This window comes from Vidua chalybeata, chromosome 19 (assembly GCF_026979565.1).
Source record: "Vidua chalybeata isolate OUT-0048 chromosome 19, bVidCha1 merged haplotype, whole genome shotgun sequence".
NCBI classification, from domain to species: Eukaryota; Metazoa; Chordata; class Aves; order Passeriformes; family Viduidae; genus Vidua; species Vidua chalybeata.
Genome location: NC_071548.1, coordinates 4,853,434 through 4,978,781, shown reverse-complemented (window position 1 = coordinate 4,978,781; position 125,348 = coordinate 4,853,434). Strand labels below are relative to the sequence as shown.

The 125,348-nt window shown below is 45.8% G+C and overlaps 4 protein-coding genes across 17 annotated transcripts; 3 read left to right on the top strand and 1 right to left on the bottom strand.

The window, feature by feature from the left end:
- Window positions 1–11,772: 11,772 nt before the first annotated feature.
- Window positions 11,773–56,400, top strand: MYO15B (myosin XVB). Its single transcript, XM_053960705.1, has 61 exons — window positions 11,773–12,463; window positions 13,802–13,938; window positions 14,014–14,075; window positions 16,546–16,620; window positions 17,016–17,112; window positions 17,641–17,744; window positions 18,819–18,882; window positions 19,307–19,420; window positions 20,995–21,156; window positions 23,016–23,074; window positions 23,157–23,280; window positions 23,660–23,755; window positions 24,933–25,064; window positions 25,227–25,352; window positions 25,854–25,931; window positions 26,265–26,413; window positions 26,505–26,550; window positions 26,940–27,064; window positions 27,164–27,287; window positions 31,983–32,040; window positions 33,565–33,695; window positions 33,805–33,900; window positions 35,471–35,706; window positions 35,787–35,965; window positions 36,691–36,763; window positions 37,167–37,373; window positions 37,422–37,528; window positions 37,720–37,817; window positions 37,999–38,086; window positions 39,419–39,529; window positions 39,675–39,769; window positions 40,348–40,569; window positions 41,053–41,149; window positions 41,496–41,602; window positions 41,841–41,856; window positions 41,969–42,158; window positions 42,276–42,366; window positions 42,905–43,112; window positions 44,522–44,637; window positions 45,180–45,239; window positions 45,477–45,552; window positions 46,034–46,152; window positions 46,356–46,474; window positions 46,879–47,020; window positions 47,153–47,264; window positions 47,583–47,743; window positions 48,005–48,117; window positions 48,224–48,287; window positions 48,526–48,598; window positions 48,959–49,035; window positions 49,413–49,489; window positions 50,037–50,167; window positions 51,105–51,199; window positions 51,495–51,572; window positions 51,715–51,823; window positions 52,148–52,296; window positions 52,643–52,770; window positions 53,493–53,626; window positions 54,202–54,335; window positions 54,760–54,900; window positions 55,175–56,400. The coding sequence occupies exons 1-61, from the start codon at window positions 11,773–11,775 to the stop codon at window positions 55,232–55,234; spliced, it is 7,443 nt and encodes a 2,480-aa protein (XP_053816680.1). The 3' UTR covers window positions 55,235–56,400.
- Window positions 56,389–94,258, bottom strand: RECQL5 (RecQ like helicase 5). 12 transcript variants are annotated; one of them, XM_053960561.1, is made up of 20 exons: window positions 94,121–94,258; window positions 93,500–93,630; window positions 92,292–92,413; window positions 90,098–90,616; window positions 89,433–89,538; window positions 88,720–88,831; window positions 86,393–86,555; window positions 85,974–86,056; window positions 65,011–65,238; window positions 63,469–63,568; window positions 62,938–62,974; window positions 62,094–62,152; window positions 61,895–61,971; window positions 61,261–61,354; window positions 60,660–60,800; window positions 59,577–60,238; window positions 59,302–59,380; window positions 58,166–58,417; window positions 57,634–57,706; window positions 56,389–57,555 (listed from the first exon to the last, which is right to left on the bottom strand). In XM_053960561.1, exons 2-20 carry the CDS (start codon window positions 93,618–93,620, stop codon window positions 57,434–57,436), a joined length of 3,150 nt encoding a protein of 1,049 aa, XP_053816536.1. In that variant the 5' UTR covers window positions 93,621–93,630; window positions 94,121–94,258; the 3' UTR covers window positions 56,389–57,433. The 12 variants fall into 12 exon arrangements, 10 of the variants coding, with proteins under 10 accessions (XP_053816536.1, XP_053816540.1, XP_053816538.1 ...); XM_053960565.1 differs by having other exon boundaries at window positions 56,389–57,534; XM_053960563.1 differs by lacking the exon at window positions 94,121–94,258 and adding an exon at window positions 94,046–94,111.
- On the top strand, window positions 68,887–78,980 carry SMIM5 (small integral membrane protein 5). The gene is made up of 5 exons (XM_053960584.1): window positions 68,887–68,988; window positions 74,914–75,051; window positions 75,411–75,553; window positions 77,181–77,333; window positions 78,731–78,980. The coding sequence occupies exons 4-5, from the start codon at window positions 77,207–77,209 to the stop codon at window positions 78,850–78,852; spliced, it is 249 nt and encodes an 82-aa protein (XP_053816559.1). The 5' UTR covers window positions 68,887–68,988; window positions 74,914–75,051; window positions 75,411–75,553; window positions 77,181–77,206; the 3' UTR covers window positions 78,853–78,980.
- Window positions 94,259–94,290: 32 nt separating the features above from the next.
- Window positions 94,291–123,616, top strand: SAP30BP (SAP30 binding protein). Of its 3 annotated transcripts, XM_053960581.1 has the most exons (12): window positions 94,291–94,450; window positions 94,610–94,719; window positions 97,607–97,654; window positions 110,411–110,453; window positions 116,458–116,546; window positions 118,936–119,027; window positions 119,478–119,538; window positions 120,054–120,105; window positions 120,498–120,556; window positions 121,748–121,832; window positions 122,484–122,576; window positions 123,266–123,616. In XM_053960581.1, the coding sequence occupies exons 1-12, from the start codon at window positions 94,336–94,338 to the stop codon at window positions 123,283–123,285; spliced, it is 867 nt and encodes a 288-aa protein (XP_053816556.1). In that variant the 5' UTR covers window positions 94,291–94,335; the 3' UTR covers window positions 123,286–123,616. The 3 variants fall into 3 exon arrangements, with proteins under 3 accessions (XP_053816556.1, XP_053816555.1, XP_053816554.1); XM_053960579.1 differs by having other exon boundaries at window positions 94,292–94,450; window positions 122,484–123,616; XM_053960580.1 differs by lacking the exon at window positions 97,607–97,654 and having other exon boundaries at window positions 122,484–123,616.
- Window positions 123,617–125,348: the final 1,732 nt, after the last annotated feature.

Genomic DNA, 125,348 nt, shown 5'->3' with positions numbered 1-125,348 from the left:
TTCACTTGAACTCCTTGTCTGGGATCTGATAGAAGTTTGCTGGCCCTCTCCAAGAGCTAATGCTTTAATGCTTGGAAGCACTCCGAGGGCTCATTGGCCCTTATTAAGGTTATTGCCAGTCAGGCTTTGGCAGTGCTTCCCCCTTCTCCTGCTTTGTGCAGCCTCACAGGGCTCTGGCACTGGGAAGTGTCCCTTGGCTGCAGGACCAGAGTTGCTGTTAACACTGACTTGAAAAAATCCTTCCAGCAATGCTGGCACAGTGTTCCCTGACCCCCACAGACCTGCTGCTCTGCAGAGGGGACAGTCTTGGATCACAACTAAAGAACAAATTTCCCACATCTGAGTACACATTGGGTCCCTAATATGGGATGCTGTTTTATAGTGGCCTGAGTTTTAGGTCAAATGCTTTCTGGTAATGTGAGCTCTTTTATAGGGTGGTGTGTTTTCTGCCAAAATTCTCTACTCCTAGAAAAGCTTGGCCTGGAGCTTTTTTTTTTTTTTTTTTTTTTTTTTAACTTTTCAATAATGATACAAGCTTTCCTCAGATGTTTAGCAGTTGAATATTTGCAGAATTTGTCTAACAGTTCTATTAGAAGAACATAAGGTTGGAAGGAAAAGCACTTTTCATCTTGGTCATGAAGCCTGAGGCCTGTCTGGTTAGTGAGAGAATGAATTTTTTTTACAGCTTAATTGGTCTGTTTCTTAGAATCTGGTTTGTGGTAGCTTAAAGGATTTCATGCCTGGACTATGGTCCTGAATTCAGCCTCCAAACCACTGCCTATGTGGCCTCATGGATTGGGATGTCTTTAAAAGGAACAGGAATTGGTATGGCTGAAAGATGAGACAGACTTTAGTGTAAAATTGCTTCTAAAACCCAGCAGTCCTTGATAAGCCACTTTAGACTTTATCTCTTTCAAGCAAAGCCCAAGGTTGTGTTGCAGCTGTAGCTGATTCCCTGGGGTAAACCAGGTGGAAAAATTCCTTCAATATCTGCCACAAGCCCTTGGTCACAGAAAACTCAGTGCCTTCACTCACAGCCGCATGCCCCAAGTGCTTGGGTTATTCCTCAACCTCTTTCTCCAACGTGATGATGATGGGGGTGTCTGATAAGCTTTCTGGGTTAGTTGCAGCTTCTCAGAGGACTTCCAAATCCCTGTGAAAAAGGCTGCTGTAGCAGTAGGATGGTCCTTGAGATCATCCTGGTGTTGATTAACCTGTCCCAACCATTGTCCAGGTAGAAATGGCCTCTTCCAGGTGTGATTTTCTTGTAATGAAACTGAAGTGTGACCAAACTCCTCATTTCCATCTTGCCTCTTGTGCCTTTAATGCATGTTGCTGATCCATGCGGATGGAAGGATGAATTTGCTGGGAACACAACCAAGACAGGAGAGCTAAAAGACTCCTTGCACTTGTGGCCTGTTTCAGTAGGGAGGAAAACAGATAAAAAGGTACTTTGAGGCTCTTCCCTCTGCTCACCTCTTTCCCAGCTAAATAAGTAGAAACTGATCTCTCTAGCTCTTTGTGGCACAGCTCTTGCATGCAGAGCTAAGTTAAATTTTACAAGAGCTTTTTGGCAAGGGGGCCCTCTTTAAGATGGATGGTCCTGAGCACGTGCTGACAGCATCAGGCAGAGTCAGCCGAGGTTGGAAGGACCTGTATCTCCAAGGGCAGAGCTCAGCCTGTCCCTGACTCTTGCCCTTCAAAAGACAAGGATCTCTTCCTCCTGTTTGTTCCTCTGGCAGATGAGTCTGTGCATTGTGTGCTTATTCCTACAGACTCTGCATGTTGTTCATTTGTTTAAAGCCAATTTCCTCTGCTTATGGTTAAGGCAGGGTCTTCAAGAAATGAAGCTTGGATTCTGCTCACACTCTCCTTCCTTAAAGAGAACTTACCTGCATCAGATTGCTGTGCTGAGTCCTTGAAAAGCAGGCTGAGCTCCTAAAAAACCCTAATTGGCAACACAAGGACATTTCTGAGCTGCTGAACATCACCCTAAAAGTCAGATATTGCAGCTGAAGCCCTGGTGGGGTAAGAGTCCAAGGAAGCAGAGAATATGGCAGGATAAGAAAAGGCTTGGTGTTATTTCTTAGGCAGTATATTGAGACAAAAGTGGCTTCAGCTATAGCTGGGGGAGCTTTATTCCAAACTGCAAGTTAGCCACAGGAATTGGGAGAGGTGTTTTTCAAGGGTGTGATTGTTCTGTAGACAGACACGTCCTCCTGACTTCATTCTGACACAGATAAGAGCAGATAAAATGCAGGCTGTGACCAAAGGAGGTATCACAGTCCTTAATCAGTTTGATTACCTGTGATCTTGACAGTGCTGTGACAGTTTGCTCACAGTTCAGACCTGGTGATATTTGCCTGTACTTTCATTACAAGAAGATGTTTTGAATGTAAATTAACAGTAATGAGGATGTGAAAAAAAATCCATCTCAAGGAAATTCAGTTCTGTCAAGGTAGATCCATGAGGCACAGTTGATGGAAATAATAAAATTTAAGCATTAAATTATAGTTACTTACTATGGATTTAACCTTTAAAAAAGACTGGTTTAATTTTTTTATACTTAACTTACTGAAGCTCCAGAGCAGGTGGCAATACTTCAGCCCTAAAGTCTCCTGGAGCCCTTTGCTAAAAGCAGTGTCAGTCCAGGCACTGGGATTCCTGTTGTGCAGCACCCAGGGTCCATCCTTAAAACACCCTGTTTTGAAACTGTGGTAAGTGATGGATGAGGATTTCAAAGTGAAATAATATCATGTCATCTCTCTGAAGTGCTTTGCCCTTTTAAAGCCTCAGACCCTGGATTGGATAGAAACCACTCCTGCTCCAATTCATCTCTGTTAACTGATGTTGCACAGGCAGATGCCTCCTGACAGTTCTCTGCCCATTCAGCTATTTCTTAGAGGTTTGTTTAAACCACTAAAAAACCTGTTTGAGGGTAAGATCTTCAACTAGTAATTTTTAGTGCACAAGAAAAAATGCCCATTTCTCAGTAACTCAATTCACAGGCATGAATTAATGTATCAGAACTCCATGTGCCTCATTAATTAATAACATGGGATGCAGGTACCATTAAACTGGTAGATTTTCTTTGAGGAGAAGAAACAGAAAGTAGCTGTGATCACTTCTTGTTCAGAAGACTGACCAGGCTTGATTCTGCTCACTGATGTGTTTGTTCTAGATCTGTTTATGCACAGAAAGAGCTTTCCATTGGACTGTATCCTGCATGGAAGTGGCTCAAATTCTGTAACCCATTTCCTTGTCACAGTGATATCTGGTGAGAAAGATTTATGTGAGGATCTCTCCTGTGCACAGGGAGAGGTGAGACCTCTCATAAAATGAAGAGGGATTTATCTACAGAAGATTAAGGGAGTTAAATATCTGCAGTGGAACAGAGCATAAGATACAGGGTAGTTAATATTAAACAAGAGAAAATGTTTGTCATACTATAAAAATAAATGTCAAGTTTTGGAAGCAATCCCCTTGAGAAGAGTCTTTGAGTGTCTTCAAATGCCTGGCTCAGCAAACAACTCCCAGTTTGTTTCAGATCTTCGGTAAAAGCATAACAACAGTGCCTGTGCCTCAAAATGGTAAGGACAATATCACAGGGTATAAAAAATGTGTGGCCCAATATCTCATGAAAGTTTGTTATTCCACTATAGGATAATATGCTTTATGTTTCTGTCTTAGTTTCCAAACCAAACTTTCTTCCAGGTACAGTGGCCTTCCTGTAGCCTCCTCCTCTTTCCCTGCCAGAGTTCAGGAGCTCCAGAAGAGTTTCACCTTTGTGGCCAAGGTCTGTTCTGCCCTCCTGTGTTGCTTGTTCCTGCTCCCTTTCTTCTCTTGGTGCACATGTGTGCTTTTAAATTTAATTTTTAACTAATGCCTTATGATCTGGAATAAGGGAATAACCAGCAAGAGCAATTCCAGGCAAACAGGCCTCTCATTTAGAAGGAAGTTCAGCATGAGGAAGCTCAACTTACCTGTAAGATCAAATTGCACTGAGGTGACCACCAGCACTGGTGCAAAGGAAACAGCTGGGGAATATGGAAGACATTGGAAGGAAGGAGTGGCCCCACAAAGTCACAAAGGCTGTAACATGAGACCTCACCCTTAGCTGCATGATTCCTTCTATCTTTATCTCTACAAGCTTATTAGAATCTGCTGGGGATTTTCAACTACCTAGGTGTAATCATTTCAGTCTGCACAATCTGACATTCCACTTTGAGCCTTTGATTTGTACTTTGGGGGCTCAGCTGCTTTCTGCAGAGCACTCATTTCCCACGGGAGAACAGCCCTGGGGCTGTAGCCCACCCCCCACCATTAAAAAGCCTCTTGCTTTCATGTATAATTGGGTTGAAACCCAGTTTAAATCCAGGGGATTTCACTGACTCAGAGGAATTCTCTATCAAACCCATGGTTCCCAGCTATGCAGGAACAGGGAAGGAGAGCAAGGACAGCTCATTTGAGGCCACCCAGGTTCCTCGGTGTGCCCAGTAAAACAAAAGAACAAACATCACACCCAGAGTCTCAGAGCAGCACAGGGCACAGCAGCAGTGAAGGACCAGTGGGATGAGCCATGGGCCTGTTTCTGGCTGCTGCCCGTGCTGCTGGCACTGCTCTGCCAGGAGCTCTGGTGCTACCAAACCGGTGCTACCAAACCAGGACTGGATTTAGTGTAGGCTTGCCTGGCTTTGCCTCCTCGGTTTGCTCCTTTTAGGCACGAACCACAGAGGTCACTCAGGGGATTAGAAGGAAGAAGTCTGAGCCCTGTCTTAGCACAGAGTCCTTCAGCTCACCCAGCTCAGGTCCATCCCTGCCCAGAGCCTGGGGCTGTCTCACCCCTGGGCTGGGGCCACAGGACGCTGCCTTGCAGTGTAACAGGATCATCCAGCCCTGCTGAACGGCAGACAATTGGGCAACAAAGTGCGCCTGAAATATTTAAGGGGGCTGTTTTCAAACCTATGTAACTTAATTGTTTTGGTTTCTCCTTGCAATGAATATTTTATTTGGCTTCCTCGGGTTATGGCTGGGGAAGAGGCCCTTGGAGACCTTTTGGCTCGTCCTAAAATAGCTGGAAGAAAGCAGCAGAGCCCTTACCAGTTTGAAACAGCAAGAGGTCAGGAGTGAGAGGTCAGGAATTCTCCCTCAGTAGCCTGGGGTACAGGCTCAAAGGAGAATATTTTCTGTCAATATGAGGCAGCATATGATATGCAAGCAAGAGTGGAGATATTTTATATGAATGCAATGGGGGGTGGGGGGAAGGAGGGGAGATACATAAAAAAGATATATTTTTAAACAAGTCTTACAGGCTTCAATCCTGCCTGAATTGTCGATTCTACTTTCTTTGGAGTCAAACCAAGAGGAGACCCTATTTATATGTTTAGGGGGTTTATCTTAAAAACAGATGTTCTTAAGAATAGCTTTGACCAATCTCTTTACCTGAGCTATGACCAAGCAAACAAGGTGGTTGGGAATTTATGAAAAGGGTAATCTCTCTGACAAATCACTGCCAGTTTCTATTTTTTTTTATTTTTTTTGTGATTTAGTAATTTTTAAAAATGGAGTTACTTTTCATGTCTCTTTTATGCAGTAGCATCAAAAACTTTTATGTAATTGACTTAAGAATTTGCAGTGAAAAGGTGATTCTGATATTTTATCACTCTCTAATAACCTTTTAAAATCATAGTGGCTGAATTCTGGCTGAAAGGACCTGGTATTTTGCGTAAATGAAGAAATCTTTAGGAAACTCCACTATCCAGTCTACTTGGGGATCTGGAGCTGAAATCTGGAAGGGTTTCATCTTTCCTGGTGCTTATCTGCCTCTCCCTTAACGAGATATGAACCAACTGCCAGCATCTTGCCAGAAGCACTTTAAAAGGCAAACAAATGTGTTCACTCTGTGCAGAGAATTCAGGTTAGAGGTGCTGGGACAGCCAGGCTGGAGACGGGTGGGGAGGGAGTATCTGCACAGCACCAGTTTAGCCTTTCTCATCTCAGGTAGCTCAGAGCAGACAGGAGTCTGAAGTGAATGTGATCAGTGGCTTCATCTCAGCCCTCCCAGGGTGAAACCCAAATGTCTGAGGCTTCTGACAAATCAGAGAAATCAAAGCAGCAGCTCCAGTGCTGCCTGGGCTACGCAGAGCCTTGAAGAGGCTCCACCTGATGCTGATGGAGTTTGTTAGAGCCATTTCCTCCTCAAGAGTTGAATTTTTCAGAGCAGCTTCTCTTCCCTGCCACACACACATTAGAAGCTAAGAGCCCCAAGGGCTTTTCTCCAAGATTCATTAAGGAATTGATGATCCACATGCCATCAGTCATTCTGGGCTTTACAGGAGAGATTTTTCTTTTCTGCTGAGAGGGATAGAGGGTTATTTGTGGACAGTTAATAAAAGAACGTGATGACATAATTAATTACACTGTTGCTGTACATCCTCATTCTTGTGAACTAAGAGAAGTGGAGCATCCAGGGACAGAAAGCTCAGGTAAAATTCTTAAGTTCTGCAGCTCAACCCCCGGTTTTTATCTTTGCTTCTTAATGGAGGAGTCCTCAAGGTACAGAACGTAACAGCCAGGGGCTCTTGGAAGGAGATGGACAAACATGTCCCACCCAAACTAATGCTGCAAAGCATCTAAAATCTTATCACATTTCATGTTTGGGTCACTTGTTCTGGTGGCTGGTCAGACCTGAGTTCATTTTCTTTAATCTCCAGCTCCTCTGGAAAGGCTTTTTGGGAGGGGGCAGGAAACCTTACAGAGCCAGTGCCATCCTCAGAGCTCTTAAATCCTGGTCTCCCTGCACTGTCCCTTTGCAGCCTGGGGAGCGCAGGGGGTGGCTGCACATGGTACAGCTCTCACAGGGCATTTGTGCCTGCTCTGTTACCTGATTTCTTGAGAACAGCCCAGGCAGGGCAAAACCAAACCTGAATTAAACAGAGTTTCATGGACATAAACACTGGCTGTGAGTAACCTCAGCCTGTCTGCAAGCGGAGAACAACTTTATTTGGAAATTCAAGTTGAAGGGAGATTTAGTCGTTCTGCTTGATTTGGACTGAGATTTAGGCATAATGAGGGCAAAAATGGTGCCAGTTTTGCTGTATTTTTCAGTGCTGAACTGGAAACTGCTTTCCTCTTTCAGCAGAGAGCTTGGTATTGGCAAGGAGAGAGTAGAGGCTGAGCTATCCGTGCTTGGCTCCCTGGAATAAAACTCCAGGGCTGCAAAAGAAAGGGGCCTATGGTTTCATTCTTTTCACTGGCCTAAGCTTTTTTTTTTATGGTAGGTTTTATTGTGCCTTGTCTGGTAGCCTCTTGCATTATAGTGGATGTGTTTTGGTTTTGGAATTGACCCCTTTCTTTGGGGGTGCCCTAATCATACCACATCTGAGCCTGACCTAGGTGAAATCCCACCTCTTCTTTTATCCCAAACTCTGCACGCCAGCTGCTGATATTACTGGTTGAAAAGTTCAAAAGATACCATGAGAAAGCCTGAATTATTGATGCCACTTTCCTTCCATACACGTGTAATTATCTGCTCTTAGGGCACAGCCCTGCCAGAATCCCTGTTAGGCTCCATAGCTGGGCAGGCTTGCAAGAACTCTGGAACAGACCCTGGGCTGCATGGAAACAAGGCATGGGAGAGGGAATATGTTACCATTGCATGGATGTGACCTGTGATCCAGGTATGGGGGGCCTAGCTGGAATCAGTGTAGGTATGTTACAAAAATTACTGTGCAGAATGATAAAAGAAGGGGTTAGAGCAATTTGTACAGTGAATGAAAATAGAAACTTAAGAATTAAGTTCCAGGCAGGTGCCTTTAATATTAATGATTGTACTTTCCTCTGTATGAGCTGGGAGAATCCACTGTGCTCAGGGAAGACAGACAATTCTCTATTGGTCTTAAAATAGCAGCGTGAGCTTTCTGCTCTTCTTTTTAGCTGTAGGTTCATGCTGTGATTCTTGACAGCACTGAGGATCTCCTTTCCCTAATGTGAGTTATTCTCATTTCTTCTAAAAAGGGAGAATGCCATAGAATTGCTCTTTTTCCTGTAGTGATTTAGGTGAAGTTGGTGTGGTGAGGGGAGCTGAGAAACTGATGAGCAGCATCTTTCACCTGCTGCAGTGTGTCCAGCAGGCAGATGGTCCAGGGCAGTTAATCAGAGCAGGTCTGATGTCAAAGGAATTGTTTATATAAGCAGTGATTCATCTTCCCATTCCCAGTAATAACAGTGGTGTTACAAACCAATCTTCTCTAAAGCTCTGTCTCTGAAGAATTGTGAACTCCAGTTTTTCACTTTCTAACCCAAATTCACTCTGGGGTCCTGCCTTTACAGTGAGTCAAACCAAACTCCTGAGTCTGAGCTCCCGACAAATCTGGGTAATGTTCCTGACCTTCCTCCTCATCCAAGAATTTCAGCATTTTTATGTTGTTTTATGGAAGGCTTTAGACACATGACTATCTAGCAACAGCACATAAAAGCAGACCTTTATTTATTATTTTCTCCTGCATTTGGCACTGTAGAGAAGCTGAATCAACTTTAAGCCTCTAGGAGGACAGAATATTAACAACTATTCTGTACTGAGGATTTAGGGTCTAATTCAGCTGCCATTAATCTCAGTAACAAAAGTCTTGTTGCAGGATTTAGAGATCTAGGCCAGGAGTATTGGGGTATTAAGTGGGGAGGGGGGGCTGAAATGAGGTGACCAGATACCTGTGTATGACTGTCCTGTTCAGAGAGAGGGAAGGAAGAGGACTGGTGTTCAGAGATGAACTCTGCGCTGGGCAGAGTGTCCAGGAGGGTTTGAATAGAGTCAGTTCTAGACCAGAACAAAAAATGCAAGTTTAGAGGGAACTCTAAAGACACATTATTGGGGAACCCTTAATTGTATGCAATTGCTTTCAGGGCAGCATCTTTTTGCTTCAGTATCAGAGTTGCGGCTGGGGGAAAGGGAGATGCTGCATTTCCTCATTGCAGATTGTTCTGTGGTGCAGAACAGCACAAAATAGGTGGTATAGAAAAGGAACCAACATTTGCAATAAACCCCTGTGCTTTACACACACCAAGTGTGCTTTTCTTAGAGCATCATCCTTCCTGAGCTGTGGAAATCTCAAATGTGGTTTTGCTGCCCTCCTTGGAGTGACTGAGATGAGACAAACTTTTTGATTCACTGAGTGGTTTCTTACAGAGTTGCTCCCAGAGTACTGGAATGTACTTTTTAATGGCCTTTTTTTCAAATTTTATTTTAATAACTTGTAAATACACTTGGACAAGTTTCAGTCTGCAATCAAGTCATAAGATATTATGGAGAGTGTCTGGATTTCCATCTTTGTTGAGGTACTAAGTACTAAAAATTCTCATTCCTTGTCAGACTTTATAGCAGCTGTAAAGGTTTAAAGCTTTTAAAGCTTGCTGAATTGCAGTCTTGACTGTGTTTTCCCCCATCCCCTTCCCTGAGGCAGGGACATGTCTGTGGATGGAAGTTCCAGGAAACCTTGGGCAAAACCCTTTTGGGCTTGTAGCCTGTGTACAGACATTGCACCCATGGCACCCATGGAGTGCAGGGTCAGCGTGTCAGCTAAATATATTGCCAGCATCCCATAATAGTCTAACAAGTGACTGGAGGTTTCCAGATGCTGGATTTCAGCCTTTAAATAAGTTAACGCTTGGTGGAGTTAGGAGGAATCAGTAACAAAATCTTGACTGCTCCATCCTCTGTTACCCACTGGCAGAATTTGTAAATCTGTAATGGCTGGAAGTTTCTCTTCTGCCTCTGGAGATTCCACTTAATTGGCTGAAAAACAAAGAGAAAGAAAAAGGAGAAAATGGAGAGAAAACTTTAATAAAGAGATGATAGGACAAAATATATCAGAATTTCCCTGTCCCGTGTGCTGGTTTGTTCCCTGCCCATCACTGGGTAATGTAATTTCCAAAATAGTCCCAAATAGCCCCAGCAAGAGCCTTTTAGTCTGTTTTCTTTGGGAAAATGTTGCAGACTGGTGGGTTTCCTTGCTGTAAGATTTTTCCCTTAGGCCCGTTCTCCTCATCCACTCATCTCCAAGTTTTCCTTTCTCTGATCCATCATTTCCTTTCAGTTGTGCTCTTACTGTTTTGTGGTTTGGAGCCTTTCCCTCCAGTTTGGTGTTGGGACCCAAACCCAGGCTCTGCCATCAGTACTTCATTCACTCCCAGGGGCCCCAGTGGGATGTCTGAAGCAGCAAAGGGCTCACTCATAAAATAAAGGGTCTGGATAGCTGGAAAGGGTAGAAGTGATATTTTGCATCAGCCTGAAAGATCAGGACCAATCCTTTGGGCACTTTTACATCTTTTATCCCATGCATATGATTAGAGGAAAGATGAAGAGGTAAAGAGGTGAACAGCTGGGATACTGACCATTTCCCACAGTGCCAGGGAATGCCAGTGCACGCAGGGGCAGTTGAGTGGACATGTTATGACACACTGGAGCAGTGTTTGCTGCTGATGTTTATTTCACATAATCATTGGATGTGTTCCTCTCTTCTTCAGCACAAAGAAGGATACTGGAGAAGCAGGAACTGAAATAAAGTAATCATTCTATCTTGAGCTACAGTGAAACCTTTGTCAGCTGTAGAGAGTCATGGACACGTGGCCTAATGATGGGATTCTTGAGGTGTCCTGTGCAGGCCCAGGAGTCGGACTTGGATGATCCTGATGGGTCCCTTCCAGATCATCATATTCTGTGATGGTATGATTCTAATAAAAGAAGAAAATCAGGGTGATTTGTGACAAAATAAGCCAGAGATTAACCTGGAACAGGGCAGTCAGTTTGGCACTGCACAGGCAAGGCTCTGCAAATATTTATTTGGCTCCACAGAAACGAGGCATATTAGTGCTCAGGAGCATCTGGCTTCCCTTTGTAGCTTATTTCACAGCAAAATACACAATGTTTCCTTTCACAGGTGAGTCAAGATAAACCTTCACATACTCCTGAACACTGAGGAAATGCCTCCTCCCCGATCCAAGACCTGGCAGAAAAAGGCTGGGAAAGAGAAGGTGTTGAATTGTGAGAAAAACTCTGCAGGAGACGCAAAGATCTGCTGTGGGAAGCAGAGGGAAGGTAAGAGCAGAGGCCAAGGGAAGGGCAAAGAGTCACTTCCTGGACAAGATGACAGCCTTGGAGAAGAGCCCTTAAAAATCCAGAGGCTGGGGAGGCCTCAGGAAAACAAAGAAAATGACCACAAGAAGTTATTCCAGAGAAAAAGAGCCTGCAGGAGAAATTACAAAAATGAATCTGGTTTAGAGAGAAAACATGGAGTGTCCAGGTTGGAGAGGAAAAAAGGAAAGCCCTGCAAGCAATGGGAAATGACATCAGGGCAGGAGAGTGAGGACAGCAGTGACAAGGAGGGAAAAGCCATCACAAACAGAAAGAAACGGAGTTTTAAAAAGAGATGTGGAAAGAGACTTGGTGTTGGTGAAACAGGCACTGAGCTGAGGGCTGTAAAGGAGATCACAGAGCAAGGTGCTGAAGGTTCTTTTCAGAGACAGAACTTGGCAGAAAAGGCACAGAACCCCAGGGGAAGGCACAGAGGGAATCAGGACTTCAAGGAGGCTTCTGAGCAGAAATCAGGTTTTCAATCCCAAGACGGTACAGCACAGGAAAAAGGTGAGAAGACTGGGAAAAAGCATGCTGAAAATCTTACCAGGATTGTCATCACTGAAAGTGAGGATGAAAATATTCTGGAAACTTCAGGTAACTCTGGCTCCGACTCCAGCAGTGAAGGCCATGGAACCCACAAAATGGGTACAAAGGAGGCTGTGGTGGGCAGCACTTCCTGCAGTGAAGAGAAGAGCAGCCCTTCTGAAGAGAGGAGCAGCTCTTCCAAGTTAGATGGCAAGAGTGAGCAAGAAGTTGTACTCAAAGATCCTCCTGTGAATGAAGGAAAAGGCTACAAGGAACTGGCTGATGAAAGCAAGGAAGCATCTATTGAACCTGAAAAGGAGCAGGTGACCACAGGTGGAAAAATTGAATCTGAGGCTGAAGGCACTGAATTTGCAGGATTGGAAGCAGAGGAGAAGATGAGGAAGCCAGACAACATGCTGAGACAACCAGAATTTGCTCCAGCTGAGAGCAGTGAGGCAGATGATCAATTAAGCACTTCAGGACTCGAAGTTAAGAGTGTTAAGAACAGGGAAAATATTGAACTAAAGAAGGAAAATATACTAGAAAATGATAGAGTTGAAGATATGTCTAAAGATGGACATGTGAATTCTGACAGCAGTGGGGAGAGCAGCAATGCAGAGAACATTGAAAACAAACTAGAACCACTCCCAACAGCTGTGAAAGCAAAACTCCATGTTCACCTTAGCAAATATGAACTGGAAGAGAAGGTGAATGATGAAGGCAGAGAGCTGGAAGATGGCTCTTTCCTCTCCAAGCAGCAGAGGACATTGAAGGAGAAATCTGGCAAGTGTGAGATCCCAGAACAAGGTGAAGAGGCTGGAGATAGACAGAAGTACAGTTCAGACTGCAGCAGGCAGGATGTACCAGCACTGATGCTTGCAAGGAAATGTTCTTCTCTATTCCAAATCCCCCTCAGTCTGGAAAACCAGCATAAAAATGCTGAGACCAAGCTATCAGCAAGCCAGAAACAAAATCCTGCCCAGATGGCTTTGGAAACCAGCTCAGACCTGAACAATGTTGAAAGCATCTGTTCAAAACCCATGACTCTAGAAACTCCCAGTAAACAAAGAGAACCCAACACAGATCAGAGTTTTGGAGGGAAAAGATTAAATACTTCAAGCTGCTCCACAATTACAAAAAAATCATATGATAAGCAGCTCCTTGGAAAGAAGAAGAGAGTTGGAAAAGTTATTGGAAAATTTAAACAGAGTTCAGGCCAGTCTACAAAGTCAAAAAAAGAGAAAGCAGAAGAAGTGGTTGCAGAGGCACCTTCTGAAACAGAACCTGTGCATGGTGAGGAAGGATCCAAGCACTTGCACAGCTGCTCTGCTTTTAGAAAAGTCACTGGCTGGCTTGGCCAAAAACCTGCCAAGAAAGCAAGGCTGAAAGCTCAACTGCTGAGTGTGGCACGTGCAATTGGTATCTCCAGATGGCTCTTGAAGAAATTTGGGAAGAAGAAGAGGAGCAGCAAACCTTTTGGATTCAGAAGTAGAATGGCAATCCGGATTCTGAGCACTGCTGGGTGGGTTGGTAGGTCGGGCAAAGCCTTCCCTGGTGCAGCTGGACAGCTGGAGAGAGCTGAGCCGAGGTACAAAGAATCTTCTGCTTCATTGGTGGAGGGGAAAGGTCGTCCTAAAATGGTAGAGGAAGTGGGACACATTGATTTTTCTCCTGGTGATTCCCCTCTCCATGGAACCAGTTCCTTTCCATACTTGGGTGAGAAGAACAGTCCTACTACTGATGCCAAGTTTGCTGTAGTGTTCCCCAGAGTCCACAGCTTGGTTAAGGCCAAGAACTCCTTGTCCAGGGGCTCTGGCAATGGTTATTCCCTACAGAAACTGAAATCTCCATCAGAGAGAAAATCTATCACTCCTGTGCAACAGGGTTGCAGATTCAAATGTGACCTTCCCAGATCTCTGATGGATCCAAGCCAGAGAAGCAGCAAGCAGGGCTTCCTCCCACGCCGAGACGAGGAGCCAATCCATACCTTAGATTATTGCAGTGAGGTAGATACCAAGGAGGGTTCAGGTGTCCTCCAGACTGCAGGATCCATGGTCACTCCTAGTGTGCACTGGTCCCAGCAGCAGGGGCAGGGATGGGACCCTGCAGCATGGCTGAACTCCAAGCTGCTGCTGCCATGGCCAGCCATGGAGAACCTGAGCAAATGGGCCATCTCCAAGGAGCCCCAGCTGGCCAGCAGCCGTGTGAGGGTCTGCAAGGACCAGTGGGAGGCAGATGATGTTGCTGACAACATGCTGGAGATGGAGTTCATGCAGAAACAGGTACAGGTGTTGTCCCCAGTACTAGAGTGGAACTAAACTTCCTCTGATTTTCAGTCATGTATCTGTGCATTTCAGGTGTACATGTGTGAAGAGCACTGTGCAGAAGTTGAGGAGATTGAAGATCTAACCAGACTGGAGTAGGTGTCCTCAGTGTCTGCAGCTCGTTCAGGTCACAAGGGCTTGCTTGTTATCCTGCAAAGGTGGCTTAACAATAGAAAACATATTAGCTAGATAGATTAGCTAGATCCTTAGCTAGATAGGAGAAAATAAAATATTTCCTCTGTGGGAGAAAATAGAATGGATTGGATGTGTATCATAGCTGAGTAACTGATGCTCTGCTGAAAAACTAAGTAAAAGACTGAATTTTAGTGGTGAAGTTATGGACTTACACTGAAATACTGGGAAGGAGCAGAGGTGCAGAGGGAGCTTCTGACTGTTAGGTAGAGCATGTCCCCAGGCTCCGCTGCACAGAGAGGGCACATTGAACCTCTGCAGTCACCCCAGAGCCAGCAGCTCAGCCTGGTTAACAGACTTCTGTACAGCTGCATCCCTGGAACTCTGTCTCTCCTGTTAAATGTTTCCCAGTCCTGAAATGGGTTCTAAAAATACCCCAAAATACTTAATAGGTAGGGGAAATTAGGTTTAGAGGCTGATGTGACTTCTGTGACATAGCAGAAGGACAGAATTGGAAATTTAACATGTCTTTCTTATTGTATGAGTGAGTGGTAAGAAAGGACAGCTTGCAGGATGAGAAGCATATTTCTATGTTCTTTGCCTGCTGACATTGGCATCTGTGGCTTTAGTGACTCCTGTTGCCTTCAGCTGTGAAAAAAAACACATCCTGCATCTTTAAGAGCTGTTAAACCCTTGGTGCACTGCTGTTGTTGAAAGATAAGCCCATGACACTGCTCCTCACACATCCTCCCCTCCTGTCATCCTGTTGAGATAAACACCTGTAAAGGCTGTGCAAGGAGCTGTGATCACACAGAGGAAGTTCTGAGCTTTGAATGCCCCATTCTCTGACGTGTTTAATCCTGAGGATGTTGGAACCACATGAAGGCAGTGAAGAGTTTTAGCCCCAGCTCCCCACAAAATCTTCGATCCCCATATGGGCCATTCAGTTAAGAGCTGAACTCCATGATCCTTGTGGGTCCCTTCCAACTCAGAATGTTCTGTGATCCTTGGGAGGGCAGAAAGGTTAATATTTAATATTAACACATGCAAGTGAAGCTGATGGCTGATGAGTCCTTTCCTCTGTTTGTAGGGAAGTCTCTGAGAGCTCAGTCCTGCTGTGCCTGAAGAAGAGGTTCCATTGCAATCTCATTTATGTATGGATAGTGATGTTTGGTTTGGTTTGGTTTTCTTCAGTGCTTATTCACTCTGGGCAATGAGCTTTAAGTGAAAGTAATTTATATTATACCATCAAGCTTTAATAATGCACCACGTATCTCACTCATTACTGGGAACAATGATAAAAAGTATATTCACACAGCTTTTGCTCAGAAATCAGGTAGCATTAAATATTTGGGGTAAAATCTGGAAGTTCCAGATTTCTCTGTAATTTTGGTATTCGTTGCCAACCTGTGAGCATACTTGGGCTCCTTTTTAGCCTCAGTTGCTCCTAGTGAGAATCTCCTATTTTAGCAGAGAAGTTCTGAGTTAAAAATTGTGGATCTTGAGAAGAAACCTCAGAGTTTCTGCAAACATTTCACAGTGTTGCAGTCCAGATCTGGTTGTGGATGGTTAATTGTTCTCTTCTCCATTTACTGGCTCAAGTGTTCAAACCTGTGCCTATAACTTCATGTGGAGAATAGATAATGGCTAGAGAAAATTATCACAGACCAGTAAGTGCTCACTTATCCCAAATTATTAATGACAGAGATTTGAAAATGACCGCTGAAAAGCTGTGTCCACAATAAATTGGCAATATAGTCAGAATAAATAATATTCCTTTAAAGGAAACTTGTATATTTGTATTAATATATGTATTCAGCTGCAATCCTCATTCAGAAAAATCTAAGAAGCCACCATGTTTTCCTCCCCTTTCTTATTTTTGTCCTAGACTTACATTGGGCAAATTTTGATTTCTGTGAATCCTTTCAAAGACCTCAGTATCTACTCTGAAGATGTGGCTGCCAAGTACCAGCAAGGGACTCTCTCAAAAAATGCCCCGTATGTTTTTGTTTCTCAAATAACTCTCTAACCCCTGTTCTGTTTGTGCTCCAGAAAGTATTTTATTTTCCTCCAGTTCTCTGGTAGAGCAGGATGAATGTCACAGGAAGCGAACAGCCCATTTGGCAAAGCTGTAGTTGCTTGGGCCTATCATTCCACAGAGCTAAAGTTCATCCCAGGAAGTGTCCAAGGCCAGGCTGGACAGGGCTTGGAAAAATCAGATCTAGTGGAAGCTGTCCCTACCCATGGCAGAGGAATGAGGTGGTCTTTAAGGTCCCTCCAACCCAAACCATTCTGTGATTTTTAGGTCAAGTTTCCTTGATGAAGACACTGGCCCATCTCTAATGTAGATCCCTGATGAGGACCCTGTCAGTGCTGCACTTGTGGGGTGGAAATGTGGGGTCAGTTAATGAGGGTTTCTTTCTGTCCATGCAGACACATCTTTGCCATAGCAGAGATGGCCTACACGCTGTCCCAGTCGTCAGGGCAGGAGCAGTGTGTCCTCATCAGGTAGGAAGTGAACAGCTTTGTTGGAGGCCCTTGGATTGCATTATGTAAAAGTTCCACTTTTGTATTTCACTGCTTGTAAGTTGATCCTTCTGGCTTTTATGTGAGGGCTGCCTGTGGAGAACTTGAGTAAGGTGGATTTTTATTTCACTCTGTGCAAATAACAGTTTGAATTTAGTTTCACTTCAGAGGAGTGGGAGAGAAGGAGTCTGATATTCCCCAGGGGAATCCTATTTGGGCCCATTTTGTCAGGTTGTCTCAGTGTTTCAAGGAATGAGTGATAAATCTTCAGCTGTAAATCAGCACAACCCCTCTGACTTGGTGCAGCAGGGCCTCTGATGTGCCTAGATCAGGTACCTCTGTTTTGATGCCAACTTCTCCACCTCTTGCTCCTGCAGTGGGCACAGTGGATCAGGTAAAACAGAAGCTACCAAAGCCATTGTGCAATACCTGACCATGCTGTACCAGGGATCTGACAGCCACAGGATCAGACAGGTAACAGGCAAGTGAGCACGGCTGGAGGCCGTGAGGGGTGGACAGGGGAAAGAAGCCAAAGACAGGGCAGAGAGGCTGCTGCTGATGTTATTTCTTTGGCTGGGCTTGGGAGGGTTTGTGGTCCAAGGTTAAGCTCCCATAAAGACTCGAGGAGAGCTGGTGTATTTGTAGTTCTGTATTTTAATACCTGGGAGATCTGATGCTGTGAAAAGTGCTGTGTCTGCTTGAACAGAGAGCTGGTGGCTGCCACAGAGAGCTTTCAGCAGTCTGGGAGGTGAATCTGAACACAGAGCAGAAGTAAAGGGAAAGATTATACCAGTGAGGGTAAAGAGCTCACAGAGCAACTCACCACTGGCTAGAGATAATGATACCAGGATACATTTAAAAAGACATATTTTACCCGTGTGAGAATTACATCAGTGAAGTCCCATTTTTTGTTTATCTTTTCAAACTGACGGGTACATAAACTCTTTTGAGTTTAAAAACCTGTGATTGCTACTGAAGTGTTCCCTCCTCTTTTCTCTACAGCCCTGCAGTGTCCTACCCATCCTAGAGAGTTTTGGAAATGCAAGAACCATCCTCAATGACAACTCCAGCCGTTTTGGAAAGCTGCTGAATGTCCACCTGCGACAGTGAGTTCAAGAATCCCGTCGGGTCCCTCCAGCTGCCAAGGGGTGTTTGGGTGAGACCAGGTGGAGCAGTGCTCACACATTAACCCTCCCTCCCCTTGTTATCATCAGGGTAGGAAGAGAGTGAGTTTACACCTCTATTTTGCTTTTTTGGTGTTTCCTCCCAAAAGAACAGATCTTGGTTCTCAAGATGAGTTTAATTAAGAACATAAGAATGGCTGAACTGGTTTATACCAAGGACCCATCTGATACCCTGCTGTGTCCTCAGCACTGACCTCAAGCACTGCCTGAGGCAAGAACAGCCCAAATACAAACAATGCTTTTCCCTAAAACCCCTTGAGCTCTTTAACATTTGCAGCAGCTCAGGAGTTTTCCTCAGTCTCCTGAGGTATTCCAGTTTCCTCTTGGGCTCATTCAAACTTGATGTCTCTGCAACAGCCTTCAAGTGCTCCACAGGTCTAACCAGTTCTGTGAAAAACACCTTTCTGTTTGGGTTTTTTTCCTGACTGTTGCTAAGCCCTGAGCTGATTCTTTCATGGAACTGTCTATCATAACCCTCAGGTCTCAGTCCTAAGGAGCAGTGGTTAAATTGGAGCCTGTCTGTTTATATGTGAAGCTGGGTCTGTACCCTTCACTTTTATCTACAGTGGGCTTCATGTGCCATTTTCTTGCTCACTCACTCTGCACTGTAAGGTCTGTCTGCATTTATTCACAGTTGACCTTCATCCTCACTGAATAATTTCATACAAGCAGGAAGCTTTGTCCCATTGCTGTTCAGCTGCTCTTCTATGTCACTTAGCAAACCCTCAGTTGCACTCACAGGTCAGGTACAGACACTTTGTGAAACTCTGATGGTTGTTTCAGACTGTTAAGAGAATTGACCTTTATTCCTACCCATGCTAGGACTTTCCTTCTTATTCTGTGCTTGCTTGGTTTCCCTGAAAGCCCCACAATTTTGTCAAAATATTTTGGAAATTGATGTGGATTATGTCTCTAAGATCATTCTTATCTGCAGAGACACAAGTCTGCAGAAAAGCTGTCCCCAGGTTCTGACAGGATCTGTTGTCTTATGCTCAGTGGCATTGTGGTGGGAACATCCATCTCCCAGTACCTATTGGAGAAGTCTCGTGTGGTATTTCAGGTGAGGACCAGTGCCCCCCTCTCTCCCTTATTAATATTAGGTCTTAAATTTACTGTTAAATAACAGGGGTGGAAATTAGTATGAGAATTGCTTTCCATTTCTTCTACCAGCAAGAACTAGGTCCCCTTCATGTAGCACAGGATGATCACTTCTTTTATTTGAATAAAATAGGAGGTTTCTCTGTCTTAAACAGGTCGAATTAAGCCACTTAATAGGGATTACTGAAAGTTGAATCTTCCCTCAATTAAGTTTTTCTTAATGTCTGGAGTGTAGAAATGGTCAAATATTAGAGCTGTGTGAACAGGACTTCTCCCAGATGGAATGTTCTTAAGGTGTCAGTGGGAAACCTGATCCTGCTCTGTGAGTGTGCTCTGGAGGGGTTTGGGGCTGGATATGGATAAACTCCATGGATGTGTCCCATCAGGCCCATGGTGAGAGGAACTACCACGTGTTTTACGAGCTGCTGGCAGGGCTGCCCGCGGAGCAGAAAGAGGAGATGTACTTGCAGGAGGCAGAGTCCTACTTTTACCTGAACCAGGTGAGTGAGCTGAGGGTGCTCTGCAGCAGCTGGCACAGAGAAATGGTCCAGGCATCCCTTCTGTTTGGCTAGAGAGGCACCAAAACACTCTGCTCTCCTGCAAAGGACTCTCAGGACTATGCTAAAGTCAGCTCTGCTCCTTCTCATCCTCTGTTCCTTCTCATACCCGATCTAAGAATCAACATCTTTGTCTCTTTTGTGATCATTTTCTCACTTTTCAGACCCCTTCTACTCTAAAAGGACGGACTTTAATGAGGAGTCGTTGTGTAGACTCATGGCTCCACCGTGTGGTGTAACACCCCTGTTCTCATTGCCTTTCCTTGCATTTGCAATTTACTGTGGGACTGTAAAAAGCAGGGAGGATTTCTATCTTCTGCAAAACACTTCGTTTATTGACAGAGTCAATGGGCACAGATTTTAAAACACTGAAATATACTGCTGATTGCAATTATTTAAATTGAATTTGTTTGTCAGACTTACATCAAATCACAATCTTGGAACTTTTTTTTTTTTTAATGTGGCTGTGGGTTTTGTTTTGTCTGAGTTTTTTTTTTTTTTTTAAAGATTGTTTTCCATAATCAAGGAGGTCACAACAATAGCAAGAAATTTTTCCTATTTCAACGTGAGTCAGTTTTCCCAGGTGGCAAATTCAAATTCTTCTCAGCAGGTGCGGTCAGGAGGAATCCTCGATAGTGATTGCTATCACCTCGCCTTCAGGGGAGGAATGGACAAGTGCCATTAATGGCTCTAGGATGGAGGGCAATTAAGGGCCCAGCCCTTAATGGGTGATTAATGGTTCCTGGCTGGCAAAGCACTGTAAAGCAAAGTCTTCAAGGTGATAATAACAGGAATATCCCAGTCTGCTGCAGAGAAGGTAAGGGAAAAAGATCAGATTATGCACAAAAGAGTTATCAGAGACTAACAAAATCTATCTTGGATCTTGGCAAGAAGAAGCCCAAGGGCTGCTTGGACCTCATCCTTGTCTCACCAAAATCTGCTGAGAGCTGGGAACTATGGTCAAAGAATGCCCTTGAAAACAAAGAGGTTCTGCAGAACCCCCTGACCCAGGATTACTGTGACCTTTAGGGTCACACACAGCTGCTAGGAGTGGCCTCTTATAGAGAAAAAAAGAAGCAGAGGAGTGCTGAGCCCGTGCTGTAGTGGAGCTCCGTGGCCGAGATGAGACAAGCTGTAAGCCCGGGTGGCTCTTTGGGTTTACAGAACCCATCTGGTACCATTTAGGGGGCAGCTCTACCCCCTCGGGAGTCCCCTCAGGTGCCACTTCTCTCAAGTTCCACCCCGGCAGCAGGCAGGGGCATCCTGGGGAGTATGTACTGGAATTCCAACAGAAACTTGGCCTGTGTGGGTGAGAGAGATCTTAATCTCAAAACTCCACAGGGTAAAGACACTGGCCCCTCACAAATGCTGAGTTTCCACTAGTGCTGTCTTTCATCTCTTCAGATTCCTCCAGTCTTTAAAAGATTGAACTACTTCTCTGAAGATTCCTGATGGTGGCTTAACCCCTGCCTGAGGCTAAAGGGGCTGATCACGATTATCTGTCCCTTTTCTCTCAGGGCAGAGCATGTGAAGTCCTGGGGAAGGAGGACAGTCAAGATTTTCTGGTCTTGGTGCAAGCTCTGGAAGGAATCAGCCTCTCAGATGATCAGCTGAGCTCCACCTGGGCTGTCCTGGCTGCCATTCTGCAGCTGGGGAACATCTGCTTTACCTCCTATGAGGTACAGTAACCCCAACAGCTTGGGAATGGGATATTTGTGCTGAATATTGCTGTTTTGCCGTGTGGTGGGACTGAGGATGACATCCTCTGAAGACTTTTCTGTCCTTTCAGTGTTGGGCTCTAGACTGGTCTAGGCAGGGACAGAAGATGGGAGGCAAACAAAAGTCATTAGAGATTGGGTGGCTTTTTAAGGAGCCAAAATGAACCTGGTGTTCTACCCAGGCTGTGACCAGCTCTGTGCAGCTGAGGTACTGTTGGGAATATTTATAGAAGAGGGACCTTGTATCCCATCCATTGCTCCTATCTATAATATATAGTACTATAGATAGTAATATGTGTACAGTAATATATGTGAAAAGCACATTCACTCTCCTGTGAAAATTAAAAAAGTTTAATAAATGACAATAAGAGACAAGGACCGCAGAGCAAATGTTATAAAGGGGGCCGTGCATCTTGGCACTCAGCCAAGAGCACACTTATCTGTCTCTCTCTCAGGATTTTTTCATAGAGGTGCACAGAGAGAAAGAAAGAGAAAACAATTTCCATTTCTGCTCCTTGTTTTTCCCATGTGGAATGTGTTTGGAAAATTGTTTACCTGGGGTGATTGCTTGATTGGATTCTGGTGAGGATTGTTTGAGCCTGATGGCCAATTCAACCCACCTGTGGCTGGACTATCGCGAGAAGGTGACAAGTTGTGAGTTAGTTAGATATAGTAGTTAGAAAAGTAGGTTTGTAGTTTTAGTATCTTCCTTTATATAGTATATTAATGTATTATAGCATAGTTATAATAAAGAAATCATTCAGCCTTCTGAACTGGAGTCAGACATCATCATTTTAACCCACTGGGTTTGCCTGCATTTTACAATACTTATCTTCAGAGATACTCCTCAAATACCTTTTCCCTTACATCAGCCTGTTGCATATTCATAGATCTTATGCATAGTTAACCTTTTCCCAAACTAGTTTACATATTTTTACATGGCCCCTTCTTGGGTCTGCCTTTTTGGAGCATGTGTGTTCCTTGGTTGTGGTTTTAATCCATTTTTACCATTATCTTCAGTTTTGGGCCTTGGTCCACAGTGTCTTCAGACAGTGAGTGCTGATAGTTGGCATATCTGTAGCAGGTGTCCTCATCCTGTGTTCACTGGATGTTATCCCATCTAAGCAGGCATTTTAACACAAGCAGCTGTTTCACTAAGCTTAATTAACAACAGAAATAAAAACTATATAACAAAGTTTCTTTAACACTACACATATAAAATCCATATTTTAATATTTGCGAAAAACCAATATTATAATATGTATCTATAATATATATAATAAAGAACACTTTATTATTTAGAAAGAATCCTTTGAACACGCAGCCATCGCCAGTGACACTGAGATTCAGATTGTGGCCAATCTGTTGCGTGTCTCAGCAGAGCTCCTGCAGAGTGCTGTCACTCACCGTGTCACTGTGAGTCCCTTTCTTGTGATTTCTCATTCTTCCTGAAGCACACAATGTCCTGCCCCACTGTCCTGAACTTAGAAGGCTCAAAATCTGGGAGGTAACAGCAGGAATAAAATGGTTGGGATGGGCTGAGCCCCTCAAGGCAGCTCTGTAAAGATGGCAGAGCTCACATCTAGGAGGGCTCTTTTCCAACATGAGTGGCCTCAGATTTAGTACTTTGGCCAGTTGACTTTCATCTCTGGCAGCAAAATTCTGGGTTTAGTTTTTCTTTTGATACCTGGGTAAATTCTCAGCCAAATAGAAAAAAACATATCCATTTATTAACTGGGTTGACTTCCTTGTGGATTAAAAAAAAAAGGTGGTTGTGTGAGATAAGAGTAAATTCTCTTTATGTCTCTTTATGTATCCAGGTTACATCTTATGATCGGATCTTCACCCCTCTGTCTGTAGAAGGAGCCATTGATGCGAGGTGACTTCTGCTGGTGTCTGGGTGGGTGAGATGCACCCAGAGGTCTTTGCAGCAACTGGTTCTTCTCCCCTCTCCCACTCAGAGACTCCATTGCCAAGGCTCTGTACTACCTGCTCTTTGAGTGGCTGCTGCTGAGGATCAATGAGTGGTTGGCTCCCTGGGAGTCTGACTGTGCTGTGGGCATTGTGGACATCCATGGGTTTGAGGTTACTTTTCATGTTCTTTTGCTATGGCCTGGACAGTGAGGGCATGTGCTCACCACGGCCTTGCAGTATTTTATTTAGGGCTCCTGTTAAAACCTGTGTCCCAATGAATGCTGAAACCAATGGAATACAGAGCTGGGGCTGTGCATCCAGGAGTAAATCTTTCCTTCTTTATGCTCCTTCACAGCTCGTCTCACCTCTGGCTGTTCAGCCTAGTCAGTGAGCCAGGCTAAGAGCTTGCAAATGAGACAGAAGATGGTTTGAACTGTTGGGGTTCATTCACACTGGCCAGAAACAGCAGCTCAGCTGGGCCTGTGCAGCATTTACAGGGAGCCACAGCTCCCTGGGCCTTGGAAGGGATGATCCCTTTTTGTCTTTGCAGGATCTGGGGGTGAACAGCTTAGAGCAGCTCTGCATCAACTTTGCCAATGAGCACCTCCAGTGGTTCTTCAGTCAGACTGTCATTGCCCAGGAAGAGGTAAGTGGAGCTCAGTGGAATTCACACCACCTTGAGCCAGCACACATGGACTGAGCTGGGGCATCCTCAGAGTATCCCTCAGCAGGGAACAGGAAACTGAATATGTGGGAATCCAGGGCATCCCTCTCTGGCTGCCCTGGAAGGTCTGGGACCCTGGCAGGGGGTCAGGAACCCCCCTGTACAGAGCCCCGAGAGACACTGTCTCTGATCTCTGTCCATGGAAAAGAGTTTTCAATCTTACAGGATGAATTACAAGCTCTGAGTGTTTGATATCAGTAGTAATTAGTGTGGCATGGGTGCAAAAACAGATTTTTAGGATTCTAGATAAGGGGTTCAAAGGGGGCAAGATGGAGGAAACTGGGCGTGCCTTGTCCTTTTTCTTCTTCATGCCCTCCATGTTTCACTGTGGTGTTGGCATTTTTCTGTTGGTTCAGGATGGGGACACTCTGTTCAACATGGGTGATGGATATTGGCACGTTATTGTAAATGTAGCACACGTAGTTTCCAGTCTAGAATGTTTGTAACATCCCACTGAGGGGCAGAGCCCCACACGCTGTCCTGCCAGACAGACCTGCTGCAGGTCAGAGAGAAAATATTTTAGATGAGAAGAAATAAACAACCTTGAAAACCAGCACAGACAAATTGTGACTCCTTCTTTGGCAGCGGGGCTGAAAGACAGAGACTTTACAATCTTGGGATCATTTAAATATCACAGATCCTGACATGAATGGTCCTTTTAGGCAATATCCATAGAGTTGCCTATTCAATACCTTTTATTGATTCTTCACTAAATTAAGGGAAGGAGATTTTGTCAGCACCTTGCTCCCTTTTCCAGATTTTATAAGTGACTTGGTCAGACCTCACTGGGCAGTTTTAAAGCCTGTTTGGCTTCTTTGTAGCATTTTCTGTACCACTTATGTTCTGGGGATGAAAGTGTATTTATCAGACTTGTTGACTTCTAGAGTTCACTTTATCACTCAGCTTAGCAGCCTTCTTCTCTCAAATCAGGAAAATCATTAGTGGCTTTAGAAGAAGTTTCATGAGACAAAACCAGACAATTCTAGGCAAGTTCGTAACAGCAGTGAAACACTAACTTCCTGATAAACAACCAAATCCCTCTGTTAATTCTCTCCATTTGTCCTTGTTTGCATGGCTGGATTTGGCCTTTAACATGCAGGAGGAATACAGCCAGCAGCAGTTAGCTTGGATTCCTGTTTCCAAGATGTGCAGTGAGTCGTGCCTGGATTTCCTTACTGCAAAGCCCCATGGCATCCTGTGCATCCTGGATGACCAGACATCCCTGACTCAGGTGAGGAGCTCTCAGCCTCTCATGGGATCCCCTTCAAAGGATGGTTAAAGTGAGGCTGTTTTCCAGAATGATTGCACAAGTATTCAATGTTTTTACCTTCAGTTTAACAGTGACTTTTCAGCCTACTGAGAGTGTTGCAGCATCAGGAAATCTCTTTTACAGGCCACAGACCACACTTTCCTCCAGAAGTGTCATTACCACCATGGAAACAGCCCTTGGTACACCAAGCCCAAGCTGCCTTTGCCAGAGTTCACTGTGCAGCACTACGCTGGCCCTGTCACCTACCAGGTGAGCTGGCAGGAGCTCAGAGCAGCTGGAGAAATAACTCACCCGGGGGACAAGCTGTGGGTGTTCTGATGGACCAGCTCTGTGACCAAAGCTCTCCCCTTGTGACTGCACTTTCCTCTAGAACATCCGAAGAGAGGAGATTGTTATTAAGAGAGCCAACTAAGCTGCCTCTGGGCAGAAGCAAAATAGGAATTGCCCTCAGTGACACAACAGCCTCAGAGTCCTGGAAATGCAAGAAAGCTCTTGTTGCTGGGGGAAAAAAAAAAAAAAAAAAAGAGATGTGAAAGCCTGCTGGGTGATGTGAAGGAGAAAAGGAGCAATCCCTTCTCAAAGCAGAAGTCATTTTCCTCTCTACCCTGGTGGCAGCAGGAAGAACTAGCTTCATTCTCCAGGGCTTTCCCCTTGTTCCACCTCTTCAGCTGCTTGTCCTGAGTCCCAGTGTGTGTAACAGGGGTGTTTACCTGTCTGAATGGTGCTTTAAATCAGATTTTGCCTCTGCAGGTCCACAAGTTTCTCAATAAAAACCGTGACCAGCTGCGGCCAGAGGTGCTGGATATCTTCTCCCAGAGCCGCCTCAAGGTACAGAAGTGGGTCAGGAGGAAGATCTCTATTGCAGACCCTCAATGATCCATTCATTGTCTTTATGTGAGTAGCAGAAAGCTGCTGAACAGGTGTCAGGAGAACCTGGAGAAGCCACAAGTTTTATTTTACTGAATTTACTTGGGAATTGGGAAATTGTCTTTGCCCGCAATTGGTGCACTTTATATATAAAACACAGAGACTGCCTGAGGATGCAGCTGCATTCCTGCCACTGCCAGGGGCAAGGGAAAATGGCCCCCTTAAGTTTCAGGTAGAAGAGATTCTTCTTTCCACATAGTTCAGTGAGTTTTGGTAATTTCTTTGTTTTTGCAGGTGGTGTCTCACATTTTCCAGAGGGCTAAAGCTGCCTATGGTCAGCGAAGGGAGCTGGGGGGCAGGGGCAGAGGGCTCAGGCCTCAGGCCTCCACACTGGTGTCCAAATTCCAGCAGTCTTTACAGGACCTCACAGCCAAGCTGAGAGGGTGAGAGAAGTTGTTGGCACACAGAAGTGTAAAATGTTCCAGGGTCAGCATGGAGAGGAGGTGATCCAAGGTTCTTCCTTCTGTTTTCCAGGAGCCATGCCTTCTTCATCCGATGCATCACCCCTAATCCCAGGAAGGTAGGGCAGCACCCTGACCTCCTTATGGTGTCCCTCACTTCCTTCATCCTTCTCCAACAGCTCTCCTTTCACAGCTGGAATGTAAACTTCTTTGTTTCCTTTGATAGCTTGAGATTTTTCTTCCCCTTTCTGTGTCCCACCCTTCTCTGTGGCCATGTGAGTTAATCCTGTCCTGCAGGAGAAGACGCCAGGATCAGCTGGACACCAAAGTATTCCTTGGGTTTTGTGTTCCGTGGCCCACAGCCCACAGCAGGATCCAATCCAAGGACAGGACAAGAGAAGGAGACCCTTTCTAAACTCCCTGCCTTCAGTCTCCTTTCTTTAATTTGTCTTTATTTCTTGTTTATCATTTATTTATTTATTTATTTTTGTCTGCTTTATCTACGCAGCTGTCAAATGTCTTTGATATGGAATATGTCAACTGTCAGCTGCGACATTCCGGGATACTGGAGGCCATCCACATTCTGAAGGAGGGATTCCCAGTCCGTCTGCCATTCCAGAGCTTCCTGGCCAGGTACAGGGGTCTCCTGGCTTGGGATCCCCCAGGCCCTGGAGGATTTCTCTGAGGGCTCCGCCAGCCCTGGTGTTGTCACACCCACTCCTCCTGTGCCAGGTACGGGCCCCTGGCTGGGAGCAGAGCAGCTTGGAGCAGCTTGGAGCAGAGAGAAGGCTGTGCAGCAGTGCTGGCTCACGTGCTGGGGAACCCCTCGGATCTCTATCAGATTGGGGTGACAAAGGTGATGCCTCCAGAGAATCCCGTCTGGATTGCACAGCCCCAGCCACCCATCCCCAGGCTGGCAAAGCAGGAGAGGAGCTCAGCCTCTGCCCACAGAGGGAGGGCCTTGCACACCTTCCCCTCTCACGTTTGCCTCTTGTCTCAAGTACTGAGGAGGCATTTTTAGCACTTCAGATTAACAGGAGACTCCAGCTCCAGGCTACTGTAGCATGGCCAAGGCCTTTGTATACCCAGCATTCCTGGGCTTCTACTTTTGCTACCTGCTAACCTTCATCACTCCCTGATTCCTTGTCCACCACAAATGCATCCATCTCTGTTACTTCCACCTGTGCCTCCTGCCCTCCCCAGTTTCCTTAGCAAGAACCCTTAAAGGCTACAAAGGGATAAACCAGCAGTTTTTATTATTGATCAGCTCTGGGAGAAGCTGCTGCTTCCCTGGTGGGTCAGCAGCTGCTGCCTTTGCCCAGGTGTTTCTGAAGGAGAAGGGCAGGCAGCTGCTGGAGAGACGATGGCTGCAGAGGCAGAGCTGGGCTGTTGTCACTCTGCAGAGGAAATTCCGACGCCTCCTTCAACGCCGGCGCCTCCGTGTCCTCCAGGAGAAAGTCACGCTCATCCAGGCTCACTTCCGAGGTTACCAGGCAAGGTCAGGAGCCAAAGGCCAGCCAAGGGACAGCCCTTTGGCCTTGCAAGGGACAGCCAGGTGGGGATGTCCAGGCCCCTCCTCACGCTGGCTCCTGGCCTCCTCTGTGTGTGTTTGTGTGGCTGATGTGTCGCCCCTTAAGACAATTATTTTCTCATCATCTAGGAAGCGTTACAGGAGGCTGAAGAAGACTTTGGTGCAATTTAAAACCATGATTATAATCTCCAGACCTTTGATTCAAAGGAGGAAGTGCTGCCAGGTAACAACAGAGCAAGGTGTACAGGAGGGGCTGTTTCTGCCCTAAGCAGAGCGAGCTGGGGACTGGGTGAGGCCAGGGCAGGGATGGCATTGAAAGGTGTGTTGGGAGTGAGGTGAGGTGTCCTCGCCCAATGAGATGTCCATCACCCTCTGTCTGACATAAATGTAGTCAAATGAAGGAACTAGAAAGGCTGGAGCCTTCTCTCTCTACCTGACATGCAGAATTGGCACAGGTATTGCAAACACTGCTGATTCATGGGTCTGGTTGTGGGAGCCAGCGTGAGAATGATGCCTTAAGTTTTAGCTTTTATATTTTTCAGATCCTGTACTGCATAGGGTATAACTCTGAACTCCATATAGGGGGTGAATAAGCTCTCTTCACAGTTTGGTCAGACAAAACAATCCTTCCAGGCCTGAGAACCAGGGTCACCATCATAGCCTCAGGCCTGAAAAGTATAAACAAAAGTGAATTGGGGGAAGCAAACTGGGGGAATGTGACTTCGTTACCTAAAGCTGTAATTAGACAGTTAACCTCTGATATGCAAAAAGATCAAACTTACATCTGTCTGAAAAACTGACCATTGTCCATCTTGGGTGTGGCCTCTGCCAGGCTCCTGCACTGCCCAAGGTGTATCTGTTGAAGGCTTTTAATGAATACCTACTTTATTCTCTAACTCTGTGTAGCCTCTGTTCTAGGTAGCCCCTTCAGGCTGCCCTACATGAGACAAGAGCTAGCTCCATCTGTGGTCTTCAGAGCTGCTGTTCTGCTCAAGCTGTAAGGAGTCATTCATCTTGCTTTTTCTGTTGCCCAGTTCAATTACTGATGGTGACTGAATTGCAAGATTTTTTTCAGTCCACAATGATCCTCCCCCAATCCCTCACAGATGCCTCAGGCTGTTCAAGCCCTTGGCCTCTTGGAAATCAGCTAGGGTGAGAACAGGATGGTAGGTTTTTGAGAAGATGGAAAATAGTGTACAGGAGAGAGAGATGGTTCTGTCAAATCGGTATAATGTATTCTGCACAAACTACTAAAATAAAATCAGGAAATTAAAATATTGCACTTGAAGGGTAAGGGCCGTTTCCTTATTATTAAAGGGCCATTCCCTTACTATTAAAATAAATCTGGAAAGAGGAAATTAGACCACTCATCCTTAGAGTAGCAGTAACATCTCATAGCTGTCAGCTTTACAAGGGCAGGACCCAGCACAGCTCCTGGCATGGCTGAGGGCATGGTGGGGCAGAGGGTTAAGGATAGTGGTGTTGAAACCTGCAGAGGTGCCTCCTCTCTTGCCATCTCCAGCACAGCTTGAGTTTCTGTTCTGTTTCTTGCCCTTCCCACTTGGACAGGATCCAGATTTTCTTTCTCCCAGGTAACCACAACTGTGTAGCTCTTTTGAATCTGTTTCTGTTCCTTCAGTGTTTGTTTGCTGAGGTCTCTGTACATGCAGTAGCAGCAGCAAAGGTCTCAAAGTTCACCTGCTGCAAAGTTCCTCCTTTCCCCACCCTACAGCCCTGCCCTTTGGACTTTAGCTTGTCACTGTCTTTCTCAGCCCAGCCCTCATAAACTCCCATGTAGTCACAGTGCTCTGCACCACTGACAGGCAGGAGAGGGGCAGAGAAGGAGACAGAGACCCTCCTTCCCCATCTCTGAGCAGGAGTCAGGTGAGTGATGAGGCTGGGGAGCAGTAGAATGGATGGGAAAGGGCAGAGCTGTGAGGGAGTTTAGCTTTTGGTATCCCTCCCACCTTTCTAAAGGATTTCCTCTCCATGGACAAGTTAATCTGTCCTGTTCAGGCTGTTATCAGGTGCTTTGATGCTGAAAGAGGTGGGTGAATATTTCTGGCAGCTGCTGGGTGCTTTTGTCCTGAGCCACATCAAATGCTTAGCAAGGGAAGGTGTGGCAGGATGCTGGGCAGGTGCTGGAGGCTCTTGCTGTTGAATTGTATCATGAAGGGCTGGAGGTGTTTCAGCAAAGCTCAGGTCTTTGCCTGGGCAGCCTCTTCCCAATACACTGTGTTGGAGTCCCAAGAAGGCTCTGTAGCTGTTCTGTCATTTTATCTGCTGGAGCAGGACCATCTCCTGGCCACCCTCAGCATCTGCCCCCAGAATAGCTGGAATTTACTTCATACACATATCTTCCCACCCTCTATTCCCTTTTCATCTCCTAACAGCAGGAGTTAGAGGAAAGGAAACAAAGAAAGAGCTTCCTGGCCTTTGGTGACACAGAGAATAGTCCCAGCCAAGGAATGGTGAGTTGTCAAACGGTCTGGGAGGGTCTGAGATCAAAAAAATTAGTTTATCCAGGTTGTGCCTCCCTTGTGCCTCCTCAGCCCAGGTTTGATGGGGAACAGCAGAACATCTAGAGGGGGCACACATGTGTCTGGAACCTGGTACAGATTGCAGGTTAGATGGTACAAAGGGTTAGATGGTATAAAGGGCCTTCTAATACAGAAATATCTCGTTAGTTCAGTGTTTCCCATGCTCTGGGCACAGCCAGGCATTGTCAGCCAGTCCTGAGTTAGAGCACTGTGTTTGCTCACAGCACTGGACCTGGTCTTCAGAGGTGGAGGGAAGACTATTTTTGGTGATCATTTTCTATTGTGAGGGGTGGGAATGAGACACTTCTGCATAAATGTATTAACAGAAGCTGATGTAGAGGAAGGGATGTATTAAAGGCTTTATAACACTTTTAGCCTGTATCAACACTTCTAACTAATGCCATTATTGATGTGTCTAGTCTGGACACACATTTGCTGCACTGTCTGTATCAAGGGAATCTGAATTGATATTATCCACAATTCTGTATAGATCTGTCAGTAACAAGAAGAAAAATTAGCCCTGAGTGCTCTTGTATCACCTGCTTCCTCAGGTGTGGATCCAGAACTGTGGAATTTCACAGTCCACTTCCTGAATACACCATTGAAAAGACAGATTTGTAGTTAAGTATCTTATGAGCAAAATCAAACTGATCAAAAGTGCTGTGAATCTGTCTTTAAGTGGAGAGAGATGTCAGAAAAATGTGCTGATGACAAGAGGCTTTACTATGCAGATCCTAAAAGAAGCACCAAAAAAAAAAAAAAAAAAAAAAACCTAAAAAAACCCAAAGGCTTCAGTTTTGTGACTTTGGCTTGGTTTTATAGTGCCTTAATCTGAGTCGTTCTGTCTGAAATGCCCTGAGCTGACTCTACATGCAGCGATGCTGACACACTGTGTTGTATTGGCCCATCTGCTGCCTACCCTGCAGCAGTGCAAGGTGCAAACCAGTGAAAAATCAAGACTCATTGGTCAGATTCTCATCTGGATTACCCTGGTAGAGATCTGAGCTTTCTTAGGAACTCCAACATATTTCAAATATCAGAATGAAGGTCTCATTTTATGCTGTAGCACTTTTGGATACTGAAAAATCAAAAGAAAACTGTCAGGAAAGTGCAGGAGGAAATGGCCCTTACCCTTCAGGTGCAATCTCTACAATGCAATATGCCACACTTGATAGGAATGAGGGATGAGTCAAAGAAAGCCAGCTTTCCTGTCCTTCCCCTTGTGGCAGTTGATTTTTTATTTAGGAATTGCTCCCCTTCCCCTCCTTTGCTGACCTATGTCACACAGCTGTGTCCGTGCAATACCTCCCTATTTGCAATGGTTCTGAATGTTGTGGAGGCAGAAGTCACTGCTTTGGCTCAGATGCTCCATCCCTGTCCTGGCAGCTTTTCCAAGGCAGTTTCACCCAGTCTCATCTCAGGGGTTTTATGTTTTTTCTTCTCTGCTGGCAGCCAGTGACTGATCTCTTTCTCTCTCCAGGACGTGGGGCTGCTGGAGATCCCTGCAGATCTCGCAGCCCTCCTGCACTTTGTTGAAGGTGAGAAATCCTCCTCCTTCCCTCCCTTTCCTGCATTGTTTCACAGAGTATTTCCTTGTTTATATCAATGTATGTCTTTTTTCTCCCTGCTGCCTGTCACTGGGCTGGATTTTATTCATTATCATTGCAGTGTAAATATGATAAAGGCAAATGGTACCATGGATGTTTTTTCCTGACACAGTAGGGAGGAAAAGCAACTTGGGCCAGGGGGCAGCACCAATTTGAAAATCAGTATCTTTGTTAATTTTTCAGCTCTTCTTTTGAACTGGGCTGGTAGAACTGATGACAGGGATGGTCCAAAACTCTGGTCAAAGTTATGTGACAGCAAACTGCTTAACGAACTCGGGTCTCTGGCAGTGATGAGTATCTGGGGTGGAAAAACTTAAACCCATCTTTTACCTGCTCTAAAATCTTTAAGGAAAATGAAGGGGAAGAAAACTATGGGTTTGACAATTTCAAAGAAATATTTTTAGGTTTCATTAAAAAATATTACCTCAAAATGAAGTTTAAAATAGAAGGAAGGAGAAACAGGGTAACAGCTTGATTTTGGAACAATGTAACAACTTATCAGTCCAAGGATATAACAATATCATAACTTAAGGATGTAACAATGTAACAAATTGCATATGTATTATTTAATCAATTTAGGGATGCACCAATCGGTTTTCATATCACCAAAATACCACTATCTGCAATAATTTCACAAGCTGTTGATCTGACCCTGAGCATTAGGTTTTGGGCAGTTGTGTTTCCTCTGCAGCTCTCTGTGCAAATATTTAAGCTGCAAATAGGTTGAGGCAGGATTTGCCTCTCTCTGTCTGTGTGGTGTCAAACCCAAAGCCAGCTGTGCCTGTGGCCTTCTGTGGGGGACAGTAAGGGAGACAATCAGGCAGAAGAGTCTGGTGAATTGGAGCAGTCTGTGCTGGATTCCCAAATAGCTCACATTTCATGGCACAGCCCTCCAGGAACTGTCAGCTGGTCTAGTGAGCAATGTAAGCCAGAGGGGCTCAGGCAACAGTGAAACTGTTGGAAATGAAAGCTGATGGGATGTAAATGGGGAGGATTGGAGAGCATCAGGGGACACAGCTAGAGAGAGAGAAATGCACAGGAGCTCTGCTGCACTGAGAAATCCTTCATTTAGTGGTTTGCTCCTCTCTTATCCATGAGAAATCCCTCATTACAAAGACCTCTCATTTCCTTGTGGACTGGGCTGTTGTCAGCAGTATCTCTGTGTGGGCTCAGCATTTCCTGCCTGTAAATGCTGCAGAGCAGCAGGTGAGTGATGAGTCTGGGGAGAAGAGTCTGAAAGATCAGAGCTGTAAAGTCTCCCTCCTGAAGGGAGTCCTTGTACTCTCAGGGAGGTGAGGCTGTCCCTGCTGGGGGTCTGAAGTAGCAGGGCTGGGCTGGGTGTCCCTGCAGCCAGGTCTGGTTCAGAGGCTCGGCAGGGTGAGGTGCAGGTCAGCCAGGAGCTGCTGCGTGAATTGTTTGTGTACTGCCACCACTTCAGACCTCCTTCCCTTGCAGGTCGACACCAAGCACAGGCCAACCAGATAACTGAGACACAGCCCCCAGAAATCAAGGTCAAGGATGACCTTTCCCTCCCACCCACCATCAACAGCTATCCCTTCTCCTCCTTTGTCAAATCACACTTCCAGGTGGGAACTCTTTTTATCTCTCTTCACTGCCTCCCCTCTGGGCAGCCACACTGGTTTTAGCAACACCAGGAGCAAATATTTCTATCTTTTTTTTTTTGTTTCATTGTAGAAGCCAGATTTCCCTGCCCCTGGTCAGCCTCTGCAGCACCCCTTAACCCACCTGGATGCTGAACACCAGGAGAGTGCACTTGAGATAAACAAACTGGTAAGAGACGTTGTTCTTGACCTTGCTGAAAAACAGGTGGGCACAGACAATGTTTTGAAGACTTTATACAAGAAGTTGCTGGTGGTGGATGCTATTCTTACAATACATGGAGGGCTGGAAAAGCAGAATAAATTGCTCCTTCTAGGCCCTGAAGCAGCCTGACAGAGATCACACACAGCCCCTTAAGGTTGCTGTGTTTTTGGGGTGGCACAGACCAGCCACAGACCACTGGGATCAAAGTGAATTGCCTGCTGCTGGAGCCTGAGAATTTGGCAGGGAATATAGGAACAGGACTGCTAAACTTTAATATCCCAATATTCCAGACTCCGTAGCAATGATAAGGGAAGTCTGTCTTCTCAACCACCTACTCATCTGTCAGTCGTAAAAAAGTTTCATTTAACCCAGATCTTTTCCATGATGTGGTTTATAGCAAACATCTCGATTGCACCTCAGGCTCACAGATGTGTCAGTACCCCACAGGGGACAGTGAACTGTTGTCTAAAGGCTGGAAAAGGGCAGGGACTTTGTCATCAGGAAAAGTACACCTGGAACCACACCCTCACGCTGTAGTGTTTGTGTGAAGGGGATGGTGCTAGTTCATCTCTGTGGATGTGAAACATATATTTCTTTATATTTCTTCTTTAAAATGGTTGAAAATAGAATGAAACTCCAGATATTTTCTAAGTAAATTTAGTAATCTTTTTGGGAACTACATAGAATTAAAATAAGCCCATTAAGAAAGTGAATACCTAAAAACAGTCTCTTGTTTTGTCCTTGTGATCCCAATTATAGAAGAGCATAAGCTTCAATAAAATCTTGTGAATAGGATTGTGTTTAAGCAGAACACTATTATTTTTCTAAAGATCAAAGGCAGTTTTTTTCCCTTGCTAATGAAGTAGGGATTTGCTACAAAGAATTCCATGAGAACTAAACAACCACCATCCCCTGTTTTTCTCAGTGAATCTCTGACACACTTGGTACCATCAAGTGTTTTTAGAAGTGTTGTTATGCTTAAATGTTCTTTACAAAGCCATCCATTTTAGAAAGAAAAATGTAATTAATGATGTATTGAAGTGTAGAGGATGAAAGAAATCATTCTGTACCTAAGGGTAAGAAATACAAACTAAAAAAGCATTGAGGATGTCGATATGCATAGTCAAGAAGCTGAATCATTCAGTGACTGTGTTGAGACACCACATCCCATAGTACTTGGTATAATATTAACTGTACCAAAGGCTTTTAGACACTCAGTGGGCTCAGTAGCAAGTATCCTATGGTAATTTTCTTGTGTGTCTAAGCCCTGCCCAAGGGGAAATATTTTGCCCTAGACCAAATTCTGAGTCATACCTCAGAAGAGACTGAAGTCACCCTGACTTTTAGTCAGGATCCAATCTCTATAAACGTTGCCTCCCAAATTGCCCAGCACTTTGGTGGTGCACAAAAACCTGAGGACAGACCCCAATCTGGTTGTTGGCTATGGAGGCTCCCGGTGTCTCCAAGTCCTTAGACCACAGTTTGGGACAGAGGGTTACAGCTCCAGTTCGCTCTTTCTTGCCCTGGATGCTTGCAGATTTTGCGGTTCATCGGTGACCAGAATCTCCGTGGCTGGCAGGAGGTCCTGCTGGGCAACTACATTGCTGGGAGAGGTTTGAGCGATGCTGCTCTGCGCAATGAAATCTTCAGCCAGGTGGTTGCCCAGACCTGGAGGAACCCGGACACAGAGCACAGCCAGCGAGGCTGGGTCCTGATGGCCACTCTGCTGAGCTGCTTTGGCCCCTCACCAGCACTGGAGAAGCCACTGCTGAAGTAAGAGGAGAGAAGGCCAAGACAGGCTTGCAGAGGGGTTTAGAGGGATGAGCAGTGCTACATGCAGGTCCTTCTCCTAGGTTTGTGTCAGACTATGGCATGGAGGGCTACAGCGCTGTCTGCCAGCGCAAGATGCTGACGGCAGCTCAGTGCACAGAGACAGAGCCTGCACCCTCTCGGGCTTACCTTCCCACCCAGCTGGAGTGGACAGCAAACCAGAGGAGAGGGAAGATGGTGCTGGATGTTCATACCTTTAATGGTAACTCAGTCTTCTGCCCTCCTGCTGTCTTTTAGTCTCTAAGGACTTTTCCAGTGCAGAAATCAGCATTTGGGAAATAATTCCCTCAACTAAGTAAAGTGGATCAGAACACTGTTTGCTGGTACAACCATGGGGAAACAAGCATCTGAATTTAGACCCAAAACTTGCAAAGTCTGGGCATGGTGGGACCTGCTTCTCAGGCTGAGGGATGAGATTGTCCTGGGTTTGGGCCCTGCTCAACAGAGGGTTTTTTCAGGCTATGCATCTCTACAGGGCTGCTATCCATGTCAGCCCATGCAGCAGTATTTGTTACAGGGACTTTCTGCCCTTCTCAAATATTACCTCAAGCTGCCTCTTGAGCAACTAGCAGCTCTATGAATTGAACACAGAACATCCCTACTCTGGCTCCTTGTGAGTGGAGTGATCCCCAAGCAAACCAGGACACTGCAAGAATTTTCACCTGTCAGGTTGGAAATACCAACCTGTGCCGTGAAACAGATATTTTGGATGTGAAGGTGTTCATGTGGAGCCTTCCATGAGCTTTCAGTCCTCAAATGCCAGAGTCTTAGCTCCACTGCCCTGTGGCCCTACTCCACAGCCCTGTGGCCGTGCTCAGGAGTGTGTGAAACTTTCCAGCTGGGCTCTACCTGTGTCCCATGGAATGTGGGTGTTGCTTTGGGTCCTGCCAGGGAGGCTGTGGGTGTTGACTTTGCTCTCTGTGCCAGAGGAGAAGTTCTCAGCTGAGGTGGAGTCCTGGATGACTGGGGAGCAGTATGCAGCCTGGATTCTGAGTGCAAGGTACTGCCAGAGGATGGGAGCAGGTCTGGGGGTGTGTGACAGGCTGTCACCAGCTCTAAGGTTCAGTCTGGTTTGGTCTTCAGGCTGAGACTGATATGGTCACATGCAGAATATTCACTTCTTGCCCACTCCAGCCTGTGCTCCCTCCTTCACCCTTAACATAACCCTCAACCATAAACAGTGGGCTTCTTTAGGAACAGAGGAGCCACTGGTGTGATCTCTGAGAGCAGCTTCAGAGAAAAAAAAAAATTGATAAAAAGGACAAATTTTGAATTATTCTAGTTGATTCACACCCTAAACCTAAAGAACTTAAGCCAGGATAGACAAGGAAAGAAGAAACTGAATGTAATGTTTTCCTTCCTCTCCTTTTCCCCTGCCTGCCTGGACACCTTTCCTCTGCCAGGGGCTGTGACAAGAAGACTCGAGGGTGGTCTGTCTCCATGTTCACTGGCAACACATGGCAGGACCTGCTGGGCTGTGACTTTGTGCTGGACCTCATTGGAGAGATGGAGGAGACCAGCAACTTCATCAGCTCCTCCCAGGCCCCCACTGAGTACCCCATCATTCCAGAAAGGGACAGGAGCATCCTCCAGTCCTCTGACCTGGACATGTGAGCCACCTATTCCTCCTGCCCCATCACTTGTGGCCCATCTTTCAGCACTCATCTCATTTTCCTCTTCAACAGGATCCCTCCTGCTCCAGGTATCCAGGCCCCTGCCTTCCCCCCACCCAGCCTGCCTCCAGAACCTATTGGTCTCCATCCAGGTGAGCTTTAGCCCAGGACTGTGGCTGACACTGGGAAGGGCCAGATGGGCCCCAGCCAGGGCATCAGGGCAGAGGGGGAGTCAGGTGATTCTTCTTGTTGTAGAGCTCCACTCTGAAACATGATTAATAGAGACTGGAGGCAGGGGAATGTTTCTTACCTGCCTTGTCACCAGACTTCTCTCTGCTCCCAGATCCAAGGTTTAGAGATGACCTGAGGACCCCTGTAGGCTTGGATCACTATGTGGATGATCTCTTCAGCCCTGTGCTGCATCAGGGCTCCAGAGTATCTGTAAGTGCCCTGATGTTCCCTCCTGCCTCCTCTCTGCAGCTCTCAGTCCCTGTGAATCCTTCAAGTTTTCCCTGCCTATTCACTGCCCCTGCTCAGCTCAGACATGCCTTTGAATGTCTTTCCCTCTGGGAAGTCTGTCCTTCCGAGCTCAGATAACTGTTTTGGGCTTATTTTGATCCAGGATCTGGAGAACAGGGAGATTCTCACCAGACGCATGAAAGGAGGTGGGAAGATTGGACCCACACAGAGAGGAATCTTTCCTTCTACAGGTCTGTAAGGGCATGGGGACAGCTGGGAACACCTGGGACTACATCACCTTCAGTGAGCACAAGACAGGGAGCCCCTTAAATGCTAACTATTGCATGTTCAGCTGGTTCATGCAGAGCACTGGGATTAGCACAGGCTGCACTCCTCCTAGGTGAGACAGATGCTTTGCAGAGGTGTTAGATAAGGGAACTGCTTTGTTGTGCTTGTAATTTGTCTTCTGAGCTGGCCTTGGGGTCAAGGCAGCAGGTAGCTTGTTTTTGACCCAGACCACTTCTTCCCTAGACAAATATCTGTAAGTCATGTATTCACCTCCTCTTCACCCCATGCTATCACAGAGCAGTTGGTGCCTTTATCAGGGGTGGTTTTAATCTTTTTTATTACTTCCTTATAGAACTTTCCATCATCTGTAGCTATTCCTTGGGTTAGTAAGTCTGAACCCTGAAGAGGTTCTGATTTGTGTGTTTGGTTTCTTTACTTTTCCTCATTTCTGTGGAGCTAAGACTGGCCTTTGCAGCAGGGTGGAGTAAAACACCAATATATTAATGGCACTGACAAATCTGCATGGGTAGGAACACACCCAGCAGTCTCAGAAAGGTAGGAATATCCAATTCAGTCATTCCTGAGACAGGCACTACTTCTGGCTATTGGAGAGGCTCTGGGGCACGAGAAGCCCTATTACAGATCACTGGCCTGAGGCCAGTTTGTCACTTACGTGGCCTTTTAGATGAGTGAGGTATATGATGATCATCCCAGGGCCATTTTCACTGGCGAGGACATAATGATTCAGTAGATTTGTGCTGTGTGCTGACTCCTCTCAGCTGAGTCTGCCCCCCACACCCCTTACTCTGCTGGTTTCACACTCAGTGGGGTTTGTTTGTGGCCCAATATGGGACTCATTGCTGGGAGCAGAGGAATTCCTTTTTCCCCACAGCTCCTCCCCATGACACACAATGCCATCCAGGCCAGGGCTCGTTGTTCATCCAGCCTTGCCACTCACTGCAAAGATACCAGTGTGACAGTCCCAGCCCCAGAGATCTTTGTCCAGTGCTCAAGAGAAAGCCTCTGTAATCATACACAGGCAGGAATTATTTATAAGCTTAATAGTGAAGAATGGTGGTGTCCAAAGCTAGGCTGCAGAAACAGAATCTGGATACTGCTATTCAAAATCTGGCAGGCCACACATTTTTCTTAGGTTTCCTTTTTCCACCTGAGCTTTGCTGTGTCCTGCTGTGGTTGGTGCATGTGGAGAGCACCAGAAGTGCTCTCTGGGGTTGCTCAGGATATTCTCATTTGGGATTCTCCAAAGCACTGTTCACTTGGTCTTTTGCCTCTAGGCTTGTCTGGAATGACTCAAACACCAGTTTACCAGCCCATGCCCTCCATGGTGGGGATGCCAGCAGCCATGCCCATGATGCCAGGGGTTGGTGGGGTTTCACCTATGCCAGGTAATAGCGGTGTTTCTGTAACTGCAGAGGGGAGGGGGTGGAAGGGGGCTGTCAGTGATGCCTGTGCATTTCAGTGTCAGGTGAGGGGCTCAGTGGGGAATGTTCACCTGTAGGATTTTGAAGTTGTGTGTGTTGTCTTCCACAGCCATGGTGATGCCCCAGCCCGTGGTTCCAGCTGTAGATCCCAGCCAGTTGGCAGCACAGCAGCAAGCCTTTATCAACCAGCAGGCCATGCTCATGGTGAGTGGAAGGGCCCCAGGAACTGGGGAAGAGCCACACATTGGTGTTTGTGCCTTCGAAGGGGAAGCCCAGCTCTCCTCCTCTTTGGGCCTGCTCTGTGTCACTCTCTGCTCACATGCTGGGCTGAACTCTATTTTAATCCCCACTATATAGTGGGGATTATTTAAAACTGCAAAACTGAGAACCCTCTTTTTGCCCCTTTGTGTCTATGGGGACACCGAGGCACCATCAGTGAGTGAGGACCAGGCCCTGAGAAGATTCAGCTGTAATTCCCATGGGGCTTTAAGCTGGGATTTGCTACAGATGCAGGTCTGCAGTGTTCTGCTTTCTGTGCAAAGCCCTCTGAGTACATGGCAGTCCCAGGCTGGCAGCTGAGCCTTTGGGGGTGTTAGGAGCTCTGCATCCTTGGCCGGGTGGGAGAAGACTCCCTGGACATGCCTTGTCCACACACTGGGAAATTTGCCGTGCACTATGTGGATGTTCTGGGATTGATTAACAGTGAAAAAACAGGACAGCCTGTAACTCATGGCTGAGTTTGTGTAGTCTAGAGCTCATGGGCATTGCAATTCCTTCCCCAGGCCCAGCAGATGACCCTTCAAGCCATGAGCATTTCCCAGCAGCAGCAGCAGCAGGAGCTGCAGAAGCAGCAAAAGTCTCTGGAGAACTCAAGGCCAAGAGTCTCAAGCCCAGCACAAGCCTCAGCCCCAGCCACTCTCCCAAAACCCAAGAAACCTTCCAGCAGCCAGGCTGCTGTAAAACCATCAAGGTCTCCAGAGCCACCAGCTAAGGCAAAAGAGCCGGTATGAGAAACAAACAGTGGATTTGGTTTGAATTCCATGTCTGGTGTTTGCTCTGCGTCCATCCGTGTGTGGCCGTGGTTTGGCAGAGAGGAGAGCAGAGTTTTATGCTTCCTGATGATACTGAGACCTTTCAAACCCTGCTTGCTGAGTCGTTAAGGATCACACCTCAGTGGCTTTTGCTCTGTGGAGGTTTGGCTGCAAGGCTGGCCAATTCATTTCCAGTTAAGCTGAATTTTTCCACAGGAGAATTAATTACTCTGAGTTCTTTATCTTCCAGCAAGCTACATTGAGCCTCTAACATAATCTCCCTTCTCTGTGCTTGGCTGAGAGTTCCTTGTGTTAGAAACTGACCTATTGGGACACTCCTGGATCTGGAGAGGTTCTAGATCAGAACAGTTTGAGACAAAATCACCCCTGAGCTGAAGAGCACTGCAGAGGTACTGCTGGCTGGTGCTAACTAAACAAGTTGTGCACTGTCTGCAGGATTATGACTACATGGAAGAGGAGTTCTCCAGCAGTGATGATGATGACTGTCCTCGGGAAACCTTCCAGCAGAAGAAAGAGTACTTCCAGAAGATGGGTGAGCATCTGCTACTTTGGGAATTTCACTCATCATAACACCTTGCTCTGCAGCCTTCCTGGCATGCCCAGGTGTTCTTGTCTCCCTGTCTGGAATCCAGCTAATCCCTGCAGGAGCTGCTGGTGATATGTATACAGGAGTTTGGGGTTCTTGTTCAGCTAGCTACAGTTCAGATTGTGAGCTGTTGTGGGGCCAGTTTTCTAGAAATCTCTGTGTATGTGACTGCCACATTCTCCCTCACTCTAGAAAAGAGGTTTTTGCTGACTGAGGCAAGAGTGAGAACTGTGCTATCAGTGCCAGGTTTTTGGTGTGGGTTTGACTAGCTCAAGTCTCCCTTTCTATACAGGAGAGCAGCACATCCGAGTGAAGAAAGTCAGACCTAGCAAAACCTGGACTCCTCCAGCAAAACTCCAGCCAACAGAGGAGGAGGAGGAGGAGAAAAGAGAGGAGCTGGAGAAGAGGGAAAAAGAGGAGCTGGAGAAGAGGGAAAAAGAGGAGCTGGAGAAGAGGGAAAAAGAGGAGCTGGAGAAGAGGAAAGAAGTGAAGCCTGTCCCTAAACCAGAGCCAGGTAAGATGTTATGCAGTGGAGAATCAAGCAGGTTGACAAGGAAGAACTTTCCAGGAACATTGGGCCAGGATTTAGGCAGAGGAGGAAAGGATCTGATTCTTCTGGGAGTCTGCATCTTGACAGGAGAGGAAAGAGGAATGTCAGGCCATTGCCAGTCAGCATCAGAGGGAAAGAAAGTGAAGGTCAAGTGAGATAAAGGGATTTCTCCTGTGTCTTTGCTGGTCTGTTGATAAAAGCTGTCACCCCAACAGCTCCTGCTTCCCCTCTGCCACCTCCTGAGCCAAGGCCAAAGAAGGAGACACCAAAACCAAAGAAGGAGCCGCCTGTAGTGAAGCCCTCAGGCCCTGAGAAGCTTCCTGCACCCAGCCGTGAGATCAGGAACATCATCAAAATGTACCAGAGCAGACCAGCCCCCGAGCCCCAGCCCATCCAGCCCACCAGGTGAGAGTGTGGGATCCCCTCTGTGGGCCAGAGGGACATGGGGTTTCTCTATCTCAGCTCTGCCACATGGCTCCATTGTGCCCAAACCCCATAATGCTGTTCTCTGTTCCCTTGCAGGAAAGTAACCAAGCCATTTATAAAGAAGAACGACCCCAAAAATGAGGCTCTGGCCAAGCTGGGAATGATGAACCCCTCACCTCAGCAATCAGTGAGTTCTTTGCTCTCTGGTTACTTCAGGAGCTCAGCAGAGAGAGCCTGTCCATCCCATTTCCAGCAGGCTGGGATGTCCCTGGTGCTGCAGTAGCAGCATGTGATTTCTGGCTGGGTTGTGAAATAACTGGGAGCTCACACCATGGTCCTGCCCACCCTAGACTGAGTTCCAGTCTGTAAAGTCATCTGAGGTCCTGAAGAAAAGGCTCTGGAGTAGCAAGTCCTATTGTGAGATGCTAAAGGCTGATCTGGAAGCAAGCAACTCATGTTCTCCATGTTTGGCACCAAGGCTTTGGCTTGTTAACATCCTTTTTTCCTTTCCAAACTGGAGGTTTTGATCTCAAATACTTGGTCCTCTGGGTTTGGTTGATCATCTCTTTGTAGATTTTGTGTTGATCTAAAGGCAGTGGTGGGCTGTTCACATAGATCTTTCTCCAGGGGTGGACTGCTGCCCTAGGATGATTTAGAACAGCAGTGTCAGGACAGAGCCCAGGAATGCAGGGAAGGACTGGCTCAAATGTTTTGCTGTCTTGCAGCCATCTCCTGTGCCACAGGAGAAGAAAACACCTCCACCTGTCAAGCCCAAGCCAGGCCCAGCTTCCAGCTCTATCAAGGAAAAGCAGTTGCCTCTCCTGTCCATCTTTAAACCAGAGGATGCCCCACCAGCTGCCCAGGCCCCTCATGCTCCCCCTCTTCCCCCACCAATGCCTGAGGACCAAGGCAGGCAGGAATCCACAGGGAAGGGTGAGTACTGGTTTCACCCATGTGGGATTTGCTGGCAGGGCAGGGAGGGGATGGGGCTGGAATCAGCCCAGGAGAGTCATGGCACAGGTCATGGCACAGGCAGTGTGCCAGGGACTGAGTGAGCTGTGTGAGACCAGGGAGATAGTGCAACCTTATCTGTGAGCAATCAGAGATGTCGCAGTTCCAGCCTGGCCCAGCAACCAGCGTGGCACTTCCCAGCTCTTAACTCTTCCCTTCTGAAAAATGCAGCTAAAAATAGAAAAGTCCTTTTATTGTTTACCAGCAGCATAATTATCAAAGTGGCAATTAGTGGGTGGGCTTTAGACCAGGGAGGAATGGGAAGTCAGGTCTTTCACCTTACAAATCTCTGGAGGGATCTTAGAGACAGGCTCAGGAATAGAGAATGTGTCTCAGAGGGAGGCTGAGCCTGGGAGACCTTGGACACATAAAGAGTGTTTGGATGCTGCCCATTTTAAAAAAGTAGAGCTAATACTTAGCATCAGTAGTTTGGAAGTGTTATTCAGTCTTAGTTTTGCCTTTGAATTTCAGTGTGAGCCTGAATTCATTTTATACATTGGATACCTGTACCAATGTATTTCAAGCTGTTTAAAATTCTCATCAGCATCACATTTCATAATCTGCAAGGAACAGTCAGTCAAACACATTACTGAAGGACTCCATCCTGCAGCAACTTCCCTGGTATAAAATAATTTCCCTGTTAGCTCCTCCTCTCTTAAAAAAAATATTCTTTAGGAAGTCCTGTGAAAGTAAATCAAAGTAACTGGATTAGCCTGAAAAATTCCTTCATGCTTTGGAATAGGGATACAGAAACAGCTGAAGTATGGGAATTACTACATTATTTGTCTATGGACTCTGAAATTTTGAAAGTTTGAAGTGCTTAAATGAAGACATTCCTGCCTCATAAAGTAAGAACTTAGAGCAGTTGCCTTCAGACTGAGCCTGTCTTTAACACATCTGCAGAGACACAATCTGGTGCTAGTTTTGGGTGCCCTGAACCAGAAACTTGCAGCCTCCAAGCTTAGGGGAGAACTTTTATGTTCCTCTGAAACCTTTAGCAGCCTGTTTATAATGACACAACGTGAAACCTGTGCCTTCAACCTCAAGCACTGGGGGAGTATTCTGTGTGGGAGGCTGAGCACTCCCTGTGCCTGGAGTGTTTCTGTTCTTAGCAATGAACTTTGTGGCTAGACAGTGGAAGTGTAAATGCTACCAGAAATTCTGGGAATGACTGGTTTGTGCTCACATGAGCTGGTCACTGACCTTCAGGAGATTCCCTGACTGGAATATTCCATCAGGAACTGTCCCCTTTCTCCTGGTAGGTCTTTGGTGGGTGGAAAGGACCTTGTAACCCTCGCAGCCCATCTTCACTGCTTTTTCTCCCCATGCAGACTCTGCTGTGACAGTGGCAGGTGATGATGGGATCAAGACCCAGCTGTACAAGCTCACCACCAGTGTCAGCTTTTCCTATGTCGACCCTGCCTGGAAAATTTTTCTGCGCAAAGAGGTTCAGTTCCTTAGCTGAGGATTGTCTGGGGGGGGGCGGGGGGAGCTTGTCCCATCTTTAGTTAAAATGGGTTTTTTTGGCCATAGGTACTCAATGCAAGATAAGAGCACAAAGATAATTCTGGGATCACAGACACAGGAGTTGGAGGCAGGGGATCATGTCATGGGGAATCTGAGTCCTGCTCTGCCTTACTGACACTTGTGTCTCAGTTTCTCTACCTGTCCTTTCCTCCCTCTGTAGACTACTGAGAAATCTAGAACTGAATTTGTTGTTGCCTGGTGCTTTCCTGTTAATATAGTACAAATGTGTTTAAAATCATGTATTGGAGAGTGTGTTAAACTCACCAGGGTACATCCCTTGGTCTGACTCAGGTTTTGGTCCTTCACTCCCGGTCCTTCTGTTTACATTCACAGTGTCTCCTCCCTACCTGTCCCTGGAGAGGAACTCACTCCTCCCTGGCAGCAGGGCATATGGATTGCAAAATATCCCTGGGGAGCTACTTCTGCAATATCTGTAACACCACTAATGCCCTCCTCTTGCAGGTGTTTTACCCCAAAGAAAATTTCAGCCACCCTTATTGTCTGAACTTGCTGTGTGAACAGGTAAGCACTGGAGTGAGTGTGGCTCAAGGCCAGTTGTCTCTCTGGGAACAAAACACTGCATAATTACATTGCATGAGTTACCTTCACTTCTCCATCCCGAGCAATGCAGGTCTCTTCCCCAGATCCATTCAGTCCCTGTTCACTCTTCTCTGAGACTCAGTTTAACAGCCTCAGATGCTCCAACACAGCCAGGTGTGGCCTTTGCAATGGAAGCCTCTCTGTTCCCTTCCTCTGCAGATCATCCGTGACACCTTCTCTGAGTCCAGCTTTCGGATCTCCAGGGAGGAGAAGCGCAAGATGAAAGACCTGCTGAGTAATTAACAGCCCCATCACCCCTTCCCCTCTGTGCCCATCCCAGCTTCTAGTCTGGAATGAAAAACGACCTCCAACCCTTTCAGTCAGTACTTAGGGTAGAGGAGAAATGTTTGTCACCGCAGCAGAAAAGCAGATTTGTAGAGTGCAGTGTAGGAATATTTGTTTATTCCAAATGGCCCTGAAATTTCTGTGAGCCAGAAAAACTTAGTTCTGAAATGTTTATTGTGGGGAGAGGAAACTGAAGCCCAAGGATAGGATTTTGATTTGTTTCAAATTCCAACTGTCATCTCTGACATGATCTTCATGGAGGAAGGGATGGAAACCAGTAGTAGACTGGTATGTGCAAGTGTCCTTTCCCCTCTGCATGTGATTTGCTGTGCTGTGAACACAGAGGGACTGCTGGGAATGAATCCCTGGGAAGAGGGAGACTTGACCACCTTTGTCTTTCTAAGCAAGTAACTGTTTTGTAACCCTGCTAGTGGAGTTCCGAGTTGGCAACAATGCCCAGTCCATTCAGGAGGACGGGATAAAGAAGAGGATTGTAGTGGCTGCTCGGGACAACTGGGCCAACTATTTCTCCCGCCTTTTCCCAGTTCAGGTGAGTCTTAATTCTCTCACCAGACCCCTTAGCTGTGGCTCCAGTTCACTCTTTTTCTCCCCCTGCCTGGCCACACTGCAGTGATTCTGTACCTTCCATACCCTGCAGGGTTTCACACCTCTTGTGTGGTATCTCCTTTCCCTGGTGCCACCTGTGCAGGTGGGACGGAGCCTTTGGTTCTCTGTGCTGCACTTCCCTTACAGGGTGAAAAGGGAAGTGATGTGCAGATCCTGGGTGTTTCTCACCGGGGCATGAGGCTGCTGAAGGTGGAGAAAGCAGCTGGATACCATCCCGAGCACCTCAAGATCCTATGCAGCTACTGGTGAGCAAAAGGGCCCTGGCTGCTGCAGGAGGACAGTCTGTGTCTGGCAGGTTGTTGGAGGCAAACTGAATGAGGGAGCTGAAAATTCCGAGTTGTGCTGTGCTCTCTAGGATTATCCTAGGCCAGCTGTGACTCACTGACCCTCCTTTTAATGACTCTGGCTTTTCCTTTTCCTTCCTACCTTGAGCTTTGCTTACAACAAGTGAGCGCTGGGGGTGAATCAGCTCCGTGTGTCATCACAGGGAGCTCCTCAGGGTGAAAGCCATGAGCAGCTGGAGGAAGGCCAACATGGAGAATGTTGAGGGATGTCTCCATTCCCAGTCCTTAGAATGGGCTCCCATCCCCATGTTCTGCATTCCAAGCTCTGGCAGAAGGAGCCTGAGCACGCTGGCTTGTGTTCCCAGCTTTGCAGATATACTGTCAGTGGAGATGAAAGGCAGCAATTCCCTGGAGTTCTCCCTGAAAACAGAGCAGCTCATCCTGCACTCTCCGAAGGCTCCATGCATCAAAGCCATGGTGGAACTCTTCATGCAGGAGCTGAGGCAGGTGAGGCAGCTGGTGTGCAGTAAGGAATGAAGGTGGTTTCCCAGATGAAACTCAGAGTGTCCGTGGGATGACATGATCCGAGCCCTTCATATCCTTGGGACGAGATCTGACCTGGCCGTGGCCTTTCCCCAGGACACCAACTATGTCGTGGCTCTGCGCAGCTACATCGTGGATGACAAGAGCCTGCTCAGCTTCAAGAAGGGCGACCTCATCGAGCTGCTGCCCATGCAGGGCGTGGAGCCAGGTGAGGGGGTGTGTTGGGATTGGCAGGACGAGGATCAAGGGCCTGCTGGACCCATGGTGCCCAGAACCAGAGGAATATAGGGTAGGCTGGCATCATCAGCCTCCAGCTCTGCCAGACAAGCCTTGTCCCAGTTGCCTCAGTTATAGGAATATATGTTTTATATATCTATATCTACATATATATATATATATATATGTTTCCTTAGGATACAGGAAAACTTGGTGAGTCTGGTGCTCTCCTTCACCAGCAGAGAGCTTCAGTGCTCGTTTCTCTTGGCAGCTGCCCTGGCTCCTGACCCTTTCTCTGTTGCTTTTCCAGGGTGGCAGTTTGGCTCCACCGGTGGCCGCTGTGGTCTCTTCCCCACCAGCCTGGTGCAGCTGGCTCCTGCCATTGACTACCTCACCACCAGCATGGACAGACGGGGAGAGCAGAGGAAGAGCATGAGAGCTTCCCCAGAGAGCAGAAACACCAGCAGGGAGGTGAGCAGTCCTTGGGGAGGACACCCAGGGGACATGGCTGGGTTCTGTGGGAGCTGCCAGGGTGGGTCCATGTCTCTGGTAGTGTCTGACATCTGAGGGCAGAGGGAAGATGATGAGTGCTTAGTCTTTGCAGATGAGACACTCAAAGCCATCACAGTGTTGGAGGGGAGGCACCACACACAGATGAGGCCTGGCAGCTGAGAATACACTCTGCAGTTCCTCAGCTAATGTTTTAGGGTGGGTTTGGTGGTGTTCCTGCAGAGTTCTGTCCTTAGCCTGACACCAGAAGCCACCAGCACCATGTTAGTCCCTGCTGGTGACCATTACACCATGACTGACTTTGCCACCAGCTACTTCCGAGAGGCTCAGTCCATGTGAGTAGCCTGTGCTCCTTCCCAAACAGGACCTGGGTAGCCTGACCCACACCAGGCTGTTTCTGGGGGTATTTCTTGGACTGCATGTTCCCTCTCCTCTGTCTAGGCAGGGCCTGAAGGGGACGCCTGTTGAGAAGAAGAATGTGGCTGACCTGGTGCGGCACACCAAGGTGAGCTCAGCCTCTCCCCCTGGCCACAGCCAGAATCCCAGCTCCAGCACTGCCTCTGGCTGTGTCCCCACATGGCCAAAGAACAGATCCTTGGCTGCAGTCTCTGGACAAGTTTAGGCGTCTCCTACTCTTCAGTGCTGCCTGTGGGATCCTGGCAGCTCAATGTCTGGTGCAGCCTGCAGAGCACAGCTCTGTGTGAGCCACAGCCCTGGTCTATCCCTGTGTTCTGGCCCTGTAGGTCCCAATCCAGGCGTCTTTGCTCCGGTACTCTGACAGTGAGCTGAATGAGCTGGCTACAAGGAACTTCCAGAGTAAGGACCTCCCTGGGACACAGCACAGCAGAAGGGGGGGAGTGGGGTGGCCAGGGTGGGCACACACAGACATTGTGGGGCTCAGTGGGAATGGAGGGCCCCTTCTGCAGTTCTGGGAAGGCAGGAAGGCATTTCTGCAGTTCATAAGCCCCTTTGTGCTTGCTGAAAGCTTCCAGCAAAAGGGACTTTGCCTTGAGTGGTAAGTGTCCCAGAACACTCTGCCTGGGCTTTGGGCTGACTCCACATGTCCAGTGCAAGCCTTGTAACAGCAGAGAAGTTTTCAGGATATTTGCTTGCCCACTGCCAGCCCCATGGCAGAACCACCCCATCTCAGACTAAAGGCCAGGCTTTGCCTTGCAGCGCTGATGAGGTTCATGGGAGATCGGCCAAAACACAAGCACCAGGCTGAGGTCCAATGCATCTATGAAATCCTTCAGGTTTGTGAGCTTCCCCTGGAAAAAGTGCAGAAGCACCAATGGGAATGGAGGGCCAAGACCTTGCTGGGAAGGAAAAGAGCAGGGAGAGCCATAATAGAACCTCCTACATGAGGAAGGGAGATGAAATAGATTGTGGGGAGGGTTTGCATGTAAATGGTTTCCCTGGATATCGCTGTCTGGATGAGAGCACAACCTGCCTCTGCTCTCCCTTCCTTTGAGCCTAAATAGCACTAGGGATCAGAAGGCTGCAAAGCCCAAACTTTAAGCCAAACTGGCAGAGCTCTGAAGCTGGGAGAGGAAGGGCACAAAGATGACCTGGGGACATCTCTGATGCTCTCATCCTCTCTCTGATGCTGTTTTCTCCTCTCTGGATGCAGCTGTGCAAGGAGAAGGAGAATTTGCATGATGAGATCTACTGCCAGGTCATCAAACAGGTCACACACAACCCTCAGCAGTGAGTACCAGCACTGCCAGCTCCTGTGTGTGCACAGCTGGAGAGGAACCATCTGCTGCAGGGACACCAGGGCCAGGGGAGAGGGTATCCCCTCACGGTGGGTTGTCCCCAGCTGCTCCAGTGCTGAAGCTCCTGCTGAGCACTCAGGAAATTTGCCAGCCACTGGGGCTGGCATTTTCACTTTAGTAGATATTTTTCCCTGTATTTCTGGCTGCTGATCTATCTGGGCACAGTAAACGTTCCTGGTGGCTCCTGGTCAGGTGCTGCTCAGAGTCCTGATTTCCTCCTCTCAGCCTTGGGGAATTGATAAGCACCAGTCAAGGACTGGCTTGGCCCCACACTGCCCTGGGAGGTGGCCTTGATTGTTCCCTTTCTTTGCTTGCTGTTGGAATAACTGAATCAATCTCTTACTCAGCACAAGAAACCTCTGACCAAGGGCTGACACCTCCTTTTCTGCCAACTGCCAGAGGTGTTCAGAAGGGCACAAGCTCACTTTGAGCTGCTCAGAGCAGGAATTTTCTTGTCCCAAGTCCTTTCTGATCCACAGGGAGAGCGAGCTGCGGGGCTGGTTGCTCCTAAACCTGCTCACTGGGTACTTCCTGCCTTCCAAAATCTTGATGCCCTATGCCACCAAGTTCCTGCAGCTGGCCAGCAGTGATCCATCCAGCACCCACCACGGTAAGACTGTGTCCTGTAAAGCAAATATTCCAGATCTAATCTCCCCATCCTGTTGTTCCTCTGTCCCAGACACTGTCATGTTTGGATGTGTCCTGGCAGGGTGGGAGGTGAAGTCAAGTCTCTTTGCTCTCCTAGCAGTGACCAGGGGTGTCTTAGTTTGAAAAGACAGGTGTCTGCTAAGGAAGGCAGGAGCCTCCCTTGAAATGGAAAATGTAACCCCCCTCCCTCCAAATTGTTATAATTTTGAAATTAAGGGGCTCTCAGGCAAAGATATGGGAATAGGAATAACAGTTCTTTATTAGGAAAGAAAATAGAAATGCAGTAATACAGAACAACACTGCCAGAGTCAGAGCAGGCCGTGGCAGGCTGTGGGTCAGGGTGGTGGCAGCAGTGCCATTCCATGGGGGCTCAGCCCTCCTGCAGTGCCAGCTGTGCTTCTGCTGGAGCAGGGATCCTGGACAAGGCTGGAGTTTTCCTCTGAAGCTCCAGGGCTGCTGGAGAGGGGCCTGGGCTTCCTCTGGGAATGCAGTGGGGCAGAAAGCTGCTCCTCTGGGAATACAGTGGGCAAAGGCTGCTGTGGTGTCCCAAAGCCTCAGATTGTATCCAGGTAGGAACGCTTGGCTCCTCCCCTGGGCGCAGCATCTCCCCATGGGATGATGGAATTTTCTCAGCCATGCAGGGACACTCAGTGGCCATGAACAGAAGAGATCACCTGGAGGGAGGGTTGGGTGTGGGAGAGATAAAGCAAACTGCCCAAAGAACAGCAGAGAACTGCCTCACCTCTGACAGATGGGAATAGAATACACACAGCCAGCCACATCTCGCAACCTAAGACAAGGGGTTAAATTCAACTCAGCCAGGATGACCCAACACCACAGGACACCATGTTTAGTTCTCTGTTTGGCTCAGCACATGGAGCTTTTTCCTTTTCCTGCAGATATAGCCAAGATTTGCCAGAGCAACCTGCGCAAAAACTTCCTGTACGGGGGCCGTCGGCACCTCCCTTTCCCTGTGGAGATGGAGGCACTGCTGGTATGGAGGGGCAGGGAAGTGGGGTGGATGCTGGGAAGGGGGACAGGGAAGAGGCTTTGGAGGATGCAGATGGGAATAGGTGAACATGCAGTGTGACAGGGGCAGTTGGTGTTTCAGGAGAGGAAATGGAGCATGTGGATGGAAGGAGCTTGGGAAGTGCAGTGCCATGGAGTGGGCAAGGAAGAGGCAGGTGCTGTGGACAAGCAGTGGCAGCAGGGATGAGGAAGAAGGGGGACAAACATGTGGGGCTGATGGGACCCTGCATGTCTTGCTGCCTGAACATTGTCCTTTGCAGAAGGGACACGGTGCCCGCCGGCTGGTTGTGCTGATGCCTGGAGGCATGGAGTACCTCACCAGGATCAGGACATTCACTGTGAGTTTCCAGCTGTGAATTCCTTCATTGGTCTGGACTCTGAGCCACACCAGCGAAATCCCTTATCTGACAAGGAGTAATGTATCTATCTGCTCTTGGGCTTGCCTGGTCAGGGTATTAATTCCTTCTTTCCTTGCTTCAGGTGGCCAAGGAGCTCTTGCAGGAGATCTGTGAGCAGATGGGAATAGGTGAACAGCAAGAGATACAGGATTTTGTTCTCTTTGCTATCAGGAGTGACGACAAAAATCTTGGCAAGTAGAGACCAGCATGGAGCTTCTCTCTTTCGGCAGCCTCTGCAAAAGGGAGCATCACAGCTCCTGCTTGGAATAGTTCCTCCACCCTTGCTGCCTCCTAGGAGGGTCCTCTTAAGCAGTTTCCCTCTGTATTATGGTTAAGGATTGATCCTTCTCAGGGGCTGTGTAGCTTGTTCCTGAAAGAGATGTGGGGTTCTGTGTCCCTTTGGAATGGCTGATGGTTGGAGTCTCAGGGCAAGGTGGAACTGAGGTGTGCAGGAAGGCTCCTGTGCCAGCCTCTCCGCCAAGAAGGATGGATGACCCTCTCTCTGTGTCATGTAGATAAAATGGTGAGGCCAATAAAACTGGAGGAGTATCTCCATGATTACCTGCTGGAGGACAAGCTGGTCACTGTGACCTTACGCAGACTCATCTGGAGGACACCTCTGCACTTTGACAACCAAGTTTATACAGATGTCCATTATGGACAGGTAAGCAAGGGCAGGACCCTCCCTAGCAGGGGCAGATGTAGTGTCCCAGCCAACAGGAATCCCAAGGGGGCTGAAAAAGCAGGAGTGCTGATAGGCTTTGTGTGCTGTTTGTGGGAGTGACTAAACACTAAAGCTATGGATGCCAGGAAGGCTCTGTGCCTGTGGCCTTAGCCTGGAGCAGTGCTGTTCCACACCTTGTGCAGCTCCCCAGGCTCTTCCTGAGCTCAGCCTTTGTTTTGCATTATCAGCAAGGCAGGACGTGGGTCTGTGCAGCCTGGCACTGCCCAGACTTGCCTCTACCCTCTGGCAGGTTTAACAAAGGCCTCTTTGCTCTGCTGTCCCTCAGGTGCTGTGGGATTACCTGAATGGGAGGATCCTGCTGAATCAGAGTAAAGAAATGGAGATGCAGGTGGGCCTTTTGGCAATGCTCCAGCACTGGGCCAAAGTGGAGCAGCAGAAATCTGCTCCCTCCAGGTATGTCTGTGGCAGAGGGGATCTCTCTGTGATGGCCATAGGCACCACAGGGGTTAGGGGCAGGTACCTGAAGTCCTCTCTGAATAATTAAGAAATGTCCAGTTCTGGAGACACAGAGGGTCACGAGGGTGCCATGGTCATTTCATTTGATTGCCACGGATTTGTAACACCAAGAAGGAAGGGCATGAGCTCATGGTTTGTGTTAAGCCTTTATTCTCCCTCACAAGTGTCAGAAGTTTCAACCCTGGACACCTGAAATCTGTAGTGAGATGCCCAATGGGAACAAAATTGTCCCTGGATACTGGAAATCTTCAGTCCTGCAGTTCCAAGCTGTACTTTGCCACTCCTTCCTTTCCTTATGCACTTTGACTTGGAGTTGAGGTAATGCCTCCATCAGATGCAATTAAAGCACCAGCAGCAGGGAAATGGCACAACCCTGCTGGTCACTGAAGAGCTCTTGCTGCCTCCAGAAAGGAGGGATTTCTCTCCATGCACTGGTGCACAGCTGAATTTTCTGTGGACAAGGGTGGTCTCACTGTCTCTGATGGTTCCTTCCACCTTATCCAACGCAAGCATCACCTGTTGTGCTCTTCCTCTCCCCCTTCATCCTTGTTCCCAGATATACAATGGAAAATTGTTGCCCCATCCCTCCTCTTAATCCCCTGGCTGATGTTTGATTTTAGCTGGGCAGGGGGTGAATTAGAATCTGGTTTTTGGCACAGGGAAGAGCTGAAGGAGTACACTCCAAAGACCCTGCAGTCCTCCATCAGCCCCAAGGCTCTGCACAACCACGTGGCCACACTGCTGAGAACGAGGCAGCCCCTCCAGCCACGGGATGCAAAAATCCAGTTCATAGGTGAGGAGACATCCAGATCTGGTTCAGTTTCTATGCTGTTTCAGCTTCTGGAAGCTGCTCTGAATGCACTTTTGGGACAATTTATGAGATTGTTGATGATTCTTGGAGCCTGGAATGAGCCATGAGAATGGAATTCCCTGACAGCTCCTCACTGTGGATTAGATCTTTGGAGGTACCACATGCAGTGTGACGGGGGCAGTTGGTGTTTCAGGAGAGGAAATGGAGCGTGTGGATGGAAGGAGCTTGGGAAGTGCAGATCACCACCAAGCATGGTGATCATGGTAGAAGTTCCATCTCTTGTTGGAGTCTGCAGTGGATTTTCAGAGCTCTGTACAAGCTGTGGTTTAATTGATATTCTGGCTGCATGTCTGTTTTCCAGTCAGAAAAGGACAGGACATCCACTCAGGCAACTGAGAATTGAGCCTCAGAAGCCAGGGAGGGAGGCAGACGTTGTCAATGTTACTTCTTAACGTAGAAAATCTTGGGAACACTGGCAGCTTTGACCACCCCAGGCTGGTGCAGTAAATTGCTGGCTGAAAGCTGCTGCCCTCAGGCCACTTTTTGCTCTCTTCTAGAGGACGTGATGAAATTGCCTTTCTTTGGCTACACCATCTTCATAGTGGAGAGAATCAGCGATAACATGATCCCTGTGCCCTGTTTCTTTGGTGTGAACAAGGAGGAGATCATTGTGGTGGATGGCACCACCCAGGTATGCCAGACAGTTCCCCCTGATCTGTCAGATACTATCTGTGACTTCAGAAGAACTCGTGAAGGAAGAGGGTGGAATTCCCTGCATCACAGCCACTCTGACAACAGCACTGGCCCAAAGTAAGAGAGTGTACAACAGGCATTATTGCCATGGGCTCTTTTGTAAGTCCAGTGTTTATGCTAGCAAGCACAATCCACAGTAAAACTAAATGTAGAACCCATTCCTGTTTGTCCCAGTCCTGTGGGAATTCCAGGGCTGTGCTGGGCAGCCAGAGCCTGCCCTGTATCCTGCAGACACCACCCTGCGTGCCAGACCTTCCTTCAGCTTTCCACAGGCACTTGAGGTGACTTGTGGTGAGAATCATCAGATGGTTTCACTTTAGGGACTGCTCCTGAGAGTAGCTGGTGGATTTTCCCTCTCGCAGGCCGTGTCCTGGGTCATTCCCCTGAAGGAGCTGCAGAAGATGCGCACCCTGAGGCCCATCTCCGACGGGGGCCTTCCCGGCCTGGAGCTCCACTATGGCTCCCCTGGCAACCCCGGGGCCCTGTGGGTGGAACTGTCACAGGTGAGATCAGCCTGGACCTGCATCTTCCTCCAAACTGCCCTCTCCTGCCCAGCTGAGCCTCCTGCTTACCATCCCTGCTGAGGGATGGTGCTGCTGCTCCTCTCTCGTGTCCTAAAGGAGGAGGGGACTCTGCATTTCCAGGCTCTGAAGTGCAGCTTGGTCCCAGCACATGGCTGATATTTAATTATAGGAAGTGATTTATGGGGATATTTAATTAGGGGAAGCAGCTCTTTCTGGGGTAAAGAGTGATTGATGCTGGTTTGTGTTTTGACAGGCCAAAGAACTGTACCACACGATTGTTGTCATGCTGGATAAAACAGAGCTGCACTCCTAGAGCCTCAAAGGAGGAGAATGGCTAAGGAAAACAGCACTGTTTCCCCTTCTCTGAACTTGGTCAGTGCTCCCTGACCTGTCTTTGGGAGAGAACTCTTCCAGAAGACACCCATGACCTCAGCCAGCTGCTTTCTAAGAATACCACCACAGCGTTTGTTGATGGAGTGACCATAACCCTCGTGACCTGCCATTCAGCCCTCAAGCACTTCCTTGAAACAATCCATGCTGTGGCTAAACAAACCCCAAGGGCCTCTCCACACCACAGCCCGTTCCAACAATGAGCAGCTGACCCAAAGCAAGCATTTGCCTTCAAGCTTTGCACTGTGCAACTCCTCCTTTCTGTTTTGAATTCATTACCACGAGCAAAGCCTGGTGCTTGCTAGAGATTTGTGTATCCCAATGCCCAGCTGAGGCTGTGCAGTGCCTGCATGGGCTGCTGGTGTTTTCCAGGAGCCAGATTTGTTTCTGAATTGATATGCAGAGGTCCTGTTGCAGGATCTGTGAAGCAGTTTGTAGAAAGCATCCTAATTGAAAAGCAGATCAGTGTTAATCATACAATTAACACGTATGCTGGGGCACAGATTGAGCTGCAGTGGTAAGGAAGTTTATTGTTAATTAATTTCCCACTGACATAATTATATGCATATGCTTCCCTCTACTATAAAGAAGTCAGTCATGGCCATGCAGCTGTCAGACTTCAATGATGGCTCCAAGCCCATGGAAGAAGCTTCTTCAAACAGAACTTGTATTATACTGAAGTGTTTTGGGTTGTACAAAAATATTTCATTTATTTTTACTGCCACAGCTCTCCTAATGACCTGAGGAGTAACTGCCCTTTAGGAAATTGCAATAAAATAATCACAGAGATGTTCTGAAGGTATGATATGCTAGATCTTACATCTAACCTGGGAAAACTTAGCTGCAGGTAATGGGCAAAGCTTGAGTAAAATGTTGTCACTGTTGGCAGGGAAGGGGGATATATCTGAGGGTGCTCACTGCAAGCCCTGATGCACAGTTAGACTTTTGCTGGTGAGCTGATGCCAGTGGGAACTACAGCATTTTCTCTGGCAGGTGCTTCTCTTTGAGTGCTGCTTAATGTACCTCTGGCCTCTGGAGTGACTGAGTGGTAAGAAAAAGCTTCCAGGAACAATCCACAGCAGTTGTAACATTGCTTTATTGTCAGTCCTGCATATACCCTTCAGAACATTTAAAAAAATACATCGGTGGAATGCAGTGATCCAAACCTCTGGGCAGCCTCTGGGCTGCACGTTCCTCTGGCAGCACTAGAGCCTGCGGCCACCAGCCCCTGTAGGTATGGAATAGAGGCAGAACCCAACAAAAATCCAACAGAAAGGACTCGTGCCAGTGAATCAGGTTCAGGTTCCATATAAACATAGCAGCAGAGGTACCCAGTGTCAATTTGAGGGTCACAGCAGCACTGCCCCCTGTACTGCAGACTTTTGGTGAGGCACAGGGAGCAAATATGGCTTTAGGGATTACAAGCAAAGGCTGGAAGTATTGCAGGGGTTAATAATGAAGGAGTATCACCACTTAAATTAAAGGGCAGACAGAACTGGACAAAGTTAAAGAAGTTCACATTAAAAGAAAAATAATCTGAGTTTCTCCTCCTTTAGAAAGCAAGCACTGCCTCCATGGTAATTACAAAATGCTCCTCCCCTGCCCTTCAAACGAAAATACTCCATCTAGGAACTCAAACACTGAGTTTGTCACTGGCAGCCCTGAGCAAAGCATGAGAACTTGTAGCATATTGGTGACACTGAAATAAGAGACAGGGAGATGGGGAGCAAGGGGAGGAGCCATTTAGAAAGCAAGGTGCCATCCCAAAGCAGAGTCCCAGCTGGAAAGTCTGAGCCCTGCCCAGACTGCTGTAGGTAGTAGAGGTTGGAGACAGTGCAGAACATCCAAGGCAGCAGACCCTAACAAACACAGCAGGTACAACTTCACACCTCTTGGTCCTTGAGGGTTTCAGCACCCCACTTATTGGGGAAACTCACCATGAGTTCACAAAAACTGGTTCCCTGGGAATTTGTGTCACTAAGGACAGAGGTGAGCAAAAATGCAGTGGGGAAAAGAAAAATAAATGTCATTTCTGCAGTCTCATAAAACCTTCCATGGCTGAGTTCTTCCACATCCCTTGGTAGTGCTGCTGCAGGAAGGAAGAGCCAACAAGCAGCAGGGATCAGCTCTCTAAGCTCTGCAGCTCCTCCCAGTCTGCCTCACTCTCACACCTGAGCCTTGTTTTGAAAAACTCCTTGATGAGTCTCTGTGCTTCCTCCTTCACTGCAAGAGAGGAAACACCATCTTTTGAGTTGCTACTTAAGACATCTGCCCCCTCTAAAGCCATGAACTCATCTGGCATTGCAATCACACCAGACACACCTGTCTTGCGGGCAGGGCTCTGCTCCTGGGTCAGTAAGTGAGACAGGTGCCTGGCAAAGCCCTTGAAGAGATCCTGCAGCATTGGGGAAGACAAAGAGCAGAAAGCAGCCACCTGTTACCTCACCAGTCTGTTTCCAAGTTTGTCGTGCCCTTAGCACAGGCTGGCTGTAGCACAAACCACTCCTAGACTGAACACACACAGCTGGCCCTGCAGTGCTGGAGAAACCCAGGCACACACATCCTGCCTTGCAGGGCACAGCAAGGAAACTACACCAGCACCAAACTTGAGCTGTTCCTACTTCACAGGTGGGAGTTAAAAACATGCCAGGGTTTAATGTGAAAATATGAACAATCACAAGCAAGTGTGGAACCAACAGACACCAACCCTTTTGTGGGAGTTACTGCACTTGGAGTCACTTAAACAGCACATAAATAAAAGGTGGGATCCAGATCATCTCCCCCTTCTCTAGCCCTAGATCCCTAGAGAAATGAATTCTCCTTCTGCTAAAGAGGGCCTTGAGCTATACTCTACCTTGGAAGCAAATTTGCCCCCCTTGTAGAATGGGGTCAAATACTTGACAACGATGTCTGCAGTCTCTTTGAGGGATATGCCTTTGGTCACTGGCTGTATAGTCTTGCTGCTTCCTTCTTTATCACACTGTTCTAAGTTTGAGTCAAAAGTCACCTTCTTCTTTGTTAGACCAACACTTTTACCCTCTGGCTGGGTCAGAATTGAAGATTTTGCCGCTGTCCGGAGACGCTTTTTTGCAGGACTTTCCATATCCTGGAGAGGGGACAGAAGAAAACCAAACCTACCAATTCCTGTGGCAGCACTGCCCTTCCAAGCAGCCACCACCTTACAAGAACATGAATCTTTGCAGCATCCTGCAGCCTCTGCCTCCAGTGAACACCCAGTAGCAATCTCTGTTACTTCTTTTAACTTGCTGTGCAGACACTACTTCCCACACAAAGGGACTTTGAAAAAAACCCTTTGAAGAATACCACATTTAGAACTACCCTGCGCTCATATTGGGGCAGCTAATTGCTAGACCCTATCCTCCAGAGGAAAACTGACTGGAAAAGATTTCTCAGGATGTCTGCTGAGAACAGAATACACCCCTCAGGAAGAATCAGACACATCAGGAGAGCCACACTCCTGCTCAGTTGGAAAAGAAAGGAGACTGCAGTGTTGCAGAGACAGCTGCCAGGCAATCTCAGCTGCCAAATGCAGAAGCAGAAAATGAATGGCAAGGCAAGCTGTGAGCAAGGGTCACTTCCCAATGGTCCCATGTGTCTCTGGCCTGTGGTTGTGCCCTTGCCTTGAGAAAGCAGCTCCCTAATTACAGTTAGTGATCGATCTCAGGGGGTGGGGACACTAATTCCAGGCAAGTCACCAGCAAGGGCACAGTCACATGAGTTGCACAGAGGAGGGAACAAAGCAGTGGAGAGGGAGCTCTCCACTGCAGCCCAAGGTGCTGACACAGCCCAGAGGGCAGCAAGGAAACACCAGGAATGCAACACAACTGGGGTTCTCCTTCCTGTTGCAACTGCATCTGGGCCCTCCTCAGATAAATGACACTCTCAGAGCAGGAGTGTCACTCCCAAAGAGAAATTTGGTATAAGATGAGCAGAAGAAATAGAGGAAATTAGTATTCTTTGAAGTCTTACCTCAACTGATCCTGGCCGCTTCCCACTGTCACCTTCTCCAACAACAGGAAGCTCAGTTTCTGCAACATTTTCAGCAACACTAGTGGGAAGAGTGGAGAGAAGGCCAATTGTAATCATTCCACAGTGAAAATATTTCTGCATTCAGTGTCAGTGGCCATGAGACTGCATGGTAAAGCAAGAGTCTCCCTCACTGACCCAGAGACCTCATACAGGTTTCCAGGACAAGGCTGGTGGGGCTCTGGACAACACAGAGAGCAGAGAAGTAGAGATTTTACCTGGACTTCACATCTATTTCTTCCTCAAGGAATTCACTTTCAGCAGCCTGCTGGGTCTTAGAATTCTCCCCTCTCTCAGGCAGTGTTACTTCTGTTTCTCTCAGTTCTTTATTCTCCCCCTGGAACTGCCCAGTCAGGTCTCCAGAGCCATCTTTGTTTTCCTGAGCTGTTGGTTTCTTTTGACAAACACTTTGAGAAGAAACCTGAGGTACTGTGCTTGCAGAACAGCCATCTCCCTTTGCTACACTACAGCTTTGGGCTTTAGAGCCAGCTTTGGGGAGGGAGAAGAATTTGGAAATATCCTGTGATTCCTTTTTAGCTGCTTCTGCAAGCATTTGCTGCTTCTTGCTACGTTTGGACTTTTTAGCAGGGCTCTCCCCAAGGGCACTTTTTGTGTCTGGACTGGGTTGCTGCTCCTTCTTTTCTGGGTGTAGTTCTACCCCTGCACTCTCACCCACTGCTTTGGTTACAGTTTCTTCCCCCTGGAGAACAGGGTTTCTGATGTCCAGGTCCAGACTGTAGTTGCTGTTGTCTTGCCCACTTGGACAGTCTTTTTTGACAGGCTTTGCATCACTCTCCTCCTGGATCTTTAGCAGTTCTGAAGCTGTCTGGAACAAGCTGGATTTCTTTGGAAATCCTGCTCCCACACGCTTGGGTTTGAACTGGAGACAGGAAGAATAAGAAATTTTGGATATGAGATCCCTGAGTGAAGCACCATGAAAGCATCTAGGTTTCTGCACACAATACACCAGTGTGGGCAGCTGTAAGCTGGAGGAGGCTCTAAATCTGACTGATCATCACACCCATCAACAGAGACATGAGGGAAATGGATTAGGTGGAAGTCCTAGGCTAACAGTAAGAAAACAAGGCAGCATCCTTGGATAAAGCAAGATGAGAAAGAACTTATTTAAGCTGTGGCCTGCACACAGATTATATTCACTAATAACATGACAGACAGGAAAAAGCAATTACAATAGAAATATAGCACAATGGCAGTTGGGGCTACAGAAAGGATTCAAATTTAAAAAAAAGGCAGACAGACAAAATACACTATTTCCTCCTGTCTATCCCACCAATACTCACCGAGGGAACCTGGGATGCAGGGACAAAGTCCTCTTCTGCTAGAGACACAGATTTTGTTTCCAAATTGCTGTTACCACCTGTTCCAGACCCAAAGACTGAGAACAATTCCCCTTGTTTGGAGGCTTTATTGATTTCTGCCACCTGAAAAGAGAACAGAAATATTCTCTAACGGCCAGAAATCTTTATGTATTCCTGCTTTTGTACATACTAAAAGTCATAGTAACAAAACAAATATCTGCTCTGGAGAGGCACCTGCTTCAAGAACAGAAACATCTTCAGAGATTATGATGGCAACCAGATAACCTAAACTAAGGCTTCTCTATGCCAGCAGCAGCCTGAGGAATTCCCAAATTCCTGTATTGCTACAACATATCTGGATAAGCTTGCACTGCTATGTAGGTTTTCAGAGCCTGTAAAGCCAACAAAGATGTGACCTCGAGGTGATTATGGTCCCTCCTGGAAACAAAATCAAGAAGAAAGTTTTGTAAGATACCCAAGGCAAAACAGAGCTTGTCCTTCACCTTTCCCACACAAATTCTGCCCTATTTGCCCTGGAGCTCCCCGGTTCCAGGGAGCAGCAGATGTAGATGTTTGTCCCTACCTTCTTTAGCACAGCTGCCTTGTAGGAATTTGCCATTTTACTGGTCCGGAAAGCTTCATATTCCATTTCCACTGCACAGGCACCAGGGTCTGACCTGAAACACAGGCTGGGGTGATTCCTGGCAAGACACACTTCTTGCATCTGCAAAGGGAACACTAATGCTTAAGTATCTCCCAGAAAGTACAAAATCCATTCTCTCCAGTACAAGAATAAGTGATAACTTCCAGTTAAGTCCTAAGGCATGTAGTGGTGAGTTGATGGAGAATGGAAAGGGTGATGAACACGGTTTTAAATCAAGATTCTTGCCCACTGCTCCGTTTGAGAAGTGCACTATCCCCATCTTGTGGGATAGGGAAGAACTGCCACTCCTGGGATCAAGCTGATAACAGCGATCAGTCATGAATCCTCATGTCTGATCTTCAACATCAGAGCCAGAAAGATGCTGTTAAGTGAAACTACATCCTTGGACAAAATAACTTTAAAAAGCTCAAAAATGCATTCCTTAATTGTGTTAACAGAGGGCTTGCTCTTCCCTGAGCAAAATTAATACACATTACAATGGTAATTGTGCTCAGGGAAGAGCAGGCCCTGTGTTAAGGGACTCAGTATGCACCCCTTTTTCCTCATCTCATACCATTTTCCTTCTGCTGCTGGAGTCTTTTGGTTGTTGCTCAAAGCTTCTTCCAGCATTTTCAGGCAGTGTTCCCGGCCCTAGGAAACATGGGATACTCAGACATGCTCTACAGAAGTCCCACTGCCTCTTGGACTTCCATCCCTGAAGGAGTAAGGACAGGCCAGGCAGAAGCCTTATTGCTCTTTGCAACATCACTTACCTTCACAGTCAGCTTGGCGATCCTCCTGCTGGCAGCCTCCTTCAGGGGACAGTCTGCACCTGCCACAGGAGAGGAATTTGGGAAAGGAGCCATGGCAGGTCTAGGCTGATGGAGAACATCTCAGCTGTCACAGGGAGGTGCAGGTCCAGGACTGCCTGGCTTTCTCCTCCCTGCACTGTCTCCCCAGGGAACACTGTGGTCACCCTTTCTACCTGGAGAAGCTACACACTTCGAAAGAGTAGGCAGAAACCAAAGTGAGAATGTTTTCTCTGATTGAGAACATCTACTTTGGAGTTTAGGACTAACAGCTTTCCAAAATCTTCCCACCTCAGAAAACCTTTCTTTAAGGCTCTTAGGAAACTCAAATCTTTTGTGCTCCTCACAATATCAACCAAAAAAATCAGGCTGTAAAGAATAACCTGACCTATCAAGTGTTCTTTTGCAACAGTGCCAGACAGGGCCCCAAGCAGCACAGTTACAAAGAGTAAAGGTTTTCAGCAGTTTCCTTATAGCATTATTATTATTATTATTATTATTATTATTATTACTGCTTCATAACCACTGCAGAAATAACTAACACTACAAAGTCAGGTTAGACAGAGTTTTTCTTCTCTCTTGCTTATTTGGAAATGTTGTTCAGAAAGATGCATTCCATATCTTCACCCCGACCAAAGCTAAGCTGTGGTCCATCTCCTCCAGCCAAGTTTTCACAGCCAAAAGCTTGACCTCTGTGCCTAGGGACTGATACCTCCAGTGGTGATGCTGTACAAATTGCATGCAGCTGCAAAATATAAGACTTTCTTCTCCCAAAGAAAACCTGTTATAAATCAAAGAAGATATTTACTTGGAGGAACAAAATCTTCCTTTTCTGGTTCTTTGCCCTGGAAGAAAACAAAGATCAGTCAAATATTTCCATTCCTACTACACACATGCAGATCTAGAAGCACAATAGAATGTTTTATATCCCTGCTCCAGGGAAAATTAAAGCTGAAGTTATAAAGGCATTGAATATGTGCCAAAACAGGGCCAAGAAGACAAAGAACGAGAATCAAAGCCAAAATTTCACCTCTGCTATAGGAATATTTAAGAGAAGCTGAATGGGAAAATCTGTTTTTACTACTACCATGGGCATTAAAACCAACAGGCTCCTCTTGCCTAGCACTGCAGAGAAACCAGCACATGAATAAGCTGCATTTCTTCCTATTATGGGACTAGCCCAGAATATGGAGAACACAACGAAAGCAGAAGTACAAGAAGTGAAGGACAACAAGCAACACCAAGATGAAATAATTTACTGTCATCAGTGCCAGGAAGCCTTTATGTGTGTCAGACAAGCTCACAGCAAACCCTCTGTGCATCTTTGACCCCAACTCACTTTGCGCAGACTCATCTGTTTCTTGTAGAAGTTGTCCCACTCCCGTTTCCGACGCTCCTCATTGTCTTCATCCCAATTCCCACTGCCCTCTTCATCATACCTGGATAAGGCAGGAAAGCAAGAGGAACAAGCAGTTCTGTAGCTGCAGCACAAACTGGGGGACAAGTTTGGGAAGCCACCCCAGTGATGCATCCAACATTCTTTCTGAACATGTCTTCACTTTGAGTTTCTCCGCCATTGCCCAACCAGGACAGCAGTGAGTGTCCTCCAAAAATTCACAACATTTGTTAATCCATAAAGTAGTAGGCAGTGGCATGAACTAAGAGCATGTAACTAGTGCCCTGAGAATGGAGGGCTCCATTTCAGCAGCTCTGCCAGATGCTCCCAGGGGGTTCAGGAGTCACTGCCTCATGTCATGTACCCCATCTGTCAGTCCTTCGGAGCAGAGATGGCAGAAAGGGCACAACATCCATTCCTCAGCCTCACTTGTTCACAGGCTGCTGCAATAAATGAAATCTCCATCTCTACTACACTGAAATGCAGCAGCTGATCCTCACCAGATGTAGCCCAGGAGTTCACTGCCTCCCACAGCTGCCGAACTTACAGGTATCACAAATCTGAGCTTTAGAGCTGCTAACTATTACAACTTCCAAGGCAAAACTACAATCAGATCATGGAAAGGTTCAATAAGCCAAGTGGCAAACACTGTTCTGTACAACAGCATTAGCTGTGGCTTCTCAGGTCCCGAGACCAAACACAGGCTTAGGTCGCAAGTCCTGGTTTTCTCTGACTCAGCTGGACTTGGCCAAAGAACAAAGGTACCAATCTCGAGCTTTTTAAGGTAAAGCAGAGGACCTGGCCAGCCTAAAGCACTGTGTATCCTGGCACAGCTTCATGGGCAGTGCCTTAGAGAAACTTCATCCTGACACAGCTGCACAGTCACTGCAACTCTGCCAGAGAACAAGGGGAAAGAGAATTTGTCACCTCCACACTGCCAAGCATTTTACAGAATTCACTATGTTTCCCACTGCACATCTTCCTTTTGCTGTCAGCCTGATAGGAAAATGTAGCACTCTGCAGAACAAACTGCCACTGGCACTTCATAACATCCTCTGTGGTGACTAAGTCCGTCAGTGGCCTCTGGCCTGATGGCTCACAGACACTTGTGTTAAATCAGGAATGAACTCTGGACCATGTCACCTGGGTCTCAATTTCAAACATTTTTGATCCTTGTGACTATGAACAGGCTGAGTCCACTTGCTGCTTTCAAAAATTTCAGGCTAGTTTCTTGAGCCAATTACATTGTGCAGGGCAATTCTTAGCTCTGTCAAAACAGCTTTTGGTTCTCTGGGACACGAACATGAACAAGGCTGCCAAAGTGTGTGGAAAATGAAATTCCAGCTGCTGCTGCCAGAAAGTTACAGAAGAATACCATCCACACAGAAACATGTGCTGAAAATAGGAGTGTCTGGGCCTGCAGCTGGTGGATGCTCTTTTCTCTGATGGCTCCTGTGAGATGAGTGTAACCTCTCTGGTACAGACCTGCTGAAGCCTCTGCAGCCTCTCCTCCCGCCCTCGTACAGCTCTGGGTTGTAGCTATCCCAGGAGGCCCCCGTGGGCCCGATGCAGGTTTTGCTCCAGCTGTTGCTGCAGCGTTCCAGTGCCTCCAGTTGCTTTTTCACTGCCCCTGGGTTCTTGCAGAAGTCACAGCACTTGTTGCAAGGTGGGGTGGCGTCGCCAAAGTACTTTGCTATGGCAGCATGGCGACAGCTTGGAAACACAAGGCAAAATCATATGGTTATCACTTCTATCCACAAAAACTCTACCCTCCAAATGCAGGGTATCTTTAGATAAAGATTTGAGTCTTGTTTTTTCACAGAGAATGTCTATTCCAGCAGCAATCACAGGGTTTAATCCCCAGAGCAGAATCTGGGCTCTGTTCCTGGCACCTTGCTTCAAATCTCTCTGCCTTCACTTCCCCATACGTAAAAAAACATCACTGTTAATCTCTTCTGCTAAACCCTTCCAGATACTTGAGATCTGCAAAAGGAGCAGTTGATGAAATATACAGTTATTAATTTTGCATCACTGTCTAAATATATTCCATGTCCTATCAGGATGGCTGTAGGTAAAGAGGCCCCATTGATCACTACACCTCAGAGTAGATATCACAATAAAGAGCTTCTAGGTTTATTGTTTGTGATTTGAAGGTTAAAAAGTATATATTTGAAGACACAGGAATGTAAAGAAAGCCCCAGAAATAGAGTCCAAAGTGAGATCACAATGGAATACTATTCAGATAACACAGCGTGGATCTTGATGGGTTCATACATGCTCCACATCAGCACCCAAAGTTTGAGTAGAGTCCTACATGCATGAGAACAAGTTCATTTGCTCACACAGGATTGCACAACCAGTTTACCAGGATTAGTAAACCAGCCATAAGACGATTATTTTAGATTCTTCCAGAAATTTAAAAAATATTTTTGGCAGGCATCAGTGTTTTGGGGTACATAAAAAAGAACTTGGTGACAATATGCTCACCAGCAATACAGGCAGGAAGTAATTTCTCTTCTAAAACACTCCCTAACTTAAACCAGGGAATACACTGATTTTGCCAAAGAATGATCAGGCAGTTACTCTCCCCCCCTTTTTTTAAGAAAGCAGAATTTAGAGGAGCTTTTTAAAACTAAAGTTTCTCAGCAGAAGTGACTGGTTGTGTGTTAGTCAAAATGCTGATAATAAGTATAAGAAAACATTCACTTCATTGGGCATTTAGAGATCAAGTCCTGCAGCCAAGTGGGAACAGAAGTTATTTTAGAAGAAAATTATTTTACTACAAGGAAGAAGACGGTGGAAATTTTTCTTCTCTACCAAGGTGTGCCCTAGTGGACTTCCCAACTTCATCTGCAAAAAGTGGGTCACAGAGGGGAAAAGTAAGAGAGCAAGCACCTCATTTACTCTTATTCTAAACCCTTTAAGGCACGTCAAAACTTGCCAGAGATCTAACAAACACAGTTTTCTTCTTCACTGTGTCTGTGTGTGTCTGGAGGGAGCACAACTGCATGTTACCAAAGCATCACAAACAAACCCTGTAAGGGGCTGCAGTGGCTGCTAGCTCACTCCTTCCCACGGCCTGGGAGGTTGATCTGGAAGGCAGCACAGCAGCAGAGCACAGGTTCCTGTCCCCAACAGTCACCGGAGTGTGCTCAAGTGCCAGGGAGCTGGCAGTGCCCAGGTAAGGGGCTGCAGCAGGGTGCCTGCAGCGTGCAGGACACCAAAGCCTGGAGAGGCTCCGACAAAGCTGCCATTATATCCCCCTGCAGAGCCACACTGACTCACCCTGCTCCTGCACTCAAAGAACTCCTTTCACATGGAGGGGAAGGGTGGGGGGACCGAGATGGGGGCAATACATTCGATACCCTTGTCCTGCCTTTCCACAAGAACTACTGGTGCTGCCTGGCTTGCCAATGCAACGTGACTACAGAAATGTCAGCGAGCTGCAAGTCAGCTTTTTGTTTCCCCAAAAGAAAACAGGCAGGCATTCTCATTAATCTCTGTCTCTTCCCCTTGCACGCACTGATCTGTATTAGAGTTAACTGAGGCATTCAGTGAGGGACAAGCCCTCTCCCCCCTCCCACAGCTCACCAGGCTTATGCTGGGGAGGGATAGCCACACACACCTCTGTCCTTTAGATGCCCCAGGGGAAAGCTTTGGTGGAAGCAGAGATCAGCTGTGAGCGCACTGGAATTTAGAGTTCCAGTTTCTAACCCATCAGGCTTGTAAAGCCAAGCCCTTTCCACCCAGCCTCCTGTAATTGCCCTTTTCTTCCTGAAGAATTACCCAGATTGGGGCCACAGCCCCACTTTAGCCAACAGTGTTCAGGAGTTGGGCCATAACGGAAATTCAGTTGCAAAACTAAAATTGCAATCGTATAATTAAGGTCAAAAGGCAAAAAATAGTTACCAACAGGGATGCTGGGGTTAATCACTGGATTAATGCTTAACACAAGAGTTCCTGAAAGACAGTTGGTTATGCATTAACATGTGAGGGGAAAGCTTCCCCTGTCACACCAACACCTGACTAATGCCCATGAGATGATTTACATAAATTAATGGTAGTTTGTATTATTATACGTGTCCTAAAATGATTGCATCTTTTAAATATGCAACTGTATTATTTGTCCCCCTTTGCCCTTCAAAAAGAGTACATATGAGCTGACCACTGGTCTCTAAAATGTCTAAACAAAATCATTATGTCATTTCAGACATCCCCTTCCCCCTCATCTGACATTATGGAATGGGATGAAGAGCAAATAACAATGAGGTTTATTAACACATTTTTGTCTGTGGCAATACATTTCAGGAAAGTGCTAAACTGACCATAAAGCTGCTTGCGCCTGTGTAGTTTTGGTAATTCTTGTTTTTATACACCACATAAAACAGGAGCCCCATTTCTGCAATTAGGAGAAGCAGGTGGACAGCCAGAGAAGAAGCAAAGTCACATATCCCAAAAGAAGCTCTGCCTCTCCCAAAAAAACACCCAAAAAAAGCATTCCCTCGTATAAGCCAAAGGGTACACAGCCTCATCAGAAATGCTACCTTCTGAAATAAACAACTCAGCAAGCCTTGGAATAATGTGAAGTGAAAGGGTTAAAAAAGATAAAAATCATATGAGGACAAATAAGTTATGCAGCTGTCAAGTGAAAGCCACTTAATGAGCTTTATCAAATAGAAGAGCAAGTTGATGAGAACTTCTAATTTTGCACCTGTCTGAAGGACTATGTCCTTTCATCATCACCTGAGCTTCACCCTCTGAGACAAGACAGTGACAGTCAGCTGTCCCCAGAAGACAAGAAGTGAAAAGCTCAGCGTCAAGAGAGTAAATGACTTGGCCAAGGGCACGGAGCAAATTCACCATCCCAGCATCAAATTCACCGCCCCAGCACTGTCCCCCCTGCCCTGCTCGTGGCAGGTCTCTCACAGTGCTGCACTGTCCTTGTAATACTTGCTCTGCCCTTTCAATGAACACAGGAGAAAAGCTCTTTCTCCCGGAGCCGGAAGGAAACTGGGCAGCATAAAGAAAAGTTACTCGCTTTAACATCGCCCCAAACTATCGCAGGCAGGGAATCGATTCAAGTCTCACGCCAGAAAAAGCCGTCATTACAAGGTAAAGAAACTCCTCTCTCGGAGGAGATGCACAGAGGAAGCCAGCAACAAGTGCCGGCCCTCGGGCGCCCCGGGGAGCTGGCACCGGCTCCTGTTCAGCCTGCGGTGGCTCCTCACCCTCCCTCTTTGGCACACATGTAACACGAAACTTCGCATCTCCACGACAACCAGCAACAAGAAAAAAAAAAAAAAAAAAAAAAAAAAAAGGGCAGAGACAACAGCTGGTTGTCAGCAGCGGAGCGGAGAGGAGCTGAGCGAGCAGCGAGCCGCAAGCCAGGATGAGGGGAGAGATGACGTGAAAGTTTAAGAAGACGAAAGAAAAACAAGAGGAGAAGCAGAGCTCGCGGTCGGGGTAAGGCTGAGCTATCGCTGCTCTTCGGTCAATCGCGGCACCCGCCGCTGCTTAGCGAGGGGCTGGAGCCTGGGGAGCTTCCCCTGCTCGGTCAGGCAAGGAGCAGAGCTTGGGAGGAGGAATTTGCTTGCCAGGGACACCGAGGAGCGAAGCTGGCAGGAGAAAAGCTTTTAATGGGATTGCGGAGAGCTGCGCCGCAGCCGCCCTGTAACAAAAGGAGCTCCGAGCCCGAGCGGGACTCTGCAACTCCTCTGCCGGTGACAAAGGCAGGTTGCTCGGGTTTCTGTGCTCGTACAGAATGTATGTCCTGATAAGCTGGTGACCTGATACAGAAATAGTTGGTGTGGACAAGGCAGCTGGGTCCGAGGCTGTGCGTGCCCTTAGCGGGGAGCACAGGCAGGAGCGTACGAAACCCGACGGGTGCCAGCCACAGCTTTTCCCGGAGCTCCTCCCAGCTGCAGCTAAGTTTTATCCCCCAAATCCTGATGCAGAGAGCTTAGAAAACAAACCCTGGTCGGGGAACTAGCACGCTGTACAAGTTAAGCATCTGTGTCCAATAGAAATAACTGGAAAGATTTTACAGAGTTGCTAATGAGAACATTTAAAAAAGAAGAAATCAGACAGTGTACTTAGGCACAGATGCTGGTTTAGTGTTCAAAGCAGAATGAGAACCCACTGCTCTGAGAGACACACACGTACATGTACATACACAGCTCATGGTTTACAGTAACCAGACCATAAAGTTTGAACGCAGTGAGAAGGGAAAGAAGAGTAAAAGGATCACCTAAATACATTAAATTATACAACTGAATCATATGGGTTGAAAAAGACATTTTAGGCCATTGTGTTTTGGTTTAGGCTTTGGTTTTACAGAGGTGTCCCACCTGTGCTCCCATCTCTGTTTTGCTGTTGGGTACGGGAAGAGGGGCTGGTAATGGAGACTGGCCTTATAAATCCCCATTTATTAAGTTGACTTCTCTGTTTGGAAGCTGCTACAGCTCCCAGCACTGAGCTGGGACCCCTCAGCCTCCGCCCAGAGGCGCATGGGCAGTCAGCTGTTTACAAACAGGAGCAGAAAGCCAATTCTCACAGAAAAAGGTCTTCCCAGTCCTACACATGCCTGTAGGGAGGAATGTTAAGGATCAGGTATTTCCACTTCTCTCCATTTCCATTAACGAGGAATAGAGGGCAGGTCTTTCTGACCTACGTGTTGTACAAACATGGAATTGGAACTGCCTGGGTGAGGAGATGTAGTTCAGACCCACACACCTCCAGCCTGGCCCTAAGGCTCAAGGGGATGGAGGGAAGTTTCCACCCTGCTAAGGGAGAGTCTCTGTAGGTGGGTTGTTGCAGTTAAGAGAGTTTCTTAAATAAAGCATGTGAAAAAACAAAGTTTAGTGAAATAACAAAGAAAAAATATAAGGAGGGAGGAGTGAGGGGAGAAGGGCAGGGGAGGGAAGGAGGTAGAGAAACACGCCAAGTTTTCCTGGCCAAAAGAAAATTTAATGGGTTTGGCTGGGGGCTTGTCCAGCTGTGGCCATGCTGTTCATGTGTGGGGGGAGAGGCACAGCAATGTGAAACACATGTCTGGATAAAAGCAGCAGGACATGGCTTGCGTTACAGCTGTCACAGTTCATGGGCCTCAGCCTGATTGCAACCAACAGTGGGTGTGGGAATGAAGGTACAAAATAATCCAAGTTTGATAGAGCAGCTCCTCTCTGTAAGACCAGCCCCTGAGCACAGAGCCTGCAGTGGGCCAGGGGAGGGGACAGCAGGGACTGGGAGGGGTGGGGAGCAGCACGCAGCCCACACCTCCATGTAGGCTCTCCCCACTACCCTATGCAGCCACAGCTGATGAGCTTCCAAACAATTCCTCCTGAGGAATTGCAGCAGCTGCTGCAAATTTTGATTTTTCAGTTCCTATACCCCAGTGGCACCTTTACTAGGATTAGTCCAGGATATTTCAAAAAACTCAAAAATGCATGTAATTTAGGAGACTTGTAGATGTGAGATCAAGGACAGGGCACAGAGGTGGCTGTTAAAAGGTGGAGGAGTTTCCAGCACTCTCAGGGCCTCCAGATGCTGGACCTCAAGCACCAGCTACTGATAGATCCCACTATGTTTGTGAAGTCACTAAAAGGCTTTCACAGACACATAGCAACCTCTCAGTCAGCTTCCTGGGAAATTGATATTTTGCTAATATTAGAATAGACTTTCAGGCTAGATTCAAGCATCACCAACCCCAAAAAAAGTTCTCTTGTAGAAGAGCTACAGGTTTATTTTTAAAATTGACCTTTTTCTTTCATTGGATGGCTCAGTGTTTTGGTTTCCCCACTTTAAAAATTTCTAGTAGTGAGGAATTATCTCATGGGGTTTTGTGGACATGTTTGTAGGATGGACTGGAGAAAACCAGGGTGATTTGCAGAGGTGTAAAGACTCCTAGCTAAGCACCCCAGTGCGCACCTCTGCTACTGAAACTGGGAATTCACTGCCTTTTTACCATTAATCTAATATTAGGTTGTAGGGAAGAGAAGGCACATTTACAGTGCTGCCTCAAAACCCATCTCTAAATAGTGGGTGGTGGAGATGATAGGGTATTCCAGCCAAAGGGTGACCCAGGCAGGGCAGCTTTAAAATCTCAGGAATGTGTGGCCTTCTGTTCCAAACCAACTGACAAAGTCCCAGCTTTTCTCCCATGGCATTGAGCTACAATTTACCAGTTTGGGTGTGTGCTGTTCAAGGGCTGAATTCTCTTGATACTGGAAACTATTTTCATCTGCTTGGGAATGAATTATAGTTCTGTCTGGCTCTGTGCACTCCTGGTTTAAGAAAAATGGGCTTGTCTGAACTATAGTTAAGATTCACATGGCTAGTCAACTTCAGTCATGGCAGCAAACACTGCATTAACAATGATGAGGGAAAACCATGCACTGATAATACAACTGCATTTCTATGGCCCTTTTCATCTCAGCAGTGCACTAAAAGCTTAGAACAATAAACAATCATGCAGGAATTATGACACGTTATGCCAAAATGCATCCACACTGTAGGCACACCTAGCAACCCAGCATTGTTTGAGAACAGGAAGCACTGCAGACCTTATCCATATAAGATCAGAAGGACATTTCAGGGGCCAAGAACAAAGCTGGTATGTTTTGAAACTGGCCAAGCCTTCATGTTCTTTAAAAAGTGGCCAAGTACAGTCAGAGCTTATTTTAGAGTTTTAGACCAGAATAAAAAGCATCCCCTCCCCTTTGGCTGCTTAGCACCCTCCTTCCATGAGGTTGGGCTTGCCTTGTAAGATTTCCTACCAGATAAGCCCCCACAATCCATACAGGCTTCCCATCCCTGTACAGGTCCAATTTCAACCAATTTATTGGACTAGTCTGAGTAAGAGCAGCACAACAGTTGCTTCTTCAGAGCCGTAGTCTTAAGGAAAAGCCAAGGTTGCAATGAGAATGTTGCTCTGGCATTCTAGTTGATGGGAACATCAGGAAGGTTCTGCTTTGTAAGGTCTCTGGAGCACTCTTGCTGTGGGCTGTGGGCAGTGGAGGAGAGCCAACTCACCATCACTGGGACTTGCTGCATTAGGACTAAAGGCATTGGCAGCTTCTTGTTCCCCCCAAAATTCCCCCCTCCAAAGCTTTATCTCCAATTTAAGCTTACTAGAGCAACAAACCCATGCAAGCACAGTAAAACTAATGGATCAGGATTATGGCAAGAACAATATGAAGAGCATGGTTGAGTTAGGAGCAAACAAGAGTGGAAACCACACTTTCATCTACATCTATCCTAAACAGGTTCAGTGAACAAAGTGTACAAAGTACTGAGCAAAACAATGGCCAGTTCAGTTTGTAACTGCAAAACCAGAGACTTGTTGCCTTTCTATCTAAAGATTCCCAAGCATGCTGGAAACTTGGACACACAACAATTAACAAACAAATCTCTGATGTGGTTCCATGTTCCGCTGTCTTGCAGAGATGAAGTCACCCAACAGTGGGATGTGATGACTTACCCAAAGTCACACAACCAGGGAGCATCACTGGCAGACCAGGGAGACTGCCTGTATTTACTAACTTCCAGTCCTGGGGCTAAACCACAAACTTAAATATGTGCTTTTTGCACTAAAAAAGGCTGCTCAAATACCCCCAGGGCTATGCGTAAACAAGTGTCTCATTCTCAGCAGTAAATTTTAGCTCACCCACTCCCTACAGTTCACCTTTGGATGCAGCTGTATCCACACACGGATCAGGACAGACCAAAAAAACCCAAATGTAGAGCAAAAATGCAAAACCAAAATGTACAGCAATTCCAGAAGACTCACAGCAGCCTCACCAGCTTCAGGCAGACACAGGAATGTGAGACCCCACTGTACATGGTCACCCCAAAGCTCTTTTTCTTGGAAAAAGAAGCCTCCACATGCAGCCAGTTCACAGCAAAAAGGAACCTTGATGGAGGCTTTTCTCTTGAATGTCTAGATTGAGGCTTTTTAATGGCTTTATTCTCCAAGGGGCTGAGCAGTCAACTTCTTTGAGTGCTTCAGCATGGCACAAGTCCATTAAAACAACTTAGAAAGACAATTTCAGTGCTATTATGGCAATTTTCACAGCTTTCTTCAGTGGGCACAGCAAGTTGAATCTGCATTAGTGCTTTCTGGGAATCTAAATCTATGTAAGTCCTAAACACAGGACATGCACTTTGGTTTTACAGGGTCATGTAATCCTTGCAGTTGAGCAGCACACCTGTAGCTGTTCGCCATTCCCCTGCATCATTTCTGTGCTCTGTCCTTTCAACCAAGGATAGTAACTCATGGCACATGGCAGAATGGGCCTTTTTTTCATCAAAACTAAATAAACCCAAATTAAATGATTTGGTTTTTTTCCTTCCCCCTGCTGGGCCTTGCAACATTAGAGGAGGGCATAAAGGTTTAATGATCTAGTTCCACTGGCATCACTGATTAGATGAGTTATTTCTTAAGTCAAAACCGTGAATTTCAGGCTGCCACCCCATCCCAGCAGAGTGTCAGAAATTGCCTGTGACAAGACATTATGTTACTTTCTTTTCTATGTGAGATTCTTATCTTGCCTCTCTTCATCTGATTTTCACTTCATGTGATCTTTAACTACAGCTGTGGAGCACAATTTCCTGACATCAGTCTGACAGTGTGTTATGAAGACCACATTGCACTGTGGTCATTCAGGATTTTTTCCATGACATGGATGAGTTACAATAGCTTTGCTGCCCTACAGCCAAGTCTCCTCTGCTCTAGAGGGTTCCCATCCTCAGTGGGTGAAGTTTTGAGGAAGGACAAAGATGAGCAAGAAGGAATTCCCAATTGAGGAAAACACTGGCAGACAATTATGTTTGCTCCAAACCCCTGAGAATCTCTGAGGTACTAACTCGAGTGGCTCTTCCAGGCTCTAAAACAGCACTCCAGGCCTGAAAGTAAACTGTCAGTTAAGGCCTACAACCTTAAGTTTCAAACCTCTTAAGACTTCCATGTTTTAATAATAATCATAGTTACTGCTTCAATTGAATATCCTGCACCACCTGGCCTTTACTACTGTTGGTGATTGGAGGCTTATTTGAAAACAATATAATAAAACAAAAGGAATTAATTTTCACAGCTCCACTCTGTTATTGTAATTAATGTCATCACCTTTGTGTTGTAAATGAAGCAGATGCATAAGACAACTGATTTAAATCACACTATCCTTACCCTTGTGCTAATCTCAAGGGTAAAATCTTGGTTCCACTGAAATCAATTGGGAAAAGGTCACATCAAAACTAGTCCTGAACAAAGATTTTACATCACAAGTAGAATGGAACATACAAAAGTCCATTAATGTAACTGGCTTTCTTGGGGGAATTTGACTTTTTTCCTTTAAGAATTATTTTATTCTTCACCCTTTTACCTTGCTGCAGAAGCAGAAATCCCAAAGCAGAGAGCCCTTGGAAGCAGCAGAAAGTGCAGTCAATCAGAAAAACATTTGCTTCCTCACGGATAGGCTGGAGACTGCACCACCACCATCAAACTTTGTCCCTGATATAATTCAGACCAAGGTAAACAAGCAGCATTCCTTGCAAGTTTTAGAATAAAAACTCCTTCACTTAGCTCCAGATGAGGTACCATGGGCAGAGTGGAATGTCCATTACAGAGATAGGCTTTATCATTTTTGACTAAGCACTTTGCTAATCCACATGGAGTTCTGCAATCCTGATCAGTTATTTTACCCTGTATAACCAAATTTCACAAGCCTGGCTCTTATACCTGTTGCTTCTGATGCAACCCAAAGCATGGCATGGAAGTTTACAGCAAATTTGGTATGAGGAGAGCTTCTGGAGAAACACCTCCAAAGGGAACAAACATTTTCACAATGTTAAAGCCAGAAATTTTATTTTTTGAATTTTTTTTCTTCTAGAGCCAAGAACAGAAAGCACAAATCATTTCACCTCTGCCTCTTCCACCATATCTCTTAGAATGGAAACAAAATTGAAAATCTGTTGACACAGAATCCTGCAGCACTAAGGATAAAGCAGCTGTTTCTGGAGAAGCTCACTTGGGGTATGCAATCATCTGGAAAGAAGTATTTAACCCTAGTCTCAAAACTGACCTTTTCAGGTCGAAAGACCACAGCTCTGCCTCCTTCCTAAGTTGCACGGTGATCTTTCTGTGGATGTAGATCTTCCATCCACCCCCATTTCTAAGAAACCAGCTGGTTCCGATTTTTATTCCTTAGCTTGGATTTAAAAGAACAAAGAAAACCCTTTTTGAATTGCATAAACATACAAAACTACTTTAACTTGGCACTGTAGTACTTAAGCCCACAATGCAAAGGAACAGCCAAGGTCTCTCTGTCCTCAGTGTGTTTAGAAAAACTGAACTCCAAGCATCCATTTGTTTGAGTAACCAAGCCAGATGTTGAATAAGGAACTAGCTGGTTTGTTCTAGAAATGCTGTCTTGGTCACTTGGCTTCGTGTTATCACCAAGATCAGGATATTAAATTACAATGTTCAAGCCCCAAAACTCAGTGTTGCCTGTTACAACACACACAAACCAGTATATTTTGATATAATAATGAAGTAAGAGTTATAACCCATTCAAATGTTGACCTGTCCAAACACTTATTTTAGGTGGAACTATGGATATTTCTCAAAAATATCCAATTCCAGTTCCTGACTGAAGCAGAATTTGAAGATCCATAGGTCTCATGCCAGCTAATTTGTTGCAATGCCTCCTAAAATCTTATTCATGGGGTAAAAGAACAGCAAGTATTGGTGACAAAACTGAGGCACTTAACTTTAATTGTTATTTTTAACTTTGTTATTTTCAGTAACAATAGCTCCTGATCATCACTCTGGGAATAAAGAATGCCTAAGATTACTGAGCAGGGCAGGAGGGATTAACTCCACAAGGGAGATATCTCCCTGACAGATCCGGGGGCTTTTGCTTTGCTCATCATCAGCAGTGATGGGTGGAATCCACTGTTCATTTTATATATTGCTCTGTGGCTTAAAAAAACCCCCAAAAACCTAAATTTAGCTTTCTTTATAAAATTGCATTCATTTGTAAGAGCTTGAAATGCATCCAGCTGTCCCTAGTGAATGCAGACTTTAACTTTTAGTATCACATACAGTAAAACTGGTTAATAAAAGGTTATTAATGCTATTGTATTGAGGTAAATGCCTTTGTTTTTGAAGGGGGATTCTGTAGCTCAAAGTGCAAGAAGCCTTCAAGGGAGTCTACTTTGTGTAACTCCGTAACAAACAACTAAAGACTATGTACAGTGGAGTTCAGCACTGAGAATTCAAGTTGGGTTAGAATTGCATTTGTTTCTGGAAAGACAAGTTAGCACAACTGGGAAAAAAAAGTGCTTTGATTGGGTGAGAGCCAAGGGCAGGCACTGTCCAGTCTAACTCAGTGCCTGCTGGAAGAAGTGTCCTTGAAGGAGAAACACCGTTTGGACTTGGCTTAACAGTAGTTGACAAAAACACCCTCAAAGCTGGATTTTGAAATTAAAACAGTGCCAGAACACGTAGACAATTAATAGTCCTCCACCTTAGCTACTGGGAACAAGGACTGAGACCAGATAAACTTGTTTTCCTTGTGATCACCAGCTGTATAAGAAGGCTGGCAGCTCCCTAGCATTAGTCAGTGTAAAGGTTTATTCTCTGTTTGGTTCTCCTGCAGCATAAGCCTGGAGAGGTTGTGACAGAATGTCTTCTGAAGGCTTTCTGAAGGAAGTTCAAGCCATTGGTGAGAAGTTTCTCCTTAAGCTCCAGAAACTGCCCAAGGCTGAGCCAGTGGAGATTGTCAGCTTTTCTGTGGTTCTTCTGTTTATTGGTGAGTTTGTGGGTGGAGACAAAGGGGTCTCAGAATTTCTCTCCTCTCTTATGGGGGCAACTTGCTCCACAGGCTGTGTACGTGGGTTGGTGGTGTTGGCTGTTGTTTTCTAGGCTGTGCTCTAAAGCCCAGGTTAATTCCTAGGTAATTTATTAACACTCAACATGTACCTCTACATGGTTGCATGGCATGGCAGGAAACAGTACAGCTTTCCCCAAAGCTCCCATTTTAAACATTAGTTAAATCAGCAATATTTTAACCAACCCAGAGCTGCTGTAATGTTCTGATGCATAGGAGATAGTTTATGACAAATGGTACTAGAGCATCTCCCTGCCACAGAAGACACTTAAGAGGGGCTCTGAGTATCATTCCTGTATTGGCTCAGTGGAAGCCAATATGCTTCAGATGAGCTTATTTATTCTCCTCTGGTAATGGCAAGATCCCTTCTGCTGCTCTGTGTGGGGATGGCATGGAAGGAACAACAACTGGATCAAGAACTGCTGGATCAAGGAGGATGAAGTTTGTTTATACAATGTGAAAATAAGCAGGAAGGAAGACAGGCCCTGCTCCTCAAAGACAGGGCTTGCACCAGGCCGAAAGGAAGGGTGTGTATTCAGTTGGACACTCCTCCCTGGGCTGGAATTCACAATGCCACACCTGCTGCTTTATTTGGTTCATCCCTACAGCTGGTTCCCCACAGGTCACGTTACCTTGCAGCCCAGGTCCAGGCTTTAAAGGAACACATGCATACAGAGGCCTGCTCACACTTTTACATGTTCTGCAGGATGGAACATGTCTTCCTTTTCTACTCCAGATAAACTAACATATCCCTGCCAACACCAGCCATCTTGGCTAGAATAGAGGACAGTAAGTTAGGCCACTGTTCTGTGAAACAAATTCCTGCATTTGAAGTATCTTATTTTTTCAAGCTAAATACAGAAGAGTAAATCCAACCCAGTCATGGGTTATGCTTAAAGAGTACACTGAACTCACTCTTCAGACATACAACTGCCAAAAATACCAACTCCCTCAAGTTTGGTTACTCAAAAATCCAAAGCTGGATTTTCATCCTTTCCAGGAACATAGCTGTGCATAGGTACTGCGTGTCAGCTCCCAAACAACAGCCCGTTAAGTGGCTAAAGAAACCCTCACATGGTTTGGAATGTAGCTCTTAAGGTCTCAAAATGCCTGGTAATGACTGTCCAGATTAAATGGAAAACCAATACAAAGGAGCAGGAACTTAGGAGGAGGAAGATGGGGATATAGGGCAAAACAAATTCTCAAGGAACCAGGCTTTGCTCATTTTGCTGCTCACCAAACAACTTGGAGAAGACACAGGGTTACTCTGCAGGGATTGTTCCTATGCTATGAAGCAATATCCCTTGTTTCTCTTGCAGTTACTGTGCTGGTGCTCACGATCATTGCCTGCAGTTGCTGCTGCTACAGCTGCTGTGGCTGTGATGGACACCCTGATCCCAGACACAGGAAGAGCCAAGTCCGCCCAGCTGCCCATTCATGAAGTGACACAACCTGCTATCGAGGACATGCCTGGACATCATGATTCAGTGCTATGGGAATGACTTTCCAAACTAGCCCACTGAAAATGGCAATAACAATATTAATGAACATGACTCAAAGGACCAGAAATCACAGCGTGGAATTCATTCTCTCTGTGACAGCCACTACTGTGACCAGAAAGGTAAAGCTCCTTTACCATCACTGTGTCCCTCTTCTGGGCTGGGATGGGGTGGGAGGGCATGGACACAGATTGCTGAGAAAAGAGAGAGCTTTTCCAAAGACAGCCCTGCAGATGGACCAGCTGAGGATTCCCCCTGGGACACAGAGCCAAGCAGAGTCCACGCACACAGCCACACACGAGGCACTGCCTGCTCTCCTCACCAGAAGGATGGTACTGGGTGTTAGCAAAACCCACTGACACCACTGGGAGGTCCAACTGCTCAGGTCATCATGGGTCAAGGCCAAACCTGCTGCAGGAGACACACTTGGCTGAGATATCTGCTGAAAACAAATGGTGGACCCTCTCATCCAGATGTGCCAGCTGAGGCTCTGAGTACAGCTGGTAACAGCTGCTCCCAGTGTCATTTCATTGGTGATATGATGATAGGAAATTGCCAAAGAAGAAAACAGATCATGTGGAATACTTTGTAAATAGAAGGATGAAAGCAAAAGGGAAAAAACTCACAAATCCTATGGCTTATTTTGATCATTTTCTGCTCAACATGCTCCCTCTCCACCCCCTATGGTTCCACTCTTCTGCTTATTGCAGATGAATGATTCTTGCAGAGTATGGGAACTCCAGGAGATGAACAAATCCCAGTCCTTACTTGAGGGATCTGTGTGCCTGACTCCCTGCACTGTGTGCAGTTTATTTCAGTAGACATGAACATGATGCCAGGGGTGTGTTTATGAGCAAGCACAGAGGCATTTCAGAGGAGTGACACATGATGGGAGCCATCACTTCAGGGTATATGTGCAGCAGCTGAGAGCAGGCACTGTGACAGAGCAGAGCCAAGAATGGGCTGTTGGGCTGGAGTTAACAAGTGCAAATAAATCCCTTTTCCATGCTGCAGCCACTGTGTATGTTTGGTTTACACTCCAGTGAACTTCCGAAAGGGATTTATGAACGTACAAGGCTGTGGTACAGCCCACGACTTCCACAAGTGGCATAGCACAAGAAAGGCACAATTCTGCACTAAACTCTGAACCACTGGTGTTTCAGCCCCAAATGGGAGACCAACCACCCTTGTGAGAAGGTATAAACAATTGTGTGCATGTAGAGAAGTCATCTTTTGCCTCTGTATCCCATCTAAGTGTATGTAACAAAGTCAACATCGAGCTAGGGAGAACAGAATCATCAAGGTTTTAACAATGGGCTTTAAAATACTCTACACTTCAGGAGGTACAGAAAAAAAAGAAAACTCTGTAAAGTTATGTATTTTTTCTGTTGCCTGCACCCATATTAGTAAAAGGCACATTACATCAGCTTCTTATGTATTTAATGCACTTTATTTTTTTGCCAACAAACTGGATCTAGGTATTTGGTATTTTTGTACAGCTGCACATTGGAATATATCTGCAGCCAGAGACACAGTGAATAGTCTAAGAATTATAAGAAAAAGAAAATTCCTGAAACTACCAGTGTTACTTTTAAATTAATAAAAAGCAGAACTTTACAGCAGAAAATGAGGATGTTCTTTAGAAATAAATATTTGAGCTTCAACTTGACAACTGCCAAGAGCAGACTGCGCTAGCATGAGCTACTGCATGCACAGTTACACTAAAACAACAAAGTGTAAAAAAAAAAGAAAAGAAAAATTTTATTAGGCTGTCCTAAAGCTTTCACTGACAACCAACATGTTAGGAGGAAACAATCTCAAGCACAGCATCAATTTAAACACTCAGAGGTGCATCACACCAACCTCCTGTCACATAAGTCTTTGCTCTTTTCACTCACAAACGAGTGGCAAAGTGACATCAGGAGCCTCAGAAGCTCTTTTGCAGAGACAGACTCAACAGATGTTTTTGTATCTAGATTAAGTCACAAGACCCAGGGAAGAATAGAGCTCACTTTCTTTCCAGGCTTGTGCTAGACAGTGCCAGCTGCAGACATTAACAGCATCCCATTGAGGGCTGTTCCAGCAGCACAGAGCCAGCCTGTGCAAAGGCAGAGGAAGCTTGGCAGGCTGGACACACACCAAGGGCTGACAGGTTGCTGTCACTGGGAGCAAGCTGCCAGGCCTTATCTCAACAGGAAAAGCCACAAATGCATGTTTCCCAGTGGTGGTACAAGTTAAACCAACTGACAGATACCAGGCAGAGGAACAAGAGAAATGGCTCCTGTCTTATCTCAGCCACTGCGAGTTCCTGAATTAGAAACAGAATAAACACAGCACTGTTAAAGAAAGGGAAGGAAAGAAAAACAGGGAATCCTCTAAAGGATTCAGGTGGCTTTCTGGAGCAGAGGACCAGCTACCATGTAGAGGGGGTCAATTTCTACACACTTGTTTGGACCTCACAGGCTTAATGTTCTGCTTTGGATGATTTTGTACCACTGCACTCAGCTGGACTATTCCTACAGCTGGGATTCAGACATGTCAGTTGTTTGCCTGATCTGCTGCTTTCTTGCATGCATTCAGGGTAGCCTGAAAGATGCCAGCAAGTGCCCAGCTTCCTGCAGCTCTTCTGCTTCTGCTTCTGCTGACTACAAACCTGCTGGTCCCTGGGTCCCTGCTCAGCACTCACACAAACTTTTGTGTTTTGGCTTCAATCAGTACTCAAATACAGGCACCTATAGGGAGCAGCAGTGAGGATGGATCCTCTTGTTTCAACCTGCAGAGGGAAATTCAGAAAAGCACAGAATAAGGCAAGGCTGCTTCTAACATAGCAACTGCCATTCATATTGTGAAAGCCTAGGAGGAACTGCACTGGAATACTGTTACTTCAGTCCTGATGATAAAAAGTGTTGAAATTGTTTCTTTCCCTGAGGAACCTCAAAGAGCCAGCAAGGCCAACCCCTCCAGCAGAAGTGGTTGAAGTTCCACTGATGACTTCTGTAACATTATCTCTCTGGTTTGCTTGGCTTGTTAAAAATAAGTTTCCTTTTACACACAGGCACTCTCACACACCACAATCCTCCTTCTGTCCTCCCTCCTCTCTCCAGCACCATCCCTCTGGTCTTTTCCAGTCAGGAAAGTGATAGAGAGTAGCAGTGCAATGCTCTGGAATGGGTTTATTCACCTAAACTGTCAGAATGAATTTTGGACTGCAGGGCAGTCCTGTTCAGTCTCACGACTGTCTTCTACTGGAGCTTGCAACACAGACCCAGTTGGGATCCAGGAAACACAGCCCTCTTCTCTCCACCACATCCTGCAGCCTGCCCCAGACAGAGGCCACAGTGGGCCTTTACGAGCCCTGCAACAGCTGTAGGAACGGATAAAGCCATAAAGAGGAAGAAATGTCTGAGGAGCAGCTGAATTAGAACTTTTTAGTTGGGTTCAAGGCCTTTGATTTGATTAGATTAGCCACACCTTTGCAGGGATTAATCAGCTGTTAATAATTTACTTCAGCCCAAAGAGGCAACTTCCAGGCTACCTCTACAAGTCTCCAGGTACAACAAGGGGTCCCTCACCACAGGCCAAGATCTCTTGGAGGGGTGAAGAGGAGACACCACCTACTACAAACCACAACAGCTTCAGGTATTTATAAAATATCATACAGCTCTCCTATTCTGGGAGGTGAACTGCACTTAGCAAAAGAGACAGGAACTTCCTGGGGTGTGCAGTCCCACAGGATTTCTGCCTTTGGGTCTGTGGAACTTATATCTAGGCTGCCTCCTTTTTGAAGGGAAAGGAATCCAGAACAGCTTTGATGTCCTGTGTGCTGGTTGGTTAAAGACTGAGCACACTGATCTGCCATCTACCCAGAAAACAAACCATGAACTGAATGAATCTGGCTGTTAAGAAAGAAGCAAAAACTTCAGCAAGTGTGAGCTTGTGTTTCAAGCCAAATCCAGCCTGTTGAGGATGAAACACTTTACAGGAATAATTATTTTTCTTAGAGTATGGAGGATACAGACATAAGAGGCAGCAAGTCAAGAAAATTTTCAAAAATAACCAATATCTCTTCCTGTATTACATCTGCATAGTCACATTTGCAAGAAAGTGTGAGAAATAATCCTTTCCCTTGAGAAGCAAGGAAGCTTTAGTAAAACCACAAGATGCTAACAAAGAGATGCTGGATGTTCTTTAGAAAGCTGACAGTGAAGTCATTATTCAAAGTATCAGTGAAAGAGCAAGTGAGATCCCAGTTTAAATTATTACTGGACTTCCTTGTGGGAGGAAAACTTATGCTTCTATTGCAGAGTAACAGAAACCATTAATAAAGCAAATTCCATTAGCAGGATACCCTTTTAAATATAATTGTACTATTCTAAGCCCTATGGAAGAAAAGTTGTATATGATCCTTGCTTATTATTGGTAGAGTTTTTTGCTTGTTTCTTTTTAAATAAGTTTTCATTTAAGCTCCATTGTGTCCTCAGAGTTTAAGCCCCCAACTCTCCATTTTAGAGATCCTTCCAATGGTATCAAGAAATTTCTTCCACTGAATACTTGTCTTTCAAGTATAGGCTGTACAGCTGACAAAGAGTTTATATTGAACATGCTGGAGAGACACTGTATTATTGAAAATATTGATAAGCTATTATTAAAATAAATCTCAGCTGCCAAAATGCTGTAGAGCAAGCAGCTTTTCCTCTTTACATCTCCATAGATCTGATTGTTAAATGAGTCTCAGCTGTATTTCTTCTAGTTTCTGCTCCCATTTCTGTGAAGGGTGACCCTCCTTTGGAGGGGGATGCCTGCAGGCACAGACACCATGCACACCTGCACTGGTTTTGGGGCTGTGGCTGAGGGCATGGAGAGAATACAAGATCTGACCCTGTTGTTGTCTACCCCCAGCAGGGTGGAAGCCAGCATGTCACTCAAGCAAGAGGCATCCTCAGATCTGCAAGACCTAAAGAGACTGATTGCAACAAGTGATTGGGCTCTTGGAGGGCTGGTGGTGATTGGTGTCTTCTGTTTTGTTTTTATTGCTCTCATTTTATTTGCTGCTATCTTTGGGTGCTGCACATCTCCAAGGCACGGACGGGATGGTTCATAGCCAGCAAAGTGGGGACCCAGAACTTGGTACAGCTGAGCAAGAACCAGCCTAGGTACAACCTGATTGTGTTGTTCACAGAAAACTCTCATCTCACTCCCTGGGTGGTTATTTCTCTCCATGCAACTTCCCTGCATCAAGAGCAATGTCCCAATGCCAGCAAGTTGTTCTGCAGGCCACAGCAAGAGGCTGTCTGGATTCAGGAACTGCAACATTCAGCAAATACCAAAGTAAACTCGTCTCTGATTTTCATCTTTAAAGCAGAACCACCAGATAGAAGTGGCAAATGGTCAGCCAACACCTAAAGCTGATAAAGATATGTTCTGCTGCTGGAGCTGTGTGGGATGGGGGGCGGGGGGGGGGGGGTTCACCTTGCAAAAGGGCAGTAGGAAACTCTGGCCACTGAAAGCTTTGTCTGAACCCACTCTCTAAAAGCAGCTTAGACCATTGTTCTCCTGTCATACTCAGGCCCAAATACACTATGCAAAAACTTACTTGCCAGTACACAGTCTTTATTTGTTATTAATTATAACCTTGCAAGGTCAGAGTTTGAGTTTGCTTTCACTGTTTGGATAGTGAGTAGAACTGTATTAATTCAATATGTAAAAAGAAATGCAACATGGCTTTGCTTTCCACAGCACCTCAGTCTCCTGTAGAGTTATAAGCAGGAAAGCCAGGCAGGGGTGCTGCAATATGTGACTATTGGATGCACACCCCATGATATACAGTTGGAAGAATGGATCAAGCTGAGTAAGGGAATAAAAAGTCTGGGAGGGGTGATTTCTGATTAAGTCAGTGATATTCCCTTACTCAGATTAGTTCTTTGAGGGTGGTAAGATACTGGGCAGGTTGCCTAGGGAAGTTATGGATTCCCCATCCCTTGGAAGGTTAGGTAGGATGGGGCTTGGAGCAACCTGGCCTAGGGGAAAGTGTCCCTGCCTATAGCAGAGGGTTGAACTAGGTCATTTTAAAGGTCTCTTCCAACCTAAACCATTCTGTGATTATACGAAATCCAGCCACAACAGCCATGGGTGATCTGGGAACACGCCCCAGAAGGGGCAGAGCTCCTCAGACACATGGATCAAATTCTTAGAACAAGAAGTCTCTCAGCAGCTACTTCACAGCATCATCTTGACTTTGGGCAAAGAAGTGACCCTTCAAGTGCCCCAGGGCTCAGTGTTGTGCCACACTTCAGTACAAGCAAGACTCCTATAAACCCAGGATTTGTTTGCCAAACATGACGAGGAGAGGACACTCTCAACAAGGCACCAGAAATGCAGGACATGTTACATTCATGCTGAAAAAGCAGACCCACATGTGAAAAATGAAACAAAATTAAGAACTTGTAAGCATGACACACAAAGATCATTTTCAGTTAGTGAACACATACCGCTGTCTTCCTGGCAAAATTACAGCTTTCATGTCTGATCCAGCATAGAACAGCAATTAGTACAATTACAGCATACAAGGCATGAACTAAACCTAAACAAGGCACGTTGTGGTTGCTAGTCTGCATTTAGATTGGGCACATCCATAATTTGAGCCTGTTTCTGAAACATTCTGAGCACCATCAGGTCCTTCTAAGGTCAGTGAGAATCACAGACACTTTGCAGAGTAGAGACACTGCGATTTACAGAAACATTAACTCTAAATGCTTCCATCCCATGGCTCTCTGCCCCCTTAGGAGAGGAGTGATGTACTGAAGGAGGAGAGTCAAAACAAAAGCAAATGCAACTAAGTCAACCCATGATCAAAGATGGGATATTGTAAAATACATCACCAGAGAAGTTAAACATCCCCCTGACTTGGTCAGACTCCAAGACCAAGGTCTCAGTTAACTCAGAGGTGGGAGTGATGAGAGATTTCTCAGGGACACATGCAGGATCTCAGCCATACCAGTTTCTTGGAAGAACAGGGCATGTTTTCCCCAGCATTAACAGTGGTGTATGAAAGAAATGCACTCACCCCAGCTCCTCACAGAAGTTCACAATGGCATCAAAAGCGGTCATCACAGCTTTATCAGATTCTTTTAAGGTGCCTTTTTTATCCTGAAAGTAGATAGGACAAGGACTGTAGTCCAATTTAAATTTACACAGATAGAGTAACTCTAGTAATGATCAAATCCAACCCTTCTGAGCTACATGGCAAACAACTACAGACACCTCCCTGTCTCTGCTCTATTCCTCTCTAATAGAACTGGCTCTGGTAGCCTTTCCCTTCCCTACTTCCATTCCTTCTGCTATCCCTTGAAATGGGGCTCCACACAGCTCTAGACTCAGAACATTTCATTTCATCTTTTCGTATTCAGAGGTTACTGCAGGCAAACCAGACCAGAGCCAAGGCAGTGTGATCCAGGCAGGTGGCTACTGTTCTGCAGCTCTCACCTGGATGTTAGAGAGCTCCTTCTTGATCAGGAAGCTGACTTGATCCCTGTCATTCCTTGAGTAATAGAGGCGGCAGCAGGATGGTTTTCCATCTCTCCCAGCTCTGCCAGACTCCTGGTAATATCCAGCCATTGACTTGGCAATATTCCAGTGGGCAACAAATCTGCATGTGGTAAAACAGGGAACATGAGGCTGCAGGCTTCTCAGAGCACTGCACACACCAGTGTGGTGTCTGTGGGCATCAACAACAGCAAAAAACAGAGCAGCAAAACATAAAAGAGGATAGAACACAGCAAGAGAATTTGCACACTGAAGTATTAGTCCTCTTAACACACAAGACATGGAAAGCAGCAGAGCTGTAAGAAAACAAATGCAACTGGACAGCATGTGAGCAGGATGCCACTCAGAAAAGAATGAGCACGTGAGTATCCCAAACATGCATACAACTGTGCAGCTATGAAGACTGAGAATAAGGACACTGAATTAAGTAGTTTGGGAGATTTTACCATAAAATACAGCATTAATAAAAAAGTCGTATTTATTTTGTGGGACACAACTGCACCATTACGAAACATATTTTTAAATACTTTCTTTTAAAAAGACATTTAGCCAAAATCTCCATGGGAAATTCCATCTCACTGTACTTCTCAGATGAAGGCAACCTTCCTAACCAGCAAATATGACTATAGAATCATTGCTAAATTTTATGTAATCTCTGTAGGAAGGTTTTCTACATGGCACTGCAAGACTGCTTTAAACCTGCTTGTACCTGACTATTCAGCAATTCAGCTTATACCTGTTTTGAGAGGATTGCACAGTAATGCTGCCAATGTTTTCAAGTCTGCCTCAAAGCCAGCATGACCCAAGGGCAGGTATGATGCATGTAGGTGTAGCTAAAGATTAAATGACAAAAGCAAGCAAACGTGTTTCTTTAAACAGAAACAGTCCAGGAACAGGCCAAGCAGGAAGCATCAGAGCCCTGCACATTTAAACCTCATCAGGAAGTTTGCTGAAGAAATTGATAAATCATTTTAAGCAGAACTGAGTTAACAGTGAAGAGAAAGGAGCAGACTCCATCAGAATAAAAAGGGACTCCACCTCTGTTTTCCCTTTTGTCCAGAAAAGTCACCTCCAGAAGTTGTCAGACCTGATCTTATTTGATAACATATGCATGAATACTCAGAAATCTGCCAACACTGAGCAAAAGCTAAGCAGCAGTGCCTTGTTAACTAGGCTTGGGTATAATGTTCTTTAAGTTATTTTTAAAAATGCCTGTAAAGAGTAATTTTAACTCTATTCCTTGTAAACTAACCAGACTACAAGCATATTTCAGCTATATTTCACTTTCAGTTAGCCCTATGCATTTCAGTTACTCTGCCTTTTTTAATACCACTGGACAAGGCAGAGTGCTTCAGCAGGTCATTAATTCATGTCCTAGGAGACTCCTCACTTCTCTGTTTGGAAAGATGCATCAAGGAGTAAAACTGTCACTGCTACAGTGACAGGGATCCTGTTTCCTGGCAGCACAGTGACACAGGCAGAGGGATGGCACAGTTGTGAACTGATGGGATTGGCTCAGTGGTATCCTGCCCTTCTCTCACAGTATTCAGATCAGCTTTTGTATGTGGATTTTACACATGAGGTCTGTTGTGGGTGTTGTCTCAGCTGCATCTGAATTATCCCTCTAGTAAGTGATCACAGTAATAACTCAGCACAGCCATATTGCAGGGCAGGAATTCTAACCCAGAGCCCTTATGGGGACAGCAATCTCAGAGGAACAGAAATGGCAAGCCATGTGCAAAGTTTCTGTCCTTGGACCGGAGCTGTATTTTTATATGGTTATTGCCATTTGTGAAGGGCTATTTTTTCCCCATTGCATTGCAAGAGATCTCAAAAAAAAGCTGGCTCTGACTATTTTAATAGAGGGTGGGTGAATTATTTTAGGTGCAGATTTTCTTTCCACTGCTTTTAAACAGCAGCTATTGCACTAAGAGAAGTGAAAGAGACAGCTGTGATTGCAGTGATGGCTCTTTCTGAAACCCTGGAGGGTGTGGCAGAAAAGCATTCCTCCAGTTTTCTTGATTTTTGAGGATGACTGCCTCAAAAAGAGAAGCTCTGCTGCCTTGTGTTTAATGTTTTTACAAAGCCCTCCCAGGTTTGGTTTTGCTGCTTCTAAGATAAAAAACTTCCAGCACTGGTTTTGTTGGTTTAAGCAAGTGTTCATCAGGCAGTTGAGTCAGGTGGATTAGGTAACAGAGTCAGAGACTTTTCCTTCCCCCTGCTCAGGTTTCAGTCTCTGATGGTGCACAACACTCAGCCTCACACACCTGACATTTCCTTTGTCTACTCCCATTCCAAAACTGATGGTTGCAACAATGACAGGGATCTTCTCCTCCATCCATTCATTCTGGACAGAAGTCCTGTCAGCTGCCTTGAGCCCTGGGAAGGAAAAGAGAAGAAAATAAACACCACCACAAAAAACCAGACCAAAAACAAAAAACCAAACCCCAACCCCCAAGAAAAAAAAAAAAAAAAAAAAAAAAAACAAAAAAACAAAAAAAAAAAAAAAAAAAAAAAAAAAAAAAAAAAAAAAAAAAAAAAAAAAAAAAAAAAACACCCAAAAAAGCAAGAAGGAAAGAAACTAGAGGATTTTCTTTCTCATCCATTCCCCCATTACAGGCAAACTCCCTCACTAAAACTGTCTGATGTACACACTCCTCTCTTCCCGGTGTTTAAACTAGCCTGGGACCAAGCAGAAGTCAGCAGCAGCTGTTTTTATTCCAGAGGAAAAAATCTAGCTCCCCACCCGGGATAAAAGCAGTTGTTATATTCAGGCCATGCAAGATCCAACAGAACCAACAGTTCTGGAGACATGGGAATGCCATTGTGGTGAAGGGCCTGCACTTACCTCACAGAACTGGTGTGTGAGCATCACACAGAGTGCAGAGCATGCCTAGAAAGCTGTTTTCTAGGTAGCCCCAACCCAGGTGGCAGAGTTCAGTTCTCCCAGCTAGTGAGAGATGCAGACTCGGGTACCTACCTGCATGATAGGCCTTGGCCTTCAGCCCTCGGTAGCTCAGCTCAATGGCCAGCTGGTCACACACATCCCTCATCCTGCAGTACACGATGCCACAGCCGGAGTACACCTGGGAGCCAGGAGACAAAGGCCAGGACACTGCCTGAAGTCAAACAACAAAGCTGCAAATACAGCCCTTCATCCTCTCCTAGTAGACACAATGCAAGAAGCATCTCACAAACACACCCAGTGCAGAGGTTATAGCTGAGCTGCAGAGAGTTATTTTGAGAATTAGTGTTAGAGCAGGAAATTCAACACTACAAATGCTTCTGCTCACCCTCACAACACCAAAAGAGCAGAACATAAACATACAGTGGTCACAGAAGATGTGACAAACCAAGTGGAAATGCTTGTTCTGTATTCCTAATCAATTTTCTTTTATACTAACCCCCTTCTGAGGACACCTCTGACAGGACCACAGCCTCTACATTCTACCTGTTTTAGAGGAACTAAAAAACATATGTGTGCACTTTTAGAGGACTTAGAAAATACACACGAGCACTTTCCTTCCTGGGACCTCCTGATTTCCTGCCACAGACCTGTGAGGGCCCCACCAACCCCTAGAAGGCCAGGGACCATTAGGGTAGATTTTGTTCAGTTTAGTTTTCTTCCCTAAAGGTACAACCTACCCCAGTGGCACCCTTCACTTCAAGCGCCTTCAGACAGAAATCCTTCAAGTTGGCGTACGGATCAGTAAGGAGCTCTTTGAACTGCACATCATAGAACAAGTTAGATCTGAAACAGGGAGTCTTGAAGGTGGAAAGTGGCTGCTTGAGCTTGAGCGCTGCCACCACATCCTCCTGGACCTGCTTGGTGGCAGTGGCAGTCAGGGCAACGCAGGGGGTGTGGGGGATGCGGCTGCGCAGGGAGCCCAGGCGCAGGTAGTCGGGGCGGAAGTCGTGTCCCCACTGGGAAACACAATGAGCTTCATCAATGACCAGGTAGGACAGGAGGTTTCTGGACACCAGGGAGTTCAGCGTTGGCTGGAAGGAAGAGGCAGCTGCCATCTCTGGGGTGAGGTACAGGAGCTTTACTTGAGGCTTCTCACTTGCCAAGTCAGCCAAGATGGTTTTCTTCTCCTGGGCAGACAGCTTGGAGTTCAGAGAGCAGGCTTTGATCTTCAGAGCCAGCAGGTGATCCACTTGATCCTAGAGTAAATACAAAAGAGAAATTAAAATCAAATGGGAATAAAGAAAGTCATCAGCACCAAGAAAGATTAGTAGGGAGACCTCGGTGAGGCCCCAGCTTCCACCTCCAGGATCAAATCCCAGGACAACACACACCTACAGTCCTGTTAGTTATAACTTCAATTCTAGATGCCTTTTCCTTTACTTGTGAGCTCCATCCAGCTCTTACATTCAACTGCATTTTTGTGCATCCATTCACTTTAAGACAGTCTTTTTGCTGCTAGGGAACACCAGCAGGGATCTGTGCAGAACAACTCATCACAGTCACAGTGACCTGATCACGTCTCAGTATTTACCCTACAGAGTTCTCACAGATGGAACATGAACACTCCCACCCTGCAAGAACAGGGAAGCAGCTCACTCCTACATAACTGAAGGATGTTCTAATACAATTGAGACAGGACAAAGTAAAAGGATCATGCAAATCACCACTGAAGCAGAACCAGAAGCATGGATGAGAATTGTGTCATGAAAACCAAGAAGAAAACGTGGCATCACATCCAGATGAACACTGGCCATACAAATTCACTTCCCTGTCCCCTGCTCACTTGCACTTGACTAGCACCTGACATTTCAGGATGTGAAGAGTCCTGAAAAACAGGTATCTCATTATTTTACTCATTATCTGGCTTCAGTAATTGATTTAATGTTCATAGTCACCTCTCAGCCTTCCCTATAATGAACTGCACAGGCTGAACTCTTGAAGTTTGGCTACACTGAAATACATCATGATCATTTCAGGCACAGCAACCCCTTCTCAGGGATGAGAAGACCCTGGGGGTTTACTCCAGCTCTTTCCCCTAAGACTCATCAAGTCCATCTCAACCTATTTGTAACTCTCTTATCAATGATATCTTAACCTCCATTTCACTAATATTGGCCATGCTGGAGTTTCATCAGTAATCCTCACACTTGGAACAAATTCACCCTTTACAGTATCTTTCTGAGAAGTATCACCAAGCCTGCTATCATTTTTAACGTGTATTACAGTGAGATTGTAAAGGAGTTAAAATAATTCCACAAATAACAAATCCCAAACCAACAGCCTTCAGCACCAGATGTCACGCAGTGCTAATGGTCTACACAAGTCTAAGCAATGCTACAGCTGCTCTTACAGGAAATTGTTTCTCCCAACAGGTGATGAAACAGTAGAAAAGGCAAAACAGAGGGGAAAAAGTCTCACAGATGAAAGTGCTCATGGAGCAGCTCTACTAATCCAGCTTCTTCCCATCACAGATTGACTGCAACAAAAAGACATTTTGATGCAGAATGAATTGTGCCTTCAAAGGCAACTTCATCACTCCTGGAGTGATTACTTGATAGGTAAAGTGGCAGGTTTTTTCCTGGTTAATCATCCATCTTTTGGTGCATTTGAGTTAGTCTGCTTTGCTGCTAATGTCTGGAGAAAATGGAGAAAGGCTCAATTATAAAAACCACCAGGTTATTATTAGAGGCAAAACCATCCTTTTAGAGAAATGCAAAGTATCATACCAGAGATACTCTGCTATCCCAGGGTAAGGAAAGCACACTGAGACATCAAGAAAATCCAGAGGCAGAAAGACAAGAGGGCAGCTGCTGTGCCTCCAGAGTCTCCTCTTCTCTGTCTGCTATTTCCCAGCTAACAGGAGACAGTTACCTGAATCAGTGCAATCAGAGGTGAAATGACAATGGTGATGCCCACTGCCAGAACTGCAGGAAGCTGGTAGCACAAGGATTTCCCTGCCCCTGTGGGCATGCACACAAAGACATCCTTCTCTCCTGCAAAAACAACAGAAGAAAGCTCAAGGCCTCTGAGTGGTGTTGAGTTCCTGGGGCTCACATGTGTGCATGTACCAGGTGGCATAGCAAGAAAAACCCTTCAGTTTAGGTTCTAAAAGCACAGCAATACTTTGCATGCCAGCAGAGGTTCCTTCAAAGAACCTCAGATTGCTTTGTAAACATTTAGAGGCAGCTGCACAAAAGTACCAGAAGATACACAGAAATCAAGATAAAGAGAAATTAAGTTATTCATGCTGAATCTCCTCCAGAAAAGCTGCTTTCACTCATTTTACAGACCTCCACTTACCACATTACCAGCCCCATGACAGAACTTCACCACATCCTCTTAAAGCTTATCCCAGAAAGGCCCCCTCACATGAAACAGGAGTTGTAAATCTCAACCACACTGATAACATCCTGCAGTGAGTGACTGTTCCTGCACTAACCGGGATCCAGCTCAAGCCAGGAAGGTGCCAGTGACACCAGGTTAACAGGTAGAGACACCTTGCACACAGAATCCCACTTCTGACAAGTCTGTTGTCAACAGTGAGTGGTGACAGATGGAAACTGAACTGGGCACAGCTCTGATTCACACTGAGAAAGCTGCTGGGGGAGCTGGCTGGCTGGCTGTTGGGGCATGTGTCAACATCAGCACAAAAATGTTGCTGATAATGGCTCCATGATTCTGAGGATGCCAAGAAAATCAAGTCCTCTGCTGGTATTATCTTTAACACAAGGACAGTTTTACTCTGAAAATGTCCGGATGTTAACAGGTTTGATGTCATCTGACCACAAACACACTGGCAGGTATGAGGAGACAACTAGAAAAGACTCCAATATTGCTGCATTTTCCCATTCCCATGATAAAATGACGGTGTTAAAAACAAATTAAAAGATGCAGAGCTCGTGTGCAGCACGTGCCCTGGGCCCAAAACCACCTCAGAGCAGAGGAGGGCTGGGCGCTGCAGCTTAGTCCAGGTGAGGTCTGCTCACAGCAGGCACAACAGCAACTCCTGCAGCGTCACCCCACACGGATGGAGATGGACACCCAGCCGTGTTCCATACGTCTCCCGTGCCGAGCCTCACCTCTCGCCACAGCCATGGTTGCACTTTCCTGCAGGGAAGTCTTGAAGGACTCAAACCCGAAGACCTTCTGCAGTGTTTTCCTGACCCTGCCCTCCAGGCCTGGGGGAGCTTTCCCGCTCATCCTAAGGATGCTGCGAACGACCACAGGAACCTGAGCTAGACCCGGACGCTGCCGCCCCGCTCTGCCCGAGGCCTGCCCCGACCCCCTGCCGCCTGCACGGCCTCCCCCAGGGCTTCCCTGCCACACTCTCCCTTTTGTCGGGTCTCTCAGGGATGCTTATCCAGACCCCCTCACTGGAGAGGGCCACACTGTGTTTACTCTGGGCCAGCCCCCTCCCACTGGGCACAGCAGGGGGGGCTCATAGCGGGGGGGGCCTCAGTGCCCGCCAAACCCGGCCGCACCCGAGGTGGAGGGGGGTGTGGGGGCAGGCGGCTCCTTCTCACCCATCCCCCTTCCTTCCCAGGGCCCTGTGTCCTTGCACCCTCCATGTCCCCCGTCCCACCTCCGCCTTGTCCCGGCCCCCACCCTCCGCGCTCGCTCCAGACCCGGCAGATACTGTCGCGGCGCCACAAAATGACGTCAAAAGCTTCAATTAAAGGCCCAGCCCGCGCAATTTTCACCCCCTCTCCTCCCATCGAACGCTCCGCTCCGCCTCGCTGAGGGTTTCGCCCTCCGGCCGTGAGCTCCCCGAGCAGCTTCTCCTCTGGCCGTGAGGGCGGATTCCCCCGGTGCGCCGGGAGCCCGCTGAGGGCGGAAGAAGGGCAGCGTTGCCATGGTGACAGCGCAGCGTGCGTCATCCCCGCGCGCCGGAAGCGCGCCGCGGCCCAGGCGGAAGATGGCGGCGGCGAAGCGCAGTGTTCTTTCCTCGCTGGCGGTTTACGCCGAGGACTCGGACCCGGAGTCGGACAGCGAGGCCGGCACGGCGGGGAGCGATGGGGGAGCGCCCACGGGTGAGGGCGGGCAGGGGGATGGGACAGGCGGCGGGCTGGGGCGCCAGGCTTACCCCACGCGGCCCGCGCCGGCCTGGCGCTTTCCCCTATGTGAAGGGAAGGCCCCGCGCGCTGCCACCTCCCCTTTCCTCATCGATTTCCTTTTCTCTTCCTCCTTAGGAGAGAAAGGAGGCCTGGTGTCAGTTGGGTACGGAGAAGATGACTTTACCCGCCTGGATGGGGACGAGGAAGGGTATGAAGAGGAGGACGATGAGAACAGCAGGCAGTCAGTAAGTACCTCCCTGCTCCGGGAACTTGTTTTGACCCCTTACATAAGTTGTAGAGGCTTTTCTCTTTCAAATAAAATGCCCGAATAACGACCCGTGATGGAACCCGCAATATTGGCCTCCTGGTGTGGGTTTCAGCACTTTCCACCTCCTCCTTTCCACTTTGTTTTCAAGTAGAAAGCATTTGCCCCGAAACCCATTAGCAGCTTGGCACAGTTCTTGTTGCTCGTTACTGTGTTGTTGTTGGACTCTTTTATGGGAAAAGGGCTGTCACAGCCACTCCAAATAAAAGCTGTTCTTTAAACATAGTTGGTCTATAAGAACATTGTCAGCTGGTGGATTAAAAAGAATAAACTTCGGTGCTGTCTTAATTATTCTTTTGTGTGTAGCTCAGTGCACTCCCTGCATCAAGTCACCTTGATGTAACAGTGTCCTGTCTACATGTGGGTGGCTTTTGTCTGTCACAGGTGCATGGCACATGTCTGATATCACCTGAATTCTGAGATAACAACAGTGTGGGGGGACAGGGCACAGAGCTCACAGTCTGTGAGTGCAGCTGCATCACACTGAAGGATGTGTAGTTCTGCCCTGGGTCTGGGGGAGTGAAACAATAAGTTTGGAGGGGAAAAGGGAAAGTTCTCATCTGCTTTCTTTATTGTCGCCCTTTTTCTTACCACTGTGTTATCTTCTCCCTAGTCCAGTTCTTTCTTCTACCACATAGCCAAAAACCCAGGACTACTCCTATAACTTTTTCTCACTGAAATCTGCTTTGTGTGTGTTGGATCAGTCTCTTAGGAGACACTCTTTTCCGCCATTTGTCTGCCCAAGTAGCAGCCAAGATATTCCTCAGTCTCTTGTTCCTGTTTTAAGTTCTGTTCTGTTGTCCCTGGTGTCTCCCTTAGCAAAGCAGTGAACCTTTTTACTGCCTCAGTGATTCTTCTTTATATATCTAGCACTTCTAGACTCTGCTTCAGTGAGGTCTGTCTAGATCAAAGGAAGCCCTGTGTGTGATCCAGGTGCTTGCCAAGGTTAGCTGTGCTTAGTTAGTATTGTAAAGGGCTTGTAAATGGGGTGGCTTTATTGCATATGCAGCTTTTGGTGCAGGTTGCAGCTCTCCATCATCAGCTGCTGTCCAGGAAAGGACAATCAGTCAATCACTTTGGTATCAGCCAGTGGAACTTGGTTTGTGTTTACAGTGCAGGTTGCACAAGTTACTTCCCTTTTTTTTTTCCATTAAATATTCTCTGAGCAGACTTGAAGACTTCCTTGGCATTGCTTGTGTTGGTAGCTCATGGGGGTTATGAGTTGTTTTTAGAAAGCAGGGTGAGGTGCTCTCAGGCTGTCCTGTGCTTTGCTCTGTACAACTCAGTGGGTGTTTTAACTACTTTAAGCACTTTAATAGTGACTGAAAAGCCTCTGTTTTTATTCAAAGCCAGTTCTCAGTAATGCTGCTTTGTTTGTTAATGTTCTTGCTCCCTGCTAGGTAAGAAGTTTTTGAGAGCTGTTTCAGTTACTGTCTGCAACATGGATAATTCAACCCATTATTGCTTTGATGAAAGTCACTTTTATCTATATAATGGAGACTGTAGAGGGGAGAGTAATCTCATTTGTGGTAAACACCAAATTAGTTGATTCTTTGCTAGTTACAAACTCACTGTAATTAACCTTTGACAGTCTGGACTGAATTATTGTCATATGTGCATCTTTCAGAAAGGGAAGCTGGAGAGTAGCTGAAGTGAAGGAGTTTGTGTCTCAAATCTGTAAGAGAGGCATCTTAATTCAGTCAATTAAAACTCACTGAGGTTATTGTGTGGTCAGTCTCTTGCTTGCCTTGTCAGAACTGGCTCATGTGCCAATGATTTGAGGTGGGCAGTTCCTTGTAAACTCTTCCTTTCAGCTGCACCTCTCGTTTCACTTTTTCTTTTGTTGCCCGTTTTGAAGCTGAAACACCAAGTTCTTGTTTTGGGGCCAACAATGAAATTTGTGGAAAAGTTTGGAAGAAAAAACATTTTTCTGAGTTATGTGAGCATGAAAAAACACTTTCTGCTCCTCAAACTTGTTTTGAACCCAGAGAATGTGTTTATGTCTAGAAACAGGGGTACTGGGAGGATGCCCAGTGAGGGGACAGCAGGTTTACTGCCAGTGGGGACCAACCTGGGGCTTCCTGCTCACCTGGTGTGGATTTTCAAACAATGCTGTTTTCAGTATTTTAAGCTCTCACAGGGCAGAAGTTCTCCCAGTTCTTTGGTTTATTTCTGGTTCATAAAATAAATTTTTAAGAAATGGAGACTATTACCTGGAATTTGTCAGTGATCCCTTCTGTGGAGGTTCACAGCATCTGCAAGCAAGGCATGAGAGCTCTGCACCAGCAAGGAAGTTGTGTCTGCTGGATCCCTGGAACTCGGTGCTAGGCCAGACCCTCTCCAAGCCTGCATGTTTGGTTTGGTGGCAGGCCAGCTGTGTGTCCTGTGTGTGTTGCTGATGCTTGGGACTATCACAGGTCTTGCAAATGCTGCTTTTTCTGTGGGTACTGCTAAACAGGGGCTCTTCAATCACCACCAACTGGAGGGGACAGAATTATCAAAGGACAAATGCTTTTTTCCCCAGTTCTGCTGCTTCTTGTTGTCTAATTCTGAGCATTCCAGACCTGCATGAGTTTTGTAGGGGCAATTGCTGCTGAGGGATGCTTTTGCCTACAAAAACCCCAACACCAAACACTTCTCCCCCTGACTGTAGGACTTGTTTTCTGGTTATGAGTGGGTGGGGCAAAACTGCTCTCCATGGAAAGGGTCTTGGACTGCTGCTGGGCTGCTGAATGCCCTTTGCTGTAAGTTCGGTTACTTGCCAGGCCTGCTCTTTAAGCTTAATCCTGTAAATTCTTGTCTTGTAGGAAGATGACGATTCAGAGACTGAAAAACCTGAGGCTGGTGACCTAAAGGTATTTGAAAGTGTGGTCTGGTGGTGGTGGGGAAGCTCAGTACAAGAGGAGTAAGTTTTAACAGCATGGCTTGGTGTTCATTTGTGATCTGTAGTTAGTTCCACACCTTTTGTAGCTTTAACCTGTGTTTCTGACTTTCGTTCTGGCTTCTGCCAAAGGCACTTGATCACAGGCTGAGTCACAGTGAAGGTTGGCCTTCATGAACTTGGCCATGTTGTGCATTAGATCCGAAGTTTGCTAACAGCATCTCACCTGTTTTGCAGTGATGTGGGAAGTGCAGCATCCAGTACAGAATTCTGTATGACCAGTGTTAGTTGGAATAATTTCTTTGTTTAGAACAGCTTAATGAATAAATGATCCTGTGCTCTTACAGGCCATGGAAGGTGTCAGAATCAATTCAGTTCTCTCCAGCTCTGTCCTTCTGAATGAAGCAGTTTTGTAAAGGTCATAGATAAATTTAAAAAGTGAAATAAGATCCCCAGATAATAGCTATTATCATAAATAGTTGAAATCATCTTTATCTTGGGATTTCACCTTGTTCCTGCTGGACAGCAGGTATTTAACAGCACAGAGGACATGGATCAGGCTGGAAGCTGGAAGACAAAAGACCAAATCCATTTGAAACTATAGACAACTATGTTTAAATTTTTTATGTTAATTCAGTAGAAGCAGTCCAGTTCATCAGGGATGCTGAGTGATGAACAATTGCAAGGGCATTTTTTTTATCCAGCAGCTTCCTCAAGGATGCAGGCAGTCCCCAAACTCTGCTACAAAAACCAGAGGACTGTGCTGCAAAGCAAAATTCTGTGGAGAATTTGATTTATCACAGGGGTTTGATAGGCTAAGATGAAGGCAAATGGATGTGTTTAGCTATTCTATTTGAATTAGTTTTATAGCAGTACCTTTTTTCAATATTCTTATGGATTTACAGTGATACATAGCTGGAAATCTTGGCAGCTGTACTGCAGCTGGTAAAGCCTCAATGTGTGAAATGGCTCCCAGGCACTTGAAAATGGAATGTATTTTCTCCTTTCCTTCTTGCAAGAATGATTTTTTTTTTTTTTTTTGAAAGAAAAGAAAAGGGAATCTCTCACTTTTATCCTTTTTCTACTTCTACATTTTTGCCCTGGTAAACATGCTAGCAAGATGTTTCTGTAAAAACTGCTGGATTCAAATGTGTAATGTGAAGTAAAAATACGGGATTTCCTTAGAAGATAAATTTGGTGTTAATCAAGTTTTTGAAGTTGCATATTAGGGCCCTGTTGCAAGTGTGTGCATTTCTGTCTTCTCTAAAAGGGCTATAGGACTTCAGGGCAGTGGAGAATAGCTCTGGCAGACAGAAAAAACAGAACTAGACTGTAGTTGCTCTTATCTGAGTAATCATACGTGACAGAAATCTCACCACTGAATTGTGTGAGTGCTGCTTTAATATGTCACTGACATTTCATGTTGGCTTAAGAAGCCTCTTGCTTTCAGTGGGTTTTGTGTGCTGCTGTCCAGGTGCATTTTGTGCTTCTGAAGAAGAGCCACACCTGGCCACAGAGCAGCATTTCAACTTCAGTGAGGAAGCAAAGAAATAATGATTGTATTAAAAATAAAAAGCATTTTGTATCTTGGTAGACTGTGCAGTAGTAACTCTGCAAGAACTGAAAATGTGCATTAAAGGAAATCAATAAAATAACAGTAAAATGTAATTCCTGCCATTCCAGTGTGGCTTGATAGGTGAGGATTTGAGAAATGTAGGAGGGAGGCAAAGCTGAACTGAGTCTGAAACTGCTGAGTTTCAGACTTCCATGTCATCCTTAATAGATGTCTTCAAACACAGGCAAAAAAGGGAATTGTGTCCTTTGGCCTTTTGGTTTTTTTTTGTTTGTTTGTTTGTTTGTTTTTTTATATTAAGTTATAGCTGTAGAGCCAGCTGGCACTGGGCAAGGAGGAGGAGGCTGCCCAGTGCCCTGCTGGGGTGTGGCTGTGGGGGCACTGGTGCAGCTGCACCAGCCATGCTGTTAGGAAATTCACTTGGGATGGGGAGAGATGGAACATCCCTGTGGAAGTATTTGTACTTGGAGCAGTTGCAAATGTTTCCTATCCCCTTTTTCCACCAAGTGGCAGTGTTCTCCTCCATCCTCACTGCTTGGAGCTTGTAATGTCTGTGACAGCTAACAGGTGTTGCAGTTACTGTAAATCCAAAGTGCAGCCAAAAGGGAGGCCCTTGATTATAACTTGCTTACACTTTTGGGTAAACTAATTTTGTTTTGAACCTGAAGAGTGCTATAGTTGTGCCTGCTCAGTTTCATGGAGACATTGGAGACTTGGAAACATGTTTAAATAGATTCCCCATGCTCTTTATATATGGCTAGGGCTTTTCCAAGGTCTGAATCTGACCATAGGCAGAAAGTAAATAATTTAAAATGCATGAATGAGAAAAAGAAAATGCAATTCATCCATCAATTATAGTCATTTCAAGCCCTGAAGATACATATATATTTTTTTCTGTTGTTTTGCCTCTTTGTACTTATTGTGAATGAGCTACGTAGAGCTTATACCTTGAATAATGGAGCCAGGTTGTGTGGAGCAGCTCCTTTGTTACTGGTGCATCCTGTGATTTGGCCTCATTGTGCACTTGGATAGTGTCAGACACAAAACCTCCAGAAGGGTCGGTTGGTGTCAGTTGTGGGTGGAGTCAGAGACAGAAAGTGGGGAATGATGTAAAAATTCTTCGGTAAAGTGATGATGAGGAGAGTGGAATTTGGAGCCTGCCTCAAATAGCCCCACTGGGAAGATAGTTATTTTATATTTCTCTCAGGTTTTTCTCTTGATTCCAGGGAATCTGGCCTTGTTGGTTCTGATGAAGGGGCACCCCTCCGGCTGTTCAGCCCTAGTTCCTCACTGGAGGGGAAGCCAATTCAAAATGCTGGTTGGGACTGCAGCTTTCCTGTGGGTTATTTTTTTTGCTAAGGAGCAAGTCACAATAAGCTTTCCATGTTCTAACATTGTCATGTCAAACCACTGCTTGGCGAGATAGAGAAGTTTTTATGCACCTGTTTGGAAGAAAAGGTGTGCCAGGAGGAGGAGAATATTTAAGCCTCATCAGTCACCTAGATGCATTCTTCCAGAGCAGACTTCTGGCCCATGGAATTCATGTTACCGAGCATCTCTGAGTTATTCAAAAACATGGTGTGCTTGCAGCAAAAAGCAGACTCCTTCTTTTTAAGCAGCAGATTCAGATATATTCAGTTGCATCCTGTAACTGAATTTTGAAGTGCTTCAGGTGCTCATGGGAAACTGGAGATTCAAATCTGGGTAGAGCTAACTGCTCTTCCAGAAATCAAAGCTGGATGGATGCTCAGGCTCTGGCACAGGACAGGTTTTTGAATGGGCACAATCCCTTTTACCTGAGCAGTCACCAATTGTAAACAAGCATCTGCCTTAAAACCACTTTAGAAACAAAATCTTCTGCTTTGGAGGGAGAAGAAATGGGCAACAAAATCTGTTGTTTAACAGTGATATCCACAGCCTGGATGAGTTCTTTGTGCCCTTTCCTCAGATGGAGGAAAGGAGCCCTGAGTACAAACTGAAGGAGGTTTGGGCTTGGGTGCGAAATGTGTTGTTTGGAAGGACAGGGTTAACAGGGTGCAGGTTGCTGGGGCACTGGCCAGCAGCTGGCTCTGGTTACATCCTTGATGCAGTAACAAGATACAAGCTTTCAGAGCTCACTAAATGGACCAGCCCTGCTGGAAAATGAAAAATGAACCTTAAAATATTGACCTTGTGCACCAAGCCTCACCTGAGGGGTTCTGTGCTTCATATTGGAGGGCTGGATGAATAACAGGTTGCAAGTGTTGATCAAGGACAGAGCCCAGCCCTGCAGCTTGGCTCCTGGAACTTTCCCAGAGGGAAATCATTAACTCTTGAGCCTTGATTGTTGTATCAGGACCAGCCAGTGCAGGAAAGCTAAGAAATTTGCCACTCCCTTGGCAGGTGAATGCCTGACACATGGTTGCAGTTTTTCAGAACAGGTGGCTACTTTGAGGTTTTCCTTTCCTGGTTTTGTTTTAAGGGTCCCCTCTGCATGCTCGAGGTGTTGTACGGAGAGGCAGCCAAACAGGGATCTCTCAGAAGGCTGTCAGATTTTCAGAGGAATACTGCGCCTCTAAGCGTGTCTAAGTACCTCCTCTTGATAATCATCAGCTCTTTATTATGTTTAGCTTTTATTGATCCAGCATACCTGTAAAGTAATTCTACTGTGTTATGATGTGTAGGTGTGTACTAATACTTAGAGGCTTTTGACTGCAGTGGTTTTTTTATCTTGCCTACCCATTGACCTGTTTGTTTAAATACCAAAATTATCTTGATTTAAAGTAAAAGTGGTAAGTGCTGAGAACCAGTAAATGGGTGTGTGTGCCGTAATGTAATCCCTGAAATTAACTCTTACTTTGATATGGCATATTAATTTTTCTGAATTCAGCATACATTCATCAAGCCAGGTTCTCAAAAAATGCTTGAATCTACTCATTAACTTTCATCTCAGATGTAATTATTTTGCTCCAAATAAGGGGAAAAGTATGTTTGGGAAAAGTTCTGTGATTAACTTAATATCCTTGCATTATGCATGGCTGTGAGCATACCTCTGTAAACACTTTCAAAGCATGAACTGTGCAGTTCCCAGGGTCGGGGTCAAGGTTAGAACTCCTGTGGTTTGTTTCCTCACTCATTCCTTTGCCTGGAAGCACAGCCTGAAGGTGCCAGGGATAAGCACTGCAGCCTCAGATTTGTTTTTTGTGTTTTAGCTTCCTTTTAATATAATTGTGTAAAATGCTTCCAACTCTGTGTGTTTTTCCCTTGTTTTAGGTTTGACAGATGTTTTTTCAGAGCTCTATAGAGAGAACCAGAGAGTTTTGCAGAGAGTTTAGAGGGGAGTAGAGGTAACTCAGCTGCAAGTACTGTCTCTGCACTGCTACAGTGAATGCCCAGACATGAAACCAGCTGATACCTGGTTCCCATTTTATCTGGGTGAACCGTGGTTATTGCCAGAGAATATCACAGGCAGTCAAAGCTGTTCTGTGTGCAGGAAGCAAAACAACATTTGGCATCTGGGATTATTTTACCTCTTGCCACACGTACTCCTGTCTCCAGCTCTGTCTGAGAGGGAGACAAATCGCAGCCTTGTCGGGCTCTGAAGCTGGAATACCTCCTGGAGAGCTCCTGGCTTCCATCCAGCTCTGGAGCTGTTTGGAAGATGAGACATGTCCATGGACATGCTTGTTCCTTCCTCCCCGCCGGGCATACATGTTGCAGCAGACTCTTCACTCCCTGCAGTACTGAATACCAGGGATTATTGACACAGGTGTGGCTTGCCTTCTTCCAAAGAAGAGCCAGGCTTGTTCTGTTTGTCTTTAAACTTGAAGAAAAGTCCTTTCTGGAGCTGCTTCCCCTTGCATATTTCACCTGATAAAGGTCTGAGTTCTTCAAGTCCAGCTCTGTAGCTGCAATTATTTCTGGCTGCTGTTCTCAAATAGGCTGTTCTGAGTGTGCAGGTCTGTGCATGTCACAGTGAGAGGCTGAGCAGCCAGGACAGATGGAGCATTGCCTCAAATACCAGCAAATAGCTGAAAATAGCTCCTTCCAGCTGCCCTGTTCTGGGTACAGAAGGAGCAAAATCTGGATAAACTCCGTGGGATCCATTCATGAAGGAGTGAATTTCTTGCTGAGGATACTTGCTATTACACTTTGCGTCTACTCCAAACCATGAAGAATTTTTAGTACTGTGTGCTAGGGGAGAAAGCTTGTGCAAGAAGTGAATTTTGTCTTCCGAGCCTTTCCTTTGCTGCTGTGAGGCTTCAGAATTTTCACAGCCCACCTTCACCTTCTACTTGATTCTGCAGTGCAACAAGCTGTAAAAAATAAAATCATCAAAGTACCTTGACACCTCCAACCTTGTCATGTCTTGCTGGTACTTCACCAGTGAATTTCTATTTCATTGTAGTAAGCAAAAATGACTTAAAAGAATTTTTGGGCTGTGCAGATCAGGGGCAGGCTGCTGCTGGGAGCTGTTGTGCTCCTGGGGCTGTGAAGGGAAGCAGGTAGCTTTGGGACCAGGCTCCACTGGGAAGCAGGTGTTATTCATTGTACCTCCACATGGAAAGCAAAAGTTCTGGCACACAGTTCCTTGACTGGAAATTACTCCTAACAAATAATCTTTGTCAAATACTGAGATAGCATATGTCAGGTGAATGGAGTCAAGTTTCAAAGAAGCTATTTAAAGGCTTTATGCTATGAATGCTTCCTTTCTAAAGCACTTTCTCGCTGAAATGTTTTGCCAGGTCTTGGTTGGAATTTTTTCAGTGTTTTTCTTTTTTTTTATATTTCATTAATGAATGTGTATTTTTAGATGTAATTTAGCTGGAAAAGTAAAAGGCACATTTTGATAGGGAATGTCTCAGGAGTTGACTCTGATTTGTTCTTCCTTCCCTTTCTGTCTGTGACTGTATCTCCAAACAGATTTGTAAAGCTTGTATATAAGTGTCACTGAAGGGTGGATGTATCAGGGTTTTTTCATATGGTGGCTTATTTCTGAGCTGCTGGATTTCTCTTGGTATCTAGATCGTGGTCCCTACAGGTTTTTCTTAGTTAAATTTCTTATGCTGAACTGGGCACTTTGCCTGGAGCTATGTAGCAGAGCTGGCAAACAGGATATGGCTGTAGGAAATGTGCTTGTTTCAAGCTTTCTCTTGGGATTCTCCTCTCTCACAATACAAGAAAAGAAAAAAGGGGTGTGGGGGGGGAGGAGGAATAAAAGCATTGTACTCCTGTTGCCTGGCTTTCTCTTCCCCAGACTCTAAATGCACTTGACATGCACTCTGCTGCCTTTATCCTGGGTGCATACCAACATCAGGCAGATCTGGGGAGCAAGAATTGAAATCATGTCATGCACTTTTAATATTAAATGAGACATTTCTGGTCTTCTGTTCCCATGAGCACTTCTGATCTTTGTAGAGGAAAAGCAAGAACATAATTGCTACCATGTTCCTTTTAAAAAAGAAAAGAAAGGGGAGAAAAAAAAAAAGCACGATGCAGGGTTTGGTGTTGTCTTTCTCCTGCTGCCTGCATGATGTAGACATTTCACCTGTTTGCTCTGGCAAGGCCATCATCACTATTGGCTTAGACAGCTCTTCTAACACTTTCTGCTAATTTATAGTTTCTTTCCATCATACTCAGCCAAGTGAGGCTGTTTGTGTTTTGGGAGTACAGGAGATATTTTGAATTGTAGAGAGGAGGGAAAATTACAAAAACTTGTTGCTGGCACTTGCTCAGATTCAAGAAATCCACTGTAACAGCTGTTACAGCAGCAGATCCCCTGGCTACTGGTAGAAGCACTGTACTGAAAAATTCTCTGCAATATCTTCAAATTAATACACTGCTTGATGATGATGTGACTGGTCTGTACATTTTGTGGCTGACAGTTTAAATTGGCATTAAATTTATCTGCAAACAATCATGTGAAGTAGTTGGGAGAGAGAAGAAATTCTGCAACACAAGAGCATTTGCTGAAAAAAAAAGAGAAAATGTTGAGGGGGAGGTACTGTCTGAGCTAGTTGCTTTTAATATTACCTAGAAGTCAGTGGAAGAATGAAGCTGCAGTTGGCTGCAAGTCTGCGAATGCAACTGAGCAGTGGCAAACCTGACATCAACTTCACCATTTCTTAAAATTTGCATCTTTGTCAAAGCCATCAGGATTTGGTTTTGTGTCTTCTGCCTCCCTCTTGAGCCATTTCTCCTGGTAGCTTGAAGTGCACCTGCACTGACATGTGCACCTGCTTCTGCAAGAATTGCTTGAATTTGTATCTTGTGGTGACTGTTAATGCCAGCAGTTATGTTGGATGTGAGCATTGAGCCGGATTTATGGGTCTTGTTTCAGCAAGGATTTAGTGAGCATTGTTTTAAGTCTGTCCATTCTTTCCATTAAATAAAGCTGTTCTGGGCAAGCCTGTCCAAACTGGAATTCATCAGTCTCAGATTCATATTGTTTTGCTTCCTTCCTTTAATCTCTGTTCCATGCTGTGAGGATTGTGTTGGGTTGTTTTTATTTTCCTTGGGGCTTGAGCAGACACTGTTTTTTATGTAACTGGATGGAGACACTGTAGGACTGATAAGATGGTCTATATTTCACCCCAGTGAGGTGAAAGCTTCAGGCAAAATGCAGCACTTTCCTTATGTGTGTGCACACACACTCCCTTCATCTTACTCCTCTTTAACTGATGATGATACATGAAAACTGAACCAGCACCTGGTGCTCATGAGCCAGGCTCTTGCAGGCAGTCATCTTGTCCAGGGCTTGAAAAAAAAAAAAACATTTGTCTTGGGAAAGTGGAAAAAATGAAAGACCTTTTCCTATACTCGAACAGGATTAGTAACAGCATAAGTGTTTTCTGCTGTCAATGAGCTGATGTGCACAATTGTTGTTGGAAGCCAGGAAATCTATGGAAAAGGCGCAGTTTGGGTTTTTTTTAATACTTTGTCCATAGCAGCTTGTGCCCTTCAGAGGCTGCTCTTTATTAGTCTCCAGATCAGGGGGAAGGAGTCTCCCTCCTGCTTGTTTTTGTGTTCCAGTCTTCCAGCTTGGCTCTGGAGCACTGTGGCATCCCTTGACTCCTTTCAGTGGCTCTGTTGGAGTGAGGCTGTCTGGCTTTGGGCCCTTAAACCATTGATCTTGTAAGATCAAGGCTGCAGAGTAGATGGCAGCCAGAAAATCAACTTGCTGAGTTCATGATGTAGCACAGTACTGGGTTTTTTTTTTGTTTGTTGCTTTGTTTATTTTTTCTTTTTTTTAACTCAGTTGAGCAATAAGTGAATTTAGAGTTGCTTCTGTACAGATTTTTAGTGGTTTGGTTTGTGAAAACTCTATGGTACAGTTGTCACTAGCAAAGTCTTAACCTTGTTGTTTTTTGAAAGGCCTCAGAATTCAAATGGAAATGAACTCTTTAAGTGTTCAGCCTTTAGCTCTGGGATGCTTGAAATCTCTAGTAATTTCATATATTTACTCTGATAGGGAGTTTTGACATAAAATCCCTCCTGCTGGAACCACTCACCTGCTTGATTTTATGCTTCATGTGAGATACTGATACATAACACAGTGGGTATTGGTGATGTAATCTACAGAGAGATCACCTTTTCCTAAGTGGATTTAGTTAACTTCCCTATATAAAAAGCAGTTACCTTCAAATTTCCATTGTTTAAATGCTGTGGAATTCCTTTAGAAATCTCTCATCCACGCATAAATATTTCTTCTCTTTCATAACCAAAAGGTAGCAACTTTCCAGTATTTATTGTACCTTATTTTTCCACTTAGTGATTCTCCATTTCATTCCATTTAATGTATTAGGTAAGATCTGCAGATTTGTGGTTTTTATGCTGTCTTTCCTAATCAGTTCATTGTACTCATCATGTGTCTCAAACTTAAATTAGCCTAAGGGAGTGTGGAACACTTCTCGTGTGATTGCTCCACTGGAAGTTTTTGGAACATTCTGGATCTTCAGTAGATAGTCAGAGGTTTGAACAAGACTCCTTAAATCTTGCATTTGCCAAACTTTAGTCAAGTTGTTGATGCTTGCCTCATAGTTTTCAACAGCAAACTAAGCAAATATGAACAAGCACTGGAGGAGAAAGTGGTCATCCATTTGTTTTTTGAAGGCATTTAAGAGGTTTGAAAGCAGCCCAAGTTAATGAAAAGCTGTGTCGATGTCTCCAGCTCGTTCAGGATGGTGCAGTGGGTGGAGGTATGAAGGAACTCATCACTAAGCAAAATTCCTGTCCCTGGGCAGTGAGGTGTGGCTGCAATCCAGGGCTGAACGTGTTTGCTTTTGCTTGGCGTAGCTCTGGGCTCTCTGATGTCTTGGCTGAGGCCTGTGGACGTGGGGACTGGACTTGTTGGAGTGTCTGTGGTGGGAAAGTGTGGGCCAGGGCAAAACAGTGGAGCCTGATAGCACTGGCTTGATTTAGCCTGTTATAAATGGGACAGACTCAAAGGATGCAAATTAAAGAAGAAAATTCTGGTTAAAGCAGATTTACTGATGATTCTGGAAGCTCATAGAGCAGCTAACATTTCAGAGATCTTTGTCTAATATAAGGTACATGGCAGGAAAGGGTTTGGCCATTAGATTCTCTCTCAGTTCATGTTTCCTGAGAGCTGTGTGCTTGGTACTAACTCCAGGCATACAGGAGACTTGAAAATTAGCTTCTGGACAAGTCAGGAATTAAGCACAGCCCCTTCCAAAGCTGTTAGTGGTCCAAATAAGAGGGCAGTGATTTTGTGGCTACGTAGCCCATGTCTAATGATCTGAATTTGGCTGTGCCACTGGGTTGCTTAAGTGCCTGCTTGGCAATATTGCTATTTTGGGGGATTATTTCTCTTGCAAGAAGTGGGCAGAAGGAGATGGGAAGCTTAATGGAATAATAAATGCAATGCTGGATATGAGGAAGGATCAAGAGGTGCTCAGGGAGATAGCCTGTCTCTTCCACTTCCCTCTCAGTTCCACTTAAAACTTGCAAGAGGTAAGAGAGCAGGATGTAGTTTAGTCAAGGTTGGAGCTAAAGCAGTTCCCTCCTTTCACCTCAACAAACATTTGCTTGTTGTCTCAAACCAAGGTGAGAAATAGTTTTAATTACCCATCTAGCAAGTTCCCCCCTGAAAGGGAATGAGCAGCCTCCTGACACATGTATTTACTGCTGGTGAGTCACTGTATGTGCCTGGACAGATGTTACCTTGCATCTGCAGCTCTGGCAGCTTCTCCTGCCTCCATGGTCATCTGGATTTGTCCTCACAGCCCATCAGTTACCACAGAATTGCTCCCACTTCTCCAGTGGTGACCTGAAGCCCAGTCTGTGAACTCCTCATCCACGTAGGTTTGTGGAGAACAGAGTTTGGATTCCCTGGATTCCTGTCCAGTGCCCTCACCAGAGAGAGCCGCTGCTTTGGCATAAATTTTTTGCTTTGAAATGTCATGTTCCTGTTTAAATTTTTCTCTGTCTGTGATGCTGGGAGAAGAGCTATTGATGGACACACCAAAGGCATTGTCTCAGAGGGGGTGGAGCTGTGACACTTTAGCCCATCTCAGAGGGGCCTGGGGCCAGCTGGCCAGGGAGAAGATGCGTGTTCCTCCGTGTACTTCTTTCTTTTTCTAAAATAGCTTTCGCCTTGTATTTTTGTGATCCAACTGTACTAATGCAGAAATAGTGCTTTCCTTTTTTTTTTTTTTTTTTTTCTTTTTTTTGTGTCTTCCATGAATGGCTATAAAAAATGCCCTGTAGCAGTTAGTGCCACACAAAGAATTGTTTTTCTGCTTCCAGAGGGCTTTGGCTTCTCTAAAAATGGGTCATTTTCAGAGTGAGTTTGGCACAAGCTGTTCCCACATCTGGCTTGGTGACCTCACTGCTCTCTCTTCACCTGATGCACCTCTCACCTGACTGGAAATGGAGAAAAGGAGGGGGGTCAGGGAGCTGTTACCAAGTAGCAAGGAGGCAGCATTCTGTTAGTGTCAGGTTCAATGAATGGCTTCAGTGTTTGGAGGCACTGAGGAATTTTGGACGAACAGTCCAGTGAGCCACAAAAGGTCTTTAGGAGGGAGGCAGAGGGAGAGGGCAGTGTTGGGATACAGCTGGTACTGTTTCAGAAACTTTATTTGTGCTGAACTTGATATCGCTTGTGACTCTGCTGGGATCTCCCAGAAACACCAAAATATTTGGGTGTTGGTCTCAGTACGGTGAAACCATATTTAAGAGTGTCTTATCCTACATAATGCCTCCTGCTCAGCATACTCTGCTGCAAACATTTGCAAATGAATTGTCCTTAATTTCTTTAACGAGGCAAGGATTAGCTGTGTGGCCATCTCCAAACAGAGCACTGCAGGCCAGTGCAGATTGCTCTTGAGTCCCTGGTAGAGAAGATTGGCTGTATCACTCCTGGAAAGCAGCAGCAAGAGAACTGACAGTGGGATCATCCTTCTAAAATGGGAACACAGGATCTGCATCACCACCACACTCCCTCGCAGTTTGGTTTGGAGAGGGCTTGTCAGCCAAAGCCCTGCATGGCACAGTGGCAGAGATGAATTTAGCATCACACACACACTCACACACCTGGCAAACCTCTGCAGCCTGGGACCCTGCAGAGCTCTGGGAGCCTCCCAGGGCCTGGAGAGGCTGATCAGGTGCTGCCCTGAGGTCTCTGAGCTCTGGCTCTGGGAGCACCTGGGCTGTTGTCACATTCCTCTGGGGAATGCACCAGGCTGATCCTGCTCAGAGCACTGGGAGCTGCACAGGCCTGTGGTTGGCATTCCCAGGACTAAAGGAGTCTCCTGTGGGCTGGATCCAGCCTGTGTTCACCTAACTGTGCTCTAAAACACTGACTCCTGGTTGGTACCCAGGGCCAGTCACCAAAAATGAAGAATCTATGGTTTGATCTGAGGAAAGGCTTTGTGTACAGCAGTTTCTCTGGAATTCCAAAGGAGTTCAGTGTCCAAGACATGGTGAAACAAAGCCTTAATTCTTTCATTAAATTTAGCTTTGCAAAGAAATGGAGCATCCTATTAGACTTTGACTTTCCATGGTCCAGACATTGTCCTCTTACCTAATAAGTTGGATTTCATTCTTAATTTTTATTCTTTTGTCTCAGAAAAAAAGTTGTACCTTTCTAAATAAACAGTGGCTTTTTAGGTTGGAGGCAAACTTGACTAAAATCTGTTTCTTCCTCCTTTTTTGCAGGAATTCTCAGAAGTGGAGAAGAGAGATCCTCAGGAGCTAGTTGGTAAGTTCACTCAAAAGTATTTATTCACAGGTTTTTATTCAAACTAGACCTTGTAAGTCTCACTTTGTAAAAAGCATCTTCCCTCTCCCCTGGCAATGCTGTAATTTCAATTACTGCCTGAGTATTTTGAGTGAACTTTTCTTCTGAGAGAAAGGCTTCGTACCTAAAAATATGAAAATATTTTCACGTTTAAAACATGTATGTAAAGGGCAGTGTTGGTGTTTTTCTAGATGAGCTTAAAACCAAGTGTAGCTTTGTCTACACAGAGCCAATGGAACCAGGAGTAATGACTTTGTTCTGTGGCTTCCAAAACTCACTAAAAGTAACCCCATTTAAATGTGAGCCATTTACAGCTGCTGTGCTGACATAGTACTCTATATTTTCTAATAGTTACTAAAACTTGATTTTTGTGACATCTCATTTATTCATTGCACCACTATTAGATTTGGAAAGTCCAGAGTTGTCAGCTTGAAATACAATCCTCTGCTTGGTCTCTTTGGAGCTGCACAGAAACTGCATTTTATATTGCATTTCTGACTGTCTTGAACTGATCCTCTCTTCCTGAGGTGACTCCTGCAGTTGTGTGGTATCATGTAATAATATAATTAAAAACTAATGAGTTTGTAAGTTGCTTCATCACTTAAATCAGTTTGATGTTTCAGCCATAAAATGTGGTAAGTGTAAATTAAGATGGTAAATACTCAGGAGCTCAGCTGTGACTCCTACAGCAGCCATCACTGAAGTCTGGGATTTGTAAGTTCTTTTTAGTTTGCCTGCCCAGACTTTGCAACTGCTCTATTGGATTTTCTGCCTTTAGAGGGCAAAACTGCTTCAACAAATCTCAGCATCAAATGCAACAGAAATCTTTTGCCCATCTACTCATCCTCCTCAAAATGCACTTTGGAAACATGGATGAGACAACAGCATTTGGGGTAAAAAGTACAGCAAAATCTCTGGAAGCCAACTGCTCTTTTCCTCTGTATTTTACATATGGGTGAAGCTGTGCAGTTGTGAAGCAATGTAGTGGGAAGTCCTTTCTTACTGAAGGTGTAAGGCTCAGGTTACAATTCTGTTAGTCCCCTTTTCCCACAGTGACTGCCCAGACTGGATTTCTTTGTCTCACCATGGCCCACACTTGCACATGGGTTTAAAAGCAGCACAGGGAGCACTTGGTAGTGTCACAACTCATGGGTGAGCAGCGTTGAAGAGTCTGAGACCTGGACTGAGGTCTCTGCAATCTTATCTTTAATATCCTTTCCCAACAGCGGTGTGCAGGCTGGTTTTGTGCAGAACCAGGTTATTAGAGGCCAGCATACTTGCCATGCTGGATTCTGTAGGTCTGTTCCATTAGGCCATATCTTATCTAGTTGAAAAGGAACTGTTGCAAGAGACTTACAGTTGGAGTAATGTAAGAACCACTCCCTTTCTGGAAACTTGGGCTTTCACAGTTAAATTTCTTTAATGGAAAAAGGTGCAAGATTTTCTGACACAAAGTGAGTAACTGCTCCAATCTGGACACCTCAAGTTTTGTCTATCAGTCTATGGAAATCAAGGTCCTCCTTGGACAGTTTTCCACAACTGCTTTTTGTATTACTCAGTACAAGAGTACAGGCCTGCCCTTCTCAGAAGATAACCCCACATTTTTCAGCATCACCTTTATTAAAGTCTGTGATTGTGCAGTTGCTTAAGTATTAAATAAATGTAGGCTCCTGCCAAAAGCACTGTTTGTGTTTTACCTCCCCGGATGCACAATAACGTTGGAGCAGCTCTGGGAGTGGGAGCCAGCTGGGATCCATCTTCACTGCTCTTTTTTTGTTGTTTTTTTTTTTTTTTTCCCTGTGAGGCTTCCAGCTGGATCCATTCCCTGACGTGCTTAGTGCATGCTAGGTGAGCACTGGAGTTGGCACAAAGAAAACAGTAGGGATGAGCTGCTGGGAAGGGAACAGTTGTCCTTTCTTCTGCCAAAGTAGTGATCACATAATAAATGGTTGACAGAATGAGAGGGAAGGTTTCAGCCCCGTAGTTGAGAAGGAAATATGTGTGAAACTTCTTTTCATAAATTTCTACATCAGTATTGTCCTTTTGGGCTTTTTGTAGCACTCTGAAGAGTTCATGGTACTGCCACAACACTGCATGTGCTGTTTCCTGCAGCCTTGCAAAATAATACTTTAAGGATGTAGGGGTTTCTTGCCCTGAAGGTCTTTGCAACATGGTTGGTTTCCTTTTGGATTTTAAGAAATGTTCTCTCCAGCCCTTGGGATAGCTAAGCACAAAGTCAGTGTTCATAAGAGCAGAAAGTATGGCTGAGTTGCAGGTCTCCCTCTGCATTTCTCAGCCCACAGAGCAGAAAGGGACCTGGTGTCCTTCCATGGATGGGTGACTCACTGGCATGTTGTTGTCTCCAGTTCTTCCCTCTGATTTGGCTGTTCTGGTGCCAGGAAATCAGAACCCCCCACACCCTGGTTTATGCCAAGCAGCCTTGACTAGAGTGCCAGGGAATGCAGTTTAGAGAGCAGGCACCACCGGTTTGCATGTCTCCAGGGGAAGCTCTTGTTGCTCTGACCCTTTCCTTGTTTTTTTTATATAGTGTGACCTTTAGAAAGAAACTGGCACCTGAACTGCCTCTATTCCCTTGTGGCTGCTTCAAACACAGCATATAAGTGACCCCTGAAAGGGACAGGAGTTCTTCATCCCACCTGGGAGCAGCGTTAATCCAAGAGCCACGATCCATACCATGTCTGTCCTGTACAGCCAGCTCCTGTGCTCTCTGTTCTTTTGGTTTTCTCTGCACTAGGAAAACATTCCTACCCATGTGTAGGAAACAAAATTCCTGTGTGCCCTCTGACAATGTCTCCAGCACAGCCTTTGGACTGAGAGCAGTCATTTCCTTCTGGAACTGGAGCTCACAGTTTGCACTGTGCTACTTTCTCTCCTGCTTTGCAGATTGTCTCCTGCTATTGGGTGTAGGTCACATAATCCATCTGTCTCAAACTGAAGCACATTAAATGTATCATTTCCATTTATTAGTTTTAGTGCCTTACCAAGATCTGGTGAGCAAATCCTTGAAATCTGTGAAATATCCTTCACTGACTGCTGAGGTGCTGAGTCTTTGCAAGATAATATTTGCCTGTGCTTTGGTCTGCTGTGCATGGCCTGGGAGCAGAGGAGTGGCTCTCCTTTACCACAGTGCATGTGCTGACTGCCCAAAAAGCTACAAACACCTATTGCTTGTGCTGATTAAGGCTTTAATTTTTAGGTCAGCTTGTGGAAGGAGAATGCACGAACTAAGCATCAGCAGCAGTGTCCTTTAGCAGCAGGAAGCTTTCAGGGGCAGTGACCTCTGCTTTCTTGCACCCCCATCTGACTCATGGGATCTGCTTCACAGCCTTAGTTCTTTGTCAGGACTGAGAATCTGATTGGGGCAGATATTTACTTACTGTGAGCCAGAATCTGGGTGTGCCTGGAGTGATTAATTGTGCCAACAGCCACTTCCTGAGGTCCACACTTGGAGATCCTCTCGGCTGTGAGTCTGCAAATCACAAGACAAATTAGGGGCTGAAGCCAGTGTCACTACCTGTGACTCATGTCAAAGTAAAACTTTGGTCTTGACAGGAATAACAGGATGCACAGAGCAGTTGGATGTATCCTGTGAGGACACACCTTGTTGTGAGCTGTTCATCTGCAGTTATTGCTGTAGAGATGGTGGAAAGCTGCCCTTGGGACTTGGAAAACACAAAATGTTTTATACAGGAGCATATAGCCATACATGCAAGTGCCAGGATTATAATCCCAGCTGCCCTTTCCTCAAGGGAAAGAGCTGGTGGGAAGATGCTGTGGAATCATTCTGTCTGTGTGGGGAGCAAGTTTGAGGACTGCTGGAGGGCATGGAAAATTTATATTTCCTTACTGTAAATAAGCCCAAAGGGGTTAAACTCACCCTTAAACTCACCTTTTTCTTCCCAATGATGTGGCACCTGAGTCTGGCTGCAAAGTGATGAAATAACTGAGTAATGGTGCAGGTTTGTGCTCAGTTTGTGAGGTGCATGTCCTGCCTTGCTGCTGGCAGTGTTCAGCTGCCTCCAGCTCTGGTGGGATTGCAGGAGGCAAAGATTCCTTAGTTCCAGCTCATTGTAAACCATTAAAAGATGCTTTACCCCATAATGTTGATAAAGAATTATTTTCACAAGGCTCAAACAAAAGAGGAAATGAGCACCAAACATGAAAAGGCATGCATCAAAATACATTGTCTTATTGGGAGCTCTTGTTCTGCTTCCAAAATGATTTCCTTTTCAAGGGGGCTTTGAATGGATTGCTGAAGATATTCTTATGACTTCGACTTTTTTTGCTGGTAAAACAGAGGTCCTGCCCAGAGTTCCTGAGTTTATATGAGCACACAGTTCCCCTGTGTTTCGTTTCTCTGTGGCTCATCTGCAAAGACAAGGGAGACTGTGGGATGTCTAATGTGGAGCTAGGATTTTTTTTTTTTTTCCAGGTGCTTTCTTTGCCTTCTGAAATCTGGACTTAATGGTCTTTTTTTTTATGCTTCTGCTGTGAACCTCTTAAGCCACTAATCATCTTTTACCTTTCCCAGCAAGCCTTGTGTGCTGTATTACCACACTTCTGTGTCTTTGCCACTGTCTTTCTGGGTATCCCGAAGCTCTAATTAACCCAGAGGCCTCCCCATCCCACCAGTAGCTGTAACCTGTAACAAATGTGTGCCTTGTTGTCAGGGAGCTCCCTTTGCCTGCCTTTCTTTGGGGACTCTGGCAAGCTTTCCTCTTTCCATAAAGGCTCCCACTTGGTAAATGCCAAAGGACACTTTTTGTTCGTTACTGGCAACTGCTGAAGAATTTAACCCTCAGCAACATCTTGATCAAATAGAATGAGTGGTCGCCTGCCAGCTTTTCCTCTCCAAAGGATATTGTCCTGAGTGCTTCACATTTTTACAAAGGACATGGAAACTGTAGCAGCACTGATCATGTGTGGTGTTGTTTATCTGTAGCCTTAGCTCTCCAGGGTTGCAACAGCCCTGTCTGGCCTTTGGGCCCTCCTGGCCTTTATCCAGAGGAGCTGAAGTCTGGGTGCTGGAGTTGTAGCTCAGGCAGCTTTACTGAGGAATGTGTAACTGAGGAGCTGCACATGTGAAAAACTTGGTCGATATGTCTTGTGTGCTGCTCTCAGGTCTCTTATTCACTACAGAGCAACTCTGGGATGTGTTCCCTGGACAAATTATGCTTGAAAACAATCCCAGCTGCTTAAATGGGGCACAAATCTCTGCTCCGAGGCTTGGCCAGAGAACTGCCCGGGTTTCCCATAATAGTGGGAAAGTAGCAAGCAATGGGGGGAAACGTGGCTGTTTCTTTTGCTGATAACTCTGTAAACTAATCTTTATAGGGCAATCAGGTACTTTAGTAGTATATCCCAGTACAAACAGCTGTGGAAATTTGGCAATCTGGACTGGGCTGTTCCCAGTCCTGCAGGACGAGTTGTTCTTTCTAGCAATAGTCTGTCTCTGTAAGCAAAGATCAAAGTGCCTGTTAAGGAAGTGTTAACTTAAGGATGAAATGTAATTTCTTGTGGTTAACTCTTGACAGCCTTGGGGAGTGTTGTTCTCTCCTTGAGCCATTTTGGTTCATCCAGGTATGTCCTGAACTAAATATTCACCAAGTGATTATCTCCCCCAAAATGGCAAAGAGCCAGACCGCATAATATTGATCCTGTGTTCCTCCACATGCACGGTCCCATTCTCTCTCCAAGAGTGTAGGTATCAATAAAGCAAGCACCACATCTCCTCTTGTAATGACCCAACCTTCAGATTCTTTAGTTGCTTCTTGCTCATCTCCTTGAAAACACCACAAGTACCAGTTGTCAGCATTCTCATCACCTTTGCCCTGGGTTCCCATGAGGGAGTAGTGCTGACAAAGACATAAAACAAATTTAATGACTTGTATGGCTGAAATTCCAATCAGTAGTGCCAGAACTCATCCCAGTTTGCTCTCTCCAGCTTCTTTTTCAGAGAGAGTGCGGAACATGTCTCCAGATGAGATCAAAATCCCTCCTGAGCCTCCTGGCAGATGTTCTAACCAATTGCAGGTTGGTATAACTCCACTTCATTTTTTTTTTTTTTTTAAGATTTGTAGTTCGGGGCATATTTTGGAACCCTGCTCAGTAATTTTGCACAAAGCTCCAGCATTAAAGCTGGGTTTTACCACACTGAGTTTATGAATGCACCGTGTTAATGCTTTAGGCTTTCCAGCAGTTCTAGTTTAGGAATCTCAAAGTAGCTTTAAGCTGCTTTCCAGCCTCTGTGTGTTACTTATGCTTTAAAACAGCTCTTGATCCCAGCAGTGACACAGAAGCAGTGTTTACTGTCAGGGTTGCTTTCCTCTTACCTCAGCAAATTCAGCTCCCTGGCAAAGAACAAATTGTTTTTCTATACAGGCCCGAAATCTCCTAAACTGGAATAGTTGAGGCAGCAATGCCTGGATTCCTTTTCCCACCTACATGTCTCTGGATGGTAAACATTGAGAGGGAAGGCTGGTAGCTTAGAGGCAACAAAAGAACACAAACACATGTTCTGTCTGGTGCACATTCAAATAACAGCAGTGACCAAGTTTGCAATAAACTTCTCTGTTCTCCTCATGGAGTGCAAATGAAAGAGCAGGGACTGCTGTCTCCTAACACATGCTTGAGTTTTAACTCTGGTTTTCTGCCCAGCAGAAATACAAGTAAAGAATCACTCCTGGGCTGCTCTATAAAGTCGCCCCTAACATGCAGTGGTGATTGAGAGTGACTCATCATCCAGATGATGCTTTCCTCTCCACACACTGTACCTGGGCACACCCAAACCTCCTCTAGTGCTGTAGGAGGATTTTACTGTTCTGACATCAATGAACTGGAGTGTGTTAGACCTGAGGAATGCACAGAGCTTGACGGGGTAGACAGAATAAAGCAGAATTTTTCCCCTTTGACATAAGTTTAGTGTGCTACATCAAAGGGGAGCTTGTCCTCTGTTGGCAGGTCAAACCACATCTTAGAGCACTTTGAGCAAGGAGACGGGATTGTTCCTTAGAAATGCAAAATGTTCTGTGCTTTTTTTTTTTTTTTTTTTGGTAGTTTGCTCTTTTGTCAATTTTTTTCCTCTGATAAACTGTATTTTGAACTCTGCCAAAGGGAGGATTTCTTATTATAAAGTTGACTGAGTAGTTGCCCATCTTTGGATTTTGGGAACCTCATTGTTACTCCATGGGAGGGGTTAAAAGGGAACACCTATTCAATCATTTTTACTCCCCAGATTCACCTTTTTGCAGTTTGTTCCTTCAAAACTCACAATGTGTTGCTAGACGTGGAGATGGTGTCATTTCCTCTTGCTGATTTTGTGACAACCTGATGAAAATTTATCTTAAATTTTTTTTAAGGTTGTTGAGTTTCATATCAGCTCTTAACAATCCTCCTTTATTCAGGCTGCAGCAAGCCCTCAGACAATAGTCAGCTCTGTGCTTGACTGTCCAGGGAGGGAGACATGAAGTGACTTATCCAGAAGCAACAAAGGAAAATTGACTCAGCTTCTCCCATCCTGAAAGACTGAAGGCCCAGCTCTGGTCTTATGTGCCTTTTGTACATGAGAAATTTCTGTTGTAAAGAAAAGATGATGCAAATTACTGAAGATATTTTAGCAGTACTGTTTAACTCTCTGATCTATCTGAAAGCTCCTGCCTCTGCTGTCCCTTCACCATCACCAGAGTAGGAATACTTTTATGTACTTTCATCCACCTTACTGAGGAAGGAAAAAAATCATGTTTGATTTGAAATCTTGTAGCCTTTTTGGAGAGTAGACCACTTGATATCTGCAACCTGTGTCAGTTAAGTTGCCTTTGGCATGGGCTTGTGCCTTTTGGGTGATGTGCAAAGAGAAGCTGATTCCATCTGACTGGTACCAAAGCAGGGATTTATGAGCACATTGTTCCTAAGAGCATTTGGCTGCAGTGGGCAGCCCCAGCAATACCTGATGATCACTCTGGGTTTAGTTCTCCAGCAGAGCTTGGCTCTGGTTCTGCCTGGGTAACAGACGAGCAGGAACTTTGCCCTGTGGGCACTGTAGCCCAGCTGCTGTTTCTCAGGTGCTCACCTGAGGCTGCAGGTGGGTGTTGGGAGTTGTGGGAGAACCTCTGGATTTCTGTGTCATGGCTGTAAAGGGAAACAACAGACTGGAAAGGAGGAGTCTGTGCCTTGTATGCAGATCTTTAATCACTAAAGCTTTCAGTAAGTGCAAAGACAATTTCTTTACCAATCAGACAATTCATGAAGGTACTTCAGACATTCAAGGAGTGTCTCTTAAGCAGCCTGGCCCTGGTGTAAAGGTGAAATCCTAGCTCTGTTCAAGGAGGTCACTGGTTCAGTTGGCTTCTTTCCACATGTACAGTAATCAGCTGGTGTGCTGCTCCTTTTCATCCTGGCTCACCCTATAATCTTTCTCCTGTAGGATAAAATTCAAAAGCTATATGAGAGGAAAGTGAAAGAGGGCATGGATATGAACTACATCATCCAGAGGAAAAAGGAATTTCGCAATCCCAGGTGAGCCACCATCCTTTCATGTGACCACAGCACCACAGAGCAAATTTGAAGAATTTTCTTCTTTGTTGGAGTTGTCACAGAAGGATCCTGAACAGGAAGGACTACTGCTTACAAATTGTCTTTCTCAGTTTTGTGACTGAAACAGTAAAACTCTTCTTTGTGTTTGGTGAAGCAGCAGCTGGAGTTGGTGTGTTGGTTGATTTTAAATGTGAAGGCTCGAGATTATGTACTTTAGAAGATATGGCTGTTCTGGGAGCTGGGAGATGTTTTGGGGAATAGGAAATACTGTGGATAATGGGGTGCCACATCCATCATAGCAGGTGTAGCTTCCCAGGTTCTCATTTCACTAGTGTGAAGAGGTGACAACCTCTCTCTGTTGGCACATCTGAAACACTTCTGTTCCCTTCTACCTCCCTGGTTCTGTTCTGACCTCTTGCTTTTCCTTTGCAGCATCTATGAAAAGCTGATCCAGTTTTGTTCCATTGATGAACTTGGTACAAATTATCCAAAGGTGAGGGGAAGTGCTTTTGACTGGAAAAGGAGTGGGTAAAGATAACACAGAGATGTAAAGTCTCACCTCAGGCTTTCTTGAGCCTGCTTGCTTAGAGTCTTGTTAAGGCAACCTCAGTCTGAGCCTCTTCGGTGATGTGAACATTTTTGTGTAGCACTGAGCCTCAGTGCCTGAACCTTTGCTACAATGATTCTGCACAAAATCTGCTGAAGTGTGGAGCTCTGAATGGAACTCCTTGAGGGGGGAAAAAATCTGAGTAACAGAAAAATGCATGACTTACCCCAGCATCCTTTTTGCTTCAAAGCTGTTTCTTCATTCACAACAGAACATAAAAGTCCCATAAAAGAAGGTCTGATGGGACCTTTGTGTCACTGGGATACAGGAAGAAATCAATTATGATTCTCATTGTCACCTCTGATTATCATCAGAGAACAGAAATACGTAAAACATTTTTGCACTGGGTTTTGTGTTTCTGTGGGAATAGCCCTAATCTGATTTATTTCCTTTTTTTTCAGGACATGTTTGATCCTCATGGCTGGTCAGAGGATTCATATTACGAGGCACTAGGTAATTCCAGGAAGTTTCTTTTTTTGTCCTAGCTTAGGTCTTTGTGTTTTGTACTTAATTAACTGCACTGGAGTCTTCACTTTATGTATAAATGAGAAGTCATCACATGCTGCTCTTTAATGACTCCATTCTGGTTGGATGTGCCTGAATGTTATTGATGCTTCATCAGTTTGGAAAGGCTTTTAATTTAAATTGTTTCTGCAATGTTTTCATCTCTCAAATCATTAAATTAGTGCTGCAATGCTTTGATTAAAAAGCAGCAGTTGCTTTCATGGCAGTTTAATTTTTATATATAGAATTTGAATTTTTATTTTTTTATCATGGGAAGTGTGTGAATGAGAACTGTTGAATTTTACTGTTCTTAGTGCTTCACATCTTCTGCTCTTTCTCAGCTAAAGCCCAGAAGATCGAGATGGACAAACTGGAGAAGGCCAAGAAGGAACGCACAAAGGTACCTGCTCAAAACCTAAAGAGATGCAGATGCAGAGCTTTTTTTCCTTTCCCTGCTGAATTTCATTCTATTGCTTTGCTATTTCTGTGCTAAAACTGCTTGTTTTATCCCAGATCTCTCCTTTCTTCTTGCATGTCTTTTTCCATACTTCACAGATCAAGTTATTTGCCCTTCCTTATAGGTCCATTTATAGGTTGTTTATTCCACTGGATTTCCTGCTGTTTTGTCGGTATTTTTAAACCAGAGCTCTAAAAATGGCATTTAGTAAGTCAGATGCAGGCAAGATAATGAATAAAGAACAGCTTTTTCCTTAATTTATGACATTTTGCCTGGTGCCTAGCCTAGTTAAAGCTTAATTTCCTCACCATGTCTCAGTGTGAGACAATACCTGCTTTCTGTTCTCAGTGGTATTAACTTGTTGCAACCGATTTCCAGAAAAACTGAGCCTATTTTAACTTTGTGCATTTTGTGACAAACCCAGTTATTCTTAGATATGCCCCAAAAAGAACACAGACAGGCTTTGGAAGAGATTTCATTCCTGTCCTGTGTTTCCTTTAAGCCAGTGACTGGCATTAGAACATGTTTAATGTTAGAGATTTGCCACCTAAGCTGCAGAAGGCTCTTTCCATCTCGAGTACATGGAGGGGTTTTTGTGCAGTGCATGCTGTGTCTTGCTGCTTGTTTTGGTTTTTTGGACAGTAACCCAGGTATCTGATCATGCCCTTGCCCAGATCTGCAGTTCTGAGGCTGCACTGCTGTTAGAGCTCTTGTTGCCAGGTTTCCTGCTGTGGTGCAGCCACAATAAATTCTACAAGCAGGGACTTGCCTTGCATATTCCTTAAAGGAAAATGAATATGAGCTTCTAACTGTATAAATACAGAGTTAAATGACCAGGATCTCTCCTGTCTGAGCTGTATCAAATCTTGTGCTTATACCAGTAGACAAACACATTTTTATTGTATCAGGCTTAGGAGCTGGGTTGCAGCTTAATTAATCTTTAATTCTCATGGCCTGAGGTCTGTGTCTTCCTTCCCACATGGGAAGCTCAGAGGCCAGTCCAATGTCTTACATCACACTAAAGCAGTTTTAAAAAAACTTAGAGAGGTGCAGTGGGTTAAAAAAGGCTGTGTATCTTAACAATTCATTTTTTTAATATTTTCCTTTTTCTCCTGTGCATCTCTCCCTTCCCAGATTGAATTTGTGACTGGCACTAAAAAGGGTACAACAACAAGTGCTTCTTCCACAACCACCACAACATCCAGCACCACTGTGGGAGGTAAAGAATAGCTGTGCATGTACCCCTTAAGCTGCAGTAATGCTGGGATTAGTGCTTCCTGAAGCCTCCTTAATGATCCTGTAGATAAAGCAAGGGAGTGTTTCTGCTGAGGGGTGTTGGACTAGCTTTCCTCTAGTCCCTGTAGTCCATGGCTTTCCTTCTGGAATGGAAGACTGGAGCCAGATGGGATAGTGAAGAGACTTATTAGTGGGTCAACAAGCCTGCTGCTGTCTGTGGCTGTAGAGTATTCCTGGGACTGGTAGATTTTGAGATTTGGAAACTTTGGAAATCATTCTCCTGCCTTGGAAACTGAGGGGAAAAGACAAAAACCACTGGAGGCTGATGAGTGTGTCCACTGCCTGACACTGAGCAAGTGGGATACATGTGCTCTGTTGAAATTGAATCTGCTTTGGGGCAGGAAGTGGTCCTGTCTCCCCTTTTGCTGGAGTTCAGGTCTACAGTCCTGGTACCCCAATAGAAAAGTTGCCTTTCCTCCTCACCATTTACTGCCAGTGTATCTTGAAATTAGTGTGAGGGGAAGCTGTTTAGTCAAAGCAATGGGATATTAAGGGTTGACAAGACAGAGTGTTAGGAAGGGATTGATGACCTCTAATGCTAATCCTTATGTGCTTGGTTTAATCAAATTCACAGATGCCCAGAAGAGGAAGAGCAAGTGGGACTCTGCCATCCCCGTAACAACGATAGCTCAGCCCACCATCCTCACCACCACTGCAACACTGCCAGGTGTTGTCACAGTGACAACCAGTGCCAGTGGCTCCAAAACCACGGTGATCTCAGCTGTGGGCACCATTGTAAAAAAGGCCAAGCAGTGACTGCTGTGCTGGGCCTGGAGTTTTGGACTTGTTTGTCACTGAAGCCATTGTCCTTGGAAGGGAGGGGTGGATTTCTCCTTTGGTAAAAGATGACAAGATTCTTTGAAGCAGCCCACAGTTCCCCTTTGGAAGGCTGGGGGCAGGAGCACGATGCCAGCTGTGTGCCCACAGAAATGGACCTCTGACCACCATGCCTCTGCCTTTGCTTGCTGGGGGAAGAACCAGGCTGCCTGTGTTGTGCTGGAGGAAGGTGGCATCTGGAGTCAGCTTGTAAAAGTTTGCTTATTAATTACTGCATTGAGGTCTTACCTACTTGCAAGTTTGGTTTGGGGGAAAAAAAAGAAAATAAATTAAAAGGGCAAGCAGTGAAAGACTGTCAGTGTTACCCCTGTGTGTTCCAGGTGGTGCTCCAGGGCTGCCTGCAGCCTGTGTAGGTGCCTCCCTGCAGAGTCAGCTCAGCTCTGAGGGAGTTGAAGCAGAGACAACCACTCAATGTCCACGTCCAAATGTGTAGCAGAGACTTGAAGCAAACCACATCAGTGAGTGTAGGCTCACTCTTTGTTCTAGCACTGACACCTGTACCCTGTGCTCTCTGTGTAGATCTTAATGACCACGTCTGAAACTGTGGAACTCTTGAGGAAACTGTGCTGGAACATCCTGTTACCATCTCACAGGGATGGAGATTTCTATGCAGAACCCTCAAGCTGTAGAGGTTTGATTTGTGAACTCACTTGCAAAGACCTGTGCAGAAAACACTTCAATTGCCATGGAATGAGGTTGGACAAAAGCAGAGGAGAGTGTCTGATCCTGTTTGTGATGTTGTCCATCTTTGTTTTAGCTCGTGATGTTCTGTGAATGCACACATGGCAGTTACTGCTTGCTCCACTGTTGTGAAAAAGTATTTTCAGTTGAAACTTTTGTTGTATAAAAATTGAAGAGTCTTTTTAAAAAGCCACTGGTGTCATTGATGTGTCTGCATTTAGAGTTAAATTTCTACCCAGAGCCTCTTTGTCCTAGTGTATAAAACAGTGATAGGAGAGATGGTTGCCAGATCAGCAAAAGTGTAAGATTCTGAGAATTCAGTGGTTTGAGGTTGGTTTTTTTGGGGGTTTTTGGGGTTTTTTGGGTTTTTTTTGGGGGGGGGGCTGTTTTGTTTTTTTTTTTTTCTGTTTTTTTAGGTAGCTTGTTTCACTCCTGATCAAGACTTTGCATTTATGGAGACTTAAGGTAGAAATAATAGGTTCATATCCTGGCTTTAGATAATTTTAAAACATATTAAACACTTTGTCCTGATGGTCATTTAATTTTTTTTTTTTTTTAAGGCATCTGTGTGTCCAGGAGCCCTGGAGCAGCAGTTTCCAGACTCCTGCAGTAACAGTTTCTGCAGGAGACCTGCAGGACTGGGCTGTACTCTGGCAGTTCCCTCCTGAGCTCCCAGGAGTCAGTGTTTGCTGTCTGCAGTGGAGAAAGCAGCTTGAAACAAGCGTGATTTAGGTTTGGGTTTTTTCCCCCAAAAAAGGTGGAGTGAGGATGCCAACCCCTGTATAACAAACTTGCAGCCAATAACTCACTGCTCTTGTCTTGCATGGTTTATCAGAGGTAATAGATGGATACTCAGGTTGGAAACTGCAGTTCTCAGGGAATGCCTTTTTCCCAGCTCTGGGATTGGACAGGTTGATGATTTGCACTGGGCTGTGGTCAGTCAGTGCCCCAGAGGAGCTGGAGGGAACATCAGGCACACAAGGGTGATGTCCTGAGAGAAAAGGATCCTTCCTGGCCTGGGAACATGGCCTGAAGCCCCCAGACAGGAGTTTGGACTGGTTTCCTTTGGAGCTCTGGCTGTGTGAGCCCTGCTGAGGGCTGGGGGGACCTGCTGAGTGTGTCAGTGCCTGGGTGCTAAACAGCCCTCAAGGACTGCAGCTAGGCCCCAGCTGCCCCAGTGGGCCCTAAGGCAAACTCAGAGCTGACACAGAGAAAAGTTCCTTATGCTGCTGCAACAGTGACTGCTCAGGCTGCACTTGTGACTCCAAAAGCTGCAGATACTCATTCTTACCTCTCCATCAAAAGTGATGCTAACCATAGCCAGGAGAGTAAAACCAGTCCCATTTTCATCATTCCATAGTCCAAGAATTGCAGTCTCTGCTCCTTGAACACCGCAGGGCTTCTCCCTGCCTATCTCCTTCTTAAGCAGCGGTGTCTCGTAGCTCGAGGAGCTTTGTCTCAGCTGAAACTCCACGTCCAAGTCTGTGTCTCTGCCCCAGCAGAGGCAGGAGAGCTGCAGTGATGAAGTCATCCTTGGCAGAGTTGGTTCTGCTCTCCCTCTCTTCTGAAATCTTTTCTTCCAGCTCCATGCCTGGAGGTGTTGACTTTTCTCTCCTATTTGCTTGTTGTGCTTTAGAGATCTGCCCTGCTTTGATGCTGGTGTGGGAAGGGATTTTGTGTGTTCAGGACTGCCTTTTATTTTCTGTCTCACTGGGCGCTGCCAGGCCGAGGGAGCAGGTGGGGAAGGCAGCCCTTGCCAGCCCCACCTCAAACCGTGGAATGGGAGCACCTGAAGCTATGTTTTAGTTGGATTGCCACTGCGCTGTCTTGTTTAGGGGAGTTATGCACTGAGATGAACAAAAAATGAAAGAAAGAGTCTTCCTTGCCAAGGCTTTGGGCCATGCCAAGGCTTTGCTGATGA

Coding starts and splice junctions, on each gene's coding strand:
- MYO15B (XM_053960705.1), top strand. CDS start 11,773: ATGGGTACAAAGGAGGCTGTGGTGGGCAGCACTTCCTGCAGTGAAGAG. Junction 14,076..16,545: donor GAAGATCTAACCAGACTGGA/GTAGGTGTCCTC, acceptor CTGTCCATGCAG/ACACATCTTTGCCATAGCAG. Junction 26,414..26,504: donor CTCACAGCCAAGCTGAGAGG/GTGAGAGAAGTT, acceptor TCTGTTTTCCAG/GAGCCATGCCTTCTTCATCC.
- SMIM5 (XM_053960584.1), top strand. CDS start 77,207: ATGTCTTCTGAAGGCTTTCTGAAGGAAGTTCAAGCCATTGGTGAGAAG. Junction 77,334..78,730: donor TGTGGTTCTTCTGTTTATTG/GTGAGTTTGTGG, acceptor TTTCTCTTGCAG/TTACTGTGCTGGTGCTCACG.
- RECQL5 (XM_053960561.1), bottom strand. CDS start 93,620: ATGAGCGGGAAAGCTCCCCCAGGCCTGGAGGGCAGGGTCAGGAAAACA. Junction 86,057..86,392: donor AGGAGCTCTCTAACATCCAG/GTGAGAGCTGCA, acceptor ATCTACTTTCAG/GATAAAAAAGGCACCTTAAA. Junction 59,381..59,576: donor GAAATAGATGTGAAGTCCAG/GTAAAATCTCTA, acceptor TCTTCCCACTAG/TGTTGCTGAAAATGTTGCAG.
- SAP30BP (XM_053960579.1), top strand. CDS start 94,336: ATGGCGGCGGCGAAGCGCAGTGTTCTTTCCTCGCTGGCGGTTTACGCC. Junction 94,451..94,609: donor CGATGGGGGAGCGCCCACGG/GTGAGGGCGGGC, acceptor CTTCCTCCTTAG/GAGAGAAAGGAGGCCTGGTG. Junction 120,106..120,497: donor TTCATATTACGAGGCACTAG/GTAATTCCAGGA, acceptor GCTCTTTCTCAG/CTAAAGCCCAGAAGATCGAG.